Raw genomic sequence first — 144179 nt, 5'->3', positions numbered from 1 at the left:
GTTCCTCTTCCAGTTTAAGGATAATAGGTTTCTCTTTCTAACACTTTGTTGGGGAAGATAATCAAGAAAATGTGAGAGCCCATTGATCCAAGAACAGGACCCAAGCAACAAGCCTCTCCACTCCCTCCCTTAACTTTGGAATGTATATTCTACCTGCCTTCCTCATTCCAAGAAGCTGCCCCAAGGATAGAGCCTTGAGATAGAAATGTGATGTTGAGACTCTGGATAGTATATATGACTGAACACAGTTAAGGCACCTATATAAACTTTTAAGACTTGGTAGGTGGGTGCAGAAATCTGTTCATCTTGTGGCTGCCCATGACAAGCCTCATAAGTTCCCTTGCTTACTAAACCTGCCATCTACCACTGTGGAGTGGTCTGCCTCTTTCTTCAGTCTTTCCCTATCCTCTATATGGGACCAGTTTGCAAACCAAAACCCTACTTTATTTTATCCACATATCATCAAAAGTAATCCTTTTTAAATGTATGTCTGATCATAACATTCCTCTAGACAAAATCATCAATCACATTGTCACAATCAAGACTAGAGTCCTTATAATGGTCTACATTTCCCTTGATGACCAACTGACAATATTTCTTACCATTTTCTATTCTTTAACCCCACTCCAGTTACACTATCCTCATTCTTTTGAATGCATTCCTAAACTACTGTTAGCTCTGTCTTAGTGACAGCAATCTTCCTTGTCTCTTCATGTCACAACTGATTTCCAATCATCTAATATCAATATTGCAAAGTGATCTTAAAATGACAAATCTGGGAGTTCCCTGGCAGTCCAACAGTTAGGACTTGTCTCTTTCATTGCCGTGGCCCCGAGTTCAATCCTTGGTCGAGGAAATAAGATCCTGCAAGCCTTGCGGTGCAGCCAAAAAAAAAAAAAGACAAATCTGAGGTCATCTGACTGCTCTGATATTTGCAATGACTTTCCATTACCTGTAGGATAAAGTCCAAATTTCCTTGCAAGAGAAATAAATAATCCATTCATAATAGTCGAGTATTTGGAACATATTAAGTGTTAAATTAATAAAAGTTATTTTTATTGAGGAAACATCTACTGATGAATTCAGCAACCTCTTCTATAGGACATGGCATAATTTTCATCTTTCTATTGTAATAAGTTAATGGACTTTATCCCAAGTAATATTGCCTTTCTTATATCCTTTTCTTCTGATCCTTCTTCCCCTCATTCTTCTCTTTCTCTTCGATTTCCCTGTCTCTCACACCTTCTTGCTCATTCTCTCTCTCCCATCCCTACTCACGTAGTGGCATTTGCACAATAACTGTTTAATAGGGAAATTGTTGCAGATCTAAGTTAAAGCTCTTTTAAAGAGTAATACATGTTAAGCATTAATAATACTGTATTGAAACTGAAAGGGCTGATAATCAGCAATGCAGATTAGTAAAGACCTACAGCCTCTGGGTGTGAAAGAAATTGAGTTCAGTCTAAAATCAATCAGATGGTAAGTAGGCTGTCACTAATAATGACAGAAATACTAAGCTCCAGGTTTAAATTCATAACATTTTGGACTCGATACTTTCTGCTGCCAAATACTTTGGCTTTTGCTAGCATAAGTGGGCATTAATGACATATTAGTTGGAGTAACTACAATTTATGCAGCATTCTCACTAGAGAATATATTTCTTTCATATTATTTTATCATCTTCCACATATCTCAAAGTTTATCTAGCTAAGATATTAATCTGAATGTATTTTGTAATATTTGAAAATCATTCTTGTGTAACAGAGTTGAAATACACCCTTTCTCTTGGTGTTCATGCTAGACAAATTCCAAATCACTTAACTTTTTAAGATAACATCAGAAAAGAATTATCTCAATTACAAGTTTTTAAACTGTCAATTTTATGAGATTAATTGAGATTCATTTTGATAAATATCTTTTGATGAGAAATAGATTGTCCTGTACTATGTATTAAAGAACAGCTTGTTTCCTTTGGATTAAATTTTTATGGTAAAATGCAAATAACTTTCCATTTCTTATAATTTATGATATTATCACTATATCCTGTTACACAAAATGACAATGAACAAAACACTCCTGCTGCTGCAATCTGTGCTGAAAAACTTCCTCAAAATATATTGTCTCCAGTTTTATCAGTAGATATAGCTGTAAGAGGTAGGAATTTTCTCACAGTATTTGGTGGATGATGCTAATACTTGGTTTTAATAGGCACTAAATATACAACATGTATTTGCTCAGCTGAAATTATAAATAACCAAAGCTCTCTGAATAAGAATCATATGCTTTTAAGATTCATTTCTGCTCATGAGTGTTTTCTGTTTATTATTATTAACATTTATTTCTCATTTATATACAAATAAATTCAATAGGAATTGCTATACTCTACAATCAATATGATACATAATCCAAGTCTAAGTATGAATGTGTGTAGGCTCCTAACAACCACTTTATGATTTGGAGAATTATATGTAATTGGAAGAATAGAAGTTTTAAGGAATGCAAATAACTCATAAGCTCAGTGTTTCTTCAGACTTGAGGATGCCATGATGCACTGAGTAATTTACATCTGGCTTTGAAACTGGGACCATGTTCTTAGAAATATTTTAATGGAAACAAGAATTCCTTCTTCCTGAAAATCTAGATTGTTAGATTGAGGGAATATAACAGTTCTTACATTTCTAGCTCTGGAGACAGATTGCTTATATGCAAAGTTGTCCATTTCCAATTATATGATCACAGATCTCAATTTCATTATGTGTAAGATAGGGAAGACAGGTATCTTGAGAAGATTAAATGAGAAAACACGATATGTCTGAAACTGATAATTCTTGACATTTCATAAATGCTCAATAAATATTAGCTATTGCCATAGTAAATTGATTCTAAGGTGCATTTTTTCTTACATTTTAGTATGCGTCTCTGAAATAGGATGCATACTGCAGTCTATAGTTTCTCACAATTACAGTAGGCCAAAATGCATCAAGTTTATCAAGACAATCCAGTTGTTAGGACTCAGTGCTTTCACTGCTGAGGCTGGGTTCAATCTCTCTGGCTGGGAAATGAAGATCCTGCAAGCCTTGTGGTGCAGCCAAAAAAAAAAAGATATAAACATCAAAAGAACTAACATCAACACTTAAAGGTTGGAGACATATCTCTTCATTTTTTTAAGATCTTAATTTCTCTCAGAAATTTATTTTTAATTTAGAGTCTTACACAATTTTTGATATGACTATTTCAAATTATTTTGTTTTTAGATGGTATTATAAGTGGTGCTTTATTTTATTTTCCAATATTTTATTGCATATATATATAATTGATATATATATATATAATTGATTTTCATGTTGACCTTATATCTTGTGACATTACAAGATTTATTTGTTGGTTCTAGTAGTTTTATTTTGTAGATTATGTAAGATTTTCTATGCACCTATTCATGTAGTCTGCAAATAAAGACAGTTCTATTTTCTTCCTCCAATATTTTTTTGTACATTTCACCTTACTGCGATCTTAAAGGCATCATGTACAATTATGTTACTAATTTTACTAATTTTACTAATTTTACATGTTACTAATTTTAAAGGAAAAAAGTCTTCAGTCTCTCACCATTAAGTAAAATATTAGCTATAAGTTTCTCATAGATCTTTTTTATCAGGTTGATGAAATTTATTTCTAATTTTAGTTAGATAAAATTTTTTTATCATTACGGGTGTTGAATTTTGTCAAAGCCAAATACATTTTTTACATGAGATTGTCATATAATTTTTTTTGGTCTGTTGATATAATAAATTACATTGATTAGTTTACAAATATCAAACCAACTTTGCATTATTGAGATAAATCCCAGTCATGATTATTGTGTAAGATCTTCTTTATATATAGATAGTTATACTTAATCTGCTAATATTTGGTTAAGGGTTTCTAGCATTGATATTTATGAGGGATATTAGTTCTCAGTTTTTATAACTTGTAATGTCTTTTTCTGGTTTTGGTATCATGGTAGTGGAGGCCCTATGTACTCAACTGGGTAGTATTTCCATTTTCTCCTTCTCTGTTTTCTGAAATAGTTTATGGAATACAAACTATACTAAACACCAGTTTACTCCCTTGGACCTAGATTTTTCTCTTCTGGAAATGTTTTTGGTTAAAAATTTATTTTACAAACTCAATATTTTTAATAACTAGAGATTATTCAAACTTTTATATCACTTTTAAAGTCAGTTTTTGCTTATTGTTTTGCAAAGTATATGCCAATTTTTTTAAATTGTTTGTCTGAGTCAGTTTAGGCTGTTATAATGAAACACCACACACTGAGAGGCTTAAACAACAAATATTTATTTCTCACAGTTCTGGAGGCTAAGAAGTATGAGATCAAGGTACCAGTCAATTTGGTTCCTGATGAAATCATTTTCCTGGTTTGCAGACAGCTTCCTTATTGTGGCATCCTCACATGGCAAAGAGAACATTATGTCTTTCCAGTCTCTCCTTATACAGGTTCTACCCTTATGATCTAATTGTCTTCAAAAGGCCCCATCAAATATTTACAGACTATTCCATCCAACAATAGCAGAATATAGATTCTTCTCAAGCAATCATGGAACGTTCTCCAGGATAGGTCACAGACTGGGCCACAAAGCAAGTCTTAGTAAATTTAAGAACATTGAAATCATATGAAGCACCATTTCTGACCACAATGGTATGAAACTAGAAATCAATTACAAGGCAAAAACTGAAAAATTCATAAATATGTGGAGATTAAACGTGTTACTAAAACAAACAATGGGACAAAGAAGAAATCAATACAGAAATCCAGAAAAATAGTCTTGAGAAATATGAAAATGGATCTAATGTAAAACATTGTTACTGCAACTGATAACACTACATTATATAATTAAAATTTGCTAAGAGAATAGAACTTAAATGTTCTCACCAAAAGAAAAAAAAGTACGGTTATATATGTGTTAATTAACTACATAGTGGGAATCCTTTCACAATGTGTATATATATTAAATCACCATGATGTACACTTTAATATATTATATTTTCAATTATACCTAAATAAAGCTGAAAAAATTGAAAAAAACAAAGCAAAACAAAAATACAGCCATGTCTCCATGACCAGTTGTGGAAATGAAAAGTGTAGCATTTATATTTTCTTCCATTTTGTGTTGCATGTGTTTCCACATTTAAATGATCTCCTCTGTTTTCTTCTCCCTCCTTCTTCTCTTTTTAGACATGGTATGGTGGTGAACTTGACAATTTAACCCATTTTAATTAAAAATTTATAAAATGAGTTTATGTGTCAATCTAAAGGAGGAATGGACACCACCCAAAGTTTTTCTTCTTAATACCTGAATACACATACCTCCAGAGAACTTGGATTGTTACACAGGTGAGCACTTTTATTTCTTATGTGGTTGTGTTATTTTTTTATTGATGCTATAACAAATCATCAAGCTTATTTCCTTACAAAAGCACAAATTAATTAATTAATTTATTTTTTACAGTTTTTTAGGTCAGAATTGGAACAAGTCTCAGCAGACTAAAGATGTTAGTAGACTGCCTTCATTTATAGAGTTTTTAGGGGAAAATCCCTTTTCTGCTCATTTGGCTTGTTAGTGCAATTCAGTTCTTTGTAGATAGAGTACCAAGACAGATTTTCTTGCTGGCTGATATCTGAGAGAAGTTTCCAGTTGTTAGACCCACTCTATTCTGTAGGCAGTGATCTTCTCTCTCTCATCTTCAAAGTCAGAAATGGCAGGTCACATCCTTCTCATGTCACCTCTCTCTCTGATCAGAGCCTGGAAATAGTTCTGCTTTTAAAAATTCAGGTATTTAGATTATGTCCATCTAGTAAATTTGGGATAATCCCCCAGCCCAAGGACTTTAACCTTAATCATATCTGCAAAGTCTCTTTTGCTATGTTGGGTAATATATTCATTGGTTTGAGGAATTAGTTTCTATGGATATATTTGGAAGACCTTCATTGTGCCTCCCATAGAAGGGATAATTGCATTTTGTTAGTTTTGATCATTACAGACAGAATATTGGTCTATGACCTGGGTCATTCCAATCCAATGCATGGGCCAGATTTGAAATAGGTATCCAGTGACATAAACAAGCAGGAATTTTGCAGCACCGTCTCTGACAAGGATGAGATTTGTAGGAAATTTAGTTCCTGGGGAGCAGTGGTAGCAGTGCTCTTTTCTTTTCTACAGCTTTTCTACTTTCCACAATTAATCCATTTGTTATTTGTGTTGTCCCAGTGCTATAGTCAGGACTATATTACATATTACATTTTAACTCTAAACTATTGGTCTCTGAGAGTAGAACACATTTTATTGTCTTAGGAATACTATGCCTCTACCAGACCTGACCCTATATGTCAGTAGCCTTTAGTCAGGGCACTTTGGGCATTTTAGATGGGAAAGTTTTTTATTGTGCAAGACTGTTCTATGCATTGCAAGATATGTATTGTCCTCAATCACTACACAATAAATGTCTCCTGAGCCCAGTAACTTGACAACCCAAAACAACTCCACACATTTCAACTTTTTCCTTAGTAGGTTATAGTAACCCTGGATGATAATTACTGTTCAAAATATTCAATACATGTTTGATAAAAGAGCTAAAGTGAAGTCCAAAGTTAGTAATGTTTATTTCCTATTTATTAATTTCTTTGATAATTTGTTTATCACAGTAGTATTGAGAAATTCCAGCATGACAAATTCTGTGCTGGACACTACATATACTAGCCAAAGAATGTTCTTGACCCAATGTCTCATCCACTTTTATGTTCTCCTACTCAGATTAGAGGAGTAATTAACACTGTTACTCAGATTTTAGGGCACTGAGTGTGCCACATGCATCATTCTGTTCTAAAAATATTGTTGATGCACATAGTTCTCTCTCTCCTAATTCTATCTTCCATGCCTTATGTCTTCTAGATAATCACTGCATTGTATTAATTTTTCCTTTTCCATTTGTATGTGCTGTGACACACTTCCTTCAAGTGACAAACCTGTAGCAAGACTGGAAGAAAATGGGGAAGAAGGGGCTTTGTTTGAGCCTTGAATTAAATTCACATGTTCTCATGGAACATTATAAAAAATCTTGTAGTAGGATAAAAGGACTATTCAGGTTAATATTTTCTCTTATTTCTCACTTGCTTATATGCATAAAACCCTTGGGGATGCCACATGAACAACGATCAAGCTAAGCCAAGATTGCAACCCATTAATAGTGTGATTCTTTCCACACTATAAACTGGCCATAGTTTATAGTACTTGAAGCCCCTCTACTGCCAACCCACAAAAGTTCCCATAAGATAATGTTAATTGTTAAAATATGAACGTCTCTACACAGACTCCAAAAACCATACAGGAAAACAAGGAAGGTAATACAAATAATATGGAACCCAGACATAAAAAGAGATGTAGAAATGGGGAAATAAACACCCAAGACCTGCAGAGTAGGCTCTGGAGTCCACAACAGACCCTAGAATCAAGGAGGGATTTCACAAAAAAAGGAGAGGACTGAGGGGTGCCAGTGATGAAGGAACATGGAAACATCAACCAGGGCTCACTCTCAGTGGGGTAATAGTGAGAACAGATATGAAACCTTATGGATCAGAGCTCAGGTGAATGAGGATTTGTGAAAGAGGAAACTAGAAAGTGCCTGGAACCAAAGTCTGGGGCAGGCATAGTCTCTAGGGAAGAACAAGACCTGGTGGGTGAGGGTACAGTAACCTGGAACCTTGTCAGTAAAAGGGAAAATGGAATATGTTGAAGATAAGGGTTATATTGAAACAAGACAGTCTTAAAGAATCATGAAGAAGTTTAAAGAAAGAATCTTTTATTTCTAAAAGTGTTGATATCATCAAAGGGGAAAAACACTTCTTTTTATTTTATTTTTAAAGTTTGCCTCTGTTTGTCATCTCAAGGGTTTCTCCTGTCAGCAGCAGTGGTAGTTATATGAATGAACCTGAATACACACAGATATATTTTAAAACCTGGAAAATTTAACCTAAAGTACATTTTAACTTTGGAGTGCCCTCAAGGGTAGAACTGAATTGCTCAGGAGATGAATAATGGGATTCATTACTATGACCAGTTGAAATCTAACATAACCCAAAGTATTCCCATGCTGCTGATCAGTTTAGAAACTGTGGAGAGTAATGCAGCCCTGCTTCAATTGATTTCTTACCCTACCACTGAAGCCATCAACAAAGGGGTATTTATTTCCTACAAAGAAAAGGTATGCCTGTGTTCACTGATAGGGGGAATAAAGGCCATCCTCTTGCATATTCAAAAGATCTTTGTTTTAGCTCACTTTATTTCTATGATGCAAAAAAGTGCTAATTTATCATGCATGCTGTAAAGTTAGACTGGATCAATATTTTATGGATGTAAATATTTACTTATACGAGTTATTTTTGTTAATGTATCCAAATAGTCATATGAAAGATAAGGTTAGATCATCAAGAGACACTTGTTCTTTACTCTGTTCCACATGCAAATTAAAATCTTCTATGTAAAACATAAATTCAACACTGTGAGCTCACCTTTTCTTTATGGTATCAAAAGTCCAGAGCCAGATTACTTCTACTGTAAGTTTTAGCAAATATTAAGTGAAAAAATTAATTATAATCATACACAAGCTTTTCCAGATAATAGGAAAAGAAGGTTTTTCTGCCTTTTTTTTTATGAGGCTAACATTGATGCAAACACCTAACTGGTATTGTGTAAAAAAGAAAAATGTTATCTATGAATATATGTAAAACTAGGATGAGGTTCAAGAATCTGTATTTAGGAAGCCTTAAAGGACAATTGCCACATTTAACATCAACAACAAAACCGCTGTGACTTTAGGATATTAAAGTGTTTTGTCCTAGTCCTACTTATTATTCAAAGTTTGGATCAGAACCCATATAAGCTGATGTCCAATTCTAGTCATTTAAATTAAGGCACCTGTTTCCATTCTATGATTGGATCAGTTTAAGATATTGCATGCCATTATCACAAGTCAGCTCACAAGCTCTATGGATCATCACAATTAAGGTTGGTTTGTTGTTCACCTAAACTGACAAATACCAATAGCCTTCCACCTGGGGATTAAGGTTCATTGGCCCCTTCTATCATATGCTCTGCCATTCTCTAGGGACTTTGGTCCTGTGCTTACAGCTGACAGAAAGAGGAAGAGAGACAGAAAAGCTCATCTTCTTCTTACCTATTCTAGCAAATGTGACACTAAATACTTACATTCACATTCCATTACTGAAAGGCAGTCAGATGATTTCAAGAGACCCAGAATGAGGTCTGGGAAGTGGAATTCCTAACTAATAGCTCCACAAAGTTTGCAGTAAAGTGCTAGCTATGTCTTTAGGGTAACCATACCATAGTTCTAGTTTATACCTGTTCTAGATTATATCTGTTGTCCTGTTTAAGCCTAATTATTATCATGCAATTCAGGACACTTTTATAGTGTTGCCTTTCTCAAAAGAGTCCTGATTTGAATGATAGATTATATGATCATTTTATGTTCTGCTACAATGCTCTTAGACAATTGCAGAAGATTTTTGTAATTGTTGCTTTTAATATATAAAAAGGAGATGAATACGGCAACATTATAATGTTTTATTGTAGATATCATTAACATATTTACTGTACCTAGTTCATAGAAAATGCTTAACACCTTTGGCAATCCAGAATGATGTGACTATTTTTTAAATATTTTCTAGACATATTTAAAAATAATTATTTAGGGGCTTCCCTGGTGGCACAGTGGTTGAGAGTCTGCCTGCCGATGCAGGGGACACGGGTTTGTGCCCTGGTCTGGGAAGATCTCACATGCCGCGGAGCGGCTGGGCCTGTGAGCCAAGGCCGCTGAGCTTGTGTGTCCGGAGCCTCTGCCGCAACGGGAGAGGCCACAACAGTGAAGGCCCGTGTACCGCAAAATAAAAAAAAAATAAAAAATAAAACAATTTCATCAAAATTTTATCAAAAATAGCAAGTTTGGGATTTTTTTGATCCTAGATAATATAGCTTTGAACAAATTCATATGCAGATTAGAAAACACAGCCAGATGTTCCAAGACACAGTGAATATTTTAAGAACATATTGGAGGAAAATTTAAATATACAATAAAAGTATTTCTAAAAGGAGGAAGACAAATGAGGCACTTTGCTGCCTGAAGGCAAAAAAAATGAATATATATCCCTTTAAAGTCCCTTACAGTCCCTTAGTGCTGTCATAAACTCTCTTGCAGAGTATAATTTTAGTTTATAAAAATGTTTTAAAATGATATGCTAAAGCAAGTGAAGATTTAGTAATAGATCCTTTAAGCAATAACATGCCCTGTGTCTTGAATACTAGCATACTGTGATAACATGTAAGATTTGCTTGTGAAATCTATCTGAGAAACAGAATTTAACATGATGAAGTGTTGAGTTCCCAGGGTAAAGGCAATATTCTATCTCTTGAAATATAATGAGGACTACACTTCATTAAAGTGCAATTGTCAACTTGGGGGAATGATACTGCTTTGCTATGTCAAAATAAACAAATAGAACAGAACATGAATTAAAAAAATTCTTGGGACAGCAGCATGAATAATTTAATAAGATGTCTCTACTATGATTGCTCTGGAATGAAAAAATTATTAAATAAAAATGTGGTAAATATGACCCATTCAACTTATTTTCTTCCAATCTGCCCACACTTAACCCAATGCCCTCTTTGTTTCTCATCCCCATTCCAAAAGTAAAATAAACATAACTCTCAGATGTCAATGTCACAGTGAAGATTTTATAAAATCTTAAACGTTTTGAACTCCAAAACAATGGCCTGACTGGTGCATTCTGAACTGAAACCTCATAAATTCTTAAGTGTACTATTCAATGGCAAATGTTCTGAAGACTTCCTAATCATGACTCATGCCATAAAAACAGGAAAAGAAGAAATGGATGTCTTTATCCTTTAAATAGAAAATGTCAAAATTTTTTTTCTTATTTTTAATGTCTTGGTGAACTGTACAATCTATCACTTTTGAATGGTCGAGGATTTGCACATTTACAAAGTTTTATGGTCTGTATTTTGGGACTTATTGTCCATTACACCACCTTCATTCACTAAGATGTCACTAATTATCCTTTGAAATCTGAGTGTATTAATTAGAAATATTTTTTAACATAGTACCTATAAACATGTTACTAGGATATATAAGGCAATATAAGAAGAATGATTTTACCAATTTAATTGGATTATCATGAAGAAAGTTATATAAAAGTGACAATAAGTATTATAAAATCCAAACCACTCATTTTTTTTTATTTTTTTGGCTTCATTGGGTCCTCGCTGCTGCGCACAGGCTTTCTCTAGTTGCGGCGAGCGGGGGCTACTCTTCTTGCGGTGTGCAGGCTTCTCATTGCAGTGGCTTCTCTTGTTGTGGAGCATGGGCTCTAGGTGCATGGGCTTCAGTAGTTGCAGCATGCAGGCTCTAGAGCACCTGGGCTTCAGTAGTTGTGGTGTGTGGGCTCAGTAGTTGTGGCTTGCGGGCTCTAGAGTGCCGGCTCAGTAATTGTGGTGCATGGGCTTAGTTTCTCCACTGCATGTGGGATTTTCCTAGACCAGGGATCGAACCTGAGTCCCCTGCATGGGCAGGTAGATTCTTAACCACTGTGCCACCAGGGAAGTCCCCAAACCACTCATTTTTAAAATCAAAAGGCACAGAGTTTAACTAACTTCAAAAATCACTTTAAATTTTGTTGGCAGAGTTGGGCCTGATATTAGTTTTCAATCATTTCTAATATACCATGAGTCTAGCACTTTGTGTCTCTTATCTGATTTAATCCCTACATCAACCCTGTAAAAGAGCCTGGCCATTAATATTTCCATTTGGCAGACGAAGAGACAGAGATATTAGCATCAGTAATCTGCCCATTTTGCAAAGATACAATAAAAATGTGAAATTCATAAGTCATGTAGAGGATGCCTCCTTTCAGGTATTTGCTGTAATATGTTAGGTGGCCTGTTAACCATATTTTACCCTTAAATTTCTAAACATGCTTATTGTACCACTGTGCTATCTTGCCCAAAGACAGAATGCTTTGCTCAATAAGCCTACATTGTGTATGTCACCTTGATGTAAATAACCTGAATTTTTAAACGTGTTTGTGTAAAATATAATTTGCAAACAAGTAACATCTTTTGGGTTAATGTATTAATGAGGGTGATAGAATACTAAACCAAAAGAATGAAAGATGTGTCTAAGATGCCCAGAATTCCAGTTAGCCTAAAATTCCAGTTAGCCTGCCATCAAATATCTGCAAAGAATATCTGTCTGCCTGAGTCTTTTTTGAGTGTACTAAGATGTCTACAAATCATTTAATAATATGTCATAAAATTACTCCAATCTCCTTGCTCTCCTTAGAATAAAGAACATCTATGAGTAAAAGATCAATGAATATTTTGGCTTGAAGTAAATGGTGATTGAAGGCAAATAGAGAAACTGACTAATCGAATCCTCAGAGTAAGGTAATGATTGACTTCCTTTTGTTAGCTCACACAGTCACTTAATACCCTGATTCATTAGTTCTTAAACTTGAGTGTGTTCATTATTGTTTGGATAGTTTGTTTAAACACCATCTCTGGATCCCAATTCCACAGTTATTGATATGGTAGGTCTGGTGGAGCTAGAGAATTTACATTTCTAAATTTCCAGATGAATCTGATATTGATTTTTCAGGACCACCCATTGATAATTAGCCTAAATATTTGTTGGATTTAATTGTTAAAGAGATTGAATGTTTATGTAGTAAGCAATAAGTGGTTGCTGGTTTTCTTAGTTGCCTCTTCTGATTAACATACTTGAACCAGGTATTTAATAATGCTAAATTTAACTTGTGTATGTTCTCAAACATAATAATTAGCTTTATGCTGAACTTACAGCAAATAGTAATCAAATGAATCAAGATTTGAACCATCATCTCTATGACTCTAAAAACTGTACTCTTTTTACCCTACCACGTTTATTTTTGAGAAACAGAATAATAGCATTAGAACTTAAGTCAATATTTTGAAATAAAATTCATATAGTAAAAAATATATAAATTGAATTTAATTAAAAATTCTGTTTGAAAACTAAGAAATTTTTATGGTTAATATACATTTACATATAAAATTTAAAAAACTGTGACAGCATCATAGCAGCATAAGAAATTTCTTGTTTATCCCCACCCTCAATAACAAAGATTTGGCATGCATCCATAAACAAAATGCCTCTGTAGTAGTTGTGGAATCTAGCATGAAACACAAAAGGACCCAGGAGTAGTCTCACCCACATGTGCATCAAGAAATAGGCAGACAGACCCCAATACCAGCAGTGGATCCTGTAGTAGCTTATGAACTCACTCTAGCCCCTCTCAGCCATAGTCTTGGTGTACCTGGAGAACACTGACATGGGAAGTCATCCAGGAAAGAGAGTCTTTATGGAAACCCAGGTTCTCAGAGAACCAAACAAAAATTCTGGAGCTGAAGAATTCAGTGACTGAGTGGGAGACCTTCAAGATGACGGAGGAGTTAAGATGTGGAGATCACCTTCCTCCCCACAAATACATCAAAAATACATCTACATGTGGAACAACTCCTACTGAACAGTGGCAGAAGACCTCAGACTTCCCAAAAGGCAAGGAATTCCCCACGTACCTGGGTAGGGCAAAAGAAAAAAGAAAAAAAACAGACAAAAGAATAGACACAGAACCTGCACCTCTGAGAGGGAGCTGTGAAGGAGGAAAGGTTTCCACACACTAGGAATTCCCTTCACTGGCAGAGACAGGGGGTGGCAGGGAGAATCTTCGGAGCCGCGGAGGAGAGCACAGCAACAGGGGTGCAGAGGGCAAAGCAGAGAGATTCCCACACAGAGGATCGGTGCCGACTGGCACTCACCAGCCTGAGAGGCTTGTCTGCTCACCCGCCGGGGCGGGCGGGTCTGGGAGCTGAGGCTCGGGCTTAGGTCGGATCCCAGGGAGAGCACTGAGGTTGGCTGCGTGAACACAGCCTGAAGGGGATAGTGCACCACAGCTAGCCCCGAGGGAGTCCGGGAAAAGGTCTGGAACTGCCGAAGAGGCAAGAGACAATTGTTTCGGGGTGTGCAAGGAGAGGGGATTCAGAGCACCGCCTAAACGAGCTCCAGACGGACGTGAGCCGCGGCTATCAGCGCGGACCCCAGAGATGGGCATGGGATGCTAAGGCTGCTGCTGCCACCACCAAGAAGCCTGTGTGTCAGCACAGGTCACTATCCCCACCTCCTCTCCTGGGAGCCTGTGCAGCCCGCCACTGCCAGGGTCTCATGACCCAGGGACAACTTCCCCGGGAGAACGCACGGCGCACCTCAGGCTGGTGCAACGGTCACATTGGCCTCTGCTGCTGCAGGCTCACCCCGCATCCGTACCCCTCCCTCCCCCCGGCCTGAGTGAGCCAGATCCCCCGAATCAGCTGCTCCTTTAACCCCATGCTGTCAGAGTGAAGAACAGACACCCTCAGGCGACCTACACGCAGAGGCGGGGCCAAATCCAAAGCTGAACCCTGGTAGCTGTGTGAACGAAGAAGAGAAAGGGAAATCTCTCCCAGCAGCCTCAGGAGCAGTAGATTAAAACTCCACAATCAACTTGACGTAACCTGCATCTGTGGAATAACTGAATAGACAATGAATCATCCCAAAATTGAGGCGGTAGACTTTGCGAGTAATGAGATATATATATATATATATATAAATTATTTTCCTTTTTCTCTTTTTGTGTGTGTATGTGTATGCTTCTGGGTGTGATTTTGACAGTATAGCTTTGTTTTTACCATTTGTCCTAGGGGTCTGTCTGTCTTTTATTTATTTATTTTTTTAAGTATAGTTTTTAGTGCTTGTTATCATTGTTGGATTTGTTTTTTGGTTTGGTTTTTCTCTTCTTACTTTCTTTCTCTTTTTTTGTCTTTTTTAAATTATTTTTAATTTTTTTATTTTTAATAATTACTTTTTTTATTTTAATAAGTCTTTCTTTCTTTTTCTTTCTTTCTTTCTTTCTTTCTTTCTTTCTTTCTTTCTTTCTTTCTTTCTTTCTTTCTTTCTTTCTTTCTTTCTTTCTTTCTTTCTTTTTTTCTTCCTTCCTTCCTTTTCTTCTGAGCCATGGGACTGACAGGTTGTTAGTGCTCCAGCCAGGTGTCACACCTTTGCCTCCAAGGTGGGAGAGCCAAGTTCAGGACATTGGTCCACCAGAGACCTCCTGGCCCCACATATATAAAATGGCAAAAGCTCTCCCAGATATCTCTGTCTCAAAGCTAAGACCCAGCTCAACTCAATGACCAGAAAGCTACAGTGCTGGACACCCTATGCCAAACAACTACCAAGACAGGAACACCAATCCACCCATTAGCAGAGAGGCTGTCTAAAATCATAATAATGTTACAGACACTCCAGAACACACTGCCGGAAGTGGTCCTGCCACCAGAAAGACAAGATTTTGCCTCATCCACCAGAACACAGGCACCAGTCCTCTCCACCAGGAAGCTTGCACAACACACTGAACCAACCTTAGCCGCTGGGGACAGACACCAAAAACAATAGGAACTACGAACCTGCAGCCTGCAAAAAGGAGACTCCAAACACATGAAGTTAAGCAAAATGAGAAGACACAGAAACACACAGCAAATGAAGGAGCAAGGTAAAAACCCACCAGACCAAAAAAATGAAGAGGAAATAGGCAGTCTACCTGAAAAAGAATTCAGAGTAATGATAGTAAAGAAGATCCAAAATCTTGGGAATAGAAGGGAGGAAACACAAGAAAAGTTAACAAGGATATAGGAGAACTAAAGAGCAAACAAACGGTGATGAACAACACAATAAATAAATTTAAAAATTCTCCAGAAGGAAGCAATAGCAGAATAATGGAGGCAAAAGAACGGATAAATGTCCTGGAAGATAAAATAGTGGAAATAACTACCACAGAGCAGAATAAAGAAAAAAGAATGAAAAGAATTGAGGACAGTGTCAGAGACTTCTGGGACAACATTAAACACACTAACATTCAAATGATAGGGGTCCCAGAAGAAGAAGAGAAAAAGAAAGGGAATGAGAAAATATTTGAAGAGATTATAGTGGAAAATTGCCCAAATATGGGAAAGGAAATAATCAAGTCCAGGAAGTGCAGAGGGTCCCATACAGGGTAAATCCAAGGAGAAACACGCCAAGACACGTATTATTCAAACAATCAAAAATTAAATACAAAGAAAAAATATTAAAAGCAGCACGGGTAAAACAACAAATAACACGAAAAGGAATCCCCATAAGGTTTCCAGCTGATCTTTCAGCAGAAAATCTTCAGGCCAGAAGGGAGTGGCAGAACATATTTAAAGTGATGGAAAGGAAAAAGCTACAACAAAGATTACTCTACCAAGCAAGGATCTCATTCAGATTCAATGGAGACATTAAAACCTTTAATTTCTCTTACCAAAAGCTAAGAGAATTCAGCACCACCAAACCAGATTTACAACAAATGCTAAAGGAACTTCTCTAGGCAGGAAACACAAGAGAAGGAAAGACCTACAATAACAAACCCAAAACAATTAAGAAAACGGGAATAGGAACAAACTTATTGATAATTACCTTAAATGTAAATGGATTAAATGCTCCAACCAAAAGACATAGACTAGCTGAATGACTACAAAAACAAGACCCATATATATGCTGTCTACAAGAGACCCACTTCAGACGTAGGGACACATACAGAGTGAAAGTGAGGAAATGGAAAATGATATTTGATGCAAATAGAAATCAAAAGAAAGCTGGCATAGCAATTCTCATATCAGACAAAATAGAGTTTAAAATAAAGACTATAGTAAGAGACAAAGAAAGACACTACATAATGAACAAGGGATCAATCCAAGAAGAAGATATAACAATTGTAAACATTTTGCACCCAACATAGGAGCACCTCAATACATATGGCAAATGCTAACAGGCATAAAAAGGGAAATTGGCAGTAACAATATCATAGTATGGGACGTTAACACCCCAGTTTAACCAATGGACAGATCATTTAAAATGAAAATAAATAAGGAAACACAAGCTTTAAATAATACATTAGATAAGATGAATTTAATTGATATTTATATGACATTCCATCCAAAAACAAAATACACTTTCTTACCAAGTGCTCATGGAATATTCCCCAGAATAGATCATATTTTGGGTCACAAATCAAGCCTTGGTAAACTTAAGAAAATTGAAATTGTATCAAGTATCTTTTCCAACAAGAACACTATGAGACTAGATATCAATTACAGGAAAAAATCTGTATAAAATACAAATACAAGGAAGCTAAACAATACACTACTAAATAACCAAGAGATCACTGAAGAAATGAAAGAGGAAATAAAAAAATACCTGGAAACAAATGACAATGAAAACACGACAAACCAAAACCTATAGGATTCAGCAAAAGCAGTTTTAAGACAGATGTTTATAGCAGTACAATCCTACCTAAAGAAACAAGAAACATCTCAAATAAACAACCTAAACTTACACCTAAAGCAATTAAAGAAAGAAGAGCAAAAAGTGCCCAAAGTTACCAGAAGGAAAGAGATCATAAAAACCCGGTCAGAAATAAATGAAAAAGAAATGAAGGAAACAATAGCAAAGATCAATAAAATTAAAAGCTGATTCTTTGAGAAGATAAACAAAATTGATAAACCATTAGCCAGACTCATCAAGAAAAAGGGGAGAAGCCTCAAATCAATAGAATTAGAAATGAAAAAGAAGTAACAACTGACACTTCAGAAATACAATGGATCATGAGCGATTACTACAAGCAACTCTATACCAATAAAATGGACAACCTTGAAGAAATGGATAAATTCTTAGAAAAGCAAAACCTTCCGAGACTGAAGCAGGAAGAAATAGAAAATATGAACAGACCAATCACAAGCACTGAAATTGAAACTGTGATTTAAAATCTTGCATCAAACAAAAGCCCAGGACCAGATGGCTTCACAGGAGAATTCTATCAAACACTTAGAGAAGAGCTAACACCTATCCTTCTCAAACTCCTCTAAAATAGACCAGATGGAGGAACACTCCCAAACTCATTCTACGAGTCCACCATCACTCTGATACCAAAACCAGGCAAAGATGTCACAAAGAAAAAAAACTACAGGTCAATGACACTGATGAATATAGAAGAAAAAAATCCTCAACAAAATACTAGCAAACAGAATCCAACAGCACATTAAAAGGAAAATACATCATGATCAAGTGAGGTTAATCCCAAGAATGCAGGATTCTTCAATATATTCAAATCAATCAATGTGACACACCATATTAACCAATTGACATATAAAAACCATATGATCATCTCAATAGATGCAGAAAAAGCTTTCAACAAAATTCAACACCAATTTATAGTAAAAAGCCTTCCAGAAAGTAGGCAAAGAGGGAACTTTCCTCAACATAATAAAGGCCATATATTACAAACCCACAGCCAACATCATTCTCCATGGTGGAAAACAGAGACCATTTCCTCTAAGATCAGGAACAAGACAAGGTTTTCCATTCTCACCACTATTATTCAACATAGTTTTGGAAGATTTGCCACAGCAGTCAGAAGAAAAAGAAATAAAAGTTATCCAAATCAGAAAAGAAGAATTAAAGCTGTCACTGTTTACAGATGGCATGATACAATACATAGAGAATCCTAAAGATGCCACCAGAAAACTACTAGAGCAAATCAATGAATATGGTAAAGTAACAGGATACAAAATTAATGCACAGAAATCTCTTGCATTCCTGTACACTATGCATGAAAAATCTGAAAGAGAAATTAAGGAAACACCCCCATTTACCATTGCAACAAAAAGAATAAAATACCTAAGAATAAACGTACTTAAGCAGACAAAAGACCTGTATGCAGAAAACTATAAGACACTGATGAAAGAAATTAAAGATAATACAAACAGAGACAGGTACACCATATTCTTGGATTGGAAGAATCAATATTGTGAAAATGGCTATACTACCCAAATCAATCTACAGATTCAATGCAATCCCTATCAAACTACCAATGTCATTTTTCACAGAACTAGAACAAAAGAATTCACAATTTGTATGGAAACACCAGAGACCCCTCAATAGCCAAAACAATCTTGAGAAAGAAAAGCGAGCAGGAAGAATCAGGCTCCTCGACTTCAGACTATACTACAAAGCTACAGTCATCAAGACAGTATGGTAATGGCACAAAAACATCAATATAGATCAATGGAACAGGATAGAAAGCCCAGAGATAAACTCACACACCTATGGTTACCTAATCTGTGATAAAGGAAGCAAGAATATGCAATGGATAAAATACAGTCTCTTCACTAACTGGTGCTGGGAAAACCGGACAGCTACATGTAAAAGAATGGAATTAGAACCCTTTATAACACCATACACAAAAATAAACACAAAATGGATTAAAGACCTAAATGTAAGGCCACACAGTATAAAACTCTTAGAGAAAAACATAGGCAGAACTCTCTATGACATAAATCACAGCAAGACACTTTTTGACACTCCTCCTAGAGAAATGAAAATAGAAACCAAAATAAACAAATGGGACCTAATAAAACTTAAAAGGTTTTATACAGCAAAGGAAACCATAAACAATATGAAAAACAACCCTCAGAATGGGAGAAAATATTTCCAAATGAAACAGCTGACAAAGGATTAATCTCCAAAATTTACAAGCAGCTCATGCATCTCAATATCAAAAAAACAAACAACCCAATCCAAAAACGGGCAGAAGGCCTAAATAGACACTTCTCCAAAGAAGATATACTGATTGCCAACAAAGACATGAAAGGATGCTCAACATCACTAATCATTAGAGAAATCAAATCAAAACTACAACGAGGTATCACCTCACACCAGTCAGGATGGCCATCATCAAAAAATCTACAAACAGTAAATGCTGGAGAGGGTGTGGAGGAAAGGAACTCTTTTGCACTGTTGGTGGGAATATAAATTGATACAGCCACTATGGAAAAAAGTATGGAAGTTCCTTAAAAAACTAAAAATAGAACTACCATATGACTCAGCAATCCCACTACTGGATACTATACCCTGAGAAAACCATAATTCAAAAAGACACATATACCCCAGTGTTTATTGCAGCTCTATTTACAATAGCCAGGACATAGAAACAACCTAAGTGTCCATCAATAGATGAATGGATAAAGAAGATGTGGCACATATATACAATGGAATACTAGCCATAAGTAGAAACAAAATTCAGTTATTTGTAGTGAGGTGGATGGACCTGGAGACTGTCATACAGAGTGAAATAAGTCAGAAAGAGAAAAATAAATACTGTATGCTAACACATATATATGGAATCTAAAAAAAAAAGAAATGGTTATGAAGAACCTAGGGGCAGGACAGGAATAAAGATGCAGTTGTAGAGAATGGATTTGAGGACACAGGAATGGGAAGGATAAGCTGGTACAAAGTGTTATAGCAGCATGGACATATATACACTACCAAATGTAGAATAGATAGCTAGTGGGAAGCAGCTGCATAGAACAGGGAGATCAGCTCAGTGCTTTGTGACCACTTAAAGAGGTGGGATAGGGAGGTTGGGAGGGAGACACAAGAGGGGGGAGATATGGGATATATGTATATGTATAGCTGATTCACTTTGTTATAAAGCAGAAACTACCCCACCATTTTAAAGCAATTATACTCCAATAAAGATGTTAATTAATTAATTAATTATGTAAAAAAAAATTCAATGAAGGAAATGAAAACTACAATAGAGAACATCAAACAGAAGATGTTCTTTAAAAATTAGTATAGATCAGGCATAGGAAAGAATCAATGATTTAGAAGACAGGAACTTTGAAATAATCCAGTCAGAGAAGCACAATGGGAAGGGAATGAAAAAGAGTAAGAAAGCTTATCTGGTCTATAGGACACTATCGTCTCCCCACCAAAAAAAAAAAAAAAAAAAAGCCGATATACAAATCATTGACATTCCAGAGGAAGATAAACAGAAGGGGGGATAAAGCTTATTTAAAGAAATAATGGCTGAGAACTTTCCAAACCTAAGAAGAGATTTGGACATCCATGTTCATGAAGGTAATAAATTACCCCATTATTTCAATCAAAAATTGTCTTTTTCAATACACATTATATTAAAACTGTCAAAAATCAAAGACAAATGGAGAATGCTAAAAGTAGCAAGAGAAAGATTATAACCTACAAAGTAATCTTCATTAGGCTATCAGCATATTTTTCAGCAGAATCCTTACAGGATAGGCAAGAGTGAGATGATATATTCAAAGTGATGAAAGAAAAATAATGCCAACCAAGAATACTTTATCCAGAATAGTTATTTTTCAGAAATAAAGGAGAAATAAAGACATTTCTTGATAATCAAAAACTGAGAGAATATATTACCACTATATCCATCTTAAGGAAATGATAAAAGGGAGGTGGGATCAAGATGACAGAATAGAAGGACGCTGAGCTCACCTCTCCTCTTGAACACATCTAAACTCAACTGCATATAGAATAACTGTTGCTAAGAATGACCTGAAGTCCTCTACAACCGAGGATTTAAAGAAGGAGCCACATGAAATCTGATAGGAGGGGAGAAGAAGTGATCTAATCAGGATTCCCAACCCTAGTGTGTGACCCAGAAGAGGAGGGGACCATCACAGTCTCAGGGATCTTGCTTGGGGATCAAGGAGGTGTAGCCACTTGGCCGGTACTCCAGCTTTAGGGTCTGAAATGAGGAAGATGAGTCCCCTTAGCTTGTTTGAAAACCAGTGGGGCTTACCCGAGTACTGTAAAAAACCAAGACTCTGCTCTTGAATAACACATATACAGATTTCCTTGTTTCTAACCTCAGCATGGAGGAAGTAGATTAAAAACTGGTGAGTGCTCTGGCTGGCTTGCCAGGATCCCTACAACTTGGTCCCCAGCTCACACTGGGCTCCTGCTCCAGCACCTCCTGCACCAGTGCTGCTTATAACAAACCCATAGCTGACATCACACTCAATGTTGAAAAGCTGAAATCTTTTGCTCTAAGATCCGGAACAAGACAAGGATGCCCTCTTTTGCCATTTCTATTTATCATAGTACTGGAGATCCTACCCACGGCAATGAGGTAAAAAAAGCAAATAAAAAGCATCCAAATTGGAATGGAAGAAGTAAAACTGTCACTATCTCCAGATGACCTGATACTATGTACAGAAAACTCTATAGTCTCCACCCAAAAACTGTTAGAACTAATAAATGAATTCAGTAAAGTTGAATGATACAAGATTAATATACAGAGATCTCTTGCTTTTCTGTACACCAGAAATGAAGTATCAGAAAGAGAAAGCTAGAAAACAACCTAATTTACAATCACATCAAGAAGGGTAAAATTCCTAGGAATAAATTTAACCAAAGAGGTGAAAGACCTTTCTCTAAAAACTATAAGATATTTATGAAGGAACTTGAAGATGATAAAAAGAAATAGAAAGATATCCTGTGTTCATGGATTTGAAGAATTAATATTGTTAAAATGTCCATACTACCCAAAGCAATATACAAATTTAATGTAATCCCTATCAAAATACCAATTATATTTTTTACAGAACTAGAACAAATATTCCTAAAAGTGGTATGGAAACACAAAAGACTCTGAATAGCCAAAGCAATTTTGAGAGAAAAAAGAAAAATGCTGGAGGTATCCTGCTCCTTAATTTCAAACTATACTACAAAGATGCAGTTATCAAAACAAAAGGTACTGGCACAAAAACAAACACATAGGTCAGTGGAACAGAATAGAGAGCCCAGAAATCAACCCACACACACCATGTTCAATTCATCTATGACAAAAAGGACAAGAATACACAATGGAGAAATGATAGTCTTTTCAATAAGTGGAGTTGGGAAAATTCAACAGCTTCATGTGAAAAAATGAAATTAGACCATTTTCTCACAACATGTACAAAAATGAATTCAAAATGGGTCAAAGGCCTAAATGTAAGACAAGAGACCATAAAACTCTTAGAAAAATCCTAAGCAGTAAATTCTTGACATAGGTCTTAGCACTATTTTTTTTTTTTAAATCAGTGTCCTCAGGCAAGGGGAACAAAAACCAAAAAAAAAAAAAAAAATTGTACCTAATCAAACTTCAAACCTTTTGTGTAGTGAAGAAAACCATCAACAACCAAAAAAGGCAACCTAGTGAGTGGGGGAAGATATTTGCAAATGATATGTCTGATAAGGGGTTAATATCAAAATTATATAAATAATCCATACAACTCAATACCAAAAAAACAACCTCATTAAAAAATGGGTGGAAGGGGCTTCCCTGGTGGCGCAGTGGTTGAGAGAGTCCGCCTGCCGATGCAGGGGACACGGGTTCGTGCCCCGGTCTGGGAAGATCCCACATGCCGCGGAGCAGCTAGGCCTGTGAGCCATGGCTGCTGAGCCTGCGTGTCCAGAGCCTGTGGTCCGCAACGGGAGAGGCCACAACAGTGAGAGGCCCGTGTACTGCCAAAAAAAAAAAGGTGGAAGAACTGAAAACACATATTTCCAATGAAGACAAACAGATAGCCAACAAGCACATGAAAAGGTGCTCAACATCACTAATTATCTGGGAAATGCAAATCAAAACAACAATGAGCTAACACCTCACACCTGGCAGAATGGCTGTTTTCAAAATGACCACAATTAACAAGTGTTGGTGAGGATGTGGAGAAAAAGGAATGCTAGTCCAAAGAAAATGAAAATATGATTTTGAAAATATATCTACACTCCCGTGTTTATTTACAGCATTACTCAGAATAGCCAAAATATATAAACAACCTAAGTGTCCTTTAAGGAATAATGGATAAAGATATGATACACACACACACACACACACACACAAACACACAACGGAATATTATTCAGCCATGAGAAAGAAGGGAATTCTTCTATTGGGACAACATGGATGAACCTTGAGAGCCTAAGTGAGATGTCAGACAGGGAAAGCCAAATATTGTGTGATGTCACTTATATGTGGAATCTAAAAAACCCAAACTCATATAAACAGAGAGTAGAATGGTGGTTACCAGGGGCAGGGTGGGCATGGGGAAAATAGGGAGAGGTTGATCAAAGTGTACAAACTTCCAGATAGAAGATGGACAAATTCTGGGAATCTAATACACAGTATTGTGGAAATAGTTAACAATATTGTTTTATACACTTGAAACTTGTTAAGAGACATATCAAATGTACTACCACAAAAAAAGAAATAGGGATTCTAGGTCTTTTTCCTTTCCACATAAATTTTAGAATTGATTTGTTTATATCTACACAATAGCTTGCTAGAATTTTGATAAGGATTGTGTTGAATCTATTGATCAAGTTTTTAAAAATGACATCCTAACAATATTGACTCTTGTGCACTTTTTAAAAATAAATTTATTTATTTTATTTAATTCATTTTATTTTTGGCTGCATTGGGTCTTCGTTGCTGTGTGTAGGCTTTCTCTAGTTGCAGCGAGCGTGGGCTACTCTTCGTTGTAGTGCGCAGGCTTTTCATTGTGATGTTTTCTCTTGTTGTGGAGCATGGACTCTAGACACGTGGGCTTCAGTAGTTGTGGCTCATGGACTCAGTAGTTGTGGCTCATGAGTTTAGTTGCTACGCATCATGTGGGATCTTCCCAGACCAGGGATCGAACCCGTGTTCCCTGCATTGGCAGGTGGATTCCACTGCACCACTAGGAAAGAGTGTACATTTTTTTTTTAATACTTGAGTATTTCATTTTCACATTTGATATTGTAAAATAATAATTCTTAAATTATATTTCAAATGTTAATTTTTTGTTGCTTGTATAAAAGATGGGATTGACTTTTGTGTATCTACCTTATATTCTGCATCTTGCTTCACTCATTTTTTTTTAAGTTTTTATTTTATATTGGAGTATAGCCGATTAACAATATTCTGATTGTTTCAGGTGCACAGCAAAGTGACTCAGCCATACATATACATGTATCCATTCTCCCCCAGACTCCCCTCCCATCCAGGCTGCCACATAACATTGAGCAGAGTTCCCTGTGCTATGCAGTAGGTCCTTGTTGGTTATCCTTTTAAAAGATAGTAGTGTGTATGCGTCAATCCAAAACTCCCTAACTATTCCTTCACTCTACCCTTCCTGCCCTGGTAACCTTAAGTTCATTCTCTAAGTCTGTGAGTCCGTTTCTGTTCTGCAAATACGTTCATTTTGTATCATTTCTTTTTAGATTCCGCATATAAGTGATATCATACTATATTTCTCTTTCTCTGTCTGACTTCACTCAGTATGACAATCTCTAGGTCTTTATTGGAAGGTAATGACTGAAGGGGCACATGAGGGATGGTCTTATGTTCTGTAATATCCCATATCTTGACCATGCTGATCCTTATATGAATGTATTCACTTTGTGAAACTTTTTAAACTATATAATTAAGATTGTACCTTTTAGTATGTATGTTACTCCTAATAAAACACTTTACAATAAAAATTAAAAGAAAAAAACACTAGAGTGTCTTTATATAAAGGCTAAAAAAAGTAAAAAGCAAGCTACGTTGCTTTAATGTGTCCATAGTTGGTAAATATATGAAGAAAAACAAGGTTGTGATTATCCCAAAGGTCAGAATAATGCTTAAACTTGAAGATAACCTTTTTCAAGAAGGAGTGCATGAAGGTATTTACCTTATATTCTGCAGCCTTGCTTCACTCACTTATTATTTCCAGGAAATTTTTATAAAATCTTTGTGATTTACTCCATAGGCAGTCATGAAACCTGTGAATAAAATAACTTTATTTCTTTATTTACATTCTGTATACATTTTATTTATATATTTATTTATTTAGTCTTGTTGCACCAGCAAGGATTTCAGTAATATTCTTGTAAATAAAACAGTGAGAGAAAACACACTGTTCCTTATCTTAGGGAGAAGGTGTCCATCCAGTCTCTCATAATCAAGTATGATATTTCCTGTACATTTTTTATAGATGTGCTTTATCAAGTTGAGAAATTTTCCTTCTAGTCATAGTTTGCTAAAAATTTTTTATCATAGATGGAGGTTGGGTTTTGTCAAAAACTTTTCCATGTTAACTGATATAATCATTTGCTATTTCTTCTTTACCTTATTGATATGGTGGATTAGTTAGATTTTATTCACTGATTTTCTAACATTGAACCAGTCTTACATATCTGCATTAAATCCCACTAAGTCTTGGTGTATAATTATTTTTATACATTGTTAGATTTGATTTTCTACAGTTTTGTTGAATATTTTTATACCTTTGTTCATGAGAGATTGCTCTGTACTTATTAATTTAAGCTGCTAAATTGTAAAGCAATATGCTATGCTGAAAAAATTACAGGAGCAATATTCTCACCCATAATTTTAATTTTTCCCTGATGTCTTTCAGCTTATTTATACTGGTGGGTATGTAATGGTATTGCCATTGTGTGTTTGTGTGTATATGTATGTACTTTTCTGTCTCTGTGTTCTTTCCCACATGTACTAAAACACACTAACACATACATGTTTGGGTTTGAGTTTTAAAATAATTATAAAAGAATACCTAGGTCATTATCATCTATATGTAGGAATACAGTATTGTTAGGACGTTGGAGCCCCTTCTGTGCTCCTACTTGAAAAAGGCTATCTTCAAGTTTAAGCATTATACTGACATTTGGGATAATCACAACCTTGTTTTTCTTCATATATTTACCAATTATGGACACATATTGAAACAACATAGCTTGCTTTTTACTTTTTTTTAGACTTTATATAAAAAAACTTTAGTTTATTTTCTTTTAACTTTTATTGTAAAGTGTTTTATTAGGAATAACATACATACTAAAAGGTACAGATCTTAATTATATAGTTTAAAAAGTTTCACAAAGTGAACACATTCGTATAAGGATCAGCATGGTCAAGATATGGGATATTACAGAACATAAGAGCAACTCTCATGTGCCCCTTCGGTCATTACCTTCCAATAAAGATAACAATTATTCTGACTTCCTTTGCCATAAAAGTTTTCCCTGTTTTTGAACTTTATATAAATTGAGCCATATTTTATGTGTTCTTGTGTGTATAGCTTATCTTAACATTATATCTGTGAGATTCACCCATGTTGTGGTACCAGTCCTACAATTTTTTCTATACTAAATAGTATTTCATACCACAATATAGTATTTATTCTACTGATGATGAACATTGTAACTGTTTTCATTTTGGGATTATTAAAAACCATATTTCTATAAACTTTCTTATATATGCCCTTTGTGCCTATATGCATGCATTCCTGCTGGGTTTATAATTAAGTGTGAGCAGACTGGGCCATAGGCTAAGTATATGTTCACCTTTAATAAACATTACTAAACAATTTTCAAAAGCAGTTGTACCAAATTACATAACCCCCAGCAGTTTGGCTATTTCCTTTTATGTCACATGTCTGCCAGCACAGGGTATTTTCAGGACATTTCCTCCCTATTCCTTCAAATAGTTCTTTAAATGTATCTCATAATTCTAAATGTAGTATTTTCGGTGTGCTAAAATTGAAAACTTTTCTGGTTTCTATATTTTCTTCTCCCTGAGTTAGTAAGAAATTTGTTTCCTAATTTCAAATAATTGGGAATTTTTGGTAATAATTTTGCTGGTAATTATAGCTTAATTTCATTGTGGTTAGAGAATATTTTCTAATCTCAAACTTTTGCATGTAGGATATTATCAAATGTTTTCCTCTATCAAGATGATAATGTGATTTTTCATTCTTTAAATATTTTTATTTGATGAATTATGTTGACTATTTATAAAATATTAAACCAACCTTGCATTTCCTGGGTATACCACACTTAGTCATAATATATTACATTGTTATATATTTTTGGATACAATTTACTAAAATTTTGTTATGAAAAGAAGAACATTAGTCTAGTTTTGTTTGTTTTCTTATACTGTTATTTTCTAGATTTGGTATGTGGGGGAAGTTTGACTCATAGGGTTTTTAAAAATTCCTGCCCCTTTAGTTTTCTTAAAGAGTTTGTGTGGAATTCATGATATTTCTTTAATATATGGTAAAATTTATGAAGTTTTCTTTAATAAAGTTTTCTAATTGCATATTCAGTTTTTAATAGGCATAAGACTATTAAGATTGTCTTGTTCTTCTTGAGTAAGCTTGATTACTTTGTGTTCTCAAGGAGTATATTTATTTCTTTTAAGGCTTAAATGTATTGGCATAAAGTTGTTTATATTGCCTTATTCTTTTTTTAATGGTGGCATACTTCATTGATTATATTTCACTGAATTATTTTCAAGGGTGTTCTTTTTCCTCTAGAATGTGCGTTTGAAAGACTTCCATATTGTCAGCATATAGCATCGTATTTATTGTCGTTTTTAATGTATTTGCTTAGTAATACTGGTATAGCCTTCTATTGAGGGATAAAACGTCTCCCAGCAAACTTGTTACATCTGTCTTTAACAAAAGTACTTCTAAGTCTTTACTTTGACAGTCAAAACTACTTTAAAATATGTATTGTTTTATATTCCATTATTCAATATTTTATCCAAACGTAGACATATGGTTATGAATTCACATTGTGTACCCTTTATCTGAGTTTATCTTGTTTAGAATTCCCAAATCCCTGAAATAATGCTGGCCACAGCTACAGGTGGCTATAGAAAATAATTTTGATACCAGTGCTTCACTGATGATGTCGGTACAGGAAAAAAGATTTTATATCTGTGAATATAATTTGAGTATAGTCTCACAAGGAGACATTGCAAGCAGAAAGATTTCCATAATAAGATTTACATACTATACTTAAAAATAGTCACATTTTAACTTGATCCACAATTGTCCATGGAGTTGGCATTATAAAACATTATAAAAGGTCATCCCTAGAAAATGGATCTATATACTATGTATGTATTATATATGCTATATAATAAAATATATAACATTATAAAATATATTTTATTTAAAATATAAAAATAAATAATGAAAATAAATTATATATATGCATATATACATATATATATATATTTTTTTTTTTTTTTGGCACACGCTCCTTTATCAACACCCTGCACCACAGTAGTACCTTTGTTCCAATTGATGAACCTGCATTGATGCATCATTAACACCCAGATTCTGTAATTTATATTATGGTACACTCTTGGTGTTGTACATCTGATGGGTTTTGACAAATGTACAATTTGATAAAGTTATAATGTATGATGTTACCACCGTTGTAGTATCACAGAGAATAGTTTAACTGCCTTCAAAATCCTTTCTCCTCTGCAAAACCATCCTTCCCCACCCACAACCCCAGCAGCAGCTAATATGCTTACTGTCACCATAGTTTTGCCTTCTCCAGAATGTCATATTGTTGGGATCATACAGCATGTAGCCTTTTCAGGTTGGCTTCTTTTACTTAGTAATATCCATTTACAGTTTCTTCGTGTCTTTTCATGGCTTGATAGCTCATTTCTTTTTAGTGCTAAGTAATATTCCATTCTAGAGTGCTCTTCATTTCCTTATTTATATCCAGATTTCTAGCCTGTAGCCTTTTTCTTCTGCCTCAGGGACTTACTTTATCATTTTTTATAATGCAGGTATTCTTGTCTTGAATGTCTTCAGCATTTTTATGTCTGAAAAGTTTTTTTATTTCAGGTAATTCTAATATCTGAGATGCTTGTACCTTTTTTCCCTTTGCTGTCTATTGCCAAAACAACCTTCATTACCCTCCTCTTGGAATGAGTTGAGGGCATCTTTATCCAGTGTATTTGACTTTGAAATTCTAAGTAAATGTGGGGAGGGTCTCTTGTTAAATCCATTAACTTAAAAGCTGCTGGCCTTTGAATCTACACTTCTTTTCCTGATAGGTCTTCAAAGATTTCCAGAATTAGAAAATTTTCTTAGGTCAGAAAAGTAGTTCACTTTTAAGGCTAAGTAACACTTTTGGTTTTCTACTTTCCATCAGATTTTTCCTGGTAGGACATTTAAAAGCTCTTAGGGGGTACCTTTTATAATGTGTACTAAACTTTACTTTTTTTCTGTCAGAAAATTTGGTCTGAATAACCTAATCTACCATATTGGATGGATTAGGTAGATGCATCTTCATTTTAAGACATTTGGACAGTGACATTTTTAAAAAGATATTTCCAAATATAAATAAAAATAAAGGAAAAACTAAATCCAGCAACAGTTTTATTTTCCCATTACTCAAATATGGCATTATCATTTTGGCTTATTTTCCCCTTCCTTTTTTTTTGGTTCCTAGAGAATTTTTTTCACAGTTGTTATGTTCCATGTACAATTTCTAAATTAATATTGATTCAGGAATATTGTTCATGCTACCTCCTTTTCATAAACATTATTTCAGATGGCTGTTTGATGGCAGAGAACATGCCCTTTGCATCTCCCCTGCTGTGAACACAGATATCTACTCATATTAGACATTCAGTAATGTTTGTTAACTTGAATGAGAGTACAGGCATTTTAAGTAGAAAAGCTTTCTTGGAGAGTTCTTTCTGCAATGTTACTCAATATAGTAATACAGTTCAAAAGCTGACAGTCAATAAACAATTGCTGAATTAAATGTTCTAAGAATTGGACTCGTGTTGCTGCAATACAGAAGGGGATGTGATATATGCACATGGGTTTCTGCCACGCTGCACCATCCCTATTATATTCAGTTTGGTGAAATAATAATGAATTTCCAACACAATGAATGTTTTAATCAAGATAAGGGATATTGATTCCCTGACAAGTCTAACTGCTTCTGCCTTTGCCTTTGCCTCTCTATATCAGTTCTCAATTCAGCAGACAGAATTATCCTTTTAAAATTTCAAAATGATCATGTCACTCCTCTCCTTACACCTTCCAATAACTTTCCATCTCAGAGTAAAACCCAAACTCCTTAAAGTGGTTTACAAGATATTATATAGCTAGTCTCTTACCTCTTCTTTCACTGCATGTTGCTGCTCTGGCTCACTCACAGTGGCCTCCGCACTGTTGCTTAAACACACTAAGTATGCTTCTGTCTCAGGGGTCTGGCATTTGCTATTCCCTCTGCCAGAAAACATCCTATTCTCTCATGCCCTCAAATCCTTCTCGTCTCTGTTCCAATATCACCTTGTCTGAGAGGTCTTCCTTCTCTTCAAACTGGCATTCCTCGACCTCTTTGCTACTTTATTTCTTCCTTAGTCCTCAAAACCCACTTAATATTGTACATATTTATTTGTCATTTTGGTGTTCTCCAAACAAGAATATAAGCTTCCTCAGCATAGGGCCATTGTCTTTTTTTCATTAATATAAATTTCAAACTTAATGTTTGGAATATCTAATTGCTTGGTAAATATTTGTTGAAGATATGAATGAGTGAATTCTGAATATCACATCTACCATGTAGCCAATGCTTTTACTGCACTATGCTTTCCTCTAGTACTTAGAACAACTCTGCAAAATATTACTAGATTAGTGTTAAAGAAAATGAAATTGAGAAGTGAAGAATTTAAGGACCTTGCTCAAAGCTATACTAAATATATATATAGCATATATAATATAGTATAATATTATATAAATATAATACATATATTTATAGCAGGTTTGAGCTTCACACCACAATCTTTCTTTTCCCAAAGCCCAAATCCTTTTCTTTATATCACACTGAGATATTAATTGAATGCAAAGAGTTTACCAATTTTCTGATAATTTTACAATCTAATTTAATGTTAGCTTCTGGGCTGTGTTTGTCATTGACATAAAGGAGACATCTTATGGCTAAGGATCTTGAAACTTACACCATAGTAGAAGAAGATAAAATCTTTGAAATTCAAAGGAAAATGATATGTCTATGATTTAATTCTTTGCAATATTGGGATAATAATACATTGCAGATATGAAAACATTTTGCTCCGGGTTTTTAGGCCTCAACCTCAAAATTTGCTCTTATAGCAGTACAGTAGGTATTGAGGCTTATTTGTAATGAGTTCTTCCCTTCCATTAACATTCCCTTTGAATGAATTAGTCAACTTGAATAGTGTTGAAATCAGTGGGAACTATCTCAGAAATATAATTATTATTAGACAAGAACTCTAAAAGAAATTATTCAAAATTTAAATCACATGCTTTGGAGATTATCACTCTTCTCTCTGTATAACCAATTTCTAGGTACATTGATTTTTTTCCTAAAATAAGAGAATTAATAATCCTGAGATTAGGGCTGGACCCAATTTCTACACTAATTACCTTTGTAGTTGTGGTTGACTACAAGATGCTTATAAAATGAAAATAGAAATTGTGGTCCTCTTTAGATGCTGAGATCATGTATTTTATAGCTATATAAGGACAAGGCTTTAAATTGATTTGGTAATACAAGTAGGTTCTTGATGATCCTGTTACAGAGGGCGTTGAATATATACAAGATCTCAAATTGAATTAAACTTAATTCGAATCAAAAGTACTTATTATTTTTCTAATATATGTCAGATATTTTGCAGGGTGCTTTTAGGATCATGTGGTAGTGGGATAGAACAGACAAAAGTTGACTGATCCACACAGAAATCAAAGCAAGTCTTGGTCCCATTTGCACCGATATTCTTACCAATGAGGACAAAAACATTGGATTGTAAGAATCTTCTTTAATTTTAGATGCTACCGACTCCAGAATCACCAAGGCTATGTGAGTCCAAACTAATTACTGTAAAATTATTGACACACATCAATTAGCACATAAAGTTATCACAAACTTATAAGGGCATTCAAAGTTTGACGTAAATAACAGAGAGCTTAGTTCCTCTGCCTAAATAAAAATTTTAAAAGTGTTGAATCTGAAGTAGAAGGTGTCTTGTTTTAAATTCTATTATTATGACCCCATGATCCAAATTGTTTATGTATATTTCCACTTAATTTGACTTCTTTTGATTTGGATTAGCTTCTTGACTGATTCTGCATCCTCTGGGAGTGGATCTGATCACTTGACAAGCAGAATGAGAGAAATTCAAGTATTGTTATGGTAAATTCATCTTCAATTTGACATTTACCCTCAATTGAATATTTTCATTGAGTTAGAGACTCCATTAAAAATCCCCTTCCTTTTTTTCTAATTATTCATGTCTCAAGATTTATCTTTTACTCTTCACAAGAAATCTTTGTATTTTAACAAGCTTAAACAACGTGCACAGAACTTCTCTCTAGGAAATTGACCTGTCTGACTCTATCTTTATATATATAATGGATACAATATTTAGCTTATAATATTTTTAAAGGCTAAGTAAAATAATATAGGAGAAATTGCTTTATAAAAAATAAAAATATGTATTACAATGTTAAATGTATTATCCATTGATGGGTGGTAATATTTAACTATTTACACAACTCTAATAATTAAATGACCACATACTATATGATTTAGAAAAGATATTTTTGGTGATCCGAGGTTGAGGTATTAATTAGCGGTAAAATATCAAGGATTAGAAGAATGAACCATGGATAAGGAAATGATTTACAGAGGAATCAAAGAATCGTAGAATGAAAATTAACTTGCCTGAGGTCACATGCTATTCATCTATTATTCATCCATGCATCCATCCACCCATCAAGCATTTATTAAACACAAATATTACAGTGATGAACAAAACATGTCCCATGTTTTCAGGGAGGTTAAATAATCCAAGAAAGAGCTCTTCCCAGAAAATAGCAATGCTGTCTCAAACTACAACTATCTCATATTAAGGAAACAACTGAGATCCTGAAACAACAGAAAACCAGAAAAGAAAGCTCACATACAGAAGCCCTCAGTCTCATTAAGAGTATGCATTAAACCTAGTCATTCTAGCCAGCTAATTTAAGTTTCTTCCACCATTAAGATAATATGATTACATAGTTTTCTCTATCCATTAGGAGATCATTTTCTTTAATGAAAAATATACCTTCCCTTCAATGAATTGGAAAACCTCAAAACACACCTGTTTGTGGACAATTTTTCTTTTCAACATTCCTTATTTTTTTTCTGAAAGACACTGAAAGATGTTAATAACAAAGATTAGTAACATATGATTCTTGTCCCAAATGATTCAAAATCTAATAAGGAAGATAAATGTAATGCATAATTTCAATTAAATGTGATACATGCAATCACATAAGCTTAGGAGGGCTAAATTCTGTAGGAAAATTCAAGAAAGGCCTTGCATAGAATAAGACCTACTTCTCCCATCCAAGTACTAACCAGGCCCAACCCTTTTTAGCTTCTGAGATCAGATGAGATTGGGCGTATTCAGGGTGGTATAGCCATAGACATATAAGGCCTACTTCTAGACTAAGGTTTCAAATAGACTTTTCTGTTCATTCTTTTCCACTGCTAATTTGTAATTAATTTAATGAGGTAAGACTGTGTTGTAGCATTTATTCAATAATACTTGACTGAGTATCCACCATTAGACATTCTGTTAATCATGAGGGGTATAACAAAGAAAAAGATAGTCCATGGCTCAAAAAACACAGTCTAGTAAGGAAGTTAGACAAGAGACAAATACATTCAACAAGTACTAGTTCAATCCTTACTACATGTTCCAGGCTTGGAGTAGAGCAGCAGAAAAAATGTAAAAAATACGTTTACGCTTGTGGTGGAGACTACATTCTAATCAGATGAAACTGATAATAAACAATTATAAATAAGAAACACACTATTTTCTTAAGATAATGATGAAAATTATTAGAAAAACATTGCCAAAGTATTCACAAGTCACTATGAAATCACAGTGATTAACTGTCAGACAGAAGAAACAGTTGATAATCAAAGGCTTCCTGAGATCAGTTTTGAAAGCTAAATAAAAATTAGGTAGTTGTTAAATGAGGAAGAGTGCATATTAAAGAGGGAGACCAACCCCCAGTCATTCAGTTTTCTTAAGATCCCACACTGCATAAGAGAGGATAAAAAACGTTCCTGTAGTTCTCAAGAGGAGCAAGAATGTCATCAACGGAATTTTAAAGCCACTCAGACCCTGGAGGCAGAGCTGTACATGGTTATTAGCAATGACCTACCTGACCAGTGAAGCTCACTGGTAGAAGCTTCACCAGTGATAGAAGGGCAGGTCTGCGTGGTGAATAGAGCAGTTACCAGGCCCCAGAAGACACCAGACACAGTATATGCCATATCAGATGGCATTGCAGAATGACAACTGATCTGACACTTACCTTAATGGCATTATACCACATAAGATTCCTGTATCAGGAATGCTAACTCGTGGAGAAATTAGGTGGAAAGAAGTAAGACTGTAAACTGACTGAGTAGTTAGTCAAAAAAAGACTGAATAATCTAAAAATGTAGACGTTGTGCTTAATTGACAAATGTCACTTGTTACTACTGATTGAAATAAAGCAATGCTTTTAAATGAAAGTTTACTTCTGGGATAACAAAGACATTGGATATTTGAGACTTTTTGTATGTGTGTGATTATTAAATTTAAAGATCTGGATAAAATGAATGGTGTTACGATAAAATATAGTAACAAAAATTTACAGAAGAAAATAAAGAAACTGCAAAAAGTAAGAAATACTAACACAAAACTAGCAGTAAAACTAGGCACTTTCCCAGATGAGTTATATAAAACTTTTAATAAACAGGGAGTTCATAGACTACTAAACTATTCATACTGTAGAGAAAGAAGAAAAATTTCCAAAATATTAGAAGGAAAATAAAGCTTTATCATAGAAAGTTAATTTCAGGGAGAAAAGGATATTGCAATAGTTTGAAAATTACCAAAATGACATAGAGGTTGAAACATGAAATTGCCAATGTGTGATCATTTTTAACTTATAAAAATAACGATTTCATGTGTTGACATATCATATTAAAAGATCAAAGAAAAAATGTAATTTAAATTATAGGTGACAACAAAGTGTTTGAAAAAATCAGCATCTACTTTATCTTAATAATCAGTAGTTTGTTATTTGTCTTCTGAGTAATAAATACACTGCTGTATAAGTATGCTCTAAATTGTATATCCACTCTCCTGTTAAAGGATATAGTTTGCCTGTTTTTTCACTTTTTGTCCATTATTAATAAACTTGCTATAAGCAATTGAGTTAAAGTCACTTTGTAGATTTATTTTTCTTTTTTCTCTTGGTTAGATATCTAGGAATAGAAGTGCTGAGTGATAGGGTAATTTATTTTTCACTCTTTAAGAAATTGTCAGTCTTGCAAAGTATGTGTGCCGTTTTGCTACTACCAGCAGTCTAGGAGAGTCTATTGCTCCACATCCTTGCCAACAATGATTAGTCTTTATATTTAACAATCTTAGTGGATCTACTGTGCTATTATCGTGATTGTAGTTTGCATTTTCCTGATGATTAAAGGGTGTTTGTCACTTTTTCATGTGTGTATTTGTCATGCTTATATATTATTTTGTAAAGTCTTTAATTTTTGCCCATTTTTATTGTTTTTTAAATGGAGTTATAGGAGTTCTTTATATATTCTGAATATAAGTCCTTAGATATCTGTATTGTTAATATTTTTTCTCAATGTATGTTTTTCCTTTTCATTTTCTATGACAAATAAAACAATTTGATAGAAAAATTACTACTAAGTTTAGCTGTTTCTTAAATGCCTTGAAAATAGAATTAATTTTTCTTTATTAAACATTTCCTATCTGTTTTAATAGTTGTTATTATTGTTATTGTTAGTTTCAGTATAAACTTCTCTCAGCCACATCAAAACTTTGTCCAGCTTCCTTTGCCCTCTTTTTACTTACAGAAGACTTGGAGCACAGGTTCCGGACGTGCAGGCTCAGCGATCATGGCTCACGGGCCCAACCGCTCCACAGCATGCGGGATCCTCCTGGACTGGGACACGAACCCGCGTCCCCTGCACCAGCAGGCGGACTCCCAACCACTGTGCCACCAGGGAAGCCCAGAAGATACTACTTTTGAAAAGTTCTTGGTTTCTCTGTGCCAGGACTCAATTCAAAACAACATCAGAAGGTAAGCTTTTTCTCAGATCAATGAGAGTAGTCTCACTACTGACAAATGAAGTGTCCTCTTGTCTTTTTTATTTAAAAATGTTTGAATTTTTCCAATATAACCATCTAAGAAGTATGAATGTTATGTTTTGATCTAAATTTAGATCTCTAAAGGAAGACAGATGCCCTGACCTCTGTAGCAAGTACATATTATTAAAATCACCTAGGTCACTTTGGTGAAAAGTCTTTTTAGGTCTTCTGCACATTTTTTAATTGCGTTGTTTGTTCTTTTGATATTAAGCTCCATGAGCTGTTTGTATATTTTGGAGATTAATCTTTTGTCCATTGATTCATTTGCAAATAGTTTCTCCCATTCTGAGGGTTATCTTTTCATCTTGTTTATGGCTTCCCTGGCTGTACAAAAGCTTTTAAGTTTAATTAAGTCTCATTTGTTTTTTGTTGCTGTTGTTTTTATTTTCATTACTCTAGGAGGTGGGTCAAAAAAGATCTTGGCTGTGGTTTATGTCAAATAGTGTTTTCCCTGTTTTCCTCTGAGAGTTTTATAGTGTCCGGTCTTATATTTAGGTCTTTAATCCATTTGGAGTTTACTTTTCTGTATGGTGTTAAGGAGTGTTCAAATTTCATTCGTTTACATGTAGCTGTCCAGTTTTCCCAGCACCACATATTGAAGAGGCTGTCTTTTCTCCATTGTATATTCTTGCCACCTTTTTCAAAGATAAGGTGACCATGTCATTGGGTTTATCTCTAGGCTTTCTTTTATGTTTTAACATCTTTATTGGAGTATAATTTCTTTACAGTGGTGTGTTTCTGCTTTATAACAAAGTGAATCAGCTATACATATACATATATCCTCATATCTCCTCCCTTTCACATCTCCCTCCCACCCTCCCTATCCCACCCCTCTAGGTGGTCACAAAGCACCGAGCTGAACTCCCTGTGCTATGTGGCTGCTTCCCACCAGCTATTTTACGTTTGGTAGTGTATATATGTCCATGCCACTCTCTCACTTCATCCCAGCTTACACTTCCCCATCCCCGTGTCCTCAAGTCCATTCTCTACGTTTGCATCTTTATTCCTGTCCTGCCCCTAAGTCCTTCAGAAACACTTATTTTTATTTATTTTTTTTATATTCCATACATATGTGTTAGCATATGGTATTTGTTTTTCTTCCTGACTTACTTGACTCTGTATGACAGATTCTAGATCCATCTACCTCACTGCAAATAACTCAATTTCATTTCTTTTTATGGCTGAGTACTATTCCATTGTATATATGTGCCATATCTTCTTTATCCATTCATCTGTTGGTGGACACTTCGGTTGCTTCCATGTCCTGACTATTGTAAATAGAGCTGCAATGAAAATTGGGGTATATGTGTCTTTTTGAATTATGGTTTTCTCAGTTTGGTTTCTCAATTATGGTTTTCCCAGTAATGGGATTGCTGGGTCATATGGTAGTTCTATTTTTAGTTTTTTAAGGAACCTCCTTACTGTTCTCCATAGTGGATGTATCAATTTACATTCCCACCAAGAGTGCAAGAGGGTTCCCTTTTCTCCACACCCTCTCCAGCATTTACTGTTTGTAGATTTTTCTTTTTTTTTTTTTTTTTTTTTTGTGGTACGGGGGCCTCTCACTGTTGTGGCCTCTCCCGTTGCGAAGCACAGGCTCCGGACGTGCAGGCTCAGCAGCCATGGCTCACGGGCCCAGCCACTCCATGGCATGTGGGATCTTCCCGGACTGGGGCACGAACCCATGTCCCCTGCATCAGCAGGCGGACTCTCAACCACTGCACCACCAGGGAAGCCCTGTTTGTAGATTTTTTGATGATGGCCATTCTGACTGGTGTGAGGTGATACCTCATTGTAGTTTTGATTTGATTAGTGATGTTGAGCATCCTTTCATGTATTTGTCGGCAATCAGTATATCTTCTTTGGAGAAATGTCTTTTTAGGCCTTCTTCCTATTTTTGGATTGGGTTATTTGGGTTTTTTTATATTGAGTTGCTTGTAAATTTTGGAGATTAAACCTTTGCCAGTTACTTCATTTGCAAATATTTTCTCCCATTCTGAGGGTTGTCTTTTCATCTTGTTTATGGTTTTCTTTGCTGTGCAAAAGCTTTTAAGTTCCATTAGGTCCCATTTGTTTATTTTTGTTTTTATTTCCATTTCTCTAGGAGGTGGGTCAAAAAGGATCTTGCTGTGATTTATGTCATGGAGAGTTCTGCCTATGTTTTCCTCTAGGAGTTTTATAGTGTCGGGTCTTACATTTACTCTTTAATCCATTTTTAGTTTATTTTTGTGTATGGTGTTAGGGAGTGTTCTAATTTCATTCTTTTACATGTAGTTGTCCAGTTTTCCCAGCACCACTCATTGAAGAGGTTGTATTTTCTCCATTCCTGCCTCCTTTATCAAATATAAGGTGACCATATGTGTGTGGGTTTATCTCTGGGCTTTCTATTCTGTTCAATTGATCTATATGTCTGTTTTTGTGTCAGTACCATACTGTCTTGATTACTGTAGCTTTGTAGTATCGTTTGAAGTCAGGGAGCCTGATTCTTCCAGCTCCATTTTTCTTTCTCAAGATGGCTTTGGCTATTTGGGGCCTTTTGTGTTTCCATACCAATTGTAAAATCTTTTGTTTTAATTCTGTGAAGAATGTCATTTGGTAGTTTGATAGAGATTGCATTGGATCTGACATACAGATGGTCAAGAGACACATGAAAAGATTCTCAACATCACTAATTATTAGAGAAATGCAAATCAAAACTACAATAAGGTGTCACCTCACATTGGTCAGAATGGCCATCATCAAAAAATCTACAAACAGTAAATGCTGGAGAGGATGTGGAGAAAAGGGAACCCTCCTGCACTGTTGATGGGAATGTAAATTGATACAGTCACTATGGAGAACAGTATGGAGGTTCCTTAGAAAACAAAATAGTACTACCATATGACACAGCAATCACACTGTTGGGCATATACCCTGAGAAAATCATAATCCAAAAGGACATATGTATCCCAGTGTTCATTGCAGCACTATTTACAATAGCTAAGACATGGAAAGAACCTAAATGTCCAGTGATAGATGGATGAATAAAAGAGATGTGGTACATATATATAATGGAATATTACTCAGCCATAAAAAGAAATGAAACAGAGTTATTTGTAGTGAGGTAGACGGACCTAGAGTCTATCATACAGTGTGAAGTAAACCAGAAAGAGGAAAACAAATATCATATATTAATGCATATGTGTGGAATCTAGAAAAATGATACAAGTGAACTTATTTGTAGGGCAGGAATAGAAAGATAGATGTAGCGAACAGACATGTGGATATGGGGTAAGGAAGGGTAGGGTGAGACTAATTGGGAAATTAGTTTTGACATAAATAAACTGCCATATGTAAAATAGATAGCTAGTGGGAACCTGCTGTAAAGCACAGGGAGCTCAGCTCTGTTCTCTGTGATGACCTAGATGGGTGAGATGGGGGACGTCCAAGAGTGAGGAATATAGTTATACATATAGCTGATTCACTTCATTGTAGAACAGAAACTAACACATCATTGTAAAGCAATTTTAACTCCAATTAAAAAAGAAATCATATATGTCACATTTATTTTTTAGTAGAATTCACTGTAGAAATCAAAAGTCAGGTTCATGTAAAATCTTTGCCCATGACTCACATATTTTAATAACCAGTTTCTGATGTAGGTCAATAGCTCTATCATGCATCTTTGTTTTTCTTGCAACTGTTTTCTTACCAATTAAATGTTTCCATGAGATTATTATAATGAAATATGCAGAAAATGCTCCCATGAGGTTATTATAAAGAAATATGCAGAAACCATATATAGTTAAGAACTGTTTTAGCAGCATGAGACTGAAAAAATGAAATAAATTTTTCAGAGGTCATATTATGCTACATGCTTATATAAGAGAAAAGTATGCAAAAATTATATGGCTGCCTAAATTTATATCCCACATACTCGTAATTTTTAGCGTTTTATGTACAAATAGGAATGTATCCTATATTAGGAGGACTGATCACTCAGGTATATTATCCATGCCTTCCTTTTTTTTCTGTTTTTACACATACTATCCTCTATGTTGAATAATATCACACTTACCATATTGTATTTGAATGATGTGTTTACCATTCAATTTTGTATTTTTAGTTCTTGGGGTAGTGACTAGCAGAAAATATGTTCATCCTACAGCTGTGTGAGGTAGATATTACCCATTATAGAAGACAAGATTCAGAAAGATCAATTGTTTGCCCAAAGTCATACAAGTAGTTCAGAATATAAACCATCTGTCTATTAAGTAACAACATCTACAATGATATTATTCCTGCCAATATTAATAAAATGCATTAACTGAAGTTATAGTTTAACATCAATGGGATCTAAAATTAACTATTTAGTTTATTATTTAAAATATTATGATAAAATATATATATAGAAAACAATTACAAATCGTGAAACTCATTTCAGTCCAAACAATGGTCCTTACATACTCCTTCATGATTTCCCCACCATCAAAATTGTCCTAACCCATAGGAAAATATTATTTTCATTATTTTAATTGCAGAATTCTCTACCTCAGGATACTACATTATATTGTTATTCATTGTCTTTTCTTAAAATAATTTTGTATTCATCAAGGAAATGCATTTAAAACTTGTTGATGCTTAGCTAAAAAAATAAGTTGGATTATTATAGTGAAGGAGAAAAAGAAGCTCTTTATAGATTAGGCAAAGTCAGTGTAATGTTGTTTTTTCTGAAAAGAAGAAGGTTAGAGGAAGAACAAATGACAATTTCTGAGGGTGTCAGTGTTAACGACAAAACCTTTACAGGTACCTTCATTATACAATGAATATAGTATAAGAATCAAAGAGCAGTGATGAGTAAATGATGAGAACGGCTCTTGATATCTTCCATTTGCCCCATCAGATGCACTATCCACCTTTTTCCCTCCTCCCCCACCCAGCTCTGTGACCCAAGAGGCTTTCCCTGCCCTTCACTCTGATGCCACAGGACTGCATCGGTGGGCTTCCTTCATCTTTGACTTCCAATTGAGTGAGTCCAAGGGGAGCCACCACAGAAAACAGTGTCAAGGTATACACTCTCCCCTCTCTGTTTCTGCTAGATCTCCAAAGGCTGACTACAGAGATTCTCTGTTTTCCATGTCTCCTAGATCATCAACTGCTTAACCCTCTGTCACCACCACCATAGCCAACTATGTTGTGTGGGCCTCTGGAGTTTTGCCACATGAATGTGACTAGTCACAAGACCCAGCTCCAACTCCTTCACCACATCTGATATCAGAAAATGCCACACCAGATAATGTATTATCTGGCTCATGGAGGAGCTACCATGGGGATCCGGTTACTAAACCTGTAATAATGAAAGTTAACTTCCCATGGGGTGAAACTTGAGAGGCAGTTAAAGGAGGATAAACTTCCTCGCCCTTTATTTCTTAGATGGACTGTTCCAAGTTAAGAGTTTGAGTGTCAGTAGGCCTAGAGAATTCTTCCTGCAATTCTTCCTGCGATTTTATTTTCTCAGCAATCTCTCCTATTTCTTTGTATCATTGTGAAAAAGTGGACATAATGTAGATACATTATCTTGAATTCCTTTCCATCCTTAGAATTCACTGCCATTTTTCTCTGTCTCTGCTGCTATTAAGTGTTATTAGCATTTAATCCTTGTATGAGGTTCTGTTTAATAAGGAATGTAATGAAATTATATGGTATATATGTATATATATAATATATACATAAAATATATATCACCCCTAGTCATATCTTTCAAACTTCATTTCTAATATTGCTTATCTTTGTAATTTTGAGGGGTATAGGAACATGTTTCTTCCTGTTTCAATAGCCATAGTTAGTATCTCTTACCACTCCCACTTTTCATACGTTCCTTCTTTTCAGCAATTCTACCTAACTTTCCCTCCCAAATTCGACTGCACTTTCATTTTTTGCATTGTGAAGGCTAATACGCTTACATATTTCTTAAGTCATAAATTTAAATTTAAATTTGCTGTGTGTTTTCTGTAGGTCATTTACCAAATTTAATGTAGGTATTGCTTATATCATGGTGAATATGAAAACATTGTTCACTGCAGAGACAGCAAAGATATTACATTTTTTTCTTATACCACTTATTTATCTTGGATTGTAACTGCCTTATTTTATATTATTTGAGATGTATACACACATATATGTGTGTGTATGAAAATATGTATGTAACTTCTCACATATAAAAAATATTTCTACATAACTTTTTTGCAGAGTCTTCCATCCTCCTACACCAGGTTAAATGGATTAATCTCTAGGTCTGTTGCATAGTGCCTGCCATCCTAGGACTTCACTCCCAGAATTTCACTCCTTGCCTTCTTAAGTTAGCTCTTCTGTTTTTCAGAATTGACAAAATTCACCATCCATTCCTGGTACAAACTCTCAGGAAAGTAGAAATAGATGGGAACTTCATCAACCTAAGAACTACACTGGAAAACAATTTGGCAGTTTATTAACAATTTAAACACACAACTACAATAAGAGCCAGCTATTTAACTTTTGTGTGTTTCCCAAAGAGAAATGAAAGATATGTCTGTACAAAGACGTGAACATGAATGTTCATAGCATCTTTTTTATAATAGCCCCAAACTGAAAACCACCCAAATGTCCATCAACAGTTGAATGGGCATACAAACAGTGGTATATCTATACACTGAAATACTGCTTAGCAATAAAATACATGCTACATCATGGGGGATCCTCAAAATAATTATGCTGTGTGAAAGAAGTCAGAAAAGTGAAGTATATTATGTATGCTTCCATGTATGTAAGTTTCTTAGAAATGCAAACTAATGTAGAGTGACCAAAAAATAAAATCCATGGTTATGTGATAATGGAGACAGGGATGGTGAAGTGTGGGGAGGGGAACAAAGGAGGATTTGCAAATGAACAAGAGGAAACTTTGGGATTTTATGAAGTGGTCAAGATGGAAAACATAAAATGTTCTGTGATACTGGAAGCCACATTTTTCATTCCTTCTGAAATAGCTTTAGGCCAGAACTGAAATATCAACAGATAACATTTACTCCAAAAATTGAGCAAAGGCATCTAGCAATTGGATTAACACAATAATGATAATAATAAAACTGTACATTCCAGGCACTGTGCTAAGAACTCAATATTCACTTATCCTATGCAGTCTCCTCATAAAATAGCCCTGTGTAGTAGGTGTTCCTTTCCTTAACTTAATGAAGAAGCCAAGGCTTGTAGAAATTAAATACTTTGTCCAATAATATTAATGGAGTTGATTTTTGAACTAACAAATTATGATTCTAGAGTCTGGGATCTCATACTTTAAGTATTATGTGAACCTTAGTAAGTTACAAAAGACATTCTTTTGTGTGATTCTAGTAAATGTGAATAGTGACCATGAAACAGTATTATTGGGAGGCTTCATTATGATATACTTTTTTTTCAGGGTTATTTTATTTTAAAAACTTTTAAAAAATCAGATGGATTTTTATCCAGGTGAATTCTGCAAAGATTTTCATGCAGTGAGAATCAGTTCCAATCTCTTTTCAAGTATCAATAGGTATGTATAGGTGATTGAACAATGAAGCCACCTTTATCCAGCTCACCATTCTTTTGGTTTTGAAGATATTCATCCAGCGTAGTGCTGCATGAGTTTTCATTTAATTAACTTTGGACTTTTTTATGTTTATAGGTATCTTGTTCATCTTCTATCACAGCTGGAAGACTAGAGTCTCTCCTAGATATACTTCATCTGTATGTTATGGAACTCTAATGACCACATGTATTTAAACCTATCTGATATATTTCTTTTCAATTTTCTGAGTTAATATATTTCAACTGAACTCTAGCTCAAGTGAGTTAAATTGTTATTGGCTTGCAAGATCCATGCGTAGATACAAATAGAATATGGTAAATTACAATATGAAAAAAGAAATAAAGCTAGTTCATTTGCAATGCCAAATCAATACCTTGCTGTTTTATTACACTATATGGTAACAAAACTGTTTTGACTGAATAATTCATCTCAAAAGGAATATTCGGCTTGTTTTATAGAACACATATCAAAGAACAGTTAAAAGATAAAAGGTTAATGAAATCTGGCTGCCAAGAAAAGAGAACATTTCTCTCCTTAAAAAAAACAAAAAAGAAAGAAAAACTCCTGCCCAATCCTCGCACATTTTTAATTAATGAGCTGTGGAAATAAGTTGGGAAACTATTTCTAGAATTCAGGAAATTAAAAATATAATTAAAAGTAATAATATCATGCTGTAGAAAGACAGAATATCTGTCATCAAAAAGTAATTTGGGGGCTTCCCTCATGGTGCAGTGGTTGAGAGTCTGCCTGCCGATGCAGGGGACACAGGTTCGTGCCCCGGTCCGGGAAGATCCCACATGCCATGGAGTGGCTGGGCCCGTGAGCCATGGCTGCTGAGCCTGCGCGTCCGGAGCCTGTGCTTCGCAACGGGAGAGGCCACAACAGTGAGAGACCCCCGTACCACAAAAAAAAAAAAAAAAAAAAGTAATTTGATCTTTCAAATCTCTACTCATCTATATACAATCAAATAAACTTGAAGAATTGAGGCATAACCTATCTCAGAAGAGGTGCATTTGAGATTTCTACAGCCCATCTCACTCATGCACTCACACGCACACACCAACACACACACACACACACCCTTTCACCTTTTGGTGAGGGCATGGGAAAAAAAGATTTGACATTTGAATTTTAAGAAATTGGTGTTTTTTAAAAAAAATCTGGTCAGAAAATAAGAAAAAAATATAATCTAGAATATCAAATTTGATAGATGATATAATAAAAATATACATCCTCTAACCAAATCTCATATCACAAAATGAAAGGTGGAACTCTTTTGTAATTAATACTTTACTTTTAAATGTTTTATTTTCCTAATTCTGGTCCTCTTTTTCCATTGATCTAGATACTCTTTTTATCTCTAATATGCACTTTTCCACTTATGTAACCTTTCTGACTCCTCTCCTCATAAAATTAACCATTCCTTTGTGCCCTTCTATTCTCCACACCATTGCTTCTCAGTGTAGTTGAGTGATGCTTTTATAGATTCCAATTTACTGAAACAAAATATATATTTTAATGAAGTTCCATAATGATTCTTAGACACATTAAAGTCTAAGAAGAATTACTCAATTGTATATACATTTAATTTTTTCTTCACTTTCATTTATTTGCTCAAATGTATTTCTTTCCTTTCTAAAGATAAATCCCCTTAGACATAGAAGAAAATACTAAAGTCATTGATCAACATTACTTACTGCATTGCTAGCACATAGTAGGATTTAGTATCTATTTAACGAACATATGCAATGCATTATCCCACTAAGGTACTTATTGACCAAGTTGAGTCTTTTAATGTTATCAGCAAACATGAAGAATTTAGACTATTCTCATTTAACTTTCATTTAGGAATATAAACTCATTCCTCTGGAGTGCTTTCACTGGCCTTGTGACTAAGCAGGACTAGCATTTTGACTAAGACCAGAAACTAAGGCAGATTATAACCAGACTTATTTCTTAAACTAATTGCAGCCATAGTGGCATGAGTTCAATTGCAAACAAGGAAGTACCTATTGTAGTACTATAGTACTATAGTGTTGTGTTTGAATTCATGTTCAACCATTAGCTATATATATGACCTCAGAAACATTATTTATTAAGATTATTAAGAACTTTTTTTTTCATGTGTAAAGTAGAGACACAAAATGCAAATGCATTGTTCAATCAAGTAATAGTGCAAAATTGCATCAGCAATAGCAGGCAAAGATAGCATGCAGCAGTAGTAAGTTTCAAAAGCCAGAATAATGGACTCATTCTTCAGAGGAACTCAGTAATAATAGAATAGTTCTCTCTCTTCATATGCTACACAAAATGCAGTTTGATGGAAATTGGACTACATGAAAAATAAGAAGATAGCAAAAAGCACACCTAGCTCCCAGATGTTGGTTTCTAAAACCAAGGGTCCTTGAAAAAATGATTAATTCAATGACTGGAGCAGAACATATACAAGATAAGCCTAGAAAATCCTGTAGTGCCAGAAAGTGAGGGTCTACTCAAACAAATTAAACAAATCAAAAACAATAAAACAAAACAACACTACATTGATAGAGGTATGTCAAAGGGAAGCCAGAAGCAAGTGAAATTGCTCTTAATGGCCAAACTTGGAATAATTTGAGCAGCAAAATAAAGTAGTACTGGATTATAACCTAAAATATATAACAAATATCCCTAAATCTGTACTGATATAAATAAGTGATTGAATAAACATATGGAGTAGAAGAATTATTCTCTCATGCAGAAGAATTCCAAATAATTTATATAGGATATAGGTACTCTACTCTCAAGGATGTAGAATCTCACTCCCCACTCCCTATGTGTAACCTTTACATAGTGAGTTTGTTTCAAAGAGTATAGTATGGAACAGAGGAAAAAGAAGAAATTACAGTGGAGACACCTGCCAAACACTACCTGAGCCAGGTGATTAAGGTCAATGTCAATGATAATATGCCATCTCCATAGTATGTACCCTTGATATGATATGATGAAAATGGCATTTGACCTCTTTGATGTTCCTCCTCCAAAATCCATAAACCCAATCTAATTATGAAAATCATTAGGCAAATTTCAATTGAAAGATGATCTATCAAAAAGACACATGCACCCCAATGTTCATTGCAGCACTATTTACAATAGCCAGGTCATGGAAACAACCTAAATGCCTATCGACAGATGAATGGATAAAGAAGATGTGGTACATATATACAATGGAATATTACTCAGCCATAAAAAGGAACGAAACTGGGTCATTTGTAGAGATGTGGATGGACACAGAGACTGTCATACAGAGTGAAGCAAGCCAGAATTAGAAAAAAAAATATCGTATATTAATGCATACATGTGGAATCTAGAAAAATGGTACAGATGAACTTGTTTGCAAGGCAGAAATTAGAGACACAGATGTAGAGAACAAATGTATGGACACCAAGGGGGGGAAATGGGGAGTGGGTGGTGGTGGGATGAATTGGGAGATTGAGATTGACATATATATACTAATATGTACAAAATAGATAATTAATAAGAACCTGCTGTATAAAAAGTAAATTAATTAAATTAAATTAAAAAAAAAAGATGATCTACAAAATATCTAAGTAGTAATCTTTGGCTGTCAAGTTCATCAAAAACAAAGAAAATATAAGAAGTTGCCATAGCCTAGGTACACATGACAAATAATGTAGTGTTGTATCCTTAATGAGATCCTGGAACAGAAAAAGCACATCTGGTAAATACTAAGGAAATATGAACATAGACTTTAGTTAATAATAGTGCATAAATACTACTTCATTGTTGTCACAAATGTACCATAGTGATATAAGATGCTGATCATAAGGAAAATTGGGGACAGGGCATATGGGAACTCTATGTGCTATCTTCACAATTTTTCTATAAATTTGTAATAGCTCTAAAATAAAAATTTTCATTTAAAAAGATAGACGATAAAGTTCAATTCCCATTTCTACTTCTTAGCCATCGAATGATTTAGAAATTCACTTATTCTCTATGCTTCATTTTCCTCATATATATTTAAGTAAAAAATAAGAACTCAGTTGAGTAACTCAGATTTTTGAGTGGTTCGAAGGAAATAATTCTTAATGAGATATTCTGTAATCTACAAGATGGTATTAATGATGCTATGTCTACACAAAAGTCTGAAATTCCTATTCTTAAAGTGGTGAAGACTTTATTAAGTAGGTGAATTTCTACTTTCACTAATTCTCTCATTAATGGGAAAAAGGAATGTGTAAATGTTCAGCAGTGTTTTGAATAAATAAAAATAATACCTACTCTTTTTAAGACTATTGAGAAGACAACAGGGAATAATTCATGTAAAGCCAATAGCATAAAACCTGGAACCCAGAGTGTTCACTAAATGCTGTCTGTTAGATATACATGTACACACACACACACAAACACACACACACACACACAAATAGAGTACTTATAAAAGTTTTATTTAAAAATAAGCACGAGTGATCTAGAGCATTTACAGAGAGTGTAGCCTTTGCTTGTAATAGAGATTCTTTCTCCTTTTGTGTAGTATTCCACCTCTGTGATTAGGTTGAAATTTCCTACAGGAGGAAACCTGTATTTGGATTTGAATATGTTACAGACATTCTCAGAGACTTAAATATATTTTCTAGTATATGAACCGCTCTTAACAGATATTTATAGCACACGTGAATATAACTGACCCCCAGAGTAGGAGGGCAGGTTTCATAAGGATGTCAACCAAGATGCTGGATCTAGGTTTAGCAAAACATACCGAAAGCTTAAGTATGTAGGTAGCAAGGCTTGTAACACATCTTCCCCCTTATCAACAATGTTTTAAATAAATTAATCTTAAAAAGTATCATTTAAGAAAATTTCAACTAGACTTGTTTTGGAAACAGACTTCCTCAAATCAAAGTTAGAAAGGAATAGTGTATTTATGATTGGAATGTGCCTAGTTCCATATGGGATAAAATGTTCTTGAAATATACCCATACATATAACCCTTATGGAATCACACTGAGTGAGAATTATTCCTACGATTGTCCCTTCCCTTGGGTCACTTAAATGGTTTAAATTCCATTTAGATATTAGTCCTAAAGAAGCACCATAATTACCAAAGATAAATGCCTCATCTACTTTCAACTCTTCATTAAAATTAGCTTTGTTATTTTTGTGGTGCCCAATAGCACAGCTATTAGAGTTAAGAGTCTGTCAGCATTTCCATTTACAAATTCTGTTTTTTTAGGGTTCATTATCTTTTCTGCTTTGAATTGCATTAGCCTGAAAATTAGCTGTCAGCATGAATATGTATTATATTACCCAAACTCCATGTACACATCAGTTTGGCAATATAGAAGGCAGAGAGCAGTGACCTCTTTCCTCTTTCTTCAAAAAATTCTAAAGATGTGTTGACTGCTTGATAATCTCATGGCCAGGGACTAACTGAGCCTTTTAATCATGAACTTTCTCAGGGAATTGGTCCTAAATCTAACCTAATCATTTTGATATTTAAAAATGTATGAAGAAGTCAAATTGAATATGAACTGTACTTGCTTTTCATAATATGCAATGCATTTTAAAGCTTCTGGATGAAATTATAATCTCATATAATTAGATATCAAAGAGAGGCACATTTCTCGGTGGAAAAAAAAGGATCTATGATTTGTGTTATTTCAACCAAAGAACACAAACAAAGTAAATCACAGGGAGTGCTGTTTTGTTCATTTTGTTAGATCCATTTCTTCACTTTCAAGTGGGCAATGACAGGAGGTGATGCAGCAATCACAACAGAAGTAACAGCTGCAGGGCACGTGAACTTGTATAAAAAGCATCTGGAATCTGGGCCACACTATGTACCCCCTCTGTCCAGAGTAAAAGCAACAATGACAATTCTGTGTTTCTCACTCTCTCAATCTCTCTTTAACAAATACTCTCCTCATTTAGTTAATTTGTTACCACCTGTTTCAATACAAAACATCTTTCAAATATCACTCATTGTTTATCAGAAAATAGACCTCATCATCCATTTTGCCTTTTTCTTAAACATGGAGGTGGGAGAGGGGAGAAGATAATGTAGCAGTGAAAGACCTAGCCCTAGTATCATATTTAAATATAATAAGGTGTCACATATAATCTGTCAGAAATAAATAATAAATCTGTCCCAGATCACCATGGCCACAGGCAAGTGGTGCTGATATAAGAAAAGTATTGTCTCAGCTGAAGTATTTGAGTGATAGAGCTGTCACCTGACCTATTTGTAAGGGAATTGAAAATTAAAGTGACAATGAGAGAGGGGAAGTCAAGACTATTATAATTATTTTTGTTACAAAATATACCGATATGTCTCAGCCAGGGCTAAAAAAAAAATAGTAGCTAATGTCCACAGAAAGAAAGAAATATGAACAAGTTCTGTTTAAAATCCATACAGGTAATAGTTCACCAACTCTGATTTTTTTCCAGCATAGTAACAATAGCCTAGTTAAAAAAATAAGATAAAATACTTTTGTTACATTACAAAGAGTTAGATGGAAGTTGTCAAAATTTATAGCTGATGAAACACATAATGCAAATCCTAACATCTTATTAAAATAGAGGATAATATTCTGTCACTTAAATTATTAACCTCCCAAATAGAACTTTAATTCTTGCCTAATGGTTCTTTTCTAATGTTAGATATTAATGAGTGCTTATCATTAGGAATATCTGATCCATGATGAACTTTGAAATCTTCATTATTATAATTCCCACCCTTCTGCATATGACAGTTATACTTACAAGATAATCCAAACAATTTGTAATAGACCTTCCATCTTTCCTCCATTTTGAGAGAACAGATTGCAGTTGCCAAATAGTTCAAGCTAATGAAGGTGCTTATTGAGCCCTCAATTCAAATGACGATTTCTGTGGATCTGTGTTCTCAAAACTGTACTCTCTAGACCCTGCATAAAAAGATGAAGATACATCCACTTTCCTTAAGCAACAGTAGAGAGGAGACAAAATAATATACACAACTTATAATAACACAGTTCTTTTAAATAAAGTTATGGGTGCACAGAGGCCAAATGTAGTTTAGTATATCCCTCATAAAGCAGGTGATATTTTAACATGAGTGTTAATTTTCTATTGTTGAGGGCAAAAGGGAATATTCCAAGTTATGCAACATGCATCTGACATATTAGTAATCAAAAATTAATGAGCAAAATAACAGCAACAAAGACAATATTGTAGAATAAGAGGGTTCCTGTGTCTGTGTCTGGCACATGCTATACTCTCAAAAAAATGTTTGCCGGGTATATGAATGAGGTAATGATGAATAATTATCAAAGTTAACATTTATTTCACACTTTGTGACATGCATTTTAATAAGTGCTATACATATAGTAGCTCTGTTATATTTTTATTTCCATTGTACAGATGGAAAATATTGAGCATACAGAGTTTAAGCAGATTACACAACATTACACAACAATTAAGTTTCAGAGTAGAGACTTAAATACAGGTAGCCAATTTTCAACCAGTCTCCTTAATTAACATTTATGAACTTTTCCTATATAAGAGCTACTAATATTGGGTATTATATAGATATTTTTTCAATCTATCTGTCCTCAATTAAACAATAACTTGTTTTCGAATAAAGGCTTTGTCAAATATGGAATTATTAGTATTTCTGTATCTACTTGTGAAAACGTGTGCTAGTATGACAATTTTAGGCATCATAGGTCTTGTCGAAAATTTTCTCTAAAAATTAACTTTGTTTCTAAAGAAATTCTAAAACCCTTTCTATGTTTGGCATGTGGAAGAGAAGTTCTTCCCCAGTGCTAATCTCCAGGCCATTCTTTTGTATACAGCTGTTAGTTTTAATTTGAAAACTATATCAAATTATTGTTGAAAGAAATCAAAATAATATTTTATTTAATGATTAAAAAGCCCCTTTCTTCTCTCCACTTATACCATACCTTTCACCAACTTCTATATTAGCATTCATATGCTAATTTGTTGTTCTTAATAAACAATAAAAGCGAGAAAGCACCATTAATCTGTTAGAGCAGCTATGCCAAAAAGTAAATAGCAGTGGAATGCTGAATTGGTATGTAACAAGATCATAATTGAGCACTTGCATTTTCATGTCAAATTTCAGTTCCATTTCATGCAGTAGAAATTCTGCTTCGTATCACCGATTTTATTGTTAGTTTTGTATTGTGATGTTTCCACTTCTGAAATAAGATAATGAATTAAACATTTAGAGCCAAGTGTTAGTGCTTCTCTTAAGAAAGTAATTAATGTACAATTGAAATTGAAATGAGATAATTGATATAATCTTGTTTTATTGAGCTCTTACTTAACTGTTTTATGTGTACTTTTTGAGTCTTATAATAACTTTGTGAGGTAGGTATTTTATCAGGGCCAGGATTAAAGTAAGGTACTTGAGTTGAGTCATGTAATTATAGGGTCAGATCTTAAGTTTATGTAGAAGTTTCATATTTTGTTCATCATTCATATATATATATATATATATATTTTTTTTTTTTTTTTTGTGGTACACGGGCCTCTTACTGTTGTGGCCTCTCCCATTGCGGAGCACAGGCTCTGGACACACAGGCTCAGTGGCCATGGCTCATGGGCCCAGCCACTCCACGGCATGTGGGATCTTCCCGGACTGGGGCACGAACCCGTGTCCCCTGCATTGGCAGGCAGACTCTCAACCACTGCGCCACCAGGGAAGCCCCATCATTCATATTTTGCAATAATTTTGATTTTTAAAAACTATTGTATTAAAATGTTAGGTATCTAGATTAATGCATTTAAGGGGGAGGTGCCCCCTTAAAACTTGCACACAAGTCAACCCTAGTTCCAGTCCTATATTTTATTATCTACATTTTATAAATGTAATTGAGGATTAGCTGTTTGCAGAGACTTGCCCAGGGTCACACAGTCAGCAAGAGACAGAATTGGCCTTGCTCTTCAGCAGGAGGCTGTACTCATCTTCAGGTGCTGAGTTCATCGTATACTATCTCCACCTTATACTCTTTCATCAAAGAAATACCTCAGCTTGTTTTGGGTAAAAAAAAAAAAAAAATCACTGGAGACATATTAAAAAATAATTATCTCCCTAGTTATTTTTTTCTTTTTACTTCTTGACATTTTATTCCCTTATCTTGTTTTTGAAAGGTAATTTTTACTTTATTTTTCCCCTATATTAGTTTGGTAATTATACATTGTTTTTCTATTAAGTAGTTTAGCAAAAACATTCAACCTTGCCGTACCAATGTCTAACATTAACTGATACTTTACCTTATACCAGCACAATGCAAAGACCTTAGTATACTCCAACTCCATTTACCACTGTTTTTCTGACTCTTGTGTTGGTGTGTCACGCATTTTAATTCCCTGTGTATACATTTTAATACCATGCAACATTATCATTTTTGTTTTATAGTCAATATTTATTTACATACACATTTACCACTTTTATTGTTCTTCATTCCTTCCTTTTATTTTGTTTTCCTTTTTATTATGATTGAACATTATTATCCTTTGGAATTTCCCTTAATGTGAGATTGCTGGTGGGGGACTCTTTCCGTTTGTCTGAAAATGTCTTTATTTTATTTTCATTTTTGAAAGATATTTTCACAGGGCATTGTATTCTAGATTGGCAGCTATCTTCTTTAAGCATAAGGAATATGGCATTCTACTTTTTTGGCTTCCAGGTTTGCTGTTGAGATATAAGTAGCAGTCTGTTGCTCCTTTGAGGATAAAACATCTTTATTCCTTTGTTGCTTTAAAATATTTTCATTTTGCATTTGCCTTTGAGCAGAGTACAAGTTGGGCTTGGGCATTGGGCTTCCTGAATCTGTGAATTGATGGTTTTCATCAATTATAGATAATTCTGACATTATTTCTTCAGATTGCTGTTTCCCCTTTCTCTCCTCTCCTAGGAATCCAATTAAACATAATTTAGCCTAATTTACTGTCTTTTCTGTATTTTCCATCCTCTTATTTTTCCAAGGTTCATTCTGTTTCTATAATCCACCAATTTTCTCCTCAGCTATGTCTAATCTGCTATTAAACCCAACTATTGACACCTTAACTTCATTTATTATATTTTTCTAACTAAAATTTCTGTTTGGTCCTTTTCCAATTGTGCTATGTCTGTTTGTGTAGCTTCAGATCTCTGCTAAAATTTTCAGACTTTGTTTTTTTTTTAATTTATTTTTTTATTGAAGTATATTTGATTTACAATGTTGTGTTAATTTCTGGCAAACAACAAAGGGACTCAGTTATACACATATATACATTCTTTTTTATATTATTTTCCATTATGGTTTATCCCAGAATATTGAATATAGTTCCCTGTGCTATATCTTGTTGTTTGTCAGTTCTATATGTAATAGTTTGTATCTACTAACCCCAAACTGCCAGTCCATCCCTCCCCCACCCCACCTCCCCACACTTATAATGAATTTCTAAATATATATTCCCTGCACCAGTCTCTGCTTACTTAGGAAAAACACATTCTTCCCAGAAATTTAGGTTTATTTAGACTTCTGTGCAACCATAGATCTTCTACAACTTTAAAAAAAATGAGTTTTAGACTATCTCATTATTTTTAAAAATTATTATGGGGAGATCTATGTCTCATAACCTCCTATCTGCTCTTTGGTAGCAGAAATGCTCTTAAACCCTTTAATGGTTTGCTGCTTTCTCTAAAAATCCAAAATTCTTTCTTTAATTGGCAAAATGCTCATCGTGAGCTCTCTACTGAAGACATTTAAAGTATCATCTCTGTTTCATCAGCATCCTACACTCCCACAATGTTATAGTGATACTGAAATCTCTTTCTGCTGTTTAAATTTGCCTTACTTTAATATATTCATATCACTGGAAATTTGTGGAAACCACCTTCCACTTAGAGTTCATTTGATCATTCTTAGTTATGATAAATTAGCTTAAATCTCAGCCAACCTACGATATTTTTTGGGACTCCTAAACCCGAGTTAAGTGCCCTCCTGTTTTTTCCTATAGCACCCTAAATTTTCCCTACCTTACCACTAATTAAACTGTGAAAGAAATACATGTTAATTGACTCCCTAAACCAATATATAAGCTATTTGAGGATTGTGATAAAGACTATTATATTTACCATTTAATCCATGGTACTTTACACAATGTCTAACACACAGTATATGCTAAATATATATTTGTTGAAATTGATAATCCAGTAAATGGTGGGACAAATACACTGAAATCTCAGTAAAGAAGAGGAGATATATATTTGATAGTCATGAGTACATGGATAGTGGGGTTAAATTTAGGAGATGTTTCCTAAACATATCTGTCACCTTTCCATGAAAATAATGATAACTTAGAATGACTACATTCCCCAGGCAGCTAGTTGTAGGTATACGATTAAGTAGTTGCAAATGTTATGTAAAGTGAAGTGTCCTGCATCAGCTTCTGGAAACCTACCTTAAAAAAATATACTGAGATGTACTCATTGCCCTTTCTCCTTTTGTGCTTCCTCCTCTGAAATGTAGATGTAGTAGTTGTGGCTGAAGTAGCCATCTCAGACAGTAAAGTGACCATAGCAATTAAGGCCATACATTGAAGAAAACAGAGTAGCTCTGGGGCAGAACTATTATAGACAGCCTAAGGGCTGCCTACCTATCTGAACTTATATATGAGACAGAAATTCATGTTACATTATTTATTCCAATATAAGTTTGAGTCATACCTACCCTAAATGAACAAATGATTACTAATACCAGGGAAGCATATGAGATTACTCAGTGAGAATGTCATTTAAGTTTAATTTTATTTAATACCAAAAACATCAGAGTTCTGTAAAAGTTGAAGAGAGTTATCGAATGAAATGAATGAGGGAGTTTTCATCAAAAAGAATTCCTTTTATACCCAGGTGAGAATCTTACCTTTCTGTCTGTTAAGTGACTTTCCATATCCCCAACTCATTCTGTGTATTCCTGTATCATAGCCCCAATCACACCGTTCTTTAAGTATTTGTTACTTTGTCTGACTCTGTCACTAGACTGTGAGATGCTTAAAATACACATATGAATCTTTTTTTGAAACTCGAGCACAGAATACCAGCTTCACAGAGACTCTCAATAAAGATTGCATAGATTAATGAACTAATAAGTTATCTCATTTTTCCAATGTTAGTGTTATTCAGATTAATCCAAAGTAAAATAGAGGAGAGAGATAATTTTCCAAATAACTTTTCCTTAGATTATCACGGTAACTGAGACAAATCTGCTATGTATGGTATGAAACAACTAAATAATTCATTTTTTATATGACTTTACTATCTCAGTGCCAATGTTATTCTTACCATTTGCTATTGATTTCACAGTATTGCCTTATACAATGCTTTGGCCTAGCAATTCCTTTTAGCTCATATCAATCTCACATATATATTATACATCCACTTAGAAGTAAAAGTCACGATAATGCACTGAAATCACTTCAATTCTTAGACAATGGATATGGAAGGGATGGGGGGCTACAATAGCATTAATACCCTTTAACTGAAATCAATTTAGCATGTTTTAATGCTCAGAATTTTTCATTCTTATTCAAATGAAAATTTCTTAAAATGTGCTGTCTCCAATGCAGAGCAAATCATTATAGAGAAAAGTGTATGATATTTATTCATATCTAGCATATATTTTGAATTTCCAGACATGTGTCAGTATGAATGTATTTTTTCCTTTTCCTTTATAAATTATTTTAAAATGTTAAATCAAGTTTGAACTATAAGCATCATATGAATGTCTATGTACTGCCTAATAAATTATGTTAGTTGAACTCTTTTCTTGAATTATTTTTAATAAGTAAGGAATCTAAATGGAAAATATGCTTGCACCATTGCTGTCAAAATGAGTTTGCATAAAAAGAATGTGTATTAATATTGCATAGAGAGACCTTTAGGAAATAATGTGGTTGTAGTATTTATGAAAAGAATAATTTTCTAAGTTAAATTTTAGGAGTAGTTTTATGTTCTTTCATTTGGTTACATTTAAATACTATCACATTAAAAATGTCAAAGTGAAAATGCTTATATTAAAAAGTTATATGTCATATTTTAAAGAATATACCAATCTTTCACAGTCTCTTTTCAATCCTTCTTCATTCTTCTTGAATGAATCAAATGCGGATTAAGTTTTTCCTGTGATCTTCCTGGCAATTTTTCCAGCCCTTTCCACGCCCCACTCCTGACATTAGCTAACTTTGTGGGGTACCATAAAGAGAGAATAAACAAGATGTCAAAGCATGTAGATTTCATTCTTGGGGCAATGTTCCCAAACTTTGCAAACTTCAATTTTCTATAATGTAATACTGCTTCCAGTGAGATAATTCTGTGAAAATTGTGTTAATAAATTTAAAAAGTATATACTTAGGAATTATTGTTATATCAAGGAGACAGCTCTGAGTAGGCAATTTGGGATAAGCTTGCTTAGGCTTTCACTGGAAAATTCGGTGGCAAAAATAAACATTATTTTGGACCACAGTCAAAAACCTAGTATCCAAGTGGTATCATGGAAGATGTGAGAGTATGAAGCTCCAGGAATCAGTCCCCCCAACTATTGAGCTGGCAAGAACTATGGAACTTTGTAAGCCTACAACATCCAGGAGAATACCTGGTGAAGAAAGAGGCTGGTAACTTTCAGTGAATTTCAATGTTTAGCATGGCAGCTATTATCCTTCAGCCTCACAGCAGGTAGCCAAGGAAAAGGCCTGGTTTCATCTTGCAGCTTGCAATAAGGACACTATCCTCCAAAAATTCTGGTGTATTTTGATCTGACCAATAGGTCACTGAGGGACTGGCACAGAGGCTGAATATTTTTTGGACATTATTTGACTGAAGCAGTCTCCCAAGGGGCAATTCTCAATGGAATTTAAGGAGACAGAACTTCTTTTTTCTTTCTTTCTTTTTTTTTTTTAAATTGTATTCAGATACTCAGAGAAACCTCTCTCAGGTCACTGGTAATTATGGTGACAGAGGAAGAGAGACTTTGTGTCTACAGATGACAAGGAATATAATCGTTATGAAAGTAGTTTGGAAAAGTTACTAAACAAATGGACAACTGCAGCACTCAACATGAAAAAACAATAATCCCTGGGAGCCTGTGAGAATTCTTCTACCTAGAGTTCACACATTACCATATTTTAAATGTCCAGTTATCAACAAAAATCACAATGCATACAAAGAAACAGAAGGGTGTGACTATTTCATAGGAGGAATATAAATGACAGGAAACATCCTTGAAGAAGCCCAGACACTGGCCTCCTAGAGAAAGATTTTAAATTAACTGTCTTATAAATGCTCAAAGAGCTAAAGGGTTTCAGAGGTTCTTTTGGGATGATAAAATATTTTTGAAACTAGATAGAAGTGGTGATGGTGCAACAATGTGAATGCAAGGCTTCTGAATTGTACATTTCAAAATAGTTAATTGTATGCTATGTGAGTTTTACCTCCAAACAAACCAAAACAAACAAAGCAAACAAGAGAGGCCACTACAGTGGAGTCAAATATTTATACTCAAATTGAATTAAGAACAATCATATTGGAAAGTTTATATTGTAATATAGATAACAAAATGAGCTGATACAAATCAACAAAATGGGTAAAGAATATGGCTAGATAATTATAAAGTGAGATAATGAGTGGTCAATATCATATAAAAATCACGTAAACCTTATCAATTAGGTAAATTGCAAAGTCAAGTATCAAAAACTGCTGATTGAATGGGTTGTAAAAGAGATGTCCTCACACAGTGCTGGTGGAAAAATATTTTGGGGAAAAATATCAAGAATTTTCAAAATATTTATACCCTTCATCTTAGTACTCTATTTTTAGGATTCTAACCTAAAGAAATAATGAGAAATTTGCACACAAAGATTTGTATGCAAAGATACATATGCAGTTATTTATGAGATACTTATAAATGACTTATTAGAATAGTTAAATAAATTATGGCTAATTTTGTGATGCAATAAAAAGGTATTCAAACTATGTTTTAAGAAGTTATTTATAAAAAATGATATTATGCTAAGTAAAATATGTCTTTACAAAATTTGGTTTTAAGTGCATAACAAGATACCTATAGTATTTCAGATTTTAACTATAAATGTAGGTATTTGTGTGCATAGAAAAATATGGAAAATGCATAAATACCAACAGTATTTATTTCTACTTAGTATAATGACAGTTATTTTTATGTTCTCCATTATCACTTTGTGTATTTTCAAAAATATTGTAAATGACTATTACTTCCATGTAGGTTTTCAAAACAAACCTACAAACAAATTTCTGGCATCCACTAATGGCAAAGTAGGTTATATCAGATTAACCCTCCTGCTGATAAACATTGAAATCTCTGGAAAAAATATGGAAAACAATTAATTGAAGGCATTGTAGAATGAACAAAAGCAGGCAGACCCTGGATGAGATTTAATCCTTGAAAGCAGGACAATAGAGAGAGTAAGTCCACAGTTATATAGTTTTCCCCTGAAAACACTCCTCAATCACGTGGCCACCAGATAGAACTCAAATAGAAAGCTAAAGACTTATTTCTTTAGGAGTCAAGAGATATAATTTGGGGCTCCAACAGGGGCTGGAAATTGAGAGAGAAAATATCAGAATTATAGGAACCACAGAGTAAGATCTCCAAAATGTGCATAGAAAATCTCCTAAAATTCTTCACAGACCACTAAATTATGCTTATTTTAGGCAAGAATCCAAGAAATCAAGGGGAAACCACAGGTAGAAGGCTAAAAATTCAAGCACAGCTAACTGCAGCTGCCTATTATAACAGAGAGAGGTTGGAGTTTAAGTCCCACCAAATTAATGAGGTTTGCTAACACCAGAGACTTTCCATTATAATCCCCAGAAGATCACATGTAATAAGAAAAGACCATGTGCATGAACTAAGGAATTTACCCTATAAATACAGGCATAACTGAAATTTGAACACAGTAACCAACCCACAGATCTAGAAATCTCAGCATATACCAAGAAATGGACATTATAATGACAATCATACATGGACACAATTTTAATTTTAAGTAGTCTATGATAATTTAAAAATGCATACTGTAACCTCAAGGGCAACAATTAAAATTAACACAATGATATCACTGCAAGTTTGTATTTCATAATTATTAAAAAATTATCCTTCAGACTGATTTTTGACACATATCATCCTTGTGAATATATGAAAAGTAAACAGTTACTAAACAAATTGGTTATGTCCATGAAAAAAATCAATGACGACAAAAAGAGCTATGGATAATAAACCTACAGAACAGAGAAATAGGCATAAAAAAGGACTGGAATGACACAAATGAAGACAGAAAAATGGAAAGAACAGAGGGGATAAAAAGATTCTAACTAAAACATACCCCCCACAAATGCTATAAATGTAAATGGATTAAACACTCAACATTTAAAGGCAGATACTTTCAAGCTAGGGAAAAATAAAAGGCAGATAAATGATGGAAAGTCAAAGGATATTAAAAGATTCAAACACTAAGCACAAGCAAGCTGGTGTAATATAGGCTTCAAGAAAAGGAGTATTGCCAGTAGTTGTGAGACATTTTATAATGATGAAAGAACATATTAATAAAGAAAATTCAACAGTCTTATTAAATGTGTAGCAACTATAATTGAAATTCAGATACATGGAAGAAAAATTTTCAGAAATACAAATATAAATAGAAAAATTCACATTCATAGTTGCAAATGTTAACATATCTTTTAGTAGGTGATAGACAAATAAGCCAAAAGGCAGATTTGAATGACACTATTATCCAATGAGATCTAATAGAAGTTAACAGAACACTACACTTCTTAACAAGACAATGTACATATAACATTCATATAAATCTTATTTTAAGCCACGAAACCATTTGCAAAATACTTTAACAGTTTGAAACTTTACTGAATATGCTCTCTAACCACAATAGAACTAAAGTAGAAATAAATACCATTAGCATAGCTAGAAAAGTCCTAAATACTTAGAAAGTAACCAACCCAATTCTAAATAATTCAAGTATCAAATAAAAATCACAAAGAAACGGATATTTGTGTATGTGCATATGTGTGTAAGATTCATAGGAACAGTAATTTAAAAATCTATCAGTATTTGTGGAATTTAGTGAAAATAATGCTTAAGAGTAAATCTATACATTTAAATGCTTATTTTAGAAAAGAAGACAGGCTTAAAGTCAATAATCTAAGAATATATAAATGAATAGAAAGCCATAACATGATTATGGATTGGGAAATTCAATATTAAGAGAGTCATTATGCTCAAATTAATCTATAAATTCAATTTAGTGCCAATCAATATCCAGTACACCTTTTGCTAGAAATTGACAAACTGATTCTAATATTCATATAGAAATTCAACACATCTAGAATAGCCAAAGCGATCTTGAAAAAGAACTCTATCCAAAGTTATGTCTTACTATAAAGTTACACTAATCAAGACAGGGTGATGTTTTCACAAGAATGAGCATATAGACAAATGGAAAGAAAGAGACAGTCTAGAAATAGATTCAAAATTATACATCTAATAGATTTTATAAGGTTCGAAGTAATGTAATGGGAAAACTTCAAAAAGAGGATATATAAATGATCCATGACACAAGAGAAGATGCACAAAATTGTCAAAATCATTAACAGTGTCAAAAGTTAAAAAAAAGTAAAGCCAATGATCCACTTAAGTAGTAATTAGTAAAAGTTGATTGTGCACACAAAGAAAGAGAGTTTGCAAACCAGGAGCACTCAACCAAAGTATGGAATAAGGCACAGAGATATATTTCTACAAAGCTGATCATATAGTGTAAAGGCAGTGAGTGTTCATTCTTTACATTGATTGATTACAATATTCAGCAAAAGACCTCATTGGGGCTTCTTAAGAGATTATCTTTGAATAGTGAATTCTAGTTTTAAAAACAGGTCATTTCTCTCTTTAAGTAGGTTTATTCCTAGGTATTTTATTCTTTTTGATGTGATGGTAAATGGGATTGTTCTTTAATATCTCTTTCTGATCTTTCATTGTTAGTATATAGGAATACAAGAGATCTCTGTGTATAAATTTTGTATCCTGAAACGTTACCAAATTCATTGATGAGCTCTAGTAGTTTTCTGGTAGCATCTGTAGGATTTTCTATGTTTAGTATCATGTCATCTGCAAACAGTGACAGCTTTACTTCTTCTTTTCCTATTTGAAATCATTTCATTTCTTTTTCTTCTCTGATTGCTGTGTCTAAGACTTCCAAAACTATGTTGAATAAAAGTGGTGAGAGCGGACTCCTTTGTCTTGTTCCTGATTTAGAGGAAATGCTTTCAGCTTTTCACCACCATTGAGTATGACGTTAACTGTAGGTTTGTCGTATATGGCCTTTATTATGTTGAGGTAAGTTCCCTCTATGTCCACTTTCTGGAGAGATTTTATCATAAATGGGTGTTGAAATTTGTCACAAGTTTTCTCTGCATCTATTGAAATGATCATATGTTTTTTACTCTTCAATTAGTTGATGTGGTGTATCACACTGGTTGATTTGCTGATATTGAAAAATTCTTGCATCCTTGGGGTAAATCCCACTTGATCATGGTATATGATCATTTTAATGTATTTTTGGATTTGGATTGCTAGTATTTTGTTGAGGATTTTAGCATCTATGTTCATCAGTGATATTGGCCTGTAATTTTATTTTATTTTATATTTTTGTGGTACCTTTGTCTTGTTTTGGTTTCAGGGTGATGATGGCCTCATAGAGTGAGTTTGGGAGTGTTCCTTCCTCTGCAATATTTTGGAAGAGTTTCAGAAGGATAGATGTTAACTCCTCTCTAAATGTTTGATAGAATTTGCCTGTGAAGCCATCTGGTCCTGGACTTCTGTTTGTTGGGAGTTTTTAACAACCGTTTCAATTTAGTACTTGTGATTATTCTGTTCATATTTTCTATTTCTTCATGGTTCAGTCTTAAGAGGTTGTACCTTTCTAAGAATTTTTCCATTTCTTCCAGGTTGTCCATTATTAGCATATGGTCTCTTATGATCCTTTGTATTTCTGTGGTGTCCACTGTAACTTCTCCTTTTTCATTTCTAATTTTATTGATTTGAGCCCTCTTTTTTTTCTTGGTGAGCCTGGCTAAAGATTTATCAATTTTGCCTATATTTTTCAAAGAAAAGTCTTTTAGTTTCATGATATTTTCTATTGCTTTCTTCATTTCTATTTTATTTATTTCTGCTCTGATCAGATGAATGGGTAAAGAAGATATGGTACATATATATAATGGAATATTATTCAGCCATTAAAATAATGAAATAATGACATTTGCAGAAACATGGATGGACCTGGAGATTATCATACTAAGTGAAGTAAGTCAGACAGAGAAAGACAAATATGATATTTCTTATACGTGTAATCTAAAAAAGCAAAAAACATATATGCAAAAAACTTATTTACAAGACAGAAACAGACTCATGACTTAGAGAATGAACTTATGGTTACCAAGGGGGGAAGAGTGGGGGGAAGTGTTGATTGGTAGTTTGGGTTGACATGTACACACTACTATATTTAAAATAGATAACAAGGACCTACTGTTTAGCACAGGACACTCTGTTCAATATTCTGTAATAACCTAAATAGAAAAAGAACTTGAAAAATGAATAGATACATGTATATGTATAACAGAATCATTTTGCTCTACATCAGAAACTATCACAACATTGTTAATCAACTATGCTCCAATATAAAATAAAAAGTGAATAAATTAAAAAATAAATAAATGAATAAATAAATAAAAACAAAGCTATCTGTCCCCATATGTAAAACAGATCAGTGTTTGCCAGGGGCTGTGATGGGAAGAACTGACTGCAACGGAACACAACAAACATTTTTGGTTTATCAAACTGTTCTGTATCTTGAGTGTGGTGGTGCTTGCATAACTGTGTTCACTTTTCAAAATTCATAGAACAGTACACCTAAAAATTGAGAAAATCATATGCATCTAATCTTAAAAAAATCAAAGCTTGATTAAACCAGATGCTCTACATTCTGGTAAAAGCCTTCCCAAGAAATTACACATAAAATGTCATATGTTTGTTTACTTTTGCCATCCCTTCTCAGCTTGAATAATTATTATGCTCTGTATATAGAGTTGGATTGGGAGACAGGAAGGGGCCTAGTATCTCTCATTTTTAAAAGTAAGTAAGCACAGAGTAAATAAATAAGTAAATGAGTAAGGAAAGAAGGAAGGAAATAAGGAAGTAAGGACGTATCTTCTCTTAATATCACACTGGGTGTTCCCTATTTCTTTCTCACACCAGCAGAAAAATGTATTGAGAAAGAAATCTAGGAAACTACTGCCTCTTTTTTCTTCCTTCCCACTCACTGTTTATCCCAACAAATATGTCTTTTTCTACATGCCATTTTAATTCCATTGTGGTCAGATAATATTCTTTTTTTATTTATTATTTTAATTATGTTCAATCTGTTGAGGTTTGTTTTATTGTCTAGGGTTTGTGTGTGTGTGTGTGTGTTTCATGTGCTCTACAAAAGAAAAGAATGTGTATTCTTTTATAGGTGGGTGAAGTAGTCTCTCTAATTGTCAATTAGATAAATTTTGTTGAAAGTGTTATTCAGGTCTTGGATATCTTTACTCGTTTTCTAATTATTTGTTTTGTTTATTACTGAGAGAGACAGTTGAAGTCTCCAACTATATTTGTGGGTTTATCTACTTCACCTTTCAGTATTGTCAGTGTTTGTTTCATGTATTTTGGAGCTTTGCTGTACACACATTTAGAATTATTATATCATCTTTGTTCTTGGTTATATTCTTTTTACTGAAATATACATTACCTTATATTAACACAACTACTCCAGCTTTCTCTTGGCGTTGGTGTGTGTAGTTTTTTATCATTTTATTTAAACTTTTTATTTAAAGTGAATTTCTTATAGACATCAGGTGGTTGGGTGATGTTTTCTAAAACACAATCTGACAATTTTTGTCTTTCAATTTTTTTTAGATCATTTAGATTTAGTTTAGTTTTTGATATGGTTGGATATAGTGCTACCATTTTACCTTTTCTGTTTGTCCACTCTGTTGTGTTTTTCCTTTGGTCCTGTATTTGTAGCTTATTTTTGATTATATGAATTTTTTTTAGGTACTGAATTTTATTTACCTATTGGACTTTGGCTACAAGTACTCATTATTTTTGGAGGTATTTTTAGGGATTACAATATGCATATCTAACATTTCATAGCCTACTTAAATACTGTAATTCATATAAAATACGGAAGTCTTGCAATCATATAGGTAGTTCCCATATCCTTCCTCATTGAACTTTATGATGTTGTGATAATTTGTATTACATATCCTCAAAACCCCAATAAATAATGCTATAACTTTAATATTCAGAGTCATATTTATTTTAAAGTATTTTAAAATATTATTTTATATGTACCCAGAGACTTACTGTTTCTGTTGCTCTTCCATCACTCTCAGATTTCCAAATTAACCTCTGGTATTTTTCCCTTCATACTAAAGTACTTTCTTTAGTGTTTCTTTAGAACAATCTCAATGGAAGAAAATTTTCTTAGTTTTCCTTTATTCTAGAGTTTATTAAGCCTTAATTTCTGGTCTTCATCATTTTTTATAAGAAATAGCTCTGATATAAGCCAAGAAAAGATGTATAGATTTATATACAGAATTAAAAGATCTTTTTCACCTCTCTTTCTCTTAGAGTTTCCCGCACATTCTTTGCTTTGAAGGGACTGTCTTTTCACTCTCTCTGGCTAGAAAATTTGTTCTACGTTAGAGTGTTAGCCACTCAAACTACTGCTTCACCAAGAAGCAACATGACTGGGGCCTGGCCTTGGGTCAAAGCCACAAGAGAAAAAGAAGGGTGGGGCAACAGAGGAATTTTGATTCTACGGTAATTGTTTCTCCAAGTTTTGACAACGCCTTCATGATTCATATGTTTTTGATTACTTTTTTGTTTTGTTTTTGTTTTTTTGGTTTTTTTTAACATCTTTATTGGGGTATAATTGCTTTACAATGGTGTGTTAGTTTCTGCTTTATAACAAAGTGAATCAGTTATACATATACATATTTTCCCATATCTCTCCCCTCTTGCGTCTCCCTCCCTCCCACCCTCCCTATCCCACCCCTCCAGGCGGTCACAAAGCACCGAGCCGATATCCCTGTGCCATGCGGCTGCTTCCCACTAGCTATCTACCTTACGTTTGTTAGTGTGTATATGTCCATGACTCTCTCTCGCCCTGGCACAGCTCACCCTTCCCCCTCCCCATATCCTCAAGTCCATTCTCCAGTAGGTCTGTGGCTTTATTCCTGTCTTACCCCTAGGTTCTTCATGACATTTTTTTTTTCTTCTTAAATTCCATATATATGTGTTAGCATACGGTATTTGTCTTTCTCTTTCTGACTTACTTCACTCTGTATGACCGACTGTAGGTCTATCCACCTCATTACAAATAGCTCAATTTCCTTTCTTTTTATGGCTGAGTAATATTCCGTTGTATATATGTGCCACATCTTCTTTATCCATTCATCCGATGATGGGCACTTAGGTTGTTTCCATCTCCGGGCTATTGTAAATAGAGCTGCAATGAACATTTTGGTACATGACTCTTTTTGAATTTTGGTTTTCTCAGGGTATATGCCCAGTAGTGGGATTGCTGGGTCATATGGTAGTTCTATTTGTAGTTTTTTAAGGAACCTCCATAATGTTCTCCATAGTGGCTGAACCAATCTCTGGAGTTTTTCAGTTTGTAAAACTAAAACTCTATACCAATTAATTAATAACTTTCTCTTTCCCCCAATACCCAGCCAAGGGCAACCATGGCTCCTCTTTCTGTCTTTATGATTTTGACTACTCTAAGTACTTCAAATAAGTAAAATAATAAAGTATTTGTATTTTTGTGACTAAATTATTTCACCTAGAATAATATCCTCAGTGTTCATCCATGTTGTAGCATATGTCAGAATTTCCTTCCTTTTTAGGACAGAATAATATTCCATTGCACATATGTACCATATTCTACTTATCCATTTATCTGTTGATAGACTATTTTGTTGCTTTCACATTTCAGCTATTTTGAATAATGTTACTATGATCATGAGTGTACAAACATCTCTTCAAGACCTGCTTTCAATATGTTTTGGTGTAAAACCAGAAGAGGAATTGATGGATCATATGATAATTCTATAATTTTTTTTAAGGAACTGCCATATTATTTTCCATAGCAGCTGCACAACTTTACATTCCCACCAACAATGCACAAATGTTCCACAAGGGGGTGGCTACAGCTAGACAAAAGTAAAGAAGTGTGTGTTCCCATGGAGGATTCCCATCTTTACTAACACTTGTTATTTTAGTTTTGTCTTTGTTTTGTTTTTTGTTATGCTAGCCATCTCAGTGAGTGTGAGGTGGTATCTCATAATTTTGATTTGCATTTTCCCAGGAATTAATGATGTTGAGTATCATTTCAGATCCTTATCAACCATTTGCTTTTCATCTTTGGAAAAAATGTCTATTCCAGTCCTTTGCCCATTTTTAAACTGGGTTGTTTGTTTTCTTGTTGTTTAGTTTGAGTTAGTTATATATTCTAGATATTAATCCCTTACCAGATATACAATTTGCAAATATTTTCTCTCATCCTATGGACTGTATTTTTACTGTCAATAGTAACTTTTGATGAACAAATTAAAAACAAAATTTTCATGAAGTCTGATTTGTCCATTTTTTTCTTTTGTTACCTGTGCCTTTAGTGATATATCCAAGAAATTATTGCCAAATGTAATGTTGTGAAGCTTTTCCTCTATGTTTTCTTCTAAGAGTTTTGCTGTTTTAGCTCTTATATTTAGGTCTTTGGTCCATTTTGGGTTAATTTTTATATACGGTGCTAGACAAGAGTCCAAATTCATTCTTTTGCATGTGGATATAATGTTTTCCCAGCAGCATTTATTGAAAATATTGTCCTTTCCCCATTAAATGGTATTGGCACCCTTGTTGAAAATCATTTGAACATATATGTAAAGGTTTATTTCTCATTTTTCTATTCTAATGGTCTATATGTCTATCTTTATACCAGTACCACACTCTTGATTAATTTTGTAACAGGTTTTTAAATCAGGAAATGAGAGTCATCCCGCTTTGTTTTCTAAGATTGTTTTGGCTAGTCAGCATGCCTTGAGAGTCCATATAAATTTTTGAATAGGATCTTCTATTTCTACAAAAAATCACTGGAATTTTGATAGATTACATTGAATCTGTGGATCACTTCACATAGTATTGGCATGTTAACAGCATTAAGTCTTCCTATACATGAACATGTGATGTTTTATTTATTTATGTCTCCTTTAATTTCTTTAAGCAATGTTTTGTATCATGGTACAAGACTTACACTTAAGTATTTATTCTTCCTAAGTATTTATTCTTTTGGATGTTATTATAAATGGGATAGTTTTCTTAATTTCCTTTTCAGATTGTTTATTTTTAGTGTACAGAAATGCAACTGCCTTTGTCTTTTGACTTTGTATCCTTCTACTTTACTAGTTCTAACTTTTATTAGTTCTAACCAAATAAAGGGAGAAAAAAACCATGATCATCTCATTTGATGGAGAAAAACTATTTGACAAAATTTATTAGCCTAATTTATTTGTTCTAACCATTTTTGTGTGTGTGCACTCTTTAGAGATTATACATATAAAATTGTATAAATTTTAAACAGAGACAATTTTACTTCCCTTCTAATTTGGATGACTTTTATTTATTTGTCTTGCCTAATTTCTCTTGTTAGAACTTCCAGTACTGTGTTGAATAAAAGTGATGAAAGTAAGCATCCTTACCTTTTTCCTGATCTTAAAGGAAAACCTTTCAGTTTTCCACCATTGAGTATAGTTCACTGTGGATATTTCTTATATGGCTTTCATTATGTTGAGGTAGTTTCCTTCTATTCCTATTTTAAGTGTTTTTTTATCATAAAGATGTGTTGAATTTTGTCAAATGCTTTTTCTCCATCAAATAATATGATTATGTGGTTTTTTTCCTTTCATTTAGTAATTGTAGTGTATTACTGATTGGTTTTGCATGTTGAACAACTGTTGCTTTCCAGGAATAGTTTGTACTTGGTCTTGTTATCTAATTCCTTTAATATGCTGCTGAATTTGTTTTTTTTGGTATTTTATTAAGGAATTTTGTATCAATGCTTATCAGGGATATTGACCTATAGTATTCGTTTTTTTTCAGTATTTTGGCCTGGATTTGTTATCAGAATAATGCTGGCCTCATAGAATAAGTTTGGAAGTGTTTTCTCCTCTTCAATATTTTGGAAAAGTTTGAGAGGGATTCGTGGTAGTTCTTCTTTATATGTTTGGTAGAATTCACCAATAAAACTATCAGGTCCAGGGTTTTTCATTTTGGGAGATTTTTGATTATTGATTCAATCTTCTTACTTGTTATAGGTCTATTCAAATTTTCAATTTCTTCATGATTTAATTTTTGTGGGTTGGTGTTGTTACAAATTTCTCTATTTTATGTAGGTTGTCCAATGTTTGTGTACAGTTAATCATAGTACACTCTTGTAATCATTTTTGTTTCTACATAATCAGTATTAATGGCCCACTTCAATTTCTAATTTTAGTAATTTGAATCTTCTCTTTTTCCCTTGTTCTCACTAACTAAATATTTGTAAATATGTTGATCTTTTCAAAGAATCAACTATTAGTTTTATTGATTTTCTACTGTTTTTTATTCTCTATTTCAGGTCTAATTTTTATTATTCCTTCCTTCTGCTACTTTTGGATTTAGTTTATACTTTTTTTTTTTTTTTTTTTTTTTGCAGTATGCGGGCTGCTTACTGTTGTGGTCTCTCCCGTTGTGGAGCACAGGCTCCAGACACGCAGGCTCAGCGGCCATGGCTTACAGGCCCAACCACTCCGCGGCATGTGGGATCTTCCCAGACCGGGGCACGAACCCGTGTCCCCTGTATCGGTAGGCGGACTCTCAACCACTGTGCCACCAGGGAAGCCCTGGATTTAGTTTATACTTTTTTTGCTAGTTCTTTAAATTGTAAATTTAGGTTGTTGATTTGATATCTTTTTTCTTTTTTAATGTAAGCATTTATAACTCTAAAATTTCCCCTTATACTTGTTCACCGTGCTTCCTATGTTTTGGTATGCTGTGTTTTCATTTTCACTAATCTCCTTGTATCTTCTAATTTCCCTTGTGACTTTTTCTTTCATCCATTGATTGTTTAATAGTGTGTTGCTTAATTTCCAACAATTTGTGAATTTTCCGGTTTTATTGCTATTATTGATTTCTAGCTTTCTCCAATTGTAGTTTGGAAGTTACTTTGTTCAATATCTTTTTGAGGTCTATTGAGATTCTAATTTGTAGCCTGACATATGTCTGTCCTGAAAAATGTCTCATGTTCTCTTGAGAAGAATTTGTATGCTTTTGTTATTGGGTAGAGTGTTCTCTATATGTTTGTTAGATCTAGTTGGTTTCTTCTATTGTTTAATTCCTCTGTTTCCTTACTTATCTTCTGTATTGTTGTTGCATACGTTATTGAGAGTGGGGTATTGAAATTTTCAACCATTTTCGTTGAATTTTCTACTTGTCCTTTAAGTTCTCTCATATTTTTTTTTGCTTTATATATTTTGATGGTGTGTTATTAGATGCATAAATATTTATAATTATTAAATCTTCTGGCTGTATTAAACCTTTTATTAATATCTATTGTCTTTGTCTCTTTTAATTTTGATTTAAAGCCTTTTTTTTCTGATACTGGTATAACCACTGCTGTTCTCTTTTGCATGGAACTATTGCATAGAATATCATTTACCATCTCTTTATTTTCAATATATTTGTATTTGGATCTAGAGTCTCTTGTAGATAGCATAAAATTGGATCAGGTTTTCATCCATTTTACCATTCTCTGTCTTTCATTGGAGAGTTTAATCCTTTAACATTTAAAGTGATCACCAGTAAGGAGAGACTTACTTCTGTCATTTTGCTATTTATTTTTTGTATGCCTTATACATTTTGTTCCCCATTTCCTGCATTATTGACTTTTTTGAGTTTAATTAATTTTTTTGTAGGAAAATGTTTAAATTTCTTTATTTCCTTCTGTATATATTCTACAGCTCTTTTGGGGTTTCCATGGAGACTATATCTAACATCCTAAATTTATAACACATTAATTTGAATTATTACTATCTTAACTTCAATAACATACAAAACCTTTACTCCTTTACAGCTCTACCCACACCCCTTTTGGTTTTTGATGTCATAATATTATGTCTTTATACATTGTGTGTCCCAAAACATAAACTTATAATTTTTTTTGTTAATCTCTTAAATTATGCAGAAAACAAAATATGGATTATTAGCATTTAGATAATTTTTAAAAAATTGTATTAGTCTCTGAAATCACATGCAAAACATAGTGGAGTTAAAAACCATTATTACAATATTACTAGCTTTATGTATTTTATGAATTTAAAGTACTGTCCATGTTTTTTAAATTATCAAGTTCTTTATTTATTCACATGACTTCAAGTTAGTGTCTAGTGTCATTTTATATCATCCTGAAGGACTCTCACAACCATTTTTATAGGTCAGGTCTGGTGGTAAGAAACCTTCAACTTTTATTTAATGGGATAATCATATATTCTCCCTTATTCTTAAAGAACATTTTTGGTGGATATAGGATTCTGGGTTAACTTTTTTTTTTTTTTTTTTTTTTTAGCTCTTTGAATATACTGGTCCACTGCTCTCTGGCCTCCACTTTTTTTGATGAAAAATCTGCTAATAATCTTTTGAGGATTCCTTGCATGTAAAAAGTCAATTCTCTCTGGCTGATTACAAGATTCTTTCTTTTTCTTTCAGTTTCTAAAGGTTGATTAAAATGTCTAGGCATGTGCCTTTTGGGGTTAATCTTATTTGGAGTTTGTTGAACTTCTTTGGTGTTTTTATTTATGTCTTTGATTAAATCTGGGAAGTTTACAGCCATTAATTTTTCTCTCTCTCTTTACTTTCTGAAACTCCCACAGTGAATATCTGGATCTGTTTGATTGTGCCCCATGAATTCCTAAGGCTCTGATTACTTTTTTCAGTCTTTTTTTTTTATGTTCTTTATAATGAATAATTATTGTCCTATCTTCAAGTTCACTGATTATTTCTTCTGCATTGATAAATCTGTCTCCAAATCCCTCCAGTAAAATTTTCATTTCAGAAATTGTATTTTTCACGTCCAGAATATTTTTAAAAAATATTTTCTGTCTTTATTGATATTTCCATTTTGCTTATTAATCATTCTCTAACTTCTTTCACATCTTTTAGTTCTTTAAACATCATTAAGACAGTTGCTTTAAAGTATTTTTGTCATAGATCTGTCAATAGGCCTTTTTCAGATTCTGCCAATGTGATTGTTGTCTAGGTGGGGAGACAGATTCCAATGCTTCCTACAACACCATGTTCTTCTCCAACAGAATCTTCTCTGTTGTGTAATTGCTTTTTGTATTTTGTTCAGAGTTTTCTGTTCTAATCAGCAGGAGAGATAGGCTATAGTAGACTTATTTAATTTTAGCTAGAATCATTTAAATTGTTGCTTAAAATGCATGAGTGTGTAACTTTGATTGAAATAAATACAAATAGTTAATCTAATTTGATTTTATGCCAAACCATTTTCAAAAATAGAAATTTAATATCACTATACAAATAAATATAAATTATATTGTTCATCCCATCACTACTATTATCAAATGTATTATGTACAGGAAATAAAAAAGATGTGTATTTGTCCTATGCATTAGATTTATTTATAAATTTTCTAGACATAATAAGTTATCCTTCAAAACAAGTTTTCTCAACACATGCAGATGGCTAAAAATCACATGAAAATATGCTCAACATCACTAATTATCAGAGAAATGCAAATCAAAACTACAATAAGGTATCACCTCACACTGGTCAGAATGACGATCATCAAAAAGTTCACAAACAATAAGTGCTGGAGAGGGTGTAGAGAAAAGGGAACCCTTCTACACTGTTGGTGAAAATGTAAATTGGTACTACCATTATGGAGAACAGTGTGGAGGTTCCTTAAAAAACTAAAAATAGAACTACCATATGATCCAGCAATTCCACTTCTGGGCATATATCTGGAGAAAACCATAATTCAAAAAGATACATGTACCCCAATGTTCATTGCAGGACTATTTACAATAGCCAAGACATGAAAGCAATCTAAATGTCCATTGACAGAAGAATAGATAAAGAAAATGTGGTACATATATACAATGGAATATTACTCAGACATAAAAAGGAATGAATAATGCCATTTGCAGCAACATGGATGGACCTAGAGATTATCATACTAAGTGAAGAAAGTCAGACGGAGAAAGACAAATATCATATGATATCGCTCATATGGGGAATCTAATTTTAAAAATGATACAAGTGAACTTATTTACAAAACAGAAACAGACTTACAGATATCAAAAAAAAAAAACTTGTGGGCTTCCCTGTTGGCACAGAGGTTAATAATTCACCTGCTAATTCAGGAGACACAGGTTAAGAATTTGCCTGCCAATGCAGGAGATACGGATTTGAGCCCTGGTCCGGGAAGATCCCACATGACGCAGAGCAACTAAGCGCCTGTGCCACAACTACTGAGCCTGTGCTCTAGAGCCCACAAGCCACACCTACTGAGCCCGTATGCCACAACTACTGAAGCCCGCGTGCCTAGAGCCCATGCTCTGCAACAAGAAAAGCCATGGCAATGAGAAGCCAGTGCACCGCGACGAAGAGAAGCCCCCGCTTGCCGCAACTAGAGAAGGCACGCACAGAGCAACAAAGACCCGACGCAGCCAAAAATAAATAAAAATAAAAATATTAAAAGAAAGCAACAACAACCTGTGGTTATCAAAGGAGAAACATGGGGAAGAGGGATAAATCAGGATCTTGTAATGAACATATACACACTACTATACATAAGATAGATAACCAACAAGGACCTACTGTATAGCACAGGGGACTCAACCCAGTATTCTGTGATAACCTATATGAGAAAAAAAAATCTAGAAAAGAATAAATATATGTAATGTATAACTGAATCAATTTGCTGTACACCTGAAACTAACACATTGTAAATTAACTATACTCCAATATATTTTTTTTAAAAAACTTGAAAAAAAAAAGTTTTCTCAGTGTGTTCTATACATTTCAGTAATTATTTTTTTGACTTTTAGAAATCCCGGATCAAACAAAATTAAGCATAATGTTCTGGAGCTTCCAGTGAATAGTCAGGAGGGTAATATATTTTACCATGCAATCTTTCCAAATAGCATCTCAATAGTTTAGAGTGCTACAAAACCATTTTAAAGTATCTCTTACTTATCCATCTGTATTAGTATTATCTAATAGTCAATAAAAATTTATTTCATGGAATTACTTAGGAAATTAGTGGGCTCATAGGATTGAGGGTAGCACTGTTAAAATGGAAATAATTCTACCTTGGTATTAAATTAGAGTTGGATTTAGCATGAGATATTCATTTTAGTCTGAAGGGCTACAAGAAAAATGAAAAGTTTTACTAAATTTACATCAAAGTAATTATGCATTCAAAGAGTAATAAGCAGTCATGTACAGGAAGGGAAATATCCATATTGGTTTGACTATTCAGATTTTTGCTTTATGAAATGATGAATTAGTGTAGTGGTTGGCAAAAAATAATAATAATTGCAGTAAAACTACTACACTTAAATAAATAATTTTTTATATACTGGATGAAAAGTGACTACAATATGAATATTTCTTTTAATATTTTTCTGATGCACTTTGATTTTATACAGCTTTACCCTACTAGTTATGGTGAAATTAGAGCACTCACTACTATCAAGCTGCACACTTGCCACTCTCGTTTTCATGTTTAGCAAACATTTGCACACCTACTATAAATAGAGGTAATCAGTGACAAGCATTGTAGATAGCAGAATAGATTACAGATGTTTTGGGGATTTAATTCTAAATTCTCCTGATTTAAACTTACAAAACCAGACTAAAATCTATTTCTATGCACTTTGATATTTAATTATCTAGAAGCATAGAAACATTGTCACCCAGAAAGTGTTTTATTGTAAAAATTCATATAAGTAATGTATGATTTTAAATTACAAAGCCCTCTTCTAATCTTGTTTTTATAATGAAATTTATTTAAGTCTAATATAAGCATAATGTAATGTGTCTTCTGTATCACAAAATGAATGTAGAGAATAAATATATTATTTCTTATTCAGCAGACCTCTTTTTAATCTCAGAGCTATGGAGTAATTTTTTCCTCTGAGCAAACTGATGAGGATTCCAAGCTAATATTTGGTAAAATGAGAAGTCTTTAAAAATATGGTTTTATCATATTCTACAGCCTCCTTAACTTCCCAATGGTGCTCCTTTTTAATCCCAGCCTTAATTTTAATATGATATTGTTTGCTCTGCATTATCAGATATGAGATAATGTATATGTACATTGAAACACTCTGAAGAAAATATTTTGTAAATATTCTTTATTTGATAAATTCTTTTAAACCAGTATCCCCAGTATTCACATTATTTTATAAATTAACTTTAATAGATGGAACAGGAATATAATTCCATAAGTAAAAATTCCTTCTATTTGATTAAACTTCATTGTGTTTGCAATATAATATTTTTTGTAGAACTAGTCCTTTCCAATGATCTAGAAACTGGGTTGTTTAAAAATAATCCATATGGAAATATAAGTATCTGTGGAGGAGGTAAACAGTTGCATACGTTTTAGGAAATGATGCAGGAAAATCAGTTGTAAATCCAAAATAAAAACGAAGTTATGTCTCCCAAAATGCTTTTCATATTTATTTAGCATTTTAATTTCTTTACATTTATTTAGGCATTGTCATTTCTTAAATTTGTTTAACAAAATGAACATTTTTTGTTTTGTTTTGCTGTTATGCTTTGTTTCCCTTCATTACAGGGATCCCATAATAGGTGATTTCCACTTAATTAGGAAATGAAGACATGAAGTTTCAGACTTGCACTCTGAAAATTCTGTCAGGAGTCAGAGGGGAATTGAAGTGCATTTGATCCCTTTGCTGGGTGCAGAGGCTTCTCTACTTTGCCTGAGTTTTTAGGAATACATAGGCCTACAACCAGACATACCTCATGAGCATATTAAAACTGATACAAGACCAAACTTCATAGATGTTACCAAAGTAAATATATATATGCATTGTTCTTAGCTTCCCACACTTTGGAATTGTTCAATAGAAATACATTCTAAAAGCAGAAAGTAGAATCATTGTATAAACAGTTATTATTTTTAAGATTGACTAATTACCATGTAATTTTCTTCTAACAAAAGACTTTTTGAAGAAAAAAAGAATTTAATCTTTCTCCTTGATTCTTGAAAAAAGTATTAGGTACTTATTAAATAGATATGTTTTAAAAGCAACTGATAACTTATGAAAAATATGCAATTTATTTTAAAACTATCATATATATGAATTTATCGCATGGTGAGTGTGATCCTAAAATGTACAGTTTGATAAGTTTTGAAAAATGTATCCAGTTGTAAGTTAATATTACATTAAAATATGAAATATTTTTATCACCCCCAAAAGTTACCTTGTGACTCTTTGTACAGTCAGTCCCTTCTCTATCTCCACAGTCTCTAGTAACCATTCATTTTCTGCCAATAGTTTTTTTTTTCTTTTTGCCTATTCTATAGAGGCATATAAATAGAATTATACAATGTGTAGCCTTAACATAATGTTTTTGAGATATATAGATATGTAATATTTTGTTTCTCAAATATCCAATTGATATTCATTTGAATTGCTTCCAGTTTTGGCTATAATTAATAAAGCTGCTGTGAGCATTAGTACAGAGGTCTTTTTGTAGGCATATTTTTTCATTTTTTGAATAAAAACCAGAAGTGGGCATGCTGGATTGAATGGTAAGTGATACATTTAACTTCATAAGAAACTTCCATACTATTTTCCAAAGTTGCTATGCCATTTTGCATTGCTACTAGAAATGGATGGGAGTTTCAATTATTGCACATCCTCAACAGCATTTGGTATCGTCAGTATTTTTAATTTTAAATCATTCTGAAAAAGATTTAGTGATATTGCATTGTTTCGTTAATTTGCATTTCCTTAATGATTAATAATATTAAGCATCTTTTCACATTGTTATGCGTTAGCTCTATATCTTATTTGGAGAAGTTTTTGTTCAATTATTTTTGCTTATTGTTACTGAGTGTCTTGACTTCTTATTGTTTTGTAATAATTCTTCATATAATCTGGAACCAAGGTCTTTATCAGAAAAGTATTCTGTAAACTAAAGTGTATGGCTTACCTTATTTGTTAGCAATATATCTCAAAGAGCAGAAGATTTTAATTTTGACCAAGTCCATCCAACCTATAATTTTTTTCTAATGCAGTATATGCTTTTGTGTCTTAACTGATAAATTATTGTTTAACCTAAGTTCCCAAACATTTAACTTAAGGCTTATTCTTGACATTGTGTAGTTTTAGCTCTTCCATTCAAAACTATAATCCCGCTTCAGTTAATTATTGTACTGTATATTATTTAAGGTAAGGGTTGAGATTCATTATTTTCTTTTGTCAGTTTATGTGCAATTTTTCCATCATATGATGAAAAGACTTTCCTCATCAAATTACATGACCACTTTTATTGAAAATAAATTAACCATATTATGTGTGTGTCTAGTTATGAGCTTTCTATTCTGTTGCTTTGTTATATTTTTGTAACTATAAATCAAAACCATGCAGCCTTGACCTCTATGCATTTACAATAGTTCCAAAATCATGAGTTCTCTCTTTAATCTTTGTATGTATCATCTTAAATAGCAGAACAATATACTTAAAATATTATAAATCCATGACAGCACTGAAAAGAAAAAGAAAAAACAGAAAGAGTACCATCAGCTGTATAAAACCATTGAAGGAATAATTAAGAATATAATAAACAGGGGAGTTCCGGGAAGATGGCAGAAGAGTAAGATGCGGAGATCACCTTCCTCCCCACAGATACCCCAGAAATACCTCTACACGTGGAACAACTCCTACAGAATACCTACTGAACGCTGGGAGAAGACCTCAGACCTCCCAAAAGGCAAGAAACTCCCCCATGTACCTGCGTAGGGCAAAAGAAAAAAGAAAAACACAGAGACAAAAGAATAGGGATTGGACCTGCACCAGTGGGAGGGAGCTGTGAAGGAGGAAAGAGTTCCACACACTAGGAAGCCCCTTCACAGGCAGATACTGTGGGTGGCAGAGGGGGGAAGCTTCGGAACCGTGGAGGAGAGCTAAACTACAGGGGTTCGGAGGGCAAAGCGGAGAGATTCCCGCACAGAGGATCTGTGCCAACCGGCACTCACCAGCCTGAGAGGCTTGTCTGCTCACCCTCTGGAGTGAGCAGGGCTGCGAGCTGAGGCTCGGGCTTCTGTCGGAGCCCAGGGAGAGGACTGAGGCTGGCAGCGTGAACACAGCCTGCAGGGTGTTAGTGCACCACGGCTAGCCAGGAGGGAGTCCGGGGAAAAGTCTGGACCTGCTGAAGAGGCAAGAGACATTTTCTTCCCTCTTTGTTTCCTGGTGCGCGGGGAGAGGGGATTAAGAGAGCTGCTTAAAGGAGCGCCAGAGACGGGCGCCAGCCACGGCTAAAAGTGCGGACCCCAGAGACGGCCATAAGACTCTAAGGCTGTTGCGGCCACCACCAAGAAACCTGTGTGCGAGCACAGGTCACTATCCACACACCCGCTTCCAGGGAGCCTGTGCAGCCCGCCACTGCCAGGGTCCTGGGATCCAGGAACAACTTCCCCGGGAGAAAGCATGGCGCGCCTCAGGCTGGTGCAATGTCCTGCTGGCCTCTGCTGTTGCAGGCTCGCTCCGCACTAGTGCCACTCCCTCCCCCAGGCCTGAGTGAGCCAGAGTCCCTGAAGCAGCTGCTCCTTTAACACCGTCCTCTCTGAGTGAAGAACAGACGCCCTCCAGCGACCTACACGCAGAGGCGCGGCCAAATCCAAAGCTGAACCCCTTGGAGCTATGAGAACAAAGAAGAGAAAGGGAAATCTCTCTCAGCAGCCTCAGAAGCAGAGGATTAAAGCTCCACAATCAACATGATGTACCCTGCATCTGTGGAATACATGAATAGACAACGAATCATCCCAAATTGAGGAGGTGGACTTTGAGTGCAAGATTTATTATTTTTTCCCCTTTTCCTCTTTTTGTGAGTGTGTATGTATATTCTTCTGTGTGAGATTTTGTCTGTAGAGCTTTGCTTCCACCATTTGTCCTAGAGTTCTATCTGTCCATTTTTGTTTGTTTGTTTTTGTTTTTTTTTCTTAATAATTATTTTTTATGTTAATACCTTTATTTTATTTTATCTTACTTTATTTTATTTTACTTTATCTTCTTTCTTTCTTTCTTTCTTTCTTTCTTTCTTTCTTTCTTTCTTTCTTTCCTTCCTTCCTTCCTTCCTTCCTTCCTTCCTTCCTTCCTTCCTTCCTTTAGACAACGAATCATCCCAAATTGAGGAGGTGAACTTTGACAGCAAGATTTATGATTTTTTCCCCCTTTTCCTCTTTTTGTGAGTGTGCATGTGTATGCTTCTGTGTGAGATTTTGTCTGTATAGCTTTGCTTACACCATTTGTCCTAGGGTTCCATCCGTCCTTTTTTTTTATTTCGTTTCTATTTTTTTTCTTAATAATTATTTTTCATTTTAATAACTTTATTTTATCTTATTTTATTTTACTTTATCTTCTTTCTTTCTTTTTATCCTTCCTTCCCTCCTTTCTTCCTTCCTCCCTCCCTCCCTCTCTCCCTCCCTCCCTCCTTCCCTCCTTTCTTTCTTTCTACTTCTACTAATTCTTTCTTTCAAATTTTTCTCCCTTTTATTCTGAGCAGTGTGGATGAAAGGCTCTTGGTGCTGCAGTCAGGTGTCACTGCTGTGCCTCTGAGGTGGGATTGCCAACTTCAGGACACTGGTCCACAAGAGACCTCCAAGCTCCACATAATATCAAATGGCGAAAATCTCCCAGAGATCTTGATCTCAACGCCAGCAGCCAGCTTCACTCAACGACCAGCAAGCTACAGTGCTGGACAACCTATGCCAAACAGCTAGCAAGACAGGAACACAACCCCACCTATTAGCAGAGAGAATGCCTAAAATCATAATAAGTCCACAGACACCCCAAAACACACCAACAGGCATGGACTTACTCACCAGAAAGGGAAGATCCAGCCTCATCCACCAGAACACAGGAACTAGTCGCCTCCACCAGGAAGCCTACACAACCCACTGAACCAACCTTAGCCACTAGGGACAGACACCAAAAACAACAGGAACTACGAACCTGCAGCCTGCAAAAAGGAGACCCCAAACACAGTAAGATAAGCAAAATGAGAAGACAGAAAAACAAACAGCAGTTGAAGGAGCAAGATAAAAATCCATCAGACCTAACAAATGAAGAGGAAATAGGCAGTCTACCTGAAAAAGAATTCAGAATAATGATAGTAAGGTTGATCCGAAATCTTGGAGATAGAATGGACAATAGAATGGACAAAATGCAAGAATCAGTTAACAAGGACCTAGAAGAACTAAAGATGTAACAAGCAACGATGAACAACACAATAAATGAAATTAAAAGTACTCTAGATGGGATCAATAGCAGAATAACTGAGGCAGAAGAACGGATAAGTGACCTGGAAGATAAAATAGTGGAAATAACTACTGCAGAGCAGAATAAAGAAAAATGAATGAAAAGAACTGAGGACAGTCTCAGAGACCTCTGGGACAACATTAAATGCACCAACATTCGAATTAGAGGGGTTCCAGAAGAGGAAGAGAAAAAGAAACGGACTGAGAAAATATTTGAAGAGATTATAGATGAAAATCTCCCTAATATGAGAAAGGAAATAGTTAATCAAGTCCAGGAAGCACAGAGAGTCCCATACAGGATAAATCCAAGGAGAAATATGCCAAGACACATATTAATCAAACTGTCAAAATTAAATACAAAGAAAACATATTAAAAGCAGCAAGGGAAAAACAACAAATAGCACACAAGGGACTCCCCATAAGGTTAACAGCTGATCTTTCAGCAGAAACTCTGCAAGCCAGAAGGGACTGGCAGGACATATTTAAAGTGATGAAGGAGAAAACATTGCAACAAAGATTAATCTACCCAGCAAGGATCTCATTCAGATTTAATGGAGAAATTAAAACCTTTACAGACAAGCAAAAGCTGAGAGAGTTCAGCACCACCAAGCCAGCTTTACAACAACTGCTAAAGGAACTTCTCTAGGCAATAAATATAAGAGAAGGAAAACACCTACAATAACGAACCCAAAACAATTAAGAAAATGGGAATAGGAACATACATATTGATAATTACCTTAAATGTAAATGGACTACATGCTCCCGCCAAAAGACACAGATTGGCTGAATGGATACAAAAACAAGACCCATATATATGCTGTCTACAAGAGACCCACTTCAGAACTAGAGACACATACAGACTGAAAGTAAGGGGATGGAAACAGATATTCCATGCAAATGGAAACTGAAAGAAAGCTGGAGTAGCAATTCTCATATCAGACAAAATAGAATTTAAAATAAAGACTATTAGAAGAGACAAAGAAGGACACTACATAATGATCAAGGGATAGATCCAAGAAGAAGATATAACAGTTGTAAATATTTATGCACCCAACACAGGAGCACCTCAATACATAAGACAAATACTAACAGCCATAAAAGGGGAAATCGACAGTCACACATTCATAGTAGGGGACTTTAACACCCCACTTTCACCAATGGACAGATCATTCAAAATGGAAATAAATAAGGAAACACAAGCTTTAAATGATACATTAAACAAGATGGACTTAATTGATATTTATTGGACATTCCATCCAAAAACAACAGAACACACATTTTTCTCAAGTGCTCATGGTACATTCTCCAGGATAGATCATATCTTGGGTCACAGATCAAGCCTTGGTAAATTTAAGAAAATTGAAATTGTACCAAGTATCTTTTACCACCACAATGCTGTGAGACTAGATATCAATTACAGGAAAAGATCTATAACAAATGCAAACACAAGGAGGCTAAACAATACACTACTTTATAACGAAGTGATCACTGAAGAAATCAAAGAGGAAATTAAAAAGAAATACTTGGAAATAAATGACAATGGAGACAGGACAACCCAAAACCTATGGGATGCAGCAAAAGCAGTTCTAAGAGGGAAGTTTATAACAATACAATCCTAACTTAAGAACAGGAAACATCTCAAATAAACAACCTAACCTTGCACCAAAAGCAATTAGAGAAAGAAGAACAAAAAAACCCAAGGTTAGCAGAAGGTAAGAAATCATAAATATCAGATCAGAAATAAATGATAAAGAAATGAAGGAAATGATAGCAAAGATCAATAAAACTAAAACCTGGTTCTTTGAGAAGGTAAACAAAGTTTATAAACCATTAGCCAGACACATCAAGAAAAAAAGGGAGAAGACTCAAATCAATAGAATTAGAAATGAAAAAGGAGAACTAACAACGGATACTGTAGAAATACAAAAGATGATGAGAGATTACTACAAGCAACACTATGCCAATAAACTGGACAACCTGGAAGAAATGGACAAATTCTTAGAAATGCACAACCTGCTGAGACTGAATCAGGAAGAAATAGAAAATATGAACAGACCAATCACAAGCACTGAAATTGAAACTGTGATTAAAAATCTTCCAACAAACAAAAGCCCAGGACCAGATGGCTTCACAGGCGAATTCTATCAAACATTTAGAGAAGAGCTAACACCTATCCTTCTCAAACACTTCCAAACTATAGCAGAGGGAGGACCACTCCCAAACTCATTCTACGAGGCCACCATCACCTTGATACCAAAACCAGAGAAGGATGTCACAAAGAAAGAAAACTACAGGCCAATATCACTGATGAACATAGATGCAAAAATCATCAACAAAATACTAGCAAACAGAATCCAACAGCACATTAAACGGATCATACACCATGATCAAGTGGGGTTTATTCCAGGAATGCAAGGAGTCTTCAATATACGCAAATCAATCAATGTGATACACCATATTAACCAATTGCAGGAGAAAAACCATATGATCATCTCAATAGATGCAGAGAAAGCTTTTGGCAAAATTCAACACCAATTTATGATAAAAACCCTGCAGAAAGTAGGCAAAGAGGGGACTTTCCTCAACATAATAAAGGCCATATATGACAAACCCACAGCAAACATCATCCTCAATGGTGAAAAACTGAAAGCATTGTCACTAAGATCAGGAACAAGACAAGGTTGCCCACTCTCACCACTCTTATTCAACATAGTTTTGGAAGTTTTAGCCACAGCAATCAGAGAAGAAAAGGAAATAAAATGTATCCAAATCAGAAAAGAAGAAGTAAATCTGTCACTGTTTGCAGGTGACATGATACTATACATAGAAAATCCTAAAGATGCTACCAGAAAACTACTAGAACTAATCAATGAATTTGATAAAGTAGCAGGATACAAAATTAATGCACAGAAATCTCTTGCATTCCTATACACTAATGATGAAAAATCTGAAAGTGAAATCAAGAAAACACTCCCATTTGCCATTGCAAGAAAAAGAATAGACTATCTAGGAATAAAACTACCTAAGGAGACAAAAGACCTGTATGCAGAAAATTATAAGACACTGATGAAAGAAATTAAAGATGATACAAATAGATGGAGAGAGATACCATGTTCTTAAATTGGAAGAATCAACATTGTGAAAATGACTCTATTACCCAAAGCAATCTATGGATTCAGTGCAATCCCTATCAAATTACCACTGACATTTTTCACAGAACTAGAACAAAAAATTTCACAATTTGTATGGAAACACAAAAGACCCCAAATAGCCAAAGCAATCTTGAGAATGAAAAACGGAACTGGAGGAATCAGGCTCCCTGACTTCAGACTATACTACAAAGCTACAGTAATCAAGACAGTATGGTACTGGCACAAAAACAGAAAGATAGACCAATAGAACAGGAAGAAAGCCCAAAGATAAACCCACGCACATATGGTCACCTTATCTTTGATAGAATATACAGTGGAGAAAGGACAGCCTCTTCAATAAATGGTGCTGGGAAAACTGGACAGGTATATGTAAAAGTATGAGATTAGATCACTCCCTAACACCATACACAAAAATAAGCTCAAAATGGATTAAAGAACTAAATGTAAGGCCAGAAACTATCAAACTCTTAGAGGAAAACATAGGCAGACCACTCTATGACATAAATCACAGCAAGATCCTTTCTGACCCACCTCCTAGAGAAATGTAAATAAAAACAAAAATAAACAAATGGGACCTCATGAAACTTCAAAGCTTTCGCACAGCAAAGGAAACCATAAACAAGACCAAAAGACTAGACTCAGAATGGGAGAAAATATTTGCAAATGAAGCAACTGACATAGGATTAATCTCCAAAATTTATAAGCAGCTTATGCAGCTCAGTAACAAAAAAACAAAAAACCCAATCCAAAAATGGGCAGAAGACCTAAATAGACATTTCTCCAAAGAAGATATACCGTCTGCCAACAAACACATGAAAGAATGCTCAACATCATTAATCATTAGAGAAATGCAAATCAGAACTACAATGAGATATCATCTCACACCAGTCAGAATGGCCATCATCAAAATATCTAGAAACAATAAATGCTGGAGAGGGTGTGGAGAAAAGGGAACACTCTTGCACAGTTTGTGGGAATGTGAATTGCTACAGTCACTATGGAGAACAGTATGGAGGTCCCTTAAAAAACTACAAATAGAACTACCATATGACCCAACAATCCCACTACTGGGCATATACCCTGAGAAAACCATAATTCAAAAAGAGTCATGTACCAAAATGTTCATGGCAGCTCTATTTACTGTAGCCTGGAGATGGAAACAACCTAAGTGTCCATCATCAGATGAATGGATAAAGAAGATGTGGCACATATATACAGTGGAATATTACTAAGTCATAAATAGAAACGGAATTGAGCTATTTGTAATGAGGTGGATAGACCTAGAGTCTGTCATACAGAGTGAAGTAAGTCAGAAAGAGAAAGACAAATACTGTATGCTAACACATATATATGGAATTTCAAGAAAAAAAAATGTCATGAAGAACCTAGGGGTAAGACAGGATTAAAGATACAGACCAACTAGAGAATGGACTTGAGGATATGGGGAGCAGGAAGGGTAAGCTGTGACAAAGCGAGAGAGTGGCATGGACATATATATACTACCAAACATAAGGTAGATAGCTAGTGGGAAGCAGCCGCATAGCACAGGGAGATCAACTCGGTGCTTTGTGACCACCTAGAGGGGTGGGATAGGGAGGGTGGGAAGGAGGGAGACGCAAGAGGGAAGAGATATGGGAACATATATATATGTATAACTGATTTACTTTGTTATGAAGCAGAAACTAACACACTATGTAAAGCAATTATACTCCAATTAAGACGTAATATGTATATATATATTAAACATAATATTAATGGATTTTTTTAAAAAGCTTATTATTCATTGTTCTCCAGAGAAACAGAATCAAAAGAATATATATATATATATGAAGAGATAGATATTTATATATAAAATATATATATACATATAGAGAGAGAACTAAATCTGACATATATAGATATATGTATTTGTATATTTATAGATTTATATATAACACATTAACTTACATATAACTAAATATGTTACAATTATAATATACATTGTATATAATAATTCTTTCTATATATAATGAGATTCATTGTAAGGAACTGGCTTACATGATTATGGAATATGAGTAGTCCAATCTGTCATCTGCAAGCAGGAGACCCAGGAAAGTCAGTAGTATAGTTAGAAGGTCTGAGAGCTGAAGAGTCAATGTTATAAATTCCAGCCCAGTTTGAAGGCCTGAGAACCAAAAATGCCAAGGGCAGGTGAAGATTGATGTTCCAGCTCAACAGTCAGGCAGAGAACAAATTCAACTTTCCTTTGCCTTTTTGTTATATTCTAGTCCTCAAGAGAATAAGATAATGCCCAGCCACATTTTGGAGGGCAACTGCTTTGCTCAATCCACCAATTCATATGCTAATCTCTTCTGGAAATGCCCTCACAGATCCACAGGAGTAATGTTTATATAGATAGAAATACCTGGGCATCTCATGGTCTGGCCAATTGACACATAAATTTAACTATCACAGAAGACTGAAATAAGTCACAGCATACAAATATGGAAAAAAAAAAAAACTATTGCCAAGATTTAAAAAAATATATTAGTGATACACCATGATAACAATCAACGAATACTAAGATTAAGTCTCTGAGGCCCTTATCAAGGTGGTTCATTAAACACTACATTCAAAACACAGAGGGCGGGCTTCCCTGGTGGCGCAGTGGTTGAGAGTCTGCCTGCCGATGCAGGGGACACGGGTTCGTGCCCCGGTCCGGGAAGATCCCACATGCCGCGGAGAGGTTGGGCCCGTGAGCCATGGCCGCTGAGCCTGCGCGTCCGGAGTCTGGGCTCCGCAACGGGAGAGGCCACAACAGTGAGAGGCCCGCGTACCGCAGAAAAAAAAAAAAAAAAAAAAAAAAACACAGAGGAAAATCAATTCCCATACTAGACCTTCAGTATCAACATACATATACATTCTCACCACAATGTAATGTAGTATAATTTTGGCTACAAGTAGAAAAGAACCTAAAGACAGTGACTTTACCTTTATAAAATTTAATTTGTCTATATAACAAAGTATCAGAAGGAAGGAGTTTCCAGTAGTTCATTGACAATATGAGGTATATTCATATCTATGACAGGATTGGACACAGGGTGAAATTGGGCTTCAATGCAGGAACATGAATGCATCTTCTGACCCATAGGTAGCTTTGGAAATGAAATAGCCTTTTCAGAGTTCCAAGTTGAGGTGAAGACTCTGCACTTTCATACATTAGAGCTGATTAAGCATTAAATGCAGGCTCTGATGGAAAGAGGCCTGACCTTTGGTGAGCCTTCTGTCTTGAGCTAAAGCAATCCTCAAGGAGAGGTGAGATGTTGATCCTCAACCTCACCAACCAAGATTTTTTGAAAAAAATAAATGAAAAATTTAAGAAAATATTTATTTATAAAGTATTTTAATATATCTTATTTGCTTAAGTATCATTTTTAATTTACCCTCATTTTCTCAACTGATATTTCCAGAATTCTCTTCTCCACCAAAATAGAAATTTGGAATCTTCTGCTTCCCTTATCCCATGATCACATCCTTCCAATTTTACTTTTTATGTATATTTTTAATTCAGTCTCCCTTTTATTCTTATTACTATGGTCTTAGTTCAGGCTATACTCATTACAATTCTATATCACTGTAATAGTCTCATAACTAGTCTCCTTAGCTATAGTCTAGCTCTTGTTTTCCTCAAATCCATTCTGTAAAAATGTATTAAAATAATCCATGCTAATTTGACCATATCTATTTTAGGATTAAATTTCTTCATTGGAATGATGTTTCCTATGAGATGATGTATAAAATCTTTAGCATAACTGGTCAAAGTTTCATTTCCTGGCCTCTGTGTTTGTCATCAGCTTCATCTGTATTACCCCTTCATTCTTCACCATTTAAATTTCAGCAATAAAAACCTTCATGTAATTGCTCACACATGCCATGCTCTGTCTTGATTCTGTTCTTTTCTCCATGAATATTAATATTATTTCTGATTAAATAGACATAAACTATATGTGCTTAATACAGTTTGGAGAATAGTATGGAGACATTAAAAGAACTTTCTGAAACCATTTATGTTTAATTTTTGGTGAATACTCTTAATTAAAGTTAGTTAATATATACCTTCTACCCTGGTTGCATCTTCATAAGTAATAGAAGGTAATCTCTGAGTTTTAATTGTTATGCTTTAGTTTTAAATATTTTTGCTTAATTTCAGGGACAGACTACAGAAAAATTATTGATAGAGCAATTTACTTGAATTAGTTCTAACTTTAAAATTTGTAGTAAATTCTTAGTAATTCATAAGTAACAGAGGACTCCGAATATTCATATTAATCCCAAACATCTGTTTCTTATTAAACCTCAAGAGACAGCACACAATTTCCAAACAGAAGGCAATTTAACCCTTTTTGTCCTAGAACATTACCCATCACTTTGGAGAGGCAAACTTCCTTACTTGTTTTTTTGCAAAAACATTTTATGTGCTTTTTTACTGAGTTTAATTTTCTTTAAAGTTTTTCTTATAAAAACATGCAGCATGGTAAAATCAAATAAATTATCCACATAAAACACTCTATTCTCTCTTCTTCTATCAATAAAATTAAATCCCTCAATTCTCAGACTCAGCAAGCCATGTTGTATAAAAAATCACATGTTCGTAGAAAATTCAAAAATGGAAAAAATTACTATCTATATTATAAATCTCCCACTTCTTCTCCTGAATAGTCACTGTAAATAAGGCAATTCTCTAAACATAAATAGTAAAGATTATGGCCTGAAATACTACTAAAGATAACTGAGATTATAGTATATATATATATATATATATATATATATATATATATATATATATAAAGCATTTTCATAGTTAAATTCAGAGAAATTTTGATGTTTTATTTAAGACTTAAATGCTCTTTAAAAATCACGGACATCTTTCAGCTAACAACAAAAATGTTTTGTTTTCATCTATTTTATTTTCATACTGGAACAGTCATAATTGGGGAAGAAAACATTGGGTATGGGATACAAAAGAAGCCCAAGATATTAAACTACTTGATTTATCCCACTTAGATGTTATTTATAGCATGGAAATTTAGCTAGACTCTATAATATGATTAAGTTTTGAGTTATGCAAACACTTTTCTTAAACCTTTTTACTTTAAAAAACTTTAGTATCCAAGGTGAATGGAAGGAATCTCAATGTCCAGGCATGGCTAAAATAATGAACATCCAACAGCCCATTATGTAGATTAAATACAAATATGTGTCTGTCTTTTGGTTTGCATTTGTGGCCAACATTTTAAGGGTATATAACTTATGCACACTATGTTCAAAAATTCCTGCTGAAGTTGGAAAACTTACACTGATGTTCCAGTCGACCAAGGAATACCAATGTACATTTTTTTCATGAGAAAATGACATACTTGGACACCATTGCCAGAGCTTGTTAGTTTGTTTTGTTCTCATATTGAATGTGTGGGTATGCCTACATATCCAACTTTTTGCTTTCACTTACAGTCTATACAGACCTGTACTTCCTTTAGACATTAAAGTCTTACAGTGGGCTGGGAAATGTAAAACTTTGATGTTGGCCTTTGCTAGATAGATCTTTGGGGCACTGCCTAAACACTTCCATTTTCCATCTTACTCCTGCCATAAAGATTTTCTTTTAGGACAGCAAGTCATGCATCTCAAATGGCATGTTCCTTGATCTCCTTCCAAGGGTGAATGAGAGCATACAATAAGCTTCTGAAATGACTCATCATGAACCTCTCCTGAATTGGCCAGTTTTAGTGGAACTCACAGCCCACTAATAAATCTTATTACACTGTAGAATTGATTAAAGCAAACCCATGAAATTTAACAAAATGGCCCTCTTTGTGACATTTACTAGTACTATTTTTATGATCCTTATTTAACATAAGAGTTCAGATAGCTTTTGCTTCAGAGCATATGAAATGACTGCTTCAAGCTGCTAGCATTAAAACAAAGAGAGTGATCATATTTCCCTTACATACCAGAATTAAGTTGTCTCTACACCTTGTAGGGAACATGAAGGCCACCAATGAATGCCATGGATTCCCATGCTGTGGTTTCTAAGCAGAGGAACTACAGTCTGGGTGGGATGAGTCATCACTTGATTGATACTGAAAGGGATCCAAGAACAGTCCCTGAAATTTCTGGAAACAAAGTTTGTAGACAGGTCAGTTTGACATTCAGCAAAAGAATCTACTAAACAAAGGCATCACACACATCATAATTAAAAGAAAAGTATAGTTATAAACCAATTTTTGAAGAAGAGGACACAAAGAACTTTAAGAATATCTAAAAGTAACTTGTACTAAACTGATATACCAGCCAATATTGAAGGTTCTCTACACTTATTTGCCTTGATGGCCAAAATCTATTTGACATTTCTTAATCCCTATATTAGAATTTATATTTTGTGAATGCAACCTTTTATCTTTCTATGCTGATCCTGAATAAACCCATCTATGCATGTCATATTATGCTGTTTTAAGAATTAAAATGACAAAACTAAAGATGGTTAATTTTCAACTTCCTTCCCTGTTATAAAGCAGATGAACAGTTATTCATTACATCCATATGTTCATTCAAACCGGAATCAAAACATTACCACCAATGGTAAACCTCCCCACTGTTTAAAGAGAAATTTGATTGTCATCTGAAATTTGATCATTATATGATTCTTCATCTTTATTCACATTAGTTTATATAACTTCAATAAAAAATTTAAACAATTGTCTTGTACTTCTTATCCTAGATGAATGAAAATGTTTGCTTTTCTGTGCTCGCAACTTCTCAACTGAGATTTGTTAGAGAAAGTCAAATTGGGGGTGAGAGGTGCTATTATTATAGATCCATGATCAAAACATTGTCTAAATTTTCAATTTTCTTGTTACTTTGACCTTGTATCTTTCCTTACTTGTTAATTACATTATGAAGTGGGACTACAATAACAAAACAATGAAAACAGAAATTCATCATGATTGAAGCATCACCTGATTGAAATCTACCAAAGACTTTGCCATGAAAGTGTTCATTGAATTGGCACAATTCATTCTCACTTCATATATATTTCCCCTTCTTTAAAATTAAAATAAAGTTTTGAATGGAGTCATTTCTCTTTGGTAAAAATATAAGAGATATATTTCTTTCTTCATCCCCCTGAATTTTCCTCTGAGACAGACTTGTATTTTTGTGCTTCATTTGAAAGACTTCCTCTCTTAAAATTAATATGTGTGTGCCTGCTGATTTTATTTTACAATTGTCTTGAGTGGGGATAGAATACAGAGAAGCAAAGACATGCTTTCTTCTCCTCTCATTTGAAAGGCTTGCCATTAATTATTTTGAACTACCATACTCACAGAGATGTGTGAATCATGTCGAATAATGTAATTTTATACATCTTAGGGACAGGTTTGAATTATATTCATTCACTTATTCATTCATTCATTCATTCAACAAATATTTATTTAGGATCTTCCATTTGATGAGCATTTTCCTGTATGCTGGGGATATAAAAATGCAATCTCATATTAAGTAACTTACAAAGTCTAAAGGCAAAACATATAAGTAAATCAACAGCATAAAGAATGTTGATTACAATGACAAAGGTTTGCTGTGTATACCATAGGAACATAGAGGATGGGAGGGAACATCTAAACCAGCCTTGGAGTAGCTAAACAAGAGGCTACCATACACACACACACACACACACACACACACACACACACACGCACACTTCACATGATCATTAAAGTGGTGTACATTATGTATTTAATTAAGCTAAATTTCTAAATTATCTCTGAAGTCAGGCTGCCTGGGTAAACACTCTTACCTCTGCTATGGCCACGCTCTATACCCAAGTTATTTCACCTATAAAGTAATCTTTAAAAAACTAGTACTAATGTAACAAGGTTGTTGAAAATATTAATGAAAAGACATACAGCACATGCTTTGAATATGTCCTGGCCCATAGTAAGCAATCAATAAATGTTAGCAGCTATAACTTTTATGATCCTATTTTGTGTGACTAAAAAGAAATATTTATTGATTTTAGAAACAATGAGAGCATGTTGATAAGCAAAATATTTGTTAAAATATAAAATATCCCCCAAGATAATTACTGTGAACAATATTTTTACTTAGATTCTTGTAGATAATTATCCAGTGTGTTTTTGCTTGGGTCTGTATATGCATATGTTTAAAACATATATGACTTATTTCATACATTAAGGAACGTTTTTTCACTTATCAAGTTACTGTAAATATCATCTCAAAGTAATAAATTTAGTTTACATTTTTTATGACAATAGCACTATGTTTAATAGGTTTCTGATGATTTATTAAGCTAATCTATTACAGAACACATGTTGATTCCTTATTTTCACATATACAAAAAAGACTATGATGAATATCTTTATAGTTTAACTCTTATATGGTTAACTCATGCTTTAGGATTGACTTTAGGGATTGCTCCCTCAAATGTAATGCACCTTTATAAACTTGTAGAGTATCATATTTAAGTTGTAAAATGAAACTCTACTATAAAAACCATTCTAAATCTGCACCTAAAAGGTATTATAGATGTTTACCTGGAATTTTTTTAAAGAGGGCCAAAGAACAGTTAAAATGGATAAAGAATATTTCTACATTTGCCATGTACCAACCATCACTCAACTCTATATATCCATTAACTTTCATAGGAAAATCATGGAGAAGAACTCACGGAAGTTGCACGGACTTACCTCCCTTCCTATGTAAAGCAAGAATATGTGTGTGAGTCAGTATTTCTTTTGTGATTTTGTCTCATACACTCTTTGCATAAATTTCAACTACAGGTTTTTTAATGGTTGTGGTTTTTGGGGTGGGAATGGGTATTTGCAAAAAGGCTTTCCTAAAATGATGACAGAAGCAACTTTTATTATTCCTTTGTAGGAAATAGGGACATTTAGAACCAGTCTTAAGTTCTTTGTTCTCTGTTGAAAAAAAATTAAGCTCCATAAATTTCAATACCCTTTTGAAGCTTTATACTTTACACTGGAGGTACTAAACTTTAAAAAGTACTTTTTTAAAGCATCTTTTCCTCTTAAGGGGTGTCACATCTTTTAATTTGGATGATAACTACAATATTTGATTTGCACTCATGAATATTTATGTGCTCAGGAAGTGTCTGAAAAACAACAATAATATTTCAAAGCAACTAAACTCAAAATAACACTTTTCTTCATCTACATGTTTGGCATGAGCAATGAGTCAGGCTTTTTCTCCTTATGCTGTGCCAATCTCTGGTCTCAATATGCAGATGGGCCCTAGTGAAGCTGGTACTGGCGGAATCTTTAGATACCTACAGCGTTCTTTCCCTAAATCGAGTACTTATACTCTAACAGGAGCTACACTGAGTGATTTAAAATTATCTGTTTTCATTTTCACAACAGCCCTGTGATTTAAGTATTTTAGCTCCATTGTTCAGATGAGAAAAAAGAGGATCAGAGAGATGAGCTAGATTTTGAAACCTAGTATCTTAAACTCAAAATCCCCCAATTTCCATTTTAGCTTACTGTGTCCCATTTTCTTCTTTAAATTGGTCCTAGACAAAGTTTTTGTATCTCACATAATACATTCCTCGGTTGAGCACAATGCCACAACATGCCTTAGCTGGCTTGGGTACCAACCTTTTTTCCCCTGTCCTGATCCTCTATCTTTAATCTTTATACATATTAAATTTTCCTCTTATACCAAAATCAATATATTATTTGCAGCAAACTGATATTCAGGTTTTTATAGTTTTTCCCTATTATAAACAATTATTGTAATGAAAAATTTCCTGTTTGAGTGTCCTTACATAGAGATGCTTTGTATATGTGATAAAGATTCTATTACCACATTATTTTCTAGCAAGCTTGTAGAAACTCACCTTCCCAGAGTGACCTATGAGATAGCCCAGTTCTGTACATTGTTGACAGAATAGATGACTTTGATCTTTTTTTTTTAAATTTCAAATTTGATGAGTAAGGACTCTATTTCCTTGTTTTTTTATTGTACTTTCCTGTCACATAATTAAACAGAGGCTTCTTTACATTTGGTTGCTGGCCAATTGAACTTCCTCTTTGTGAATAGCCTAGTTATAATATTTGATATTGTTTCCTCTTGGTTTTATCTTTTTTAAAATCAATTTACAGAAGGCTATCAAATGTGAAAAACACAAAGTGTCGGAGGACAAGGGGAAGATGGCGGAAGAGTAAGGCACAGAGATCACCTTCCTCCCCAGAGATACACCAGAAATACATCTACACGTGGAACAATTCCTACAGAACACCTACTGAACGCTGGCAGAAGACCTCAGACCTCCCAAAAGGCAAGGAACTCCCACATATCTGGGCAGGGCAAAAGAAAAAAAGAAAAAACAGAGACAAAAGAATAGGGATGGGACCTGCACCAGTGGGAGGGAGCTGTGAAGGAGGAAACGTTTCCACACACTAGGAAGCCCCTTCGCGGGCGGAGACTGTGGGTGGTGGAGGGGGGGAGCTTTGGAGCCACAGAGGAGAGCGCAGCAACAGGGGTGCAGAGGGCAAAGCGGGGAGATTCCTGTACAGAGGATCAGAGCCAACCAGCACTCACCAGCCCGCTTGTCTGCTCACCCACCGGGGTGGGCGGGGCTGCGAGCTGAGACTCGGGCTTTGGTTGGAGCTCAGGGAGAGGACTGGGGTTGGTGGCGTGAACACAGCCTGAAGGGGTTAGTGCACCACGGCTAGCCGGGAGGGAGTCTGGGAAAAGGTCTGGACCTGCTGAAGAGGCAAAAGACTTTTTCTTCCCTCTTTGTTTCCTGGTGCACGAGGAGAGGGGATTAAGAGCGCTGCTTAAAGGAGCTCCAGAGACGGGCGCGAGCTGCGGCTAAAAGCGTGGACCCCAGAGACAGGCAGAAGACGCTAAGGCTGCTGCTGCTGCCACAAAGAAGCCTGTGTGCGAGCACAGGTCATTATCCACACCTCCCTTCCGGGGAGCCTGTGCAGCCCGCCACTGCCAGGCTCCCGGGATCCAGGAACAACTTTCCCAGGAGAACGCACGGTGAGCCTCAGGCTGGTGCAACGTCACGCCGGCCTCTGCCACCGCAGGCTCGCCCCGCACTCCGTGTCCCTCCCTCCCCCCGGCCTGAGTGAGCCAGAGCCCCCGAAACAGCGGCTCCTCCGTCCTGTCTGAGCGAAAAACAGATGCCATCCAGCGACCTACACCCAAAGGCGGGGCCAAATCCAAAGCTGAGGCCTTGGGAGCTGAGAACAAAGAAGAGAAAGGGAAATCTCTCTCAGCAGCCTCAGAAGCAGTGGATTAAAGCTCCACAATCAACGTGATGTACCCTGCATCTGTGGAATACATGAATAGAACACGAATCATCCCAAATTGAGGAGGCAGACTTTGAGTGCAAGATTTATGATTTTTTCCCCTTTTCCTCTTTTTGTGTGTATGTGTATGCTTCCGTATGAGATTTTGTCTGTATAACTTTGCTTCCACCATTTGTCTTAATGTTCTATCCATCCGTTTTTTTTAAAATTTTTTTAATAATTACTTTTTTAATTTAATAACTTTATTATATCTTATTTTATTTTACTTTATCTTCTTTCTTTCTTTCTTTCTTTCTTTCTTTCTTTCTTTCTTTCTTTCTTTCTTTCTTTCTTTCTTTCTTTCTTCCTACTTCTACTAATTCTTTCTCTCTACTTTTTCTCCCTTTTATTCTGAGCCGTGTGGATGAAAAGCTCTTGGTTCTGCAGCCAGGAATCAGTGCTGTGCCTCTGAGGTGGGAGAGCCAACTTCAGGACACTGGTCCACAAGAGACCTCCCAGCTCCACATAATATCAAACAGCGAAAATCTCCCAGAGATCTCCATCTCAATGCCAGCACCCAGCTTCACTCAACGACCAGCAAGCTACAGTGCTGGACAACCTATGCCAAACAACTAGCAAAACAGAAACACAACCCCACCCATTAGCAGAGAGGATGCCAAAATTCATAAAAAGTCCACAGACACCCCAAAACGCACCACCAGACGTGGACCTGCCCACCAGAGAGACAAGATCCAGCCTCATCCACCAGAACACAGGCACTATTCCCCTCCACCAGGAAGACTACACAACCCACAGAACCAACCTTAGCCACTGGGGACAGACACCAAAAACAATGGGAACTATGAACCTGCAGCCTGGAAAAAGGAGACCCCAAACACAGTAAGATAAGCAAAATGAGAAGACAGAAAAACACACCACAGATGATGAAGCAAGAGAAAAACCCACCAGACCTAACAAATGAAGAGGAAATAGGCAGTCTACCTGAAAAAGAATTCAGAATAATGATAGTAAAGATGATCCGAAATCTTGGAAATAGAATAGACAAAAATGCAAGAAACATTTAATAAAGACCTAGAAGAACTAAAGATGAAACAAACAACGATGAACAACACAATAAATGAAATGAAAAATACTCTAGATGGGATCAATAGCAGAATAACTGAGGCAGAAGAACGGATAAGTGACCTGGAAGATAAAATAATGAAAATAACTACTGCAGAGCAGAATAAAGAAAAATGAATGAAAAGAGCTAAGGACAGTCTCAGAGACCTCTGGGACAACATTAAATGTACCAACATTCAAATTATAGGGGTTCCAGAAGAAGAAGAGAAAAAGAAAGGGACTGAGAAAATATTTGAAGAAATCATAGTTGAAAAATTCCCTAATATGGGAAAGGAAATAGTTAATCAAGTCCAAGAAGCACAGAGTCCCATACAGGAAATATCCAAGGAGAAATACACTAGGACACATATTAATCAAACTGTCAAAAATTAAACACAAAGAAAGCATATTAAAAGCAGCAAGGGAAAAACAACAAATAACACACAAGGGACTCCCCATAAGGTTAACAGCTGATCTTTCAGCAGAAACTCTGCAAGCCAGAAGGGACTGGCAGGACATATCTAAAGTGATGAAGGAGAAAAACCTGCAACCAAGATTACCCTACCCAGCAAGAATCTCATTCAGATTTGATGGAGAAATTAAAACCTTTACACACAAGCAAAAGCTGAGAGACTTCAGCACCACCAAACCAGCTTTACAACAACTGCTAAAGGAATTTCTCTAGGCAATAAACACAAGAGAAGGAAAACACCTACAATAACGAACCCAAAACAATTAAGAAAATGGGAATAGGAAAATACATATTGATAATTACCTTAAATGTAAATGGACTAAATGCTCCCACCAAAAGACACAGATTGGCTGAATGGATACAAAAACAAGACCCATATATTTGCTGTCTACAAGAGACCCACTTCAGACCTAGAGACACATACAGACTGAAAGTAAGGGGATGGAAAAAGATATTCCATGCAAATGGAAACCAAAAGAAAGCTGGAGTAGCAATTCTCATATCAGACAAAATAGAATTTAAAATAAATACTATTAGAAGAGAAAGAAGGACACTACATAATGATCAAGGGATCGATCCAAGAAGAAGATATAACAATTGTAAATATTTATGCACCCAACATAAGAGCACCTCAATACACAAGGCAAATACTAACAGCCATAAAAAGGGAAATCGACAGTAACACATTCATAGTAGGGGACTTTAACACCTCACTTTCACCAATGGACAGATCATCCAAAATGAAAATAAATAAGGAAACACAAGCTTTAAATGATACATTAAACAAGATGGACTTAATTGATATTTATAGGACACTCCATCCAAAAACAACAGGATACACATTTTTCTCAAGTTCTCATGGAGCATTCTCCAGGATAGATCATGTCTTGGGTCACAAATCAAGCCTTGGTAAATTTAAGAAAATTGAAATTGTGTCAAGTATCTTTTCCGACCATATTGCTATGAGACTAGATATCAATTACAGGAAAAGATCTGTAAAAAATACAAACACATGGAGGCTAAACAATACACTACTTAATAACGAAGTGATCACTGAAGAAATCAAAGAGGAAATTTAAAAATACCTAGAAAAAAATGACAATGGAGGCACGATGACCCAAAACCTATGGGATGCAGCAAAAGCAGTTCTAATAGGGAAGTTTATAGCAATACAATCCTACCTTAAGAAACAGGAAACATCTCGAATAAACAACCTAACCTTGCACCTAAAGCAATTAGAGAAAGAAGAACAAAAAAACCCCAAAGTTAGCAGAAGGAAAGAGATGATAAAAATCAGATCAGAAATAAATAAAAAAGAAATGAAGGAAACTATAGCAAAGATCAATAAAACTAAAAGCTGATTCTTTGAGAAGATAAACAAAATAGATAAACCATTAGCCAGACTCATCAAGAAAAAAAGAGAGAAGACTCAAATCAATAGAATTAGAAATGAAAAAGGAGAAATAACAACTGACACTGCAGAAATACAAAAGATCATGAGAGATTACTACAAGCAACTCTATGCCAATAAAATGGACAACTTGGAGGAAATGGACAAATTCTTAGAAATGCACAAACTGCCAAGACTGAATCAGGAAGAAATAGAAAATATGAACAGACCAATCACAAGCACTGAAATTGAAACTGTGATTAAAAACCTTCCAACAAACAAGAGCCCAGGACCAGATGGCTTCACAGGGGAATTCTATCAAACATTTAGAGAAGAGCTAACACCTATCCTTCTCAAACACTTCCAAAATATAGCAGAGGGAGGAACACTCCCAAATTCATTCTATGAGGCCACCATCACCTTGATACCAAAACCAGAAAAGGATGTAACAAAGAAAGAAAACTCAGGCCAATGTCACTGTTGAACATACATGCAAAAATCGTCAGCAAAATACTAGGAAGAGAATCCAACAGCACATTAAACGGATCATACACCATGATCAAGGGGGATTTATTCCAGGAATGCAAGGATTCTTCAATATATGCAAATCAATGTGATGAACCATATTAACAAATTGAAGGAGAAAATCCATATGATCATCTCAATAGATGCAGGGAAAGCTTTCTACAAAATTCAACACCCATTTATGATAAAAACCCTGCAGAAAGTAGGCGTAGAGGGAACTTTCCTCAACATAATAAAGGCCATATATGAAAGAGCCACAGCCAAAATCATCCTCAATGGTGAAAAACTGAAAGCATTTCCACTAAGATCAGGAACAAGACAGGGTTGCCCAATCTCAACACACTTATTCAACATAGTTTTGGAAGTTTTAGCCACAGCAATCAGAGAAGAAAAGGAAATAAAAGGAATCCAAATCGGAAAAGAAGAAGCAAAGCTGTCACTGTTTGCAGATGACATGATACTCTACCTAGAGAATCCTAAAGATGCTACCAGAAAACTACTAGAGCTAATCAATGAATTTGGTAAAGTAGCAGGATACAAAATTAATGCACAAAAATCTCTGGCATTCCTATACACTAATGATGAAAAATCTGAAAGTGAAATCAAGAAAACACTCCCATTAACCATTGAAACTAAAAGAATACAATATATAGGAATAAACCTACCTAAGGAAACAAAAGATCTGTATGCAGAAAATTTTAAGACAGTGATGAAAGTAGTTAAAGATGATACAAATAGATGGAGAGATATACCATGTTCTTTGATTGGAAGAATCAACATTGTGAAAATGACTCCACTACCCAAAGCAATCTACAGATTCAATGCAATCCCTATCAAACTACCACTGGCATCTTTCACAGAACTAGAACAAAAAATTTCACAATTTGTATGGAAACACAAAAGACCCCGAGTAACCAAAGCAATCTTGAGAATGAAACATGGAGCTGGAGGAATCAGGCTCCCTGACTTCAGACTATACTACAAAGCTACAGTAATCAAGACAGTATAGTACTGGCACCAAAACAGAAATATAGATCAATGGAACAGGATAGAAAGCCCAGAGATAAACCCATGCACATATGGTCACCTTGTCTTTGATAAAGGAGGCAGGAATATACAGTGGAGAAAGCACAGCCTCTTCAATAAGAGATGCTGGGAAAACTGGACAGGTACATGTAAAAGTATGAGATTAGATCACTCCCTAACACCATACACAAAAAATAAGCTCAAAATGGATTAAAGACCTAAATGTAAGGCCAGACACTATAAAACTCTTAGAGGAAAACATAGGTAGACCACTCTATGACATAAATCACAGCAAGATCCTTTCTGACCCACCTCCTAGAGAAATGTAAATAAAAACAAAAATAAACAAATGGGACCTAATGAAACTTCAAAGCTTTTGCTCAGCAATGGAAACCATAAACAAGACCAAAAGACAACCCTCAGAATGGGAGAAAATATTTGCAAATGAAGCAACTGACAAAGGATTAATCTCCAAAATTTACAAGCAGCTCATGCAGCTCAATAAGAAAAAAACAAACAACCCAATCCAAAAATGGGCAGAAGATCTAAATAGACATTTCTCCAAAGAAGATATACCGTCTGCCAACAAACACATGAAAGGATGTTCAACATCATTAATCATTAGAGAAATGCAAATCAAAACTACAATGAGATATCATCTCACACCAGTCAGAATGGCCATCATCAAAAAATCTAGAAACAATAAATGCTGGAGAGGGTGTGGAGAAAAGGGAACACTCTTGCACTTCTGGTGTGAATGTGAATTGGTACAGCTACTATGGAGAACAGTATGGAGGTTCCTTAAGAAACTACAGATAGAACTATCATATGACCGAGCAATCCCACTACTGGGCATATACCCTGAGAAAACCATAATTCAAAAAGAGTCATGTACCAAAATGTTCATTACAGCTCTATTTACAATAGCCTGGAGATGGAAGCAACCTAAGTGCTCATCATTGGATGAATGGATAAAGAAGAAGTGGCATATATATACAATGCAATATTACTCAGTCATAAAAAGAAATGAAATTGAGCTATTTGTAATGAGGTGGATAGGCCTAGAGTCTGTCATACAGAGTGAAGTAAGTCAGAAAGAGAATGACAAATACCGTATGCTAACACATATATATGGAATTTAAGAAAAAAAAATGTCATGAAGAACCTAGGGGTAAGACACGTATAAAGACACAAACCTACTGGAGAACGGACTTGAGGAAATGGGAGGGGGAATGGTGAGCTGTGACAAAGCGAGAGCAAGGCATGGACATATATACACGACCAAACATAAGGTAGATAGCTAGTGGGAAGCAGCCACATAGCACAGGGAGATCAGCTAGGTGCTTTGTGACTCCCTGGAGGGATGGGATAGGGAGGGTGGGAGAGAGGGATGCAAGAGCTAAGAGATATGCAAACATATGTATATGTATAACTGATTCACTTTGTTATAAAGCAGAAACTAACACACCATTGTAAAGCAATTATACCCCAATAAAGATGTTAAAAAAAAACACACACAAAGTGTCCATTTATCATATCAATCAACTATATTTTCTCAATAAATTGTTTGTCTTTTTATTTTGTTTGGGTTTATTTGTCATTCAGGCATTTTAACTTGTGTATAGTCTAATCTGTCAGTCTTTTTGTGGTTTCTGGGTTTCCTGTCCTGTTTAAAATGTTCTCTCCCACTAGAGAGCATTCAGATTAATTTACATTTTTCTAATATTCTTTTACTTGATATGTTACCCTTCAAATGTATACACTAAATGTCTCATTCTGAAGAAAGCAATTTATAGCCACTTGTGATCTTGTAATTAAAACCTGCCTTCCTGTTCGAAACCCCTCTTCTATTTGGTCTTGTACACAGCTCTCCTGGGAAGAGCATCCTGAGATCGTGTTTTTCTGCTATAATGTAATCTTCAGTTATTTTCTTCCACAAGAATGATGAACAAGAAAGTGAGCCATTAATTCAATTCGTGCAAATGCAAGACGTTTTTCTAAGTAGCTTTAGTAAGATTGTATTTAGAATAAGCATAATGACATTAAGCATGCCCTCCTTCTATCTTGTAGCCTATGGGAGAACTTTGAGTATTGCCACTAAACAAACAAAATCTTCCCGTGTATGTGTTTATCACATTACTCCTGAGCAATTCTCTTTAACTTCAAACAAAAATAAATTTTAATGTTCATTTTCAGATGTTTAACTCCAACCTTATCCATATATTTCAGTTGTGAAGATTTGTGTGAATTTCAATTCTCTTTTCCCCCCATCTCCAACCTGGTTTATCGTCCATGAGATACTGTGTGAACTTCCTCATACATCTTTTCTCACTGTTATCTCTCTTAGTTGAGCATATAGGTCTTCTTCATACTGCCCTTTCCTCATGTCCTATGATCCTGAATATTTTGTTACTGACTATTGCTGGTCCTGCTTTATCTTTTTTAATCTTTTTATGCCACGTATTGTTAAATATCCTGAATTTTCTAAAATTGGTTTGGGGACTCACAAGTACAGAGCTATTCTATTCCTTCTTGGAAATATGACAAACATTTTTCTTGATCTTTGTTACTCTATAACAACTACTGCTTTCCTTTTTCCTGCATATAAGTAGTGAGGCATGCAGCAACTGACACCATCACCCTATTAAAGCATATATAAATCTAAGGTGAAAGAACACAGATCAAAGTTGCAATGAGCCATATTTGATCAAGCTGTTAAAACTATATCCAAAATAGATATATAAGCAAGCAATGCCAGTATCTAAAAAAAAAAAAAAAAAAAACTTTTAACTGTTAACACCAAAGCAAATAAACATTCTTATTTTTTTGCAAACTTTGCATAACAAAATGGAAGGATATTTTCCCTGTCTTTGGCACCTCAAATGGAGGGGCAGAGGAGAAAGGCAATAGAGCATATTACTAAAAGGAGTAGCTAAGTCCTGAGTTCTATAGAAGATCAAGGGGTTATCAAGATCAATAATTTCTTGATTATTTAGGATAGGAAGATGAGGAAAAGGGTTACAGAAGCAAATGTATTGTAGTTCAGTGGGATTTTGAAACATTTACAGAATTTTAGTTTGATGTTCCAGAAAAATATTTATAACTAACATATATACTTTTCAGTCTTCATTTTCAATAATCAATTTCTTACCATAAATGTTCAGATGGAATATTATTCCCAATTTAACACTAATGCTTTTAGAAGGTGGAAACTCCTTTGTTGAAATTTACAAAAACAAACAAACCAAAACAAGAACAAACAAAAACAAAACTTTGAAACTAAAGGTTTCTGTGAACTCCCAAACTTGCGCGGGAGCTAAAGATCAGTCTATGTCTAATTTGCCTTTAGATTCTTCATAACAGTATAGTATGATGATAATACTGTATATATTGGCAATAGAACAGATAGTAGACTTAGTAGGATAGATTATTTGGACAAGATAAGTGTATTTCTTTTTGTTTATTTTCTATCTTGTGAAATGGTAGAATTTTTATACTTTCACTGAAGCTATGGAGTGATGAAACTAGTGTTTCACAATTTACATAGCTAATTTTATTTACCTTTAATGTCTTCATCACATTTTCAAACATTATAATTTTTCCCCTCTAATGCCACACTTCTGTCCCTGAGAGCACTTAACATGGAGTTTTGCATGTAGTAAGTGCTAAAAAATTTTGTTGAATAGATTGTCATCGGGGAACATATCTTACATAGAAATTATATTTTCCCGGAGTCTGTGTATTTTTTTTTTTTTTTAAAAAACCTCTTGTCTGCAAGAGTTTAAAATCTACACCTCTTCAACACTTGTTCTCCATATTCAATACAGCCTATGTTGTTATCTTTGTGGAACCATGGTGTGTGTTCATGCATGTGTGTTTAATGTATTAACTTCATATTACCTTAATTCTGGTGAATTACATTAAAGAGAGCCAGAAAAGCAACCAAGCTTGAAGCAAATATTATAAGTTCATACATCCAAGATTTCAAATGTTTAATTAGCTATCCTAGTGTAATCCCTTCCAGGTATAGTATTGTTTCATTTCCTGGCAATATACAGCTTTCTTCTTTCCTCTTTTTGTTGTTAAGATTTTTTATTGAACTATTTGATTCTTTTTACTGCAGGAAACAAAGAGTCAAGAGAAAGCTTTAAATGTCTTCCTCAACATTTCAGCAGAAAAAAGACAAAATTCACATTTAACTTGTCTTTGAAACAGAAAGTTTGCAGGGAAAATTCTACTCTGATGTTTGATTTTAATACCAATGTATTTGGGAGGTGACTTTGATTGTGTTACATCTGCTGTATTTGGGTATAGTTAGGTTTATGAGTTATGGTTTACCTTCTTCAACTCTATGTCCAGTGGATTCTGTAAAAATAATAATAATAATAATAATAGAAACAAATTAAATAGAGTTGGGAGACCAGCAGGGGAAGCTCTCATGCCCTGTGATAACAGCAGAGCCCAACAAGAAAAAAGACTCCTCTTCTTTCCCGTGCGGACTCAGCCAATGAAAAGCCGTATACTCTTTGCTTAAGATAGCCCTCCCAACTTCCTTTTACTCTTTAAAAAAGTGTTATCCTGGGCTTCCCTGGTGGCGCAGTGGTTGAGAGTGCGCCTGCCGGGTTGGTGCCCCAGTCTGGGTAGATCCCGCATGCCGCGGAGCGGCTGGGCCCGTGAGCCATGGCCACTGAGCCTGCGCGTCCGGAGCCTGTGCTCCGCAACGGGAGAGGCCACAACAGTGAGAGGCCTGTGTACTGAAAAAAAAAAAAAAGTGTTTTCCTTTCATTGCTGTGCAGGGACTTACACATGGCTCCCTATGGTTTCAGGCCATGAATTGCAGTTCTCTGCTGAACCTGAATAAACCCATCTTTGCTAGAGAAATATCTGGTAGTCTATTTATTTCAGACTACCACTTTGGTGGCACATACAGGGACCACAGAAAACCTAAGATGGCTCCAGGGCTGATGAGCAAATGAGTCCCATACCCGCAATTGACTCCATTTTCATTCACCAAGACTGAAGTTGGAAGGTACAACTTTCTCCTGGATCTGAGCTCAAATCCTCCTTGTATTTGAAGCTCTCCAGACTTTATTCAAGATCTATTCAAAGATTTTATCTCTCTGGTTAGGACCTTGTTCTGTATGTCAGTACTCTTTTGGCTCTTCAGTCTGAATTTTTTATTTTTATACAGCAGGTTCTTATTAGTTATCTATTTTATACATATTAATGTATATATGTCAATCCCAATCTCCCAATTCATCCCACCATGACCACCCCCTGCCATGTTCTACCCTTGGTGTCCAGACATTTGTTCTCTGTATCTGTGTCTCTATTTCTGCCTAGCACACCTGTTCATTTGTACCATTTTTTAGGTTCCACATATATGCGTTAATAAACAATGTTTGTTTTTCTCTTTCTGACTTACTTCACTCTGTGTGACAGTCTCTAGATCCATCCACGTTGCTACAAATGACCCAATTTCATTTCTTTTTACGGCTGAGTAATATTCCATTGTATATATGTACCACATCTTTATCCATTCGTCTGTCGATGGGCATTTAGGTTGCTTCCATAACCTGGCTATTGTAAATAGTGCTGCAATGAATATTTTGTACATGACACTTTTTGAATTATGGTTTTCTCTGGGTATATGCCCAGCAGTGAGATTGCTGGGTCATATGCTAGTTCTATTTTTAGTTTCTTAAGGGACCTCCATACTGTTCTCCATAGTGGCAGTATCAATTTACATTCCCACCAACAGTGTAAGAGGGTTCCCCTTTCTCCACACTCTCTCCAGCATCTACTGTTTATAGATTTTTTGATGATGGCCATTCTTACCAGTGTGAGGTGATACCTCATTGTAGTTTTGATTTGCATTTCTCTAATAATTAGTGATATTGAGGAGATTTTCATGTGCTTCTTGGCCATCTGTATGTCTTCTTTGGAGAAATGTCTATTTAGGTCTTCTGCCCATTTTATGATTTTTTTTTTTAATATTGAGTTGCATGAGCTGTTTATATACTTTGGAGATTAATCCTTTGTCCACTGATTCGTTTGCAAATGTGTTCGCCATTCAGTCTGATTCTGAGATCAGACTGTTTCATTGAAACTTGCTGAGAAGGCTTTGGCTAATTCTCTTAAGAACAGGGACTGTTTCTCCTGAAACTAGCTAGCTTTCAACCCATTCCTTCAGGAACAAGGGTTGTTTCTCTGAAACTGTGCCAGCTTTTCAGACTTTGTCCTGTTCCTTTGGAAGGGTCTGTCCTCTGGAGATTGGCTAAAAAAGTCTTCAGGCTGACTCCTCCAGGGCCAACATGTCTCCTTAGGACTAGCTGGTATTAGCTTGCAATCTGTTCGAATTGAACTCTTTGTTCCATAAGCTCTTTGAGCTGTTTGAAAGTTGTTTTTTTACTCTAGAGGAAAAACCTCTGAGAAATGAGATCTGTTATCTAAGTGTCTTGAGGGAGCCCATACCTAACAGGGACGCTCACCTATTTTATGTTTAAGAACGTCAGTCCTTCTGCATGTGCATTTCTAACTTAAATAGACCATCTTTACCAAAAGTAATTTAGAATACCCATGACCATTACAAGTAACTTTTGAAATCTCCAGGCTTACTTTCCATAAAACTGAATTGGACTATAATAGCTCAAAAAGTTCTAGAACTGAATGGAATGCTTATTTTGATTGGTATTTTGAGGCTTCCCAACGTTATTAGGAGTCTAAAATTGCCTCTCTACCAAATAAGATTTTAAGGTTAACTGAGGCAAAGAAAGAAAGAGAGATAAAATGACTCCTGAAGCCTCAATCTAGTCTTCCTGACTTCTTTGTCTCAGGCTCTGCCCCTGATGCCATCTTGTCTCTCCCTTGGATCCTCAATATCAGATTCCACCTCTGCTGTAATCTTTCTCCTTCCTTTCTATACCATCTACCTCTATACCTTGATTTCTCCCATGCTAATTCTCTTGCCAAACTTCTCCTTTCCTCTGAAACTCTCCCCACTCTCTATTCTTGTCAGAACCTGTCTCTTTAAAATTAAGGCTTCTGAGGATCCAGAGGCTAAACTTTTAATTCTTATATTCCCTGGATTAAAGGTGAAGTGGGGGCCAGGGGGCCAGGTAGTTTTTTGTTTTTATTTTTTCAGCTAAATATTTCCCCAAAGTAACCAATGATCCTCAGAATTTTCCTGCGGAATTTAGTCACTCAAACTTATCAACTTGGTTTCTCTGACTTTTATCAGCTAAATTCATATGCTTGTCAGTGAAGGTCAGGTCCAGCAATGAACAAAAAGAACTAAATGGGAAAATCCTGAAAAGTCTCCAAAATTACAACTGGGAGACTAGCCTGCTAACTTGTTATATGGTCAGGCTCCAGCAATCACTAGGCAATTTCATTAAGCAAATCTTCTTGGTTTTCCAAAGACTGTTGATTGGCACAAAATTCAGGCTTACACACAAAAGTCTGCTGAACCTCTTCATGATTTTTACAATCCACTTCAGAATGTTTTTAAAGGAAATTTTGGTCTTACTTCAGATGTTGATTCCACTCAGGTAACTTTTAATTCTGTTTACTAATGGGTTGAACCAGAACCTTTCCCTTCTAGTAAAAAGGACCAGGATGGAATGGGAAACTATGCCCACTCCAGATTTAGTTACATTGGCAAACCAGCTCTCACACACTCTAGATGAGTTAACTTAAAGGAATACTGCCAAAATTCTTGATAACTCCATTAAATGAAGGCTCCTAAATGAAACCAAAACCCTCCTAGTTTCTGCTGTTATTACAAAGATTTAGGGCACAGGAGAAGAGACTATTACAAATTTAAGCACTCTGGTTACCTTCAGACCTCTAAGCAGCCTTTCCAGCATCCTCCCAATTCTCAAAGAGTTCTGAGGATCTTTGGGGGGGGGTCTTCCCAATCCTCCCTCTTAATCAGCTTGAGGAAATATTTCTCCAGATTGAGGATTAATCTCTTCCAGTCCTAACTGATACCAGAGCCACACTCTCGGTGCTCAACCCACTATTATAAAACAATTCCTCCCTAGGACGGAGTATTAAAACATTTCAAATAGTGGGGATCTCTAATGAACCACAAGATGTTTCTTTCTCTGAACGTTTTCTCCTTCGTTTAGGCCCTATGTGAGATACACACACTTTTCTCCTTAACTTCTCCTCCCATCCATTTATTGGGCCAAGACTTCTTAGAGAAGTATCATGCTGGTATTTCTCTCTCCTAATATGGGGACATAATTAAAGACATTGACAGTAGTCATCAAAGTAAACTACCAGGTAAACTAAATGAGTCTTTGACATCTTTTATTTGAGCCATCTCTGACAGTACTTGAGTAGATTCTAGAAACACAGTTCAATTTTTCCCTGTTGAATCAGCTACCACTTTCCTTATGGGCAAAATCTCCAATGGATGTTAGAGATCCGTTGAATCAAAATTCAAACAGACCTCTCAAAATCTCTTCCCAGAATTAATCAATACCTTGTAAGTAGAGAAGACCTTCAAAGCATAGAGCCCATAATAGAAGATTACAAGGCTCAGTGCCTTATTATCCCTTGTACTGGCCTCTGCAACACACCCATGTTACTGGTAAGAAAATCTAAGGGCTAAGGGTAGAGGTTTTTCCAGAATTTCTGAGCAATAAACAACATTGCTATCCCTCAACACCCTGTTTTTCCTAACCCTAATACATTATGAAATTCACTCCCATTGGAAGTATTGATAAATTCTTTACTGCAGTAGACTTATGCAGTGCATTCTTTAGTATTCACCTGATGAATCTAGCCAATACCTTTTTACCTTCACTTGGGAAGAAAAACAATTTACCTTGACAGTAATGCTTCGGGGTTTTACTGAGAGTCCTTATTTCTTGCAAATACTGAAGGCTGATCTGGATGATATAAAGTTCCCTAGAGGTTCTACTTTGTTGCAATATATGGGTGATTTTCTTCTTTGCTCTTCTCAAACCTCCTCACAGGAAGACCACATCAATTTGCTAAAGCTTTTAGCCTTAAAGGGCCATAAGGTCACTCAAGAAAAATTGCAGTTTGCCAAACCTAAATTCAATATTTAGGGCATCTGATATTGGAATAAGCACTATACCTAGATCCAGATAAACTTCGTGGTGTCCTAAGTTTCCCAAAACCCCACACTAAGTGTCAACTGTGAGGTTTTCTTGGGCTAGATGGTTATTGCCGAAATTGGATTCCAAATTTCTTATGGACAAATCACTTTATATTTTAGTCAACCGTAACAACCGCAACCCTATTTTTATTTCAGAAACCATGGACTCGTTTTTCACTCTAGTCCTCCCAACTCCCTTTTCCTCTCCACAAAAAAATTCTCTTTCCCTTGTTGTGTGGGGACTTGCATGTGGCTTGCCATTGCTGTAGAGGTGGAACAGCAATTCTCTGCTGATCCTAAATAAACCCATCTTTGCTGGAGGAATACCTGGCAGTTTTTAAATTTCAGGTCAAAATTTTATCTACTAAATATGCCTAGTAGGCTAGAGATAGAAGAGAAATCTCAACAACTTGCCAATGACTGTGCTAAAATTGAGCCTGAGAGACTAACTTCAAGAAGCTCAGTACCCAATGGGACTATGGAAATTACTAGCACTTTTTGGAATCATAGCTTTGTTTGGGAACTTAGTGTGTGAACACCAGCTGGTCTCATTAGGCACAAAGAGAAGAAGTAAAACTGCTGACATCTTCCAGGATGGGTTGCTAGTGCCTTTCAAGAAGTTGAAGAAATGTAAAATGTTATTTTCTTATCCATATAAATCACAATAAACAACTATAAAATCTAGAACTGGAAAGCATAGAAAGCAAAAAAGAGATAAACTAAGCACCTGGATTTGGTTTCCCCTATAGATTAGTTATGGGTTAAATTGTGTCTTCCCCCAAAGGATATATTGAAGTCTTAACACCAAGTACCTGTAAATATAATCTTATTTGTAAACAGGGTCTCCACAGATTTAATCAAGTTAAGATGAGGGCATTAGGATGAACCTTAATCCCATATGACTTGTGAAGAAGAGGGGAACTAGGACAAACACACAGACATCCATATAGATGCCATGTGACAACAGAGGCAGAGATTGGAGTGATGCTTCTATAAGCTAAGGAGCACCAAGAATAGATGGGAACAGTCAGAAACTAGAAGAGGCAAGGATGGGTTCTCCCCTAGAGGCCTTTGGAAAGAGGATAGCAGCTCCAACACCATGATTTCAGTCTTCTAGCCTTCAGAATTGTGACAGAATAAATTTCAGTTTGTTTGTTTGTTTGTTTTAAGCCACTCAGTTTGTAGTACTTTGTTACGGCAGCCCTAGGAAATTAATACAAGATTATTTTTACTTAGAATGCTATGTATATATCCATCTAAAATTACACCCATAATCTTCATTCCAATTATCTACAGGGATAATCAGGTTACCCAAAAACCCAGGTCACCATTTTGGTTTCTTTCTTTCTTTCTTTCTTTTTCAGTTAATTGCCCTAACCTTGTGTATCCAAGTTTTTTTTTTTTAATTGAACTACTTTACAAGTACATTCCTTACATGGATGCACATTTACATTAATAGTTACATGCTGTGATAAAAATAATATGGCAATGAGTAGATCTCTAGATTATACATAGAAACACTATATGGCCATATTTCAGTATTTTAAATGTTTGTTAGTAGTAACTCTTGGATAAAAAAGTGTATTTCTGCCCAGTGACCACCAATAAAGGACTTCTGGCCAGACACTACATTCAAGATTATTGTTGGTTGGTTTTAAAATTTAGATTCTTCCCTGTCTTCATCAGAGTGCAAATTTTTCAGCTTTCTATAATCACAGGTGATCTTTCTTCCTTCTATTAACCAAAGTCAACCCCTGTGGTGCAGTAGTACTTATATACATTGTAAGAGAAATAAAACGATTTTTTAAAATTCCATTTTACTTCCTTTAATATTTCATTACCATTTCTTTTTCTCCCTTTCTTTCTCCTCCTTTGATAGTGCAGCCTCCCCCATTTCTAAAGTTCTAAGTCACAAAACTTGTTTCAAATTCTACTTAATGATTCTGATAGTAGCCAGATAAATTTCCTATAATTAAATACAATATATTTGAATGACATTCATTAATTATACCACTCACAAGTATTTATCATATACCTACTATATGTCAGATATTTATAATAATTTCTGGAGATAAAAAGATAAATGAAACATAGCCACTTCTCTCTAAGAGCTCATAGTTCCCTGAAGGAAGTAGATATGCAAATAAATAAATTACAATCAATGTGGCATATGGCACTACAGGAACAAAAACTGTGCCATTATCAAGAACAGAATAAATATTTCTGACAGACATTTTGAAGGAAACATTGAGGTGGTAACATTTAAACTGTTTTGGCAGAAATTCTCTAGGTGTTTACCAATTTTTCCGTAGTTTCTCCATTGAATTTTCGTGCTAGGCTGCATTTCCTGGGCCTTTGCATCTAGATGAGACCATGTGATTACTTCTCACTAGTGGAAACAGAAACGACATATACCATTACCAGTAGTAGCCTTTAGAAACCTCTCTAAAGATCTTTATTCTTTCAACACTTAATTGAATATAGCGGATCCAGTGGAGGACTCTGAAAGCATACCTTAGAAAATCACATTGTTGAACTAAAAGGAGCCTGGGTCCCTGAATTACTGTGTGGAAGGCAGCTGGCCAAATACCCACTGGTGTGAAATATATCTTTTGTATTATGTTTAACCACTGAGCTTTTGGGGCTATTTATTATAACAATTGGTCTACCCTCATACACTACCATTACTATATACAGTCCATATACTGGAGATTCAACAGTTAAGACAAAGAAGGGTTGAAGGAAATTATAGAAATAAGCAACACCAACAGATTAAGTCATAAAAAATAGTAGAATATTCAGAGAACAGTGGCCATCAGTGAAGAATTTTATGTCATCCCGCAGGAGTGCACTGTGAGGCCTTAGGTGAATGTCAGAAAATGGAACAGTAACTTAGATTTTAGAGGGCTTTATATACCACAAAGGAAATGAAAATCAGCAAAAAAAAAAAAAAAAAAAAAGTTTTTTTAAAGAGAAAAAAACATAAATGACATGAGTAAGTCTAGTTTCCTTCCACCACCCCTTTCTTTCTCTTTTTCTTTTTCCTTTTTTGAAGGGAGATTACTCTTGATAGTTTAATGGTCTTAAAGTGAGAAACACTGGGTGGGTGGCTGTGAAGTCAATTAGAACACCACCAGTGCAGTTCAGAAGTGATATGATAGGGCTTGTGTATATGATTAGGGCCTTGTCCAAAGAGAAGTCTGGACTTTGACCCCAGCTCCTGGATGGTAATCTCTAAATCCTTGAAATTTTCTGTGTGATATGAGTATATTTGTTTTTCATTGTAGACCACTTGGACATCTTTTGTTTGTTTACTCTAAAGAAATGATTCAGGGTGAGAGAAGCCACACACTTTATAGTCTTAGGTAGGGGCTGGCTATATCATAAACTCCAACCATATAATATAGGGTAGGGGCTTTGGATGATGCAACATCAGTCAATGTAGAGACTGAGTCCAATTTAAATTCCACTTATACATGTTACCTAGAATAGTCAAATTCATAGTGTCAGAAAGTACATTGGTAGATGCCAGGGGCCAGGGGTGGGAGGCTGGGAAGGGGGAATGGGGAGTTACTGTTTAAAGGGGACAGAGTTTCAGTTTAGGAAGGTGAAAAATTCGGGAGATGGATGATGGTGAGAGTTGCATAACAATGTCAATGTACTTAGTGACACTGAACTGTACAGTTAAGTATGGTTAAAATAGTACATTTTATATTATGTGATTTTACCACAGTAAAAAAATATTTAATAAAACAAGCATCTTTTTAAGTTCAACATGGGCAATGGATCAATCAATCATGTCTACACAATAAAGTTTCAATGAAAACTGTGATCACTAAAGCTTGGGTAAACTCCCAGAATTGGCAACACTCTGTGTATATTATCATACATTGATGTTGGTAGGGCAATCCATCCTGAGGACAACAGAAGTCTTTCATTTGGAATGTTCCCAGATTCCACCCAGTGTGTCTCTTCCTCTGACTAGTTTTCTGTATCCTCTTCAGTAAAAATTATAACCACGAGTATAATAGGTTTCAGTAAGTTCTGTGAGCCTTTTTATTGAACTATTAAACCTGAGGATGGTTTTGAGAAATTCTCAAACTTGCAGTTGATGTCAGAAATTAGGATCGTCTTATGTGGATGCTTCTTTCTAACTTTGTAATTGGACCCTAACTGTTTGCATTTGGGGTTAGAAGTCTTGGGTAAATGTGACAGTATGGAGGATTGTGAACTTAACTTCATAGTTTGGCTAACTCCAGGTAGTCTGGATTAGGGATGGGAAATAAATTTGGTCTTTTGAGTTATCTCTAGGGATGTTAGTGGAACACTTCCTCCCTACTCTTCTAAATAATATTGACTTCTTTATATTATGCCTTATTACTGCCCAGGGAGTGGAATAAGGTAATCTAAATACCTTGGGAGAGAAACAGGGCCTGTAACTCAACCTACTTTCTCTTCCCTCTTTTTCTTCAGAGACAGCTTCTTGCAGGAAACAAGCATGCTGGTTTAGTGCTCTCCACTTAAATTGTATTGGGCTGGCTGCAATGGGGAGGATAACTTAACAGATTTCTAATGTGGTAATGTGTCTGCTTCTGAGATTTAGTACTAGGAAATTCATTGTTCCCACACATCTAAGCCAGTTTCTCCCACCTACATTATTAATAAAGTTATAAATTGATTTCCATTTTCTGAGTCTGCCCATTTCTCAATTCATCCAGAATTTGAGCAGGGTAAATAGAGTTAATTCCTGCTCCTCCGTCATCCTGTTCAGAATCTCAGTAATTAGCAGTAGATATCTGGGGAACAATTTTCTTAATGAGAAAGAATATAGGATAGATTAATAAATTTTCATGATGTGGATGGCAAGTTTCCACTAGCCATTGTACCAGACATTTTTTGCACCTATTTACTATCATCTATTAAGGCAGCTGCAATAAAGATGTACAACAGTGACTAGTTTGGGAAAACATCTTTAAAATTAGAATTAACATGATTTGAAAGCTATCAGGTTTGAGAAAAGAAAGAGGTATGGGAATTTATAGCTTGAGAAATTTGGTAGGGGGAAAGGGATAAATTGGGAGATTGGGCTTGACATATACACACTACTATATATAAAATAGATAATTAATAAGGACTTATTGTATAGCACAGGGAATGTTTCTCAATACTCTGTAATGACCTGTAAGGGAAAAAATATCTAAAAAAGAGTGGATATGTGTATAGGTATAACTGATTCACTTTGCTGTACACCTGAAACTACCACAATATTTTAAATCAACTATATTCCAATAAAAATTTTAGAAAAAAAAAGAGATTGGGTTATGATAAAACAATAAATTTCCATGTGAATCTGGGGAGACAATGATGATTTCACTTGTGAACATATGAATTTTGAGGTTTTATATAGGACATGTAGATGAGATGTCTGGAAGGGTAACCTAGACAACTGGAAAATATAGCTGTTAACAAAGGCTAAGAGAACTGCATTTTTTTTTTAATCTTTAGAAACCTATACCTTCACATTTCTCTCTCATTTAAGCAGAACTTGATTTTGACATCACTCCTAAATCAGAAAGAACACATAAAGTTTGACCATACTTAGAAACTAAGCATATATTTAAGTACTTTCTTTTTTTTTTTTGCAGTATGCGGGCCTCTCACTGCTGTGGTCTCTCCTGTTGCAGAGCACAGGCTCCAGATGCGCAGGCTCAGCAGCCATGGCTCACGGGTCCAGCCACTCCGCGGCATGTGGGATCTTCCCGGACCGGGGCACAAACCCGTGTCCCCTGCATCAGCAGGCGGACTCTCAACCACTGCACCACCAGGAAAGCCCTAAGTAATTTCTTTCTATCTTAGACATGGTATATTAGCTCCATTAAAGCCTCATATCAGAGGAGAACATCAGTAAAGTGGTGGAATAAGAGGTTTCAGTGTTTGTCCCCTCAAAGAAACATCAATTTGAGCAACTATCCACACCAAAAAAATACCTTTACAAGAGCTAAGGATTCCAGGTGAGAGATTATAGCAACTGAGTAGAGCACAGAAATAAGAAAAGATGCATGGAAGAGGGTATGATGGACAATCTCACCCCTTCCTCAAACCTGGGTAGTCCAGTTCCAAGAAAGATACCCTCTCCATGGGGAAGGAGAATGAAGTGAGCACCAGACTTCACCATGAACTCCAGCACTAAACCTGCCTCAGTGAACCTCAGTAGCAGGTCAGCACCTGTGCACTCAGGATGCAGCTCATCATGATGGACCAAGGCAACAGGCCCACCCAAGTGCCAGGGCAATTTACATAGACTCAGACTCAAGGCCCTTCCCAGTACTGGGTTGGCCCCTGCAGATCCAGTCTCCAGGCTTGATAGAGTGGAGCCAGTCATAATTTACACTGGTGATCCCTGGTGCCAGGTAGGCACCCACAGACCCAGGATCCAGGGCCTATCACATGAACATATGTCCTAGGACTGTCACTGTGGACTCAGCTTACAAGCCTGTATTTTGGACCCAAGTATCATATCTGTCCATGTGGACCCAGGCTTCAGGCCCATTCCCATGAACTCAGACACCAGGCCTGCCCACCTGCTGACCCAGGCACCAGATGAGTCTGCCCACAGACCCAACAAAATGACCCTTCCAGAATCTCTGCTCAAAATGATTGGTGAAAGGCTTTAGCTGCTAAACCCAGTTAGTAAAGACTTAAAGAGGTGCCTACTTCTTCAAATTTGTAGACACCAATACAAGGCCCCAAGAATTATGAATAATCACGGAAACATAATACCATCATGGATACAAAATTAAGCACCAAAAACCAATCACAAAACAACAGAGATTTATGAATTGCCTGATAAAAAATTCAAAATAATTACCTTGAAGCATAGCGAACTGCAAGAGAAGACAGACAACTAAAAAAAATCAGTAAAACAATACATGAACATCATGAGAATTTCAACAGAGATATAAACAGCATAAAAAGAATCAAACAGAACTGATTCTGTAGAATTATAGAACTCTAAAGAGCTGAAGAACACAATGACTGAACTAGAAACTTCCATTGAGAACTTCAACAGCATACTCAATAAAGCAGAAGAAAGGATCAGTGAGCTTGAATAGGGCATTTGATATTACCCAGTCAGAAGACACAAAGAAATAAGAGTGAACTAGAGTGAAGAAAGTCTACAGGACTTATGGGATACCACTAAACAAAGCAATATATATATATGCATTATATAGTCCTAGAAGAAGCAGAGAAAGAAAAAGGAGCAGAAGCCATACTTAAAGAAATAATTAGAGAAAACTTCCCTAATCTGGAGAAAGAACTAAACATCCAGATCCAAGTAGCCTAAAGAATTTCAAATACAATAAATATAAAGAGATCTTAAATGGGACACATTTTAATAAATTTTCAAAATTCAAAAACAGAGAATTCTGAAAGCAGAAAAAGAAAAACAACTCTTCAGATATAAAGGGATCCCCATAAGTACATATTGGATTTGTCAGCAGAAACCTCATATTCAGGAGAGATTAGGATAATATATTTACAGTTCTGAGAGAAAAAAATCCTGACCTTCAAGAATACTACACTTGGCAAGGCTGTTATTTAGAAAGGAAGGAGATTTTTAAAATTTCCCAGAAAAGCAAGCTGTGGTAGTTCATCACCACTATACCTGCCTTAGAAGAAATACTAAAAGGAGTTCTTCAAGTTGGAATGAAAGGATGCTAACCAACAATATGAAAACATTATGCTAAGTGAAAAAAAAGGCACAGAAATACAAATACTGCATTATCCTACTGATATGTCGAATCTAAAAATCTTGAGCTTATAGAAACAGATTAGAATAATAGTTACCAGAGTCTGAGATGGTGGGGGAAGCGGGGAGATGTTAGTTAATAGGTATAAAGTTGCAGTTCTGTAGAGAAAATAAGGCTAGAAATCTAATGTACAGCATGATGACTATGGTTAATAATATTATATAGAATATTGGAAATATGCTAGAGAGTAGACTTCAGGTGCTCTCATCACACACAAAAAATGGTAACTATTTAAGAAGATAATATGTTAATTAGCTTGACTACATAATCATTTCACTATGTATATTAAATGGTCATGCTGTACATCTGAAACACATACAATTTTTATTTAAAAGAAAATATATACAAACTCACTTTATATATTAAAATTTTTTGAACTCATATAACTTTGGCATAAGTTCAGAAAAAGTGGAAAAGTATGGTCAGAAACAACTTTTTTATATCCAAGTTTCCAGAATAAGCAAAGAATCATGCCAATAGATGATCTTTAAAATGGATGATTTGAAAGACTACAATAAAGGACTGTTTAGCCACGATGAAATCAATTTTCTGATTTTAAAAGAAGTAGGTAGTATGACTCACTTGGGGCTAAATGTAACCCAAGACATTTTTTCATTTCTTGACCTTTAATAGACTTTTCGAAAGTGTTAGAGAATTAACTAACTCAGGGATCTTAGTCTCTTTACTAAGTGCTCTAGTAAACCATTATTTACTTCAAAGTGCTTCAAACTGTGTCATACTTTTTCATCTGGAAATAAAATCAGTGTGTGCATCTAATTTTAATATGGTGTTTACCCTGACCTGTGGCCCTGTGCACAGCTAGGGAAGATAAGAAATTTCAGGTTTTCAAGAATCAGGTAGCCTGTTTGTGTTGAGAATCTATAACTTGATTGGTTGTTTGATTTTCACATGCAATCTGGATTGTATTTGTAGGGGATTAAGGAAAAATGGAATGAGAAATAAAAAACTAGGGAAAAAGACCAGGCATTGCAGGTGACAGAACCCCCTAGAACTCCTCACTCTCATCTTTGCTATCCATATACTCTGTGCCCACTTCTTCATAATCCTTCTCCAGGGTGGCCACGTCCTCTTGGACCTCAGAGAACTTCCCTTTCTCCATGCCCTTGCCCACATATCAGTGTACAAATACCTACCCGGCATATAGAACATCTCAGGAAGGGGAACAAACAAGACAATGCTTACAGGGATTGGGATATACAAAAAAAAAAAAAAAGAATGCAATTTGTCAGTCCTTATTTAGCACCAGGGACTTCTGATTTCAAGATCCATATCTTCAGCAAAGCAATGACTCATGTTTTAATGTGGTAGGATTTCTCTGGAGGAAACTGTTAAGCAAGCAGTGTGGAACAGAAAGCATGTCCCAAACACTTTGAAATAATAGCAAACACTTAAAATGTGCCTTCCCCTGTTCTCGATATGCTGAAGATATACAAGCTTATTTAATACCAATAAAGTCCATATGATTATTCTATTTGATAGATGAGTGAACTGAGGCAAAGAATGGTTTAATAACTTGCCCAATGTCATGGACCTAGTATATTATTCATGGTTCTCCAGAGAAACAGAACCAACAGGATATGTGTACATATATGCAGTATGTGTCATACAATTGCTATGCAAATGTGGGTACTGGCAAGTCCAAAACCTGCAGGGCAGGTTGAGAAACTGGAGACTCGGGGAAGAGCTGATGTTACAGATTGAGTCCAATGCAGTCTGGAGGCAGAATTCACTCTTCCTTGGAGGACCTCAGTCATTTTCTCTTAAGACCTTCCGCTAATTGGATGAATTCCACCCACACGAAGGAGGGTAATTTGCTTTACTCAAAGTCTATCAATTTAAATATTAATCTCATCTAAAAAATACCTACCTATTCAGCAACACTGAAGTACTGTGGCTTACCAAGTTGACATATAAATTGAACCAGTGTTTCTAAATAGTAAAGTGAGAGTATAAACCCAAACAGTGCTCACTGAAATTTTAAAAGGCTCCAGTTGAGAAGAGGAGTGAAGAAATAGTGACAAGAAAAACTATTTAGCCCAAAGAAAAATTTGTGAAGTGTTCTATTTCTTTTCCACAATCCACTCTTCTAGTCTATTATTTTTATCTTCTCTTCTTGAGTTAGTGCTACCAAAGTGTCCACTGACAATAGATGAAGACTCATCATTTCAAAATGATTTTGTTGTCATCATGGAATAGCATGATAGAATAAGAAGGTACATACATATTTGGAGTCAGTTCTTATTTCTACTTTAGGTTCTCACAATTCTTGTGGCATATCTGGATAACCATGGGCAAGACAGTAAATTTCAGTGTCTATTTTTTTTTTAATCTGTAAAGTAGTGTAATAATAACTACTTCATAAAAAAAAGTTTTAAAACTGAAGTGCAAAAAGTTAGGCAATGTGCCCTTTTCAGTATGTGCCATACAAATAGGTACCCAATAAATGCTAATTCTTTTTCCCTTGAAGCATATACAATTGCCAAAATTATTTCAAAACTCAAGTGAAACAATTTCTATTGGTGAATTTTTAATGTTAGTAACTGGAGGAAATACCTTGAAGAAAGAGGGATCTGCTTTTTCAGTACTTTCCCTCCATTTATCTGTGTATCTATTTATCAATTTTCCTACTGTCATCTACCTAAAAAAGAGAAATAAAACTATATTCATATAGTACTGATTTCATGTATGAAGCACTGTACAGGGAAGGCATAAATAATATACATCATTTTATTTGACAATTTAACAAATATTTATTGAGTATATACTATGTGCTAGGCCAATTATATGTCCATGTTCAATGGCCTTTTATAGTAGTTTTTATTCTCATTTTACAAAAAAATTAAATATTTTATCCATGTCAGACAGGTAGGAAATAGTAAGGACGATCAGAACTCATGAATTTTTACTCTCACTGACCTCATTTCTTACCATGTAACTTCCAGGAACTAAAGCAATCTACATAAATCCAATCCTATAGAAATGACTCCAAGACCAAGGTTGGCAGAAATGTTTGTTGGTCAGACAGTTCTCACTCAGACTATTTCTGACTTTCTCTTTTATTGATTTGGTTGCTTCACGGTGAGTGGAAACATCATGATACTGTTTATTTGTCAGGGTACCAATATCAGTTAAAATCATGTTCTGAACACAAACTGAACTCATTTTAAACAGCAACACTGCTGTGATAAGAGTAAAGATAATTGTTGTTACCTGATGTACTAGCCATGGAGATTAATTAAATAATTCTCCCAATTGCCCAGCCTATTAATATTGAAGAACTCATATGTGAACAGATGGATCAGATTTGGCAGGTTTTTCCCACAATCTTTAAAAAAATATATCCTGACAGAATTTGTGCAACCCTGCCATATTCCATGTCAGGCAGGCTTGTTTTAGCTAATCAAGCTTTCCAAAAATTTAAAAGTGTTACTCAGAACTTGAAGCAAATAGAATACTTTTTATAGTGCAAGTGACAGGTGAACCAGCAGTCACATGAACTGCATATGTGCTTCAAACTGGCATATCACAATTCAAACACAGGGAGGAACATGGTTCGAGACTAATTGCTCTCAGTTCTGACTTTTAAGCCAAAATCTAATAATAATAATTCAATGGAATGGCATTTCCCTTGCATTATGCATCATGAGTGGGGCTATACAACATCCTGGTCATTGATACTTGAAATGTATTGCTCTTGGAAAGTAAATATGTCTACTCAATAGGAAGGCACAACAAATAATTACAGGCATCAAAGAGGAAAGCTTTGGATCCAGTATGGGGACTCTCTTAAAATGTCCTCTCAGAGCAATTTAAGAATAATTATTTTTTACGAAGTTTAAGTACAATATGACTTGCACTTGTCAATACAAATTAAATATATTTTCCCACTTAACCCCTGGGACAACACTGATATGTTGGTATTTCTATCCCTATGTTACAGATTAGGATACTGAAGCTTAGAAAAATTAACTAACTCACCATTATCAAATAGTGCTTGGCAGAACCAAGATTTAAGCTCATTTTGTCTAATTCAAAGTCCAAACTCTTATCCACTAAGCCATACTGTCTCTCTATAAATGGCCTGGGAAAAGTAAGGGTAGAAATTGGATAAGAACTAATGTTTACAGTGTCTGATGCTGTCTATTAGGATCTGTGGTAGGTGTTTTACAGGTATACTGTTATTTAATACACAACCATATTAAGTAGGTAACATTTTCATTTTGCAGTCGAGAAAATTAAGTTTCAAAATTAGGTAATGTATCTTGGAGAATGTAGATGATAGGTAATGAGCCCAGGATCAAAAACCAGTTCAGTTAACCTCTAAACATTTCAGTCTTATTATGATCAAATAGTCATCCAAAACCAAGCCCATAAATGGGATAGTGCCTTCAACTTCTCCTTTTCTCTACTACCCACAACCAAATAATACCTAAATGCTTCCAATTTTATCTTTTAAGTAAGTACAGACTCCACTTTCCCTTCCCCAAATCCTCAACATGTTAGTTTCAAGAACTCTTTATCTTTGACCAGAAAAGTTCCATTCACCAAGAGCATGGCTGGTACTTGCTGAACTTCTCATTCTTCATAGATGCTGCCAGATCATTACAGACACACATTTTTCAGAACAAACACACAAACAAGTAAACAATCTTATTTTTTAAGGTTTATGACTTCTTTTGAAACCATCTTCTCCCCTTCTCTGTTGCCAAACTTAGAGTCAATTTCCTTATTTATTGTTTTGACGTGTGACCACAGTATCTTTCTATGATAAGACCTGAGTGATCTTGAATAACTTCTACATTGATATAGATGCCTTATCTATTGCTCTAGCCTCTTAGTTCACTTCACAATTATACTATTATATACCTAGAGTGATATTTCATGTTACCAAACCCTCAGTGCCTCCATGTCACTAACAGAATAAAGTCCAAATTTTTAGATGTGCTATAGTTGACCCTTCATGACTTCATTCATCTATTCCTCTCCAAATTCAACTTCTACCACTACCTCCTTTGCACTTTAAGTTCTCGCAATACTAAATAACTGTAGTTTTTTGTAATCACTAGAGTTTTTCTCATTTCTTTATTTTTGCATGCAACACTGACTCTGCCTGGAATATATTTCTCATTTTATTCACCTTGTTAAATCTTATACATCCTCAAGAGTTGCTTCAATATTGTCTTCTCTACCTTCCCTATATCAATGCTAAAGTTCAAGTTCTTTGAACTATACCACGATGACCCTAAGTTAGAAAAAACTTAGAACTTTTCATCTGTGATGCTCTGAATTTGCTTTCCCTAGGGCTTTAGTAATACTATGGTCTCTGAATAAGATATTCCAGAGTTCAGGTTGCTAGTAAGTCCCTTGTCTCCAGGGTGGAAAACTGGATTACTAGATTAAAAAACCTGAAGACTCATGAAAACAGGGCTAGAGAGAATTAACATTCAGAGTGACAAATATGAGAGTCAGAGAAAAGAGTCTTATTTCAATATTCTTTTCTATCAGGGGGTATGTTGAGTTAGAGACTTGATAGAAACAAGATGTTTCTGGGTCAGTATAAAATTTCTGCCTATCTCTTGCTGTCACACATACACATACACACACAAATACTCATCTTAATATTATGCATTTTAATGCATCTGTTAATTCAACAACATTTACTGGGTACATGTTACAGCAAAATATTGAACATTAAAATTTAAATATTATGGTCTAAAATTTCAAAATATTACCCTCTAATAAGTGGAATAGATGCATACAACTGTATCTTTAAAAAAAAAAATGTTTATACTCCCTAGAAGAAATTTCCAAATGAAGTGCTATTGTTAGTTTGAGAAAGAGAAACACTTCTGGATAGGAAGTCAATTAGGGAGTCATAAGACACATAGTGTTTGTGCTGGGCCTTCCTTTAAAAGCAGTTAAGATTTGATTAAATACAACCTGAAAAGTTGGAATGACTTTGCCTTACTAAGAACCCTTTTAAGAAGTATTTACACAATTCATTTTCTTTCCTTCTTAAATAGAAAGGTAAGTGAAGAGTGAATTTGTCTGTGCAGTCACAGAACAGAAGTTCAGAGATTATGTTAATTAATACATCAGATAATTTTGAATTAATTGCTATTGATACATAACTGATATCAATATAATTATGATTATGTATTAATAGTAATTAATGAATACTTTAAAAATTATTGAAATGTTTAGTTTTCCTTTTAGTTATTCAACTACATGAAAACAAGTACTCTTTTTCATTGGAGTATATCATGAAAAGTAAGCCATAAATACTTGTTGGATGAATGAATGAGTGAATGAGCCATTTTTTCCTCCATTGAATATTGATTGGGAAGTTGATTTAGCATATAAAAGTCTTTGGAGAACTTGAAAAGGAAGGTGATCATTGCGATTTAAAAGTGACTGAGATACTGGGTTGGCCAAAAATTTCATTCGGTTTTTCCATAGGATGGCTCTAGTAGCTCTTAGTTGTCTTTAACTTCATTCGAAACAATTTTGCTGGATTGTATTGTGACAGCTTTCATAACATAATGCATTAAAAAGCTTATCAAAATTGGTGAATTTTTGAATAGCCATTTTAATACTGAAGGTGGAAGAAAAAAGGCAACATTTTTGGCATATTATGCTTTATTATTTCAAGAAAGGTAAAAACGCAACAGAAATGCAAGAAAAGATTTGTGCATTGTATGGAGAAGGTACTATGACTGATCAGACGTGTCAAAAGTGGTTTGAGAAATTTCTTGCTGGAGATTTCTCACTGGACGAGGCTCCACTGTTGGGTAGACCAGTTGAAGTTGACAGCGATGAAATTGAGACATTAATTGAGAACAATCAATGTTATACCACGCAGGAGATAGCTGACAATACTCAAAATATCCAAATCAAGTGTTGAAAATCATTTGCACCAGCTTGGTTATGTTAATCGCTTTGATGTTTGGGTTCCACATAAGTTAAGCGAAAAAAACCTTCTTAACTGTATTTCCACATGTGATTCTCTACTTAAATGTAAAGAAAACATTCCATTTTTAAAACAAATTGTGACAGACAATGAAAAATGGATACAGTACAATAATGTGGAATGGAAGAGATTGTTGGGCAAGCAAAATAAACCACCACCAACCACACCAAAGGCCAGTCTTCATCCAAAGAAGATGATGTGTATACGGTGGGATTCGAAGGGAGTCCTCTATTATGAGCTCCTTCTGGAAAATCAAATGATTAATTCTAACAAGTACTGCTCCCAGTTAGACCAAATGAAAGCAGCACTCAGTGAAAAACATCAGGAATTAGTCAACAGAAAATGCATAATTTTCCATCAGGATAAAGCAAGACTGCATGTTTCTTTGATGACCAGGCAAAAACTGTGACAGCTTGTCTGGGAAGTTCTGATTCATCTGCCATATTCACCAGACATTGTACTTTTGGATTTCCATTTATTTTCAGTCTTTACAAAATTGTCTTAATGGAAAAATTTCAATTCCCTGAAAGACTGTAAAAGACACCTGGAACATAAAGTTCTTGGTGAAAATGAAAAATGTGTCTTTTATTTTTACTTAAAAAACAAAGGAAAATTTTGGCCAACCCAATAATTCCAATTAATAAGAACTATTTCAGAACTTTGAGTATCTTTATGAGGAGGGTGTATTTTTTCCATAAAAATGTTATATGTTCATGGAAATTGATTCTATCCCTTGAACATAAGCAAAAACAAACAAAAAAAAACAAAAACCAGGGTAAAATAAAGTTTATCACAAAGAGATTAAGAATGGCAGAGAGGGGTCAAAATGGCGGAATAGGAGGACATGGAATTCATCTCTCCTCACAAGTACACATTTACAAATGGAACAATTCTCACAGAGTACCTGTTGAATATTAGCAGAAGAATTTGGACACCTAAATTACATGAAAAATCCCCTCACAACTGGGTAGGACAAAAGGAAGAAAAAAGGGAATCAAAAAAGGAAACAGCAACCCTAGTGGGAAGCTGAAGGTGAGGAGAGGTTCCTGAACTCAGAAAAACCCTTCATGGTGGGGAAATCAACTGGGACAGAAAAAGAACTTTGGAAGATTGAAGGAGAATGCAGCCAATGGTCTGTGGAAGGCAGGACAACATCAGAACTGCTTGCACTTTCTGTGCCACAGGCTTGCATACCCCAGCCTGAGTTGTGTGTCTCCTGTTGCAGAGTGAGGCTGGGTGCTGGAAAGTGGGTTTGGCACCAGGGAGGGGACAGCTGTTTGCTGTGAAAATAAACAGCCTGAAGAGACAGGAGTAAGGAGCTCCACAAATGGAAAAATTTGTGGAAAAAGCCTGGGACACCTAGAAGCAAGCTGTCACTGTTGAGTGGTGTGCAAGAAGCAGGGTCACCATTGCAGCCCCTTCCCCACCTGCCTACTTCAGCCTCCGTGGGCACTGGAAGAGGCACCCATCTGAGCAATCTCACCTGCCCCTCAAGCTAAGGTCTCCTCTGCCCATGTAAGCCCTGGGGTCCTGAGCACAGACCATCACAAATCCTCCTTGGGAATCTCCTTGGGTCTGCCTAGGAAATGAGGCACCATTGTTGAGTGGCGCACAAGGGATGGGACCACCGCCACCCCCACATGCCAGCACCTGCCTCCAAGGGCACTGGGAGGGACTCCCACCAGAGCGAGTACACCCTAGTCTGTTGCAACTGCCTGCCAGAGTTTTTTTCTTTCCTCTGGCTGCACTGAGAAGTCTGTGGGTTCTTTGTCTCCCAGCAAAGTGTTGGGCCTGGGCCTCCAGGGTGGGAGTCCTGAGTCCAGGACACTGGACTGCCAGAGAATTCTTGGGCACAGGGAATATTAATCAGTGTGTGTTTTCTTGGAGGTATCCATCTCGATACCAAGACCTGGCTCCAGCCAACTGTCTGCAGGCTCCAATGCTAGACACCTCACACCAAACAACCAGTAAGACAGGAACACAGTCTCATCCATCAGCAGACAAGCTGCCTAATGTCATACTAAGCTCACAGACACCCCAAAACACACCAGCAGAGCACAGCCCTGCCCACCAGAGGGAAAAGACTCAGCTCCACCCACCAGAGCACAGGCACCAGTCCCTCACACCAGGAAGCCTACACAAACCCATACACCAAGCTTACCCACGAGGGGGCAGACAAGAGGAACTACAACCCTGCAGTCTGTAGAAAGGAGAACATTAAACACAGTAAGTTAGACAAAATGAGATGACAGAGAAATATGGTGTAGATGAAGGAGCAAGGTAAAAACCACAAGACCAAATAAATGAAGAGGAAATGGGTAATCTACCTGAAAAATAATTTAGAGAAATGATAGTAAAGATGATCCAAGATTTTGGAAGTAGAATGATGGCATAAATCAAGAAGATAAAAAAATGTTTAACAAGGACTTAGAAGAACTAAAGAACAAACAATCTGTGATGAACAACACAATAACTGAAATGAAGAATACAGTAGAAGGAATCAGTAGCAGAATAACAGAGGCAGAAGAGCAGATAAGTGAGCTAGAAGATAGAATGGTGGAAATAACTGCCACAGAACACAATAAAGAAAAAAGAATGAAAGGAATGAAAAGAAATGAGAACAGAGACCTCTGGGACAACACTAAACACACCAACATTCCAATTATAGAGGTCCCAGAAGAAGAAGGAAAGAGAAAATGTCTGAGAAAATATTAGAAGAGATTATAGTCAAAAACTTCCTTAACATGGGAAAGGAAATAGTCAATCAAGTTCAAGAAATGCAGAGTCCCATACAAGATAAGCCCAAGGAGAAACACACCAAGACACATATCAATCAAACTAACAAAAATTAAATTTAAAGAAAAAATATTAAAAGCAGCAAGGGAAAAGCAACAAATAACATACAAGGGACTCCACATAAGGTTATCAGCTGATTCTTCAGCAGAAAATCTGCAGGCCAGAAGGGAGTGCAGGATATATTTAAAGTGATGAAAGGGAAAACCTATAACCAAGATTATTCTACTCAGCAAGTATCTCATACAGATTTGATGGAGAAATAAAAAGCTTTACAGACAAACAAAAGCTAAGAGAATTCAGCACCACCAAACCAGCTTTACAACAAATGCTAAAGGAACTCTTCTAGATGGAAAACACAAGAGAGAAAAAACCTACAAAAACAAACACAAAACATATAAGAAAATGGTAATGGGAACATACATGTCTATAATAATCTTGAATGTAAATGGATTAAATGCTCCAACCAAAAGACACAGACTGGCTAAATGGATACAAAAACAAGACCCGTATATATATTGTCTACAAGAGACACACTTCAGACCTAGGGACACACACAGATAGCAAGTGAGGGAATGGAAAAAGATATTCCATGCAAATGGAAATCAAAAGAAAGCTGGAGTAGCAATTCTCATACCAGACAAAATACACTTTACAATAAAGACTATTGTAAGAGACAAAGAACAACACTACATAATGATCAAGGGATCAATCCAAGAAAAAGATATAACAATTGTAAATATTTATACCCCTAACAGAGGAGCACTTCAATAAGTAAAGCAAATGCTAACAGCCATAAAAGGGGAAATGAACAGTAACACAATAACAGTGGGGGGCTTTAACACTCCACTTACACGAATGGATAGATTATCCAGACAGAAAATTAGTAAGGAAACACAAGCCTTTAATGATGCATTAAACAAGAGAGACCTGATATTTATAGGACATTCCCTCCGAAAGCAGATGAATACAATTTCTTCTCAAGTGCACGTGGAACATTCTTGAGGATAAATCACATCTTGGGTCACAAATCAAGCCTTGGTAAATTTAAGAAAATTGAGATCATATCAAGCAGCTTTTCTGACTACAATGCTATGAGATTAGAAATGAATTACAAGAGAAAAATGTAAAAAACACATGCAGACTAAACAATATGGTACTAAATAACCAAGAGATCACTGAAGAAATCAAAGAGGAAATCAAAAAATACCTGGAAAAAAATGACAACAAAAACACGATGACCCAAAACCTATGTGATGCAGCAAAAGTAGTTATAAGCGGGAAGTTTATAGCAATACAATCCTACCTCAAGAAATTAGAAAAATCTCAAATAAACAATGTAACATTACACCTAAAACAACTAGAGAAAGAAGAACAAGGATAACCCAAAGTTAGTAGAAGGAAAGAAATCATAATGATCAAATCAGAAATAGATGAAATAGAAATGAAGAAAACTATAGCAAATATCAATGAAACTAAAAGCTTGTTATTTGAGAATATAAACAAAATTGATGAACTTTATCTAGACTCATCAAGAAAAAAAGGGAGAGGGCTCAAATCAATAAAATTAGAAATGAAAAAGGAGAAGTTATGACTGACACCACAGAAATACAAAGGATCATAAGAGACTACTACAAGAAACTATATGCCAATAAAATGGACAACCTGGAAGAAATGGACAAATTCTTGGAAAGGTACAACTTTCCAATCAAAGGTAATGTAAGTGAAACTGTAATTAAAAGTCTTCCAACAAACAAAAGTCCAGGACCAGATAACTTCACAGGCAAACTCTATCAAACATTCAGAGAAGTTAACACCTATCCTTCTCAAACTCTTCCAAAAATTGCAGAGGGAAGAACACTCCCAGATTTGTTCTATGAGTCCACCATCAACGTCATGCCAAAATCAGACAAAGTTATCATAAACAAAGGAAATTACAGACCAATATCACTGATGAACATAGACGAAAAATCCTCAACAAAATATGAGCAAACAGAATCCAGCAACACATTAAAAGGATTATACACCATGAGGACTGAGATTTACCCTAAGGATGCAAGGATTCTTCAATATATGCAAATCAATCAATGTGATACACCACACTAACAAATTGAAAATTAAAAATTATATGGTCTTCTCAATAGATGGAGAAAAAACACCCATTTATGATAAAAACTCTTCAGGAAGTGGGTATAGAGGGAACCTACCTTAAGATAATAAAGGCCATATATGACAAACCCACAGCAAACATCATTCTCAATGTTGAAAAATTGAAAGCATTTCCTCTAACATCAGGAACAAGGCAAGAATGTCCACTCTCAACACTATTATTCAACATAGTATTGGAAGTTGTAGCCATGGCAATCAGAGAAGAAAAAGAAATAAAGGGAAGCTAAATTGGAAAAGAAGAGGTAAAACTGTCACAGTTTACAGATGATACTATTCTATGCATAGAAAATCCTAAAAATGCCACCAGAAATCTACTAGAACTAATCAATGAATTTCGTAAGGTTGCAGGATACAAAATTAATGCACAGAAATTTCTTGCATTCCTATGCACTAACAAAGAAAGATCAGAAAGAGAAATTAAGGAAACTATCCCATTTACCATTGCAACAAAGAGAATAAAATCCCTAGGAATAAACTTACCTAAGGAGGCAAAAGACCTGTACTTGGAAAGCTATAAAACACTGATGAAATAATTTAAAGATGACACAAACTGATAGAGAGATATGCCATGCTCCTGGATTGAAAGAATCAATATTGTGAAAATGACCATACTACCCAAAGCAATCTACATTTTCAATGCAATCCCTATCAAATTACCAATGGCATTTTTCACAGAATTAGAACAAAAAGTTTTACAATTTGTATGGAAACACAAAAGATCCCTAATAGCCAAAGCAATCTTGAGAAAGAAAAACGGAACTGCAGGAATCAGGCTCCCAGATTTCAGACTATACTACAAAGCTACAGTAATCAAGACAGTATGGTACTGGCACAAAAACAGAAATATAGATAAACATATCAGGATGGAAAGCCCAGAGATAAACCCATACACCTATGGTCACCTAATCTATGACAAAGGATTCAAGATTATACAGTGGAGAAAAGACAGCCTCTTCAATAAGTGGTGCTGGGAAAACTGGACAGCTACATGTAGAAGAATGAAATTAGAACACTACTTAACACCATACACAAAACTAAACTCCAACTGGATTAAAGACCTAAATGTAAGACCGGACATTACAAAACTCTTAGAGGAAAACATAGGAAAAAACACTCTTTTACATAAATCATAGAAAGATCTTTTATGACCCACCTCATGGTGGGTCATATGCAAATAAGTTTAATTAGGTCCCATAAGCAAATGGGACCTAATTAAACTTCAAAGCTTTTGTACAGCAAAGGAAACCATAAACAAGATGAAAAGACAGCCCACAGATGGGAGAAGATATTTGCAAATGAAACATCAGACAAAGCATTAATCTCCAAAATATACAAAGAGCTCATGCAGCTCAATATCAAAAAAAAAAAAAAAGAAAAAAACAATCCCATCCAAAAATGGGGGGAAGACCTAAATAGACATTTCACCAAAGAAGATGTACAGATGGCCAAGAGGTATATGAAAAGTTGTTCAACATCACCAATTATTAGAGAAATGCAAATCAAAACTACAATGAGGTATCACCTCACACCAGTGGGAATGGTCATCATTAAAAATCGGCAAACAATAAATGCTATAGAGGGTATGGAGAAAAGGGAATCCTCTTGCACTGTTGGTGGGAATGTAAATTGATACTGCCACTTTGGATAACAGTATGGCAGTTCCTTAAAAAAACTAAAAATAGAACTACCATACAACCCAGCAATCCTACTACTAGGCATATACTCTGAGAAAACCATAATTCAAAAAGACACATGCACCCCAATGTTCATTGCAGCACTATTTACAATAGCCAAGACATGGATGCAACCTAAGCATCCATCAACAGAGGAATGGATAAAAAAGAAGGGGTACCTATATACAATGGAATATTACTCAGCCATAAAAAAGAACGAAATTGCATCATTTGCAGAGACATGGATTGACCTAGAGACTGTCATACAGAATGAAGTCAGAAAGAGAAAAAACAAATATCATGTATTAACACATATATGTGTAATCTAGAAAAATGGTATAGATGAACTTATTTGCAAAGCAGTAATAGAGACACAGACGTAGAGAACAAACATATGGATACCAAAGAGGGGGAGGGATGAACTGGGAGACTGAGATTGACATATATACACTACTATGTATAAAATAGAGAACTAATGAGAACCTACTGTATAGCACAGGGAACTATAGTTGGTGCTCTGTGGTGACACAAATATGAAGGAAATCCAAAAATGAGTGGATATATGTATACATATAACTTATTCACTTTGCTGTACAGCAGAAATTGACCCAACAGTGTAAAGAAACTATACTCCAATTTAAAAAAAAAAAAAAGAGAGACACAAACCACCTTGTATAAAATGTAAGCAACAAGGATATATTGTACAGCAGAGGGAATTATAGCCATTATTTTGTAATAACTTTTAATGGAGTAAAACCTATAAAGTTACTAAATCACTATGTTGGACACCTGAAACTAATATAATATTATAAATTAACTATACCTCAATAAAATAAATCAATAAAACAAGCCAAAAATAAATAAATATAAAAGAAAGAAAAAGAATGCCAGAGAATTATAGTTACATAAAATAGATGGCAAAAATTATTTGTATATATGTCCTTCTAAATGAACTACCCCTTTCAAGCAATGTCAGATAAATTATCTGGAGTATCAAGTGGCACTAAAAGATCAGGAGCTGTAAATTACTCAGTGATCATTTCTATTAACTAACTTCAGAATTTGAGTAGAAATAAATAATCTAGTTGCTTTGGGTGGTGGAACGACAAATTTGCAATACATTTGGCTGATTCTCTTGGAAAATCTTCAACAATATTAAATACCTCAGACTTTCTTGGAACCTTTATTGTGGATAAGTTCTGTGAATAAAGATCAAAAAGCAAAAAAAAAAAAAAAAAAAGGGCTTCCCTGGTGGCGCAGTGGTTGAGAGTCCGCCTGCTGTTGCAGGGGACACAGGTTCTTGCCCCGGTCCGGGAGGATCCCACATGTCACGGAATGGCTGGGCCCGTGAGCCATGGCTGCTGAGCCTGCGCGTCCGGAGCCTGTGCTCCCCAACGGGAGAGGCTCCAACAGTGAGAGGCCCGCATACCGCAAAAAAAAAAGGTCAAAAAGTACCCTGCGAACTGGCCCTTCCCATAAGTTAGTCAGCTTATACCTTATAAAGGAAAGCACAGGGGCATACTAAAACTGATAACCAGATATGGGCATCTGAGTAGTTAATTATTTATAGAAGGTCGTTCGAAGCCAAATTCATCTACAATATATGCTACAGGAGTCCTGGTACCTCTCCACTCCCATAATTTAGAAGATCATATTTACTTTAATATTATACAAATCATAGTAATGTGACTGAAACATACAACTGTTTTACAGATTCTTTTATATTGTCAAATGTTCTTTGAAAATATTCATGGCCACCTAATATTATATAATATGCATATACCAATAAATTTTAACCAAACAAATATTGTTGAATATTAGGTTGTTTCTTTTTTGCTTTTTTGTTTTTTTTAATTCTTTACTGAAAAAAATAATTGAGTATCCTTTATATAAAAAGTTAACAAGTTTATGATTATTTTCCTAGAAATCCTAGAGTCTCAAAGGATATGTATGGTAAGTTTATTGATATACTTTGCCAAATTGCTTTCAGAAAGGATATACTAAAAACAGTGGAATGGAAGAATGTTCTTTTTTTAAAGCTCAAAGTTATTATGTATTAAAGAACACCATGAAAGATGAAGCACTAGCGTCCTGGACCATTCAAGAATGAAACACTGAACAACTTCCTGGGCAAAGAATCCTGATTAGCTGAGTTCCTGGCTAAAGGCAAGAGTCAAGTGGAAGAACGTTCTTTAAACTATTATACATGAATAACTTCATTAGCTACTACCTTTCTAAAAAATAGGTTTTGGCTGATTGAAGAAAAGTAGATTTTTATTTTAATGTACAGTATATTTTCACTGCTGAGATTTATATTGTGCCATGTTTATTGGCAATTTATATCTAATGTTTCACAAATGACTTACCCATGCACATTTTTAAATCAAGTTAGTTGTTATTGCTGTTGTCATTGTGTGTATGTATATATGTTACTGATTTATAAGGTATTATTTACTAAGAACATTAAATATTTGATTAATTTGTTACAAACACAATCTTAGTTTATCATTTTCTTAAGATATACTTTAAAATATTGAATTTCAGCTGGATAAATGAAATAGCAAATTCCTAAGGAATGATTCAAACAGTGACTGTTTTTCATTATTTGGGTAACTAGTCCATTGTGGATAGCTTATCCATAAGGTTAAAATACCATAGATTTCTCTGTTTGGGGCATAGGAATCAAATTAGTCATTATCGGTGATCAAATTAGCTAAATGATTACTAGTCTCCATTACACAAGCTTCCATAGTCCTACCTGAAAAGTGGCTATATAACTAAAGAAGAATACTCAAAGAAAATATTTATGTCTCAATCACTAATTTGGAACCAGATTTCAAAATATGGTTAAACAGTAAAAATGTGAAGTAGATATTACAAATTACACATTACATTTGATATATGAATCCAAAATAAATGAGTCACTTACGGGTTTGGATTGTTAATTATCCTCAAACAAAACTCTTCACCTTAAGTGACCTCATTTCAATTAACATTAGGCTTTCTTTACTATTCCATGCACATTTATCAAAAAATAAAACTCTAATTAAAAAGTTTATAGGTATGAACCTGTATAAAAATCGAAAAAAAGAAAGTAAACAAACAAATATATATAAACTTGTAATTATACTATTGCAATATTTTATTATTTTCCCCCATCCTTACTTTCTGATTAATAGGTTGGAAACTTTAATGCCACCCTTATATGTCCTCCTTACTCTATTTTCCCTGCTTGTTATCAAATCATGCCATCTCTATCTTCTAAAACATTTTCCAATTTTTATTTAATTTCTTTCAAGCTTATTTTCATGAACTGAGTCCAGGTCCCCATTTCTGCCTGGATTAATTCAACAACTTCCAAACGTGACTCCCTCCTTCTGGTTTCAGTGTTCTCAATTATACCACCTTACATTAAGTATTAGCTTCTTCAAACAATTCTGATCAGGCTGACCTCTTTTATAAAAACTTCATGTGGTTTTCTCTTGTCCTTAGAATAAAATCCAAACATTTCAAAGTGGTTATAAGACCCTCGAGATCTTGCCCTGCTTTCACCAGGATAATTTTGCCCAATATTCTCCCTTCTGCTTTACATCCCAAACCCACAGGGTATCTTTCATTTCCTCAAATGTGCCATTATTTTTATCATCTGTATTCTTCCAGAAAAAAAATAAAAGATCTTGAGAAAATAATTTGAATATAAATGGTTTATTTTTGAAGTGATCCCAGGCAGCCAATTCAGTTCAGTTAATGAGTAGGTTACTATGATGAGCAACAGACCAGGACTTCTGGATGACTGTGTAATATATGCTCTAAGTATTCTCACCTGAGTGGGGAGGAGCTGGGGTATTTATCTGCCATTTCCCATCCTTATTTTTGTGAACTGCTTATAGGGCTCTGTTGGGGGAAGTCATCAAGAAGACATGACCACCAGTGACCCAAGGGCTGGTCCTGGACAATTGGAAGCTTCCTACCCCTTTCCCTCTCCTTGGAATTTGCATTGCAACTTTACTACCCACTTCCAGAAGTTTCCCCAAGGATACAGCCTTAAGATAGAAATATGATGTTGATACTATCTGGATGGTATATATGGCAGAACCCAGTTAAGTCCTGTATATACATTTTTATGATTTGGCAGGTGGTTGCAGAGATCTACTCATCTTGTGGTCACCCAAGACAAGCTTCATAAGTAAGTTCCCTTGCTAATTAAATCTGCCACCTACCATTTGGAGTGATCTTCCTCTTTTTTTGGCCTTTCTTTGCCTTCTGAGTATGGGGGCTGGTTTCAAATTACACCTAGGGAGCTCCCGGGGTTGCAAAGCAACAATTGGTGAGCCAACCAAGAGACCAAAAACATGAGATATGGGATAGAGGCATCCTTGGGGGAAATCCTGAGTTGGCCATTGACTTCTGTATGGAGAGGGGTGGATCTTATGTTAGTGCTTGTGAACTGTTTTGTGAGTATAGGCATGTTTTGAAGATGCCAACTGCTATAATGCATCTGTTTGAGGAACTGTGCATTGCACCCTGTGATAAAGAAGTGAAACAAGTGATTGCTGCAGTGAGCTGACCTCTACCACAGGCAGTTTGACTGGACACACACCCAACTAGAGGTTGAAACTCAAGTTAGAAAGTTAAGAGACCTGAGATTAGAGAAAGACATGCAATTGTCCACTACTCTGCTAGCTTCTGAGCTAGCAGACAAGGTGGAAGAGCAGGATTATAAATTTGAGACTTTAGCGGGATCTTTTGCAAAGCTGGGGGTCACAAAATGCTGTGGATTAAGATCCAGGCACTTGTGACAAAACCTGATTAGTATGCTAAGAGGTGAGATCTCTGGGAAAGTGATGAGAATGCAGAAGAGGATGTTGTGATGATTGTTGAGAAAACAGAGGACACGTCCCTTGCAGTCCCACCCCTAATACAAGGGAAAACTTTAAATAGTGATTACTTCAAAATGCCTACAAGAAAATTTGTATTCTTTCTCTGTCTCTTGAAGTGGTAAATCTTACCATGTCTTTAAAATGTACACGCCCCAGGAAATAACCAAAACATTGCCCAAAGAGATTAAAGAAAAAAAAAAGGCAGGAGGGAGAGGCTTTTTAAAATATAGATTGCTATAGAAGTTCCCTTGCCCAGAAATCTAGTCCATAACCTCCATGAAATCACAAATATCAGTAAAAAGCTTTAGCCAGGTGAATGGCTGATTCATGGCTAAAGTTTTGGAATAAAAGCTATGCGGCTTCTGTTTGTGTCTGTCGATACCTGTTTACGTATGTCTGCAGATATATGGTGTATATATGTGATGTTTTTCTACATTCAGTGTGTATTACCAAAATTTGTAAAAAAGGTAAGCATTTTACAAAACTACTAGAAATACTAAAGCTGAAAGAAAATGACTATATATGTAAAGCAGATTTAAAAAAGACAAGGTTTGTGAATAAAGAATATTGAGAAAGGAATTTTATGTGTAGTCAAACTAAAATTGGAATGGGCTTATTGAAATTAAAAAGAAAAAAGAGGAGAATCTTAATATCAAAAAGTACTCCGGTACAATATTAGAATTTGGTTTTCTCTCTTAGTTTTCTTAGATTATTGGTGTGCTCTTAAAAGGAAATTGTAGACAAAGTTTTTTCTTTACTTTTAATGTAATCTGCTAAGAACAAAAATTCCATGTTTTGCCTTTATCAGGTTGTTTTTTGCTGTTGTTAGCAATTATTTAAGAAAACTGAGTCTTCTCCAATAAAAGAGCTAAGTTTTTTACAACTATGTAACTTTTTCTATTTGTTAAATTTCATTGTCTAAGAAATGATACTAAACTTTCTTTAGGGTATATTTGTATGAAAATCCTAGAAATTTGATATGTCCTGGTATATGTTATATACCTGGTATAATTTTAAAATATATGTCACAGAAATAATCAAATTCCCTTTCAATTGCATTATAACAAACTCTTATCAAATCTTTAACAATGGCTTTTTTAAGTCTTTTGTCATTTACAGATAATTATTGTTTTACTCATGTGCTTTGGCAAAATGTGTTCTTGAAAAAGTGCTTCATCTTCAAGGAGATGCATAGAAAATACAGTAAGTCCCCTACATACAAATGAGTTCTATTTTGAGAATGTGTTCATAAGTCCATTTTGTTTGTAGGGTCCAACAAAGTTGGACACAACTAACACAATTGGCTATACAGTACTGTACTGTAATAGGTTTATAATACTTTTTGCACAAATAATGCATAAAAAACAAACACAAAACATAAAGAAAACACTTTTAATCTTGCAGTACAGTACCTTGAAAAGTACAGTAGTACTGTACAAAAGCTGGCATACAGGGGTTGGCATCGAGTGAACAGGCAAGAAGAGTTACTGACTGGAGGAGGGAGAGGAGGTGGAAGATGGTAGAGCTGAAGAGTCATCAGCAATAGGAAACGGAGGGCAAGCTGCCACTTCACTCATGGCTGACGTTGATGGCACACGTTCTAGTTCCTTGCTGGATTCAATTCTACCTACCCTCTTGAAAAAAACAATCCAGTGACATGTGGGTAGTAGCTCTTTTTTTCTTGTCATAGATGACATGGTAGCACTGGATTGCATTCTGAATGGCTGCTGCATCCTTCGTGTACCGTTTTATGTTCAGGTCCTGTGCCTCAAAAACTAACAGTGCCTCCTCAAATAAAGAAAATCCTCTGCCATTTCCTGCATCGTGAATCTTCGGTTCTTCAGTTACTTCTTTTTCCTTTTGTCTCTCTTAGTCCTTTCTCTGGGCCTCCAATTCCTGGAGCTTCTTAGCAGTACCACCTACATCACTACTGCTTTTACTCTTGCTTCCAGACATCCTGGGCTTCAAATAGATACTGTACTACTGTACTCTATACAGTGCTGTACAGTAAATTACACAAAAGCACAACCACTTGTAGAGGATGCACAAACATGACAATGTATGCCAGACGTGTGAACTAATTTACTTGATTGGACAGGTGAATGCACATTCACGTCTTTGAAAGTTCGCAACTTGAAGGTTCGTATGTAGGGGACTTACTGTACTTTGACAAGTAGAGGTTTCTGATAAGATCAATTTGCCTTTGTTTGGGAGGGAAAACAATGAATCTTTCAAGTGCTTCTCCAAGGCTACCTTCATAGCCCCACAATAAAGATGGTAGCCTGAGACTTGTCCCTGTTCTCCTTCCCCACATCAATAGAATGGGCCCATTACATTGATGATATGTTAACATGTGATGACTTGCCTCTGGATGACTTGCCTTCAGGATGCTGTACAAGGCTTTGCTGGAACATCTTTGAGGGAGAAGACTGAGTGTGAAACGAGTAAATTCAAGGTCCAGGTACTGCTGTAAGTTCTGGGGAGTCATTTGGTCAGGTAAGATGTGTGTTGTCCCAGAATTTGTGTTTCATAAGATGCAAACCTATCTAACCCCTAAGAATGTAAAGGAGTTACAAGCCTTCGTAGGGATTTGGGGATTTTAGAGCATTTTTATTCCCCATTTGGCACAGTGCTTTCAACTCCTTATGTCCCCTGGTAAAGAAAGGGCAGGTGTGGGACTGGGTGTCAGAGCAGCAAGCCACCTTTGCAAAGGAAAAAATAAGAAATACTAGTGAAGCAGAATAAAGCTCTGGACATCTCCCAAGCACAGCTACCGTTTGAGTTAGATGTGTCTGTGACTCCAGAAGGTATGGGTCAGGGCCTATAGCAGAGACAACAGAAAGGGGAAGTGACCCTAGGATGTCACTTCCAGTCCTGGAAGGGGACAGAATCCCAATATACCCCCATAGAGCAACTTTCTAGCAGTGCACAGCAATCCTCCTAGTGAAGCTTCTCAGAAAGTAAAAAACAGCAGCAGCCAATGGGCTGAACTCAGAGCACTTTGGCAGACGATCACTCATGAACCTTGGTCTTTAAACCTTTGCACTGATAGTTGGGCTGTTCTAAAGAGATTAACCCTATGACTTGGACAATGGAAAGCTGAGAGGTAGATGACCATGAATGAGCCCTGTGGGGTCAGGGTATGTGAAGATATTTGGGTTTAGCTGCAAGATCCTGGGCCAGTCCTCACTGTTTTCCATGGTCTTGTTCATAAAGCCCTGATACCCCCGGACAATCAGGAAGCTGATGCCCTGGCTCAGATATGAGCCCTAGCAACCAATGATTCAGTAGATATAGCATATTGAGTGTATAGAAAGAGTGGACACTGAAGTATCCAGATGAGATGGAATATTGCCAAGAATGTCAGATTGTCCTTGAAATATATTGACTTGGTTAATGCACTAACAGTATGTCCTGTGTGTTCTAAGCAACGTCCAAGGCAACTGCCAAAGCAGTCTAGGCCCACTAACTGGAGTTCCCAACTGGTGAAAGATTGACAAATTGACTATATTGGCCTCCTCCCTGCGAGTGAGGGTTCTAAATTTTTCCTGGTTTGTGTGGACACTGAGTCTGGTTTCATCCAGGTTTTCTCTCCTGTCACTGTGCAAAACAGTCTGTTATTATTAAGGGACTAGAGAAACTGAGTATCATGTACGGATACCCTCAATGAATAGATAGCAATTTGGGGTCACATTTCTAAGGTCATGATGTGCAAGACGGGGCAAAAGACCCTGGCATTGAGTGGAAGTTCCATCTCCCCCATAACCTGCAGGCTGCAATGTTGGTAGACAGAAAAAAAAAAAAAGAAATATGAAAGCAGCAGATTAAGTTATTAAAGGTAAATCCAGGTTGGCCAGGGGGAGTAAAGTATTGACTCAGGCTTTAATACATTTGACTAATCAACCAGTAGGGTCTATCACCTCACAAGCCAGACTGGAGATCTCTGCTGAGACACAGTTATGGAAGTCGCAGGAAATGGCTATTGTTATGACCATCACCATGTATCAACGTGCTATGCTGCTCAGAACACCAAGCCCCATCACAACAGGAAAGGAGTTATCTACTGGAATTTGCAATGGGATGTTGATCCAAGATGGGTGAGTTACTTCACTTTCCTGGTTAAGGAGGAACTACTCAATAGCCACTGGCATCCCATTATCCTGCTGTGAGCCAGACCTGTTGAAATGCATCACACCTGGAATGGAACACAGCATCAAAAGAGAGGAGGAAGCTGGGGTTCTGGTCTGGCACATCCTGCGCCCAGTCCATCTCCTCACACCTGACAGGGTTGCCTCCCCTGGACAACATATATTGTATGTACAACCAGGTCAATTTCCTAAAGCTGTCAATCTCCCTCTTCTTAAGGCCAAGTGGGCACATTCTGTCTCCTGCTGATACGATCACTTGGCTGCCATCTGTGTTTCTTCCATTGGCTTAGAAGACATTATAACCCATACTAAATTCGCCCAGCAAGCCCCACATGAGAACCAACAAACTTTGCCCTTACTGAATACAGGAATGTCCCTAATAAGAAAAGCTATCCTCCAAAATAGTATAGCCTTAGACATTATTATTGCCCCACAAGAAGGCATCTGTGCCACTATCCAAACAAAATGTTGTGTGCTTATACTTGATGAGTCTGTTAATGTGTCATCTTCATTAAATAACGTAAAGATACACGTGAATAGCCTGAGTGAATACCCTAGCCTAGGTGACTTAGTAAATCAGTGGTTTGGACTATGGGACTTTGGTGGAAAAAGTTGTCACTGATTTTGGAAATTATTGTCCTAACCTATGTTTTCTCTTGCATGTTCCTGTATTTTTGCTGTAACATCTGCCTCAGATACCACCAGATATCTGCTAAATGAGCCACCTCATGCTACTGAAACCCCTTGCGGACTGCTCAGGGAACATTGCAGAAGGGGGCATGTGTGATATTGTAAGAGTCAGTCAAGAGAGGTAGAGTATTGAGGGAGTCACTGAGAAGATGTGAGCATTGGTTGATCCATGATCTGGACTTGGGCTCCCTACCCACTCCCCGTCCTTGGAATGTATATTTCACTTGCCTTCCTTGTTCCCAGAAACTGCCCTAAGGATACTGCCTTGAGATAGCAATGTGGTGTTGAGACTATCTGGATGGTATATGTGACTGAACCCAGTTAAGGCTTCTATATAAACTTTTAGGTTTGGCAGGCAGATGCAGAGATCTATTTGGCTTTCAGCCTCCTAAGACAAGTCTAGTAAGTTCCCTTGCTTGTTAAACCTCCTACCTACATCTGGAGTGGTCTGCCTCTTTCTCTGGTCTCTTCTTGCCCTTTGCATATACAGGTAGGTGTCAGATTATACCAGGGAAGCTTCTGGGCTTTAGAAGCAACAGGCTCCTGGGCAACTAACTCTGGCCTGGCCTGATTGTGGGCCAAACCAAGCTGACTTATACATTAAGTAATACCTATAACCAATGATAATTTTAGAGGCCTTCAAAGAAGTTTTAATTTCTTTTAAACTTCTAAGAAAAAATAAATATAATACAGTACAAATTATACTTGTCTTTATGTCAACACAGTCATTAACTATAATATTTAATACATTTTCTGGAGGACTATGAGAACCAATTAGTCTAGGGCCCACCAAAGTCATAATATGGCATTAAGATAAACATGCTCTTACAGGCAGAAAACCTTCAGGCTGACACTCATGGGTGCATAAAATAGGATATTATAGCATCTGGTACAGGTATTTGCAACTGTTAAAATATTTGTTCTTTATGAAACACTGTGTCATTTGCTCCATATACTATCCCTGAAATAGTCCCCTGATATAGACTCTCACAAATGCTTTTGATACATTCTATTTATTACTCAATTCCAAGTTTAAAAGTCACTGCATCTGGAAAGCATTCTCTGATCCCTATGTCTGGATTAGATGCAGTTTTTATGTACTTTGAGATCTACTCATATTTCTCCTATCACTGTGCTTTTTACATTGGGATTTCATCTTTATTTTTGTTCCTCCCCTCTACTAGATTATAGATCCTGTGAGGATAGAATCCATTTTTTGCACATATCTGAACACATAAACACAGTGATTAGCACATAGTAGGTAATCAATTAACTTTTGAAAAGTTAAGCTGCTTAGTTATAAACTTATTCTTATTGTTGAGTTGTATTTGAAGTTAGGTTTAAAGAGAATGTACTTGGGATTTGCCTGGTGGTCCAGTGGTTAAGACTCCGAGCTTTCACTGCAGGGGTCATGAGTTTGATCCCTGGCTAGGGAACTAAGATCCCACATGGAGTGTGTCTTGGTCAAAAGAATTTTAAAATATAAATAAATAAATAAATAAATAAATAAATAAATAGAGGGTACTGGATCATGTTATGTCAAACTGGATAAGGCTGAACACTGTTTTCCAGTCATTTTCCCTGTACACTAATGGGTAAGAGTTGGCCAAAGGAGGACAGTGCATGAGATTTGACAGAAGGAAATCAGAAATCATTATTCTCAAAAAATTGTCACAACCAGCCAAAGTGACAGACAGAGTCATCAGTCAAGAGTGACTCATCATTAAGGGCTTGGCTGAGAATCTGCAGAAGTGATAGCTAAACACAGGGATCAATTCCTCAGACGTGACAGTTTCAACAGAACTTTGTGGAAGGTCCCCCTTCGTAGTCCTTCTCTGGTGTCCAAATGTACTTGGCTTGTTGCTTTAGGCGCACTGGTTATTGACTGTTTCTCTGATCTCCCACTCCCAACTTCCAGATCTTCACTGCCTCAGTGTTCCCATATTTGTTATGTCAAATTCTTGTAATAAATTCATTATTTCTATAATATGAATATAAGACCTGTTTTTATCCCCTGAATTCTGATAGTGTCAGTACAGTATTTAATTATACAGATGTACCACAATATGTTAAACTATGTCATACGTGACATATATTTAGTTGATTCTTACCTTTTCAATTTTAACATTGTGATGAACAACCTTACTTATAAATATTTATTACCATCATGAATACTTTGTAATGTTGATTTTGATAAATTTTTCAGGCTGTAGGATCCTTACCTTTCATGTTCCTTACTCTTTTTGGTGACGATTCTTGAAAAGGGATTGGAAGAATTGTTTACATTCTGTTTTTACAAATGTTTGTGTCACAGGATGTTATTATGAACATTATCTGTCAGCTTTGGCCAAGGCACAGTAGCTAGAGAACTAAATACCAAGTGGCAAGTATTCTTTCAATACAAAGGGAGGTGCCAGACCACTGCTGCTGGATCTACTGAGAATGTAAGAAAAATTTGTGACACTTAACACAACTCTGAACTTGAATATCTAAAAAAGTTGAAACCTGGACAAAATAATTTTCTAGATGAATTTTCCCTTTGACCCTCCCATGACCCTGCCATGAAGAACGTGAGGGTCTCAGGGTTGTGTGAAGGGAGTCTTTCAGTTCTTCTCAAGTCTAGTGAAAGAAACTTTCGAGGGCCACATGAAAATTTTGTATTTACCACCTGCAGTGTTTTTTGGGGAAAGGTGATAGGATGAAAGAACTGAAAAGAATGGTAATTGGTCCACATCCAAAAGACTAAGATAACAACCTGGGACTGGAAAGGCCAGTGCAGTGGCAGAGGGAGGAGAGGTGGCTACACTGGGCAGAAGCAATGCATGGCGAACATAGGCAAGACACATGAACCAGATGTGGGCCACTTTGTAGGGAGCCAGAGGAATCATCTTACTCTCCATTGCAGGTTCCCCAGACCCAAGCTCTTCCAAGTTCGGGGAAGTGAGAAGATACAACTTCACATGATGTTCAGAGTTTCCTTACTGGTGGGTATTGTAATAGCTAAACTGTGGCTGTTCATTTGGCTAAAGTGATCAGAATAAGTTTTGATATATAAGAATGACTAAAAATTTATAACAGACTGATATTTCACCCAAGATGCAGAGACGGAGTCTACAGATTTAGATTTTAAATGAAAAAATGCTCTCTTTGAGCACCATAGAAACCTATACTTTCAATATAATGGTTATACTTGATTTTAGCTATAAAAACCACAAAAGTACCAAGCCTGATGATCAGCTCTGCATTTACAAAAAGTTCATAATGCTCCTTAAACTATTACAAAAGGGTAAAATTCACTAAAAGTAAAAACAAAAAGCAGAGTTCCATGTGTTATATGAAAAAATCATACTTTTAACATAATTGCTTCATTTTATGTTTTTAAATATGCAAGATAAACATATTCTTCAAAGCCCTTTTAAATTTATTATATT

The sequence above is a fragment of the Globicephala melas genome, chromosome 1 (genome assembly GCF_963455315.2).
Source record: "Globicephala melas chromosome 1, mGloMel1.2, whole genome shotgun sequence".
Lineage (NCBI taxonomy): Eukaryota > Metazoa > Chordata > Mammalia > Artiodactyla > Delphinidae > Globicephala > Globicephala melas.
The sequence above is the reverse complement of the archived record's forward strand: the minus strand, read 5'-3'. Positions refer to the sequence as shown.